Raw genomic sequence first — 144,179 nt, 5'->3', positions numbered from 1 at the left:
GGCGAAGGAAGTGAATAGGTTTTGAACTTATAATTTTAAACGTATGATACGTACGATATATATTACATGCGATATATATGATGAATTTGATTTTGACTCTATCTTGCGATCAAATTTCATACATCATCTAGGCATTAATAGATTCGACTGCAACTGCATGAAACTTCTTTTTTGTTTCTCTGTGAAAGAAGAAACGCAAAGTAACCTTAACAGGATAGTGCATAAAAACACAGCAATACAGCGGTACAAACGTGAATACTATATGCATAACAAAATTACACATGCAGCATGCAGAGTACGAATGCTGTGTGTAAGTTAGTAAATAAAAAAAGGAACCTCACACTTTGCTCTTATTTTTGTGTGGTTTTTAAGCCTTTCTTTGCAAATAATATGCAGCAATTTAATGTTTTTCTCGCTTTTTATATATATACATATATAATTTTTTTTTTTTTTTTTGGTTCTTAAAGAACACATGTAAGCCTTACGGCATTTAAATTGTTGTCGTGGGAATTTTTCTTTTGTCAACAGCATTTTTATATACGCTCTCATATAATATGGTAAATTATATATAAAGACTTGCATACGTAATGAAGTATAGTCTACTTACCTCACGGATTCATGTCATCCACAAACAAAACAAAGGAAGAAAGACAAGGAATTTAATTTTATCTTCAGGTTCAGTTTAAAGTACCCATCACTCCTTATGACTTAAATTCGATTTTAAATTTCATATTACATATGACATAATGCCGTATAAGTAGATATTTGGTTGGTTTTGAGAAGAAAATTTTTTTCGTTTTATAAAAAGGCGTTCTTCTAATGTTTAACTTCAAAAGAGTTTGTCAAAACCATAAAAAACCTTATGCAAGTTTTGACGAACATTACTGGATGATAGACGTTCAAAGATAAATTTATTAAAATACTTTTCACGTTCGGCTGCGAGAAGCATAAAAAAAAAAGCGAAAAGCAAAACCAAATTTATGAACATAACATATATATGTATACTTATACTTGAACAAAGACAGGGTTGTTCTGCTCGACTGATCAAGTGTTTTTGAAAGATAACAAAAAATCGTAGCTTTTCATATATTTATTTTTATTCGTTTATATGTAGTTTTTTTTTCTCTTTTGCGAAAACTTAAAAACGGAAATGACATCCACAAAATTTCCTCTTGAAAAGCCATAAGCCTTTAACATTGACTACAATAATGTAGTAAAATTTTCTTTTTTATTTAACTAGTTATTCAATAAAAATTGAAAAACAAAAAGTTAAAAAAAAAAAATGCCTTAAAAATCATTAAAGCATAATAAAGTAGTAAATGGCAATTTGAAGAGTTTTTTTGCACCAATGGTTTATGCATTTAAAAGATTTTTATTTACATTAACTTATTATATGCCAGCAAAGAGCACATAGTATCATATTATGTTAATGTTAAATCGACATCGAAAACACAAACAATAATGACAGCTATCACGTACTCGCATCATTTTAGTATAATGTATTGTATTAATTGAAATAATTTTATTCATAACTTTTCCACATGTTTCAAATTTATCTTTTCTTTTTCACACAATATTCAACAATAACGAGTAAAAACAGTATAGCAGGCCACGGCCCATCATTACATACCCTACATCACTTAACCGCTTTTCAAAATAAGGCCTTCTATGGGAAGTGGACTGATCCAAACCATTTTCAATAGCGTTGCTCCTTGACGCAAAACAACTATCACCAATATATATCTCCAAGCTTGCCATCTGTGGCTTAAGCATATCCATGTACATGGACAAACGTCAGAGGGACACATGGAAAGACGAGCTTAAGTAAACAAAACAAATATCATCAAAATTTCTCACATGTGGGTTGAGTACATCCATGTACACGGACAGACGTCAGACGGACAGATTGAAAGACAAGCTTAAATGGACTTCAAATCCAATGCCTAAACACGTCAGTGTTCGAAGTTTTGGCAAAATATCTCAAAAATTGGCGGCCTGTAGATTCAAAGCAGGAAATAAAAACGTACAGTCGGATAAGCTGAGAGCGCTTGAGAATTACTTTCTGTGCAATAAAAACCGGGGTGGATATAATAAGAACTTAATAGAATGAGTTGGATCTCAAGTCCACTCGTTCGTACTCTTCCACCATAGCTGGTGGAGGGTAAGGAAACGATTTATAACACTAGGCCACCTTACAGATGGACTGTAATCAAAGGTTATCCGACAGTTGCATAGCTATCTCATTCTGTTAGAAACGGAATAATCACATTAGTGCATATCTGCCTTCCTCTAATAGTGGATATGATGACATACTCTTTTCATTAATCCCACTTTGCTTCGTACAAAGCGCTTTCTAAAGTATAAATGTACAGCACGTCTTTGAAAATTGCACATTCCAGCGGCATCTCGAATTGAAAAGACAGAAGGCCAAGCAACTGAACGTGTGGAAGCATATGGCAGACGATGGAACGCTTTTGCAAGCCAGTGATCAATATATGACCCTAATAGAGTTTACTGGAATATTCCTACTTATTTTTGAAACGTCATCTTGTTATTTAATTACTTAAGTAAGCAAGTAAGGAAAGCCGTAGATTATTGGTAATAACTTGAGGTTATTTTTTTTAAATATTTTTAACGATCGCGCTTATTAACATATCCCTTCCTTCTCAGCATTAATCTACGAAAAACAAGGGCAAATGTGTTTGTCAAGTTTTAGTTTTTATTTTAATTTTCTTATTCCAGTAACACGTGTTATTAGACGTGGTATGTGTATGAAAGAACAGACTAAACTAAAAAGTAAATCGGAATTTTAAGAATTGATAAGCCAGACCAGGTGGGCTTAGCTAAATCGTCGATATGCAGAATCAAGTCTTTAGCGAATACTCAATAGCGCAACACGCAGGATGGCAACCCGATGCCAAGGAAGTGGCTGGATGCGTAAATATAGTTGAGCCAGAGCACTGGAAGCTTGAGCGAATGCAATAGGCCTTCTAGTTATATCAATGCCATAACGATAGCAATAGCAGTAAATTTACCGAAATCTATTTCGAATTTAGTTTGATTAATAATTCATATTTTTATAAAGAAGAAAAAAGGCCATTAAGCATAGTAATCGCTCCTTCTGGAATGTAATGAAAGACCTATCCCGACCAGGACATAATTCTATTCATCTGTCGACGTTCATTACATGACAGATGGAGGTAAATGACATATGTTACGAAATATATTACAAATGGAATGATTTACATAGTATCATTTTTCAATATTAGATACGAACGGACGCACAATGCTTTACACGCGGTATGAAAACTTTTTTATTCGTCTATGGATTAGAATATGTGGTCATTTTAAATAATTCGTATTATTTATTTATTGAGTATATTGTTTACAAATTCTTTATAAAATTTCATTGAAAATACAATAAAATTAAATGGTTATGTTTTGGTTTTTTGCAGAATTTTGATGAAATGTAAATTTATTTATATATTCATTTAATATAATTTTTTTTTTTTTTTTTTGTGTATAAAGATAATTTAAATTACATAGCCTCTTTATTCTGTGTTTTTTTCTCATTAAATTTTTATTGGAAAATTTTCGCTTTTCATATTTTATCTTCTTATATGTACACATATATATGCTTCTAATATTTGAAGCGTTTGGTAATCCATTAAAAATGTATTGAGCCTAGGATTAGTAAAAAAAAAGATTCGAATGTCAATACATATGAGAAGTAATTAGCTGAAAAAGAATGATATCAAGAAGCTTATTCTACAGATATCCTAATAATGTGTGCATACACAAGCAAAGACATAAGGAACTCAAACTTTTACATTGTTGACTGGCAAAATATTTTCTCAACTGTTAAATAAATGTTTTGCAAACTTAAACTCATTACCATTGAATCGCATGACAACACATCAAGAAGTTTGCACACATAACTGTATCATCATATTAAATGACGTTGACATCTGATGTAAGAAACTAGTTAGAAGCAAGTACACAAAGACTATTCTTCGTCGAATTTTGGATACTCGTTATATCATGTAAATAAATAAATTACTATCATGATGAATGTTTGGAAAGATTTCGCTTTGATGCATTGCAGTGGGTGTGGCTTTTCGAAAGCAAATTTCATTAAAAATATATGAACGCTAAATGCGCGTAGATAGCGCGCAGTACTTGAAATATATTTTGCTTTCTCATGCAAAGTTTAGAAATCATAGTCCGCATTATGACGCCAATGTAATGACTAAGACAGTATCCAAAATTTGATAATAAAATCTAGCAAGTTCTTAATAAATTTTTATTCAAAATTTCATTGCAGTTCGATTAGTTTATAAACATCTCGGAAATGGTAGCGAACTCTGGGTTTTAGTAGTCATGTCACAATTCATTTTTAGTTTTATTCCTTTTCGGCATAATCAGCAGCTTTTGTGGTTTGCTTTTTGGAAATTTTATGACTAAAAAATCGTCTGCACACGTTTGTTAAATAAAATGCTTTCAAATATACGATAAATATATATACATATTAGTTTTAGATGCGCTACTTGTATCTAAAGGGTTGTGTTGTAACCAGTAATCGGATTAAAAAGAATTCAATGTCATGTGTGCACTTTTTGGAATTTCAAATTAAAATTTTGAAAGGATCATAATCAGCTTCATTGTTTTAGAAGAATTTTAAATACAATTTCCATTTTACACGAATATTTAAGAGAAGAGCATATGTAAAAATATAAAGAGAAAAAGAAAAACAAAAATAAATAAATGAAAAATGGAAAAGCAAAGATTATACCTCACTTTTAACAAAAATCGCACTTACATACATTAGATAGCTCAGCCGAGACAAAGCCAAAAACATGTGTCCATTGTCTCTTTACCGCGCGGCTCATTGTTTTAGAGGAAAATACCCAACATATTGTTGCCATTCAACTATTAAATGTTGTTTTTAAGCTCATCTTACACGGCCTACCTTGGGAATGTGATGAGTTCGCCAGATTAGTGTTTGCCCACCGACACTTACGTTCAACTTAGAAATCGCAATGTTCGAGATATTTTCATGAAATTTGTAAACTGACATATTCTAGCTCATGGATTGGATTTAATCTTTTTTACGACCTTTCATCCCAGTGCCTCATTTTTAAAAAGTCATCATATGAAAAAGTTCGATTTGTAGTTTCTAAACAAAAATCGCTAAAATCGGTGATATTTGAGGGGATTTGAGGGAATATCGATAATTTGGGTATTCTCTTTTCTTCTTCTTTTCTTTTAATATTTTATGATGACAATGAGGTCAAAATAGTGTCCGCACATAGAAATTTCCAGTGCTAAGTTTGGAGCGCTGTGACGACCGAAGCTAAAAGTTCGTTTTGGTCCCACACATATTTCACGTTTGTTAAATTCTACCTCAGCTACTTAAGATAACTTTGTGGTTTGACACGGAATTGAGAGAGTTATCGGAAGTGATACTATCGTAACGATGGGCAATGCCAATCTTCCGAAGTGAGATTAAATGGAAAAGTGGACTTTCAGCTCCGCTCTTCTTAGTCGAACCTCCGAAGCAGCAACCACACCATCATCACTCTGATGCGTCCATATCCGCGTTACGACGAAGTGACTGAAAAACGTTGCCGTTTTCGACTGCCAACAGTATAAATAATCGATAATAATCGGATACACCCAAAAAATTGCATGTGCCTACCAGTTTGGTTTGTTTTGTTTCTTGATATGCGTGCATCATTCTAAAGGATGTCACAGTTAATCTTCGACGTCAGAATCAATATTTAATTTACTTAAATGATTTCTACATTTTTCCATTTTTCTGTCATATCTACCGACGATACGCGTACAGCTATATGTACATTGTCTGTGAGTATGTAACTGTGCAAATACACATAATGTCTTATTTTAGTCACATTTTGGTCACGTTTTACATTCAACATTTTTAAAAAATCAAACATTTCTTATTCATTTTAAAATGTTTTCATTGAGAATTCCAGGTAGACAATAGTAGAATACCAGAAGAGAGTATGACGAACGATCATATTTTCGCGTTTATTTTCTGCAATACTTGAGAAATAATCTGGGTAGTTGCCATCTTGAGCCAGAAAATGGGCAGACTCATCCATGTCGTGTACGTAATCAATATCATAATCGTTATAAAAGGAGTAATAATCGCTCTGATTATTTTTGGTACTATTATATCTAGGCAAACTGTCGGTATCATATATTTCATAAACCGTGTCGTCATCATCTAATTGTTCGTCAACAAATTTGATCCAATCCTTATATTTATATACTGATGGGAAAGACACATTTGTGTCCTCTAGGCAATCATGATATTTTATATATATAGCCGCGACATGACCTAATTCCATTTTTTCATTATTTGCATATATTATATAAAGAAAATGATATACCGACCATGACACAGTATAGGGGCTCCAGTGGTAATATCGCAATTTTTAGTAGTTTCATAAACGAAACACATATCGCCGACTCCTCTTCTACGACAGGACTTTTCGTCAACCACCAAAACAGCCTAAGCGAGAGAAGCGATCAAATTTCTCAAACATGTTCTTAGGCATAATTCAAAATTTGTTACCATGCTAAATTTTCCATCATCAACCGTGCACCTATCATTAGCGTCCTGACGCTTTTGTGCGCATTGTGTAATTACAACGTCGTCCGTCGATATATATTCTCTTATCTTAATTACACCAATATTATCCATTTGCCTATCTCGGAATTCAGCATGTCTCAGGGCATAACGAACTTGATATTTTTTAGCGCCTACATTAACCACACTATACGGTGCATATTCATCGACACTAGAAATTGGTTAGGAGAGGTTTTGTTTTTCTTTTGGGATACATAAACTTGTATATATATGCTCACAAACATTTGGCAGCTGTTAGTATTAGATGATCGCCTATTCTAGCACCAACACAGATAGCGTATGGGTATTCTCTAGATTTCACTTGGACAACATGAGTCTTGCAATTTGAAATTTGTATAATATAAAAACTTATCAAATATAAAGAAAATTTCATCATAACAAAATCGATAAAATAAATGGCAGTGTAAATAAACTCTGCTTTCACACTTCTAACTCTGACAGATTTTGGGTATTTCTGTCTGATAATTGTTATATAGTTGTTTCTAAGCCGACTTGAATAAATGAAAAAATCGTTCACTAAAGTGAGTGCAAAAGTTATAATGTGAAAAGGATCACTCAATGATCCGCACAAAAGCTCGCCACAAATATAGTCATATTTTTAGCCAATTTAAGCACCGAGAGATAACTTTTGATGATTATACTCAAAAAATGAGAAGAACAACGTCAGCATCGGCTAATAATAAGCTTAAAACTGTGAATATATTAAATTTGAGAAAAAATATAAATAATACACAAGACAATCAGGGTCTTCTTAAGAGTATCGCACGAGTCCGTGGCCACGTCAAAGAGATGATAATCATCGTTCTACATTGGGGCAAAAAATCTTTAAAATTATTACAAAGGTCAAAGTTACGGTAAAGCGTTGCGATAACATAATTGGAGAATAGCGCCGAGTATACCTGCTAGGAGCAGTAAAAGAATGCTTTTGGTATTGAATGGAAAATTGAGTTGATGTATATTTGCGGCAGAGAAGACTTTGGAGCAACTTCCATGCAGCGACATTTGCCACCGTTTCGGATGTTTGCATTTTAAAGACGAACGTATACAAATGCGATTCCCCTTTTCCCTTCCAATCTATTTAATCCTTTCTGATCAGGCGACATCCATGGAGTAAATGATAAAAAAAAAACCAAAAAATTAAGTCGATGGAGACTACTGCGCACATTATTTGCACCTTTTATAGTTACTTGACTATAAGAAAAATGAATCATAATTTAGATAATGTAAGATGTGCATAAAGAGTGCTGCCAACATGATGCTTGTCCTATTCTAAATATCAAATGCATTGTCCATGTAAATGTTTTGTCAACAATGTACATCAAGGCATTGTTTGAGCTTATTTCAGGTAAATATGTTGTTGGTATACGGTTGAAACCAATGTCTGCATACTCTTTTTCGAGCAAAATGTCGGACAATTCATTTTTTGAGTGGAGGTGCCGCTGCCTTTCTTTCCAGAAAAGAAGTAAAACAAATCAAATTTTGTATATAAGCAGATATTTTTTACTACAAAATCGTTCGAACATATTTTTATAATGAAAATTTGAAGTTATTTTCGCACATCGGTGCAAGTCCATACTTTCTGAAAAAAATTTTGAACATATATCATACTATATATCATATATCATATTTATCATCATAGGGCTTTAAATAATGGGCAGCATATAATCTGTTACATAAATAGTCGTGCATCAAGAACCTAACTGGCAGCTTGAACTTGCATTAAATACCTAACTTAAAAAAAATTAATTATTTACGCATACTTACGTGCAGTTGAACGTGCACCTTGCATTTCATTACTGCAGATTTGCAAATAGGCTGCAAACTTTTAATTTGGCGACTTTTGCACTTGTTTCTAAGTAGACTTGAATGGAGGAAAAAATTCTTCACTAAGGTAGATGAAAAGCCCGAAACGGTCTAACGTGAAAAGGGTCATTCTATTAGTATGGTATTGAATAAAAAAATGATATTATGTATGTTTGCTCTGGAGATAAATATTCAATATCCTATCCCCACTCTATATTCTTTGCTAGGTTCAGAGCTCGCTGCTAACATTTCCCACTTTTATCATTAACATTAATGGCCTACATTTCTCTAATCTATTATTATTTAATGGGCTCTCTTTGCTTTCTTTTACGTACGAAAACTGTGCAAAATTATAAGTCCGCAAGGCGTTACTAACATAGATCCGCAAAACAAGGTCGAAGAGCGTGCACCGGATCGAGGTTCTCTTTGAGATAATTCCTTTACAGTTCTGTTAATCCAGTGAAAATATTTTACTACACTGTGGTATATACAGGGTTTCTTTTCGCCGCAATATTCGCCGCCTACAAGAACAGCGGTTAATTTTCCTGAACAAATAAGCGGGCCGCCCCAATCCATCTTACATACGGGATCAAAAGAATTAGAAGCGCATGTTATATCGAAATGATAAGTAGGATGGGTGTCTATACACGTGGAATCGGAGGATAATGTCACCTTATCGAAGCTGATATGGTCATCATAGCCAATCTTAAGAAAAGAAAATACAATTCATAAGAGAGAAGTCATTGATTGATTGAAGTCATTTACCTTTTGATCGCCCCAACCACCTACATAGCACTCTTCGCCACCTTCGTACAAATTCATAGCAAGTTGTATGACTGCCACTGCATCGGAACCTAAATTAAATATGGGCGTTACCCGTATAATGGCTAAATCAATAGTCCTTTCAAAGTCAGCTGATACTTCGTAAACTTCAAAATAGAGCCACGGCCGCTCTCCACTCCCATCGGATGGTATTGTGCGTATCGGTGCCCCAGTAACTACTTTATAGTGCCAAAGCGGTTTACCATGCCTCCTTTAAAAATGAAATGAATTGAATTCATATAAATTGAAGGGAAAAAAAATATTGCAATTATTTAGAATTACGATTGCAATGCACAATTTGCTGCTGTCAATACCATGTCGTCTTTAATTATAGTAGCAGCACAAAAATGAGATTCGCCGAAATTCTTTTCCCTTTGCTTCCTTAACGACACAACATATTTCGCATATTCGTGATAATCTTGACATAAGCTATGCTGAACTATTAAAATACAACTAAACACAATTGAAAATATTTTAAGCAAATAAACTGTTCTCCAGAAAATCATCTATAATAATTGACTGCTTCCTTATTACGAATGGGATCGGAAAAATATATAGAATATCTAATGAAGACAGAAAAAAATCGTTGTATTCAGATAATAATAGAAGTTTCTTTTAATTAAAGAAAAAAGAAGAAAAAAGTTTTGCTGGAAAGAGTGCTTTGGCATTATAAATATATATACATATTTTTTTTTTTTTATAATCTACTACATTTTTATACTCATAACCGAAGATTAAGGGGTATATTCATTTTGAGAAAACGTTTGCAACGGCCAGAAGGAACAATCGGAGACAACACATAGTATACGTATTCCTGATCAGCATCAAATTCTAAATCGATTTAAGCATGTCCGTCTTCCCGTCTGTGTAATGTGTATTGTAAGCATTCTCTTGACAGTAAAAATGAAGATATCGACTTGAATATTGGAAGATCTTGCACGCAGGTGAGGAGACCTTTGCTTTACAAAAGGAACTAAAGTTTGGTTTTTGGCTCATAACTCATCAACTTCGGCAGATTAGTCTACGAAAATGTTGAACGGAGGATGTACACACACAATGTACTCCCAACAATAATTTAAGAAAAAACGGGACCGAAAGCTACACATGTTGTTACAATACAAAATAATCACTGTCTATAACCGATGTATTATCTACGATTTAACCTAATTGAAGAACCTGATGACCTCACAGTTTGCAAATTGCAAATAACGCCTTGGTTGCTCCATTCATTTACGTGAAATCCGGAAGTCATTGCTTAGAGCCCTTAAACCGCAACTAAAAAGACTAAACTAACGAGATGCTCGTATGGTAAATGTTTACATACGGATGACTTACGGCCTTAATTAGACAAAATGAAGATCCCAAGACGAAGAAAGAAGACTTGACAAAACATACGACTTACGAACTTAATTAGATATGACGAGGAAGAATTTTCACTTGAAAGCGAACCATATCGGCCCGCTAACACCATTAAAGTTAGGGAGAACTATGATGATTCCAATGTAGCGCCTACGTGAAACACACTGAATGAAAAGTTGTTGAAAAATTTTACTTCGTTCCAAAATTGTAAATGAAATATTTAAATGAATGGGATGTTATTTGAACAAAATTTTAATCTTTAAAATCGATCTGTATATCTATAAGGAGATCGAAAAACGTGACTTTATTATGCATAATTCACGACCTGTATCTCACGTTTTTCCAGTTTCAACGGTCATGTGAACAAGGAAAGTTTCTCTCACGGCAATTTCCGATAAATTCTACGCGTTCTGACTGAACTTTAGCACCAGCATTGTCCTAAAAATTGCTTTCTAACGTAGTCTTGCATTTCCGTATGAAATCCTTATGAATTTATTTTAAATCTTCTTACAGATGCTGAAACATGTTCAAATATCTCCGTTACGTAACCGTTCCGACTCGGTTTCGTTACGTTCCAATAACTCTTGTGCTTCATCGATGTGTGGTAGTCCTGAACCAAGCACCGACTTACCGCGTACACCGTCCCGCGCCTCGAGTTATTCCAGTTTAAGTGATCACTTGCCACAAGTATGCACTGTAATGACGATATTTTTTAAAAGTTTTAATTTAATGATTTTTGTTTTTCAGACGACTATTAAAGTATTTACCAGCTGTTTAAAAATTGATATCGAATATAAAACATTAGGTATACAGTGGGATACGACGAGTAAGGATGTCATAATGCAACTGCTAAGACGGTAAGTTTAGTAATAAAGAGCAAATTTAATTGTGCTTAACTTGAGGGGTTCGAAATCGAAAATCGAAAAATATATTTACCCACAAAAACGTTTAATTTATATCTTACACCACTTGTAGTCCAAGGGAATATTAGGTTTAAGAGATAGATCCATTTTTAATTATACGGATCGATTCCGAATTACTTTCTGAATAACTTTCCAACATGATCTTAATTTGTCTGTCCGTCTTCTTTTTCTATAAACTGACATATTTTGGGCCAAGGACTCATGCTATTGGAAATGGTTTGGATAGGACCATTTTTTTAACTAATTCTCATATAATGCCTCATTTTGAAGAATCGTTATATAAGTAACTCTATTAAGCGAGGTCTTGTAGGATATTTAACGATTGTGTTTTCACTGGTTTTTCCTTTCTTGTCTTCAATCTTTTGAAATTCCTAAAGTTTCTTGCTTTCAATTTCGGGGTTTTTTTTTTGGGGGGTAAATTTTTTTTTTTAATTCATTAATATGTAAAGTGATTTGTATTTTTACACAAACTGTGTTTTGTCTTAATGGAACTTAACTTCGGATTAAGTTTTCAACATTAGTGCGTTCAAAATTCAATTTTTGGTTTTTTTTTTTTTTTTTTTGGTTTAAAATTCTTTCTATTGACAACCTTTATACAATCCAGTGGGGATTTGTTAATTGAACGATGTTCCGCCGATATATGTCTGCGAGATAAAATCTTTTAGATCAATGATATATCTGAATGTACATTAATCTTTGCCGAAAATAATTCTCTTGTTTACTATCACTTTATATAGATTAAAAATGCGTCACCGCGATCCACGTTTATTTTACCTATCTATGGAAGTATCTGTACGTCGTGCTGGTGTCAAAACTGTCCTAGTCTTGGACGATGATACACGCCCTGCTATATTGCAAGCATGCCACCCGAAGGGAGAATCTCGCTTTTATTTGCAACTCAAGCCAGGGGGTTTAATACGTGTCCATACATCAGAGTTGCAGCCTTCTTCCCAGTACAAATCTCTAGTTATTTCCGAGGAAACAACATCAGATGAATTATTACAGCTATTACTATCATCCTACAATTCTCCAGAACCGGTGGAACAATTTTCTATATATGAGGTACTGTGCGTGCATTTCGCTAAATAGTAATATTTATTCGTTAATTTTTTTTCAGGTTTGTCCTGGACAGGAATATCAACGTAAATTACATCCAGATGATGTGCCGTTAAGAGCGCAAGCCAAACGAGCTGAACGTGGGGAAATTTGTCATTTTTTGGTGAGACGAAACCCAAACTATTTACGTCGTCGTCAGATACTAACCACACTCGATGAAGTCGTAAAAAATTATACGTCCTGCCCAAGTAAATCCTTCGATACTGATAGCAGCTTAGGGTCGTTAGATGAGAGTACCAGTCTTTTAGATGTCTCAATTGAATCATTATCCGACGACATGCAAAGTCTTATGACAAGCTCGGAAGAGGAAGATTGTGCATCATCTATATCCGGCTCTTCAGATACTTCAAATGAGGCTATGCACAATGTGCAAAGGACTCCCTCCACTCTTACAGTTATACCGAAAACAAGGGATATCTGTACGAAATGTCACAACAGTTACAAATCTTGTGACGCTTGTTTCAAAAATCCCGCGGAACCAAACAATACCGAAAGACAAGCATCTATCTCTTACAATCCAGTTTATAATATACGTGAAATACGTTCTACACCACATTCTTTTTCGCCGTTAGGTAGTGATAAAAAGTATTTAGATTTTGAGTCGAGTGCTTATCTTGAGGCAAATTACCATAGAGGCTCAGAAAAATTCTATAGACCGGATAGTCGTACAATAGGAGGCTCTCGTATGATATTAGATGCAACAAATCCGTATGAAACATTAGATGAGACCAATGATAATATAACGTTAAAACCTAAGGTTGCAAAAACTCAGACAATGACTCTTTTGGGAGAAGAGGTCAACAATAATCCAGCTAAGGGTTTAGGACATTTTATCTATATATAAAAGGAACGTACCCAGAGAGCAAGAAATAGTTCAAGCGAAATAAAAGTAACCATAGATTCCTAAGCCAAAGAAAGACAAAAAGAAAAAAAGAAATAAATATCTGTATAAAGATATTACGTAAAATAATTTCTCATTTTTAAGAATCGAATATTTTTTTAAGATCAAAAATAATATAAAATAATAAAAAAAAATTCGGATTACGTAGACAGTTAGGGAACATTATTCATAAGATATATTAGTTAACGAATCTGAGAAAATGAAATGAAATACGATGATTGGTTTCTAATCTTAAAAGCCTTAGATACGTAAATGTTAGGAGGATTAACCTCGAATATTATGGATATCTCTCCAATTTTGATTCAAGTGTGGCGAGTTCAAGTTGTTGCGTTTCAATTTTCAGGTGTCCAGATCCCCGTGGAACCGATTCATTTCATATATTCGATTGGGTTACTTGAGAAGGGGTCAGTTTTATTATATGCTTTTTGAGTGAACACAATCTGCAACCAAGAAGTTACGAATGCCCATTTCAACTGCATGGATTAGAGCTGAGCACTAATAATAATAAGTTAATAAGTTTTCATCTTAACCGATTCATACACCATTAAAGATAATTAATTGATCGTCTTGCTTAGCTGGTGGACCGATGGTCATCTGGAAGAATGATAGTTCAAAGTCGCTAGTTCGAATCCAGCTCGAAAGGTCCATTGCCTTCATTCTTCTATAATCGCAGAGTTGGTGGTTTAAATCAGGCTTGGAGAAATGATTTAACTTTTATTACAGTCTGTATTCTTCTATACGCGATTATTTGCCTCAGACTCGACTAAATTAAGTAACATTCACTTTACAAGAAACGAGTTGATAGTAAATGATTTTTAGGTAATGAAAGCTTTAAGATAAGTCGTAGTGAACTGGAAGAGTATCTTTTTGAACAATCATCTGTAAATGAATTATCTTTCCAGCAAAAGTTTTTACTATTTAACGGTACATAATTTTTGTAATAGAAAGATACGCTTAAAGTATTGTGGACTCTGAGTGCAACGTTTGCGCACAGCCTTTTATATTAAAAGAAGTAAAGTAATATTTTTAAAACACCCGCGCTATGGTAATGATATATAAATTTCTTTGTTAGGTTCGTATGATTTTCGAACTGCTGTTGATAAGCATTTTGTTCATTTTTTTGGCTCACCTGTAGAACGATACTCATTATATTGTTAGACTGTTTCCCGATGTTAGATTATTACGACTCAAAGAAAGCTATTCTTTTGAGCAAGACGGGAACACACGCGAGACAAACCCAAATCATCCTTCAAAATTGTTTGTATTCACCCTTTTGCTATATAAACAATATCCACAAAATCTCTTTGGGGTGAATCAAGTACTAGCTCGTTTATTTCGTTGTTGTTCTCATCAGTAGTTAAGGTTTTTCTGAACGAGGTTCGTCTTCGACTACATTACGACCCCTGTTAAAGGATTTGCCTATGATCTTGGTAACGTCACACTCATTACCGTAACACTTTTGGAAAATTCTTATGCAACATCATTGACAACATGATTGTTTAAGCGAAAAAACGCTGCTGTTACTAATCCAACAGCGGTGCACAGCAGTCATATCAACCTATTAATAAAAAAAATACACCTATCGATAGCAGTTTCTTTACTTTTTGTATTTTATCTCATTAATTTAATAAAATCCAACCAAAGAACGAAGAAAAACACACATTAGGATAAGCTTTCTTTTCTATGGTTTATGAAATGGATTCTTGGATATATTTTTCCTTGATTTTCAATTTCATTAAAGGCAATTATTGTTTAACTTTCGCATCTAACACCCGTTAGTTAACAGATATGCTAACTTTTCATTTTGCGTTTATGTTAAGTTTCATCATCAATCCATCCGTCCGCGATGCAAAGGTATGCGATACTTAGTAATAAGTCTATAAAACCAATCTAAATATTAAAAGTGAAAAGAATCCAAACAAACGAAGCGCCTGCAAGTATATATAAAAAAAAAAACCTATTTGAGGTGGCGGGTGTATAAATTTTTCCAAGTTGAACATATCTTTTGCTAGTTTAAAGTTCTAATAATCAACCAAATCTTATATGTATATAAATTATTATTAGATTAATGAGTAAAAATTTAATCTATAAGTTCATTCTATAAAATACCAAAAAAAAAAAAACATCTTCTGCTTATATTGAAAAAAATATTCAAAATCATATTGGAATCAATAAAATGTATTTAGATTTTATCCCCCCTCCCCCCCAAAAAAAAAACAAAATTAAAGAAAATTGTACAGTTTTATGAGTAATAAAGCGTTTAATGCCAAGATATAAAATTTAATGTAAAGCAAATTTTTTATTTTATTTATATAAAATTTCAGTAATATCTCAAATATCCTTTTCAGACAGTCTTCTAGAAAATGGATCGAAATAAATTTTAATGTAGCCTTTGGAAATGAATTTGAGTTGGGTCATCCATTTTGTGATTCCGAAAGTGAACGTAAACAACACACATTTCTGATCGAAATTTTGAACCAATTTCTTCTCCAGTATATTGCTTAAAGCGTGGCATTGTTTGTGGAAAAGAAAAAACACACCTGACCGAAATCGTTAAACATATTACGAAAACATTGAACCCAGAGTGACGTGCCGTGCATGTGGTATGATGTTTATCTTTGAGCAAATGGCTTCCTAAATAAAGGGAGTTGTCTCTTTAGTGGAAGGAAATACACCCACTGCTCCCAAAGGATTTGTACGCGCATAAAAGTTAACTGGTTACTTGATTTTTTGTGACATGACTTCAATTCTATGCCCGATTTTTTTTTACTTTCGTTTTCCATATGAAAAGAAAAACATCAAATCGACCGTCTTTTGTTTTTATATTTTTCAGAACAATGGCACGATGTTCACTAGACATAGAATCATTTTTCTGTTCGTCTTATGTTTGTTGTAAATATTCTCGTGCCTGTAAAAGTAAGCTATCGGCGAATTTGCTAAAAACCTTTAAAGTTCTTGCACGGAGGTTGGTTTGAAAATAGTCCAAATCGTTCGAAGGACACGCCCGCAGTACTGCTTAAAGTGAGGATATCTTTGCATTTCAAAAAGAATAAAAAAAAAAAATGGTTTTTACCCATTACTCATAAACTGCAGTAGATAAATCTACAAAAACTTAAACGTTTATTGTAAGGGATCTCCAGACAGGACGTGTATAAAAATGAGATGATTTGACCACGTCTACCCAATATTATGATGTATCCAAATGTAATTTTTTTTTCAATACGTTTATAATGGACATGATGTGCCAAAAGTCATGATATTGCGTCCCTTGAGAATGAAGAAAGTTGGCCCCATTTAGCAATATTTGCTCAGGAAGTGTTTGCAGTTCTAATCTGGAATGCCCTGTCCTCCCTGCTGTTATCAGCCAATACTAAGCCTTTCGATTAACACAAAATACAACCGATGACTTGCCGTTTCTTCGAATAGCGCTTTCACTCTTATAATGACATCCTTAAAAAACCTGTTGTGCCTTCTACAGGGAATTCATGTTATTTCTAAAAGGGATTAGAAATAGCGCCTAACATTTTCAATGGTAAATGTGTAGCAAGTCTTTTACAATAGAGCCGTAAATGTTGGAAGGAAAAAACGACGGAACCATAATCATACGCCTTTAACTGCTCTACACATATATACAATATGTATGTACGTATCTATATGGAAATTTATGTACATATATATATTCCTTTACTTAGTGAATTCAGGCTAATGTACCCCTTTAATAATTTCATGCTGATCAAGTATATGCAAACGTGTGCTTCCATACGTATAATAGAGAACATGAACACAGAAATATTCTTCAATGGTTGAAATTAAAATGTATTTTTCAGTTTTTTATATATAAAGATATAACCACTTTTTTTCATACAGTGTGAAGCGTTTACTTATTATTGTCTGTTTTGGCAATTAGCCAAAAAAAAACAATTTTTTTTTTGAAAATAAACTTATCTTTAGAATTACACAAACATGTTGTCATGAAGAGGGTATAAAATACTTTACTATCTTTTAAAGTTTACAAATTTAATTCCGCTGAGGATTAGGAAACTTTTCGTTGGCCTACATTTTTGTTTTTAAACAATTTTTATCAAGCAAAAAGCTTTACGAAGAAAGATTAAAAATTTGCAAAACAAATTCTAACATTAATTAGTAATTAGCAACAAGGAATACCGTTGAATTTTTCTTTTCTTTTTTTTTTTTTTTTTGAATTTTTTGTCCTTATGGAAAAGTAACATGAGCAGAAAATTAAATATTTAACAAACAAACAACTTAACCATTATACACTAAGCAGTTGACTATAATCTCATCGTGCATAGGCAATAACAATTTAAATATGTTTGCAAACAATCTAAAGACAATGAAAGGAAAGTTAATAAGCCGATGAAGAACAAAAACAGAAATAACTTTATTTATTTCTCCTCGCAGGACGTTACGGGAAAATTAAAGTAATCCTATGTCCATTAACCAAAGAGAAGCATATTCATTTGGTCATATAGTGTGTGTGACACTCGCAAAGATATATCGAAATCGATTTAAATTACTTTGTATTTCTCTACTTAATTACAACAAAAACAAAAAAGAAATGAAAAGAAGTGCAGCAAGGTAGGGAGACTGATATCATAGCCATGTTAATTGGGCGACATTGATATTAAAAATCGATAAAAAATGTTACACGACTTTGTGAAAGAAAGCGAAGGGGAACGCCACGAAAGTTACCCAAAATACAAATTAAGTGCTGGTGGGGGATTTTTTTTTTTTTTAAATTTGACGTTGCCAGCTAACATGATAACAAAGGGCATATATATAAACCATGTAGGTGTAGTCAAGCGGCAATTTACTTTCGCAATATTTGCAAAAAAATTTTCAAAATTTCAAAGAGAGATGCTCAATATTACTGCAGTATTGCGTAGATATAATAAGAGGAATAGTTTTTTTTTTGCTTTTTGATTGCCCATTTCTTCGTATAACAATCGGCCGTATAATATTTTTTCATATCTACTGCAATCTTAAAATTGTCACAATTGTACCTAATTTGTGCCTAAATCCTCGGGCTCTGTTTTGAAAAGTGCCATACCAAGGGTTTTGGTCGATTTACTATCGCAGTTCCGGTTATGGAATTTGAATGGCATTCGTTTACTTACTGTTAATAGTAGGAGTGTAGAGCTAGCGATTTCGGTTTTTTTATCACGGTTGTGTACAGTTTTTTCTTTCTTCTACTGGCGATATGTGGAGTTATCAACAAAATCTTTCCCTTTTCCTTTCCCTGAATTTTTTTTGTGCTTTTGTTTCTTTGCTCTTCTTTGTATATAAACAGGTAATGGATAGGAAAAATTGCACAAAATAGCCTTATATATCTCTCTGCCTCTATCTCCCTTTTTATTTCTCTCTTTTCCTCTTTCTTTCATTTCTGAGCCCATAAGCAAAAGGTGGCGATATATTTATTTTATTGCCTCGTTTATAGTCGCCATAAAAGGCAATCAGAAAATACATTTTGGTGCAGTTAAAAAGTCTAATACAATACAATTATGCCTTGCTGTTACCAGGCTGAAAAAACTTTGGAGATCTTTATAAAAAAAAACCTGATAGTTACCTAATATATTTTTATTTAAGCTTCATAGACTACCTTTAAGAATTTCCATAGTCTCCTATGCTCATTTCATGATCGTACAATTGCACCATGTCTTGGCACTGAGTGTTCAAAGTTCGTTTCAAAGTGAATCGAACCTCTTTGTTATGCGTTTTTTCCTTTTTTTCTTTTTTTTGTATTTTTTGTTATCGTAAATGTTATCATGCTACCAAAGTACGAACGTCATACTTTCTTCTTTTTGTAAAAATCATGAGCAATAACCAATTGAACGAAGGGCAGGGCAAGCTTTATTGTAAAACAATAAAAAGCCTTAAAGTTTTTGGGTAAATATTTACATTTTATCTTTTACCGAAACAGATGTCAGCATATGGTGTGGCTGACTATATATATAAAAAAAGCGAGACTTTGTCTTTTCCCTGAATTAAAACGTATAGGAGAATATAAATTTTTAATAGATATTTCTTTCATATATATATATTTTTTTTTTTTTGTTGGGATTTGTTACAATATTTATGAAGTGTATCTGATATGTTGTAAGACATAAATGTTTTGTCTTTTAGGAAGCTATATGTATATATAGATTGTTAACTTTTTGGAAATTTGTAAAATTTTAAACATTACACTCGTTGCAGTACATGTTATGTTTTTCATTCGCTGTTTAAAATTTAAGGGTAATTAACTTCAGTGAACATTTTTCAGAGAATTTCTTTTTATTGACTTAAGAGATATTTTGAATCCTCTAACCCTGGGGGAAAAGCTCATGAAAAGAATCTTTTCTTTAAAATTTCTAGCTCTTCTTTAAACGATCTGCCTATGTCAAATTAATTCCTTTTGCTAACTTACAGTCTATCCTACCAGTTGCTGTCTAAGTTGTGCAATACCATAAGAGGTGTTTTTAATTATTTTCATTTAAAAGTGTTTCCAAGCGAAGATACATTGTTGTAGCTTTATCGCGACGACCGCTTAGGGGCTGTAAGTTTCTCAGAGCGATAAGTCGTCCATGCTTTCGCTACGAAATAAAGCGTTTGGGATGGAGTTTTTTATATTAATTCTCCCTTTGGCACTTTTTTACAACGAATTATACCACGATGTGTGTATGTGTTTTTACATCCATCACCGAAGGATGAAGGGTACATTCATTTTGTTAAAAAGTTTGCTACACCCAGAGGGAAGCTTCAGAGACCCTACAAAGTATACATGTTGTTGATCAGCATCCAATTTTAAACCGTCTGCCTGTGTAATGTTAAAAATGTAGCAATTGGGTCCAAATTTGCCACGAAGATGGAAAGATCTTGGACGCAGGTTGATATTGAAATCAAGCCAAGTCGGACCAGAGTGCAACATAAAGTGAAACCACTTCGCTTCCATTTATATTTTATGGCAAGCCCTTGTAAAAAATGAAAACAGTCGGCGACACCTATTCAATATTATGGATTATTGAAATATCATTCTTTTATTTAAACATTTGCAGCAGCCAGAACGAAACTTCAGACCACTCTATAAAATCTGCATATCTTCGATTAGTATCAAATCTGCACCATTCTAGATGCATTCGTTAGTCCGTCTGTCCAATTGTTTCTTAATTGCTTTGGTGAATGTACTCCGAATGGCGAAAATTGCGATGCCATGATATAAATTTCCCCTTTTCTTCTAGAAAAATATAAAAAATCGGACATGCTTATTCAATGGGCAAAAGAACCAGAAAGTGAAGGTATTCTCAGTTTACGTGACATCGTAGACGTGTCCTTCATTCGATTTGAGACATTTTTAATACCACCTTGTGTGTAAAAACTTCCAGTATATCTGGGAAATTTGTAATCACCAGCTTCACTCTTTATCATTTACATTACCTAGAGAGACAGACCGACAAGCTTCCATGCGACAGAATTTCACGCTGATCAAGAATTTAAGATTAATTTTCATATCCAGAACTGTCCATATACAAACGTAGCGCACCAGTGCATAATGCCATTGCGAGCTTCACAATATTTTGTCGTATTTGATTTCGATAGACCTAATATTACGTTTCACATTTATAAGATCTTTAATGCTCATAATATATAATTCAAACTTCGTCCGCATGAGTAGCCGAGCAAGCAAAGGATTGTGATTAACAACTTAATAATCGCGGGTTCAAAGCTCAAGTGCGGTAGAATTTTCAATACAGGCGAGCATCCAATCAAAGTTATCCGAGAGTCTTTAAGTTCGTACTTTATTAACTTATTTACAAAATATATAGACAATAAATAAATATATAGACAATAAATAATTAACCTCTCAAGTTAATTGCGTAAATAGTGATATTCTTGGATACGTTCAATTTTTTGTGATTTTACGTGGATAGCTGCACATATTTCAAAATTTGCAAAGCCAAGTTGAAAGATGACAGATGAGTTGGACTTAGACGGCTAAGCATGTTCCGATTAACAAAAAAATATATTTTACGGAAAATTCAACATCTATTTTGAGAGTGACAATCGGAGAGATAAACACACGTCACTTAATAAATGTCCGGTCAGACACCTGAATGGCAACATTGCTGACAGACCCGTATGATGTCTTAATAGTGCCAACATCTACAAACGTAATGTGTCAAAATTCCATGCCATTATGTTCATATGTGTCAAATCGGAGACTTATTGAGTAATGTCTTCCAATTTAAGTGACACATGCTTTTTAAGGCAAAACTTAGGATTTATGATAAATTTTTACGCAAACAATTGATAACTTTTAAATGAAAAAGTTCATTGAACCGAAGAGGCTCTTTTCATAACAAAAACAAAAACCTTGAAATGGTTTAGTTATCATTGCAGTCCGGCTAGAAACACAAGATGACGGAGAACAAATACATGTGCCAAACATGTGTTGTACTTTCATTGGACAAACAAATGAAATTTAATTTTTTTAAAGCTAGAAAAAATTAAAAGCCTTATGCAATAATAAATTGGTTGAAACGGCTATAGTGAACGCTTTCTGTGCGACACTTTTGATTCGTTTCTGCCTTTAGTGAAAACAATTTCTAAAATTATTTTATGCAAACACATAAATTATGAAATAGTGAATATTTATGAGCATTTCGACTTACACGAGTAAGAGAATGTTGTAACAGCTTTTGGTCTTTTTTATTATTTTTAGTTTCTACTCATTTGCTAACAAGAAAACAATGGTAATTGAAAAAACCAATGTCAGCCCTGGATTTGTAAAAAAAATTCTTAAATTAAAGTAAAAGTAAAAATTGCATCCAATTTTTTACTATTCTCTCAAATATTAGTGTACAAGTTGTGAAAGCCAGGAAAATAGTGGACTTGCTTTAAGTATATGTACGATTGTATATTAATTGAAAACTGGAATCGACTCCGTCCATATAAATGTGATCTTAACTAGATAATCAGTTGCAAGCCAATCTTATTGAGAAACATTCTTACGTTGCTAAAATGGTTAATATGCCGGAATTGTACTAAAGAGTCCTTTCGTATTTTTTTTTTTTTTTTTTTTTTTTTTTTTTTGTTTTCATTCTTTGCTTTCATTTTTCCAATATTATTTTCGATAAATATTCTGCATTTTCTTCGTCCATTGAATATTAGGAACTTTGAAGGTAGGAAGTTCCTTAGAAAGAAAGATTTACGATTGTCTCGCCTCTCTATTCATATTGTATCTCAAAAGAGGATCTTTTGAAAGAAAATACGTGTTGTCCAAGTAACTAAGTGCTGATGATCTGAAATGCATAATTAATCGTAAGGAGATACAGGTTAATGCTTACGCTTCCAAAGTACCTCAATAATTAAATAAACGTCGTACTAAAGATGACCCGAAACCAAGAAAATCAAAAGGCAAAAACCAGAATCATGTCGAAGAGTTTCTTCGATTATGATGACTTTGTCCACAGCCAGTTTCTTCTACAAGACCAACCAACTGGTGAGGAATATTACCGTTTGCGTGAGTCGTTTCGTACCTAAGGGTTAAGGAAAACCATATACAGATTTCTATATTACGCTATTGCTTAGTGCCTTAAATAGTCCTGTATTTCTGGTAAGAAGATTTGTTATTTAATCTATAAACTAAGTAACCGAACGACATGGAGTTCCTTTCGGACGTTAATAGTACTTGTGTTGATCAAATATAATGAAAATTAACTAAATCTGTCCCTATATTTTCGATCCAGTGTTATACTGTAATGTCAATCCGTCTTTCGTGATTCATTTGTTATTTATTCGACTCCTTTTGATATAAAGTTCGTACCATTGAATTGTTGATATCTACGATAGTGTAGGTTTTACTTATAAAATTAGGGAATCTCTTTACAAATTATTTGCAGGAACATATATTTACAGGGCTTTTATTCTCGTTGTGGTCTTGTCCATTCGAACATTTTAATTCAAATCTCTTGATTCGATTGTCATAACTTACTCTCGACTCATTTACATCTAACTCTGCCTTCCGCAAATATTTTGTTTATTTACGCTTTTAAAGGCAAGTTGCCAATACCTAAATTCATTGCCGCATTTTTAATTCATTTTTCCGCTAAATTTCTGCCGCCAGTCGTCAGATGCGGATAGCATGGCGGCATGAATGTCTACTTTTCCTGTTTTTACAATTTTGTTCCTTAGAAAATCCGCTAATTCTCATGAAAACTTAAGTTTTCAAATGTGGTATTTTCGTAACAATATGTAAAGAAAGTGATAACAATATCGAACACGATGTTAAAAAAAGTTAACATTTTCTAAAATGTGTATATATACATATTGGATTTCTGATTATAACTTTGCTTAATGGGCTTAAGATGAAAACTTAAAGCCGCTCAATAATCCTTGAAATAAATGAAGCGGATTTATTAACAGTCGAATGCCAAGAATCCTTCCAACTAAGTTATTTTGATAATCACTATTGAAGGTGGCGGTATGCGTATTGCCGAAAGCGTTATCCTTTTAAATGCTATTTACATAGACGCTTTTTTTTTTTTTAATTCTTAAAGATTTTTTGTATATCTATTAAGACTTAATTTTTTTAAGTAATTTTTGTTAAATCTTTTTTTTTTCATTTCCTTCTGAATTTTATCGAAAGCTGCCAAATAAAATAAAACAACGTAATAGTCAATTTAATTTTAATTTCTCTTTGCAACATTTTTTTTTTCCTACAATTTTTTTTCTTTTCTCTAATTTGCAAGTTTTTTTCCAGACATTTTGTTTAAGAAATTTTGTTAAGATAAGAACTGTTCTTAATACACTTGAAAAGGAAAAAACTTGGCATAGTATACCTAAATAAAATCAAAAAAAAAGACAGATGATAAATGTTGCGCTTGTTGTCAAATGCCGGGTTAAAGAAAGTCTGCGACATCATCAGCAAGAATGTCTCAGAGATTGAAATGTTTTCTGCGAAATTTTCCAATCTATTTCCGACGTTCCACAAGTAGCTTTGTAGGCCTAGCCGGGTTTTTTGAGTCCGGCCCGTCTTATATTGTGTTTGTCTTAAAGTTTTCAAAAGTAATCAAACTTTGATTTTTCGATGAAATGCAAAAGTCATTCGGTAAGTCTTGGTCTTACCACACATATGTTTTTCTTTCTTTAGTCTTTTTATGCCTCTAAATCAAGGTTCATCTTACGATATATATTTTTAAGTGCTTGCATGTGATTTGATCCGCGATATCTATTCCTGAAAATAATAAATTAATGCAAAGCATCAATATACACCACGACTAAATTCATTGATTTTAGCCTTTTTCTACACAAAAAAAAAAGAATTTTTCCATATAGCATTATTGAATTATTCAGTGTATATATAGACAGTAATCATGAAACGGTGAAAATTGCATTGTCGGTATTCATTACTTTTGTTATCTGATTTTAAGAAATATGCTGCCGAAATCAACTAAACACTATTAGAAGGTTATGGTGATGGTTTTAAATTCGACTTTAATACCAATGACAAAAAAATGAGGTCGATTTGAAAAAAAAACGTTCTTTTTCAGTTTAACTACGATGACAGTTACTGTTGCCTTTCTCTCTTCGCTTGAAAGCCAATTTGCCTTTAACAAACGCAGCAGAAGCTGTAGTATAAAATTATCGAGGAAAAGTAAAAGGAAAAAACATTTAAAGTTGGGAGAACAAAGGTTAATAAAAAAAGGAATGAATACTATAAGCAACCTATCTGTAGCACGCTTTAAAAGTTTGTTTAAGTTCAACCAAGTTATATATACCCATTTAGTAGTCGATTCTTTTGCAATATCTTCGAAGTAGCCTATCCGATATTATAGTGTATCAAACTTGAATTATTTTTTCTATATCTTTATAAAACGCAGAAACTAGCTTCAGAAACCCCTTAATTTGTACAGATTCGTAGCCAGTTACAACCCTTGTATGCACCTAAACAAGTCAGCCTGTTCTTCTGACCATCTGTCTGTTTTGGCCAACTGTGTAGTGTGCAGTTTAAGTAAAAATACCATCTACAAATTTCCAAAAGAATGGCTTAAGATTTTCAAAGAATACGCCTACAACGCCCACGCTCCTATGCGACGAAAATTTTTATTCTGAAACTAGAAAAAATCAGCCGCGACCTCTCCATATTACGAAGCATGAAAATATAATTCTTTTACTTTTTCTGTTTTCTTTTTTTGGTGGAACAGTGATGGGTATAAAAGGTTCGGTCAAGATCGAACATAATTTTCTTACTTGTTTTCAATGCAAATTTGCATCTTCTATGCTGCGTGTCGCAGGCACATCGTTCATTCATTATGCCCCACCAGAATATCTCTGGTCTTTTCAGTTTTCCAAAATTTGTCAAAGAGAATTTGTTGTTCGTTCGTAAGGTCCGCGAATATTGCTCTATCTCTTTCCATAAAAAAAAAGAAATGTGAAAAATGTACTTTTTGTATGGCTTTAGAGTGGTTTCCTCTCAAATGACATTTTTCTCATTGATTCTTTTATCTAACAGGTGTAGTCCTAGGCTCAAGCAAAAATATGCAAGTGCAATAATATTCCTTATCACATTCGGAGTCCGATAACATATATACATATATGTTTTAGCGATGTCTAATTCTTCCTTTGCTTATTTATGCAGCTTTCAATATATCAATACAAAATGCATGCAACTCCAATTGATTGCGAAATACGAAGTTTGCAATGCAAATGGATTTTGCGAAAAGAAGGAAAGTAACTTGAAAAGAAATATTGAAAATTGCAAAATATTTTCATTAATAATTTAAAAATTCCAACACTCACACAATCAAGAAATTTCATTCAATTGTTGTACTAAGGCCACACATATGAACTTCTTATTTGGTTAGCATGACTAGCTGTGTGTGTGTATATATTATATTATATATTTACATTATGATTGTTGAATTTTTAAAATGCGTAAAATATATCAAATGGTAATCAAATTTATTCTCTACAACTATGTAGTATTTAAACTGTGTATTAGTTTAATACTCTTTTACATAAAAAAATAACGAAACGCTTTATGCACGCATTCAGCGCAAGTTGGACAATCATAGCAATAATAGGCATGACGTCATATTTACTTTAATGCCTTCATTATTGAGTTTATTTAAATAGAAAATTTAATATTAATAGAAAAAAAAGAAATTATTTCAATTACATGGAATAATATTAAAATTTTATTTAACTTTCATTAACTGGTAATTTTTATAATTAACGTGATAATAACAAATCATTATCTCCAGTGCATTATAGCATATCGTGCATAGTAAATTTAAATGAAATGTAAAAATGGTTTTATTTTCCCCGAGGAATATACACTTTTTTTATCCATTCAAAATGTTAATTAGGCAAAGGGGCGGCTAATGTCTTTTCCTACATTCCTACATACCCACATATCAATTTCAAATTATGTTCTAATAGGCGTCAACAATCGAAATTCTTGTTATATCAACCACAGTGCACCCTATACATGTCCAAAATGCCGTAAACCATATATGTTCGTAATAGGCGCGAATACCAAAGTCGGTGCAAGCAGCTCTGTCTGTAGGTTCCAAAGTTAGTCCAACAAAAAATTCCATGATATCCGATATTTTCAGTTGATTTATGATGCCACGCGTAACTACTATCAGTAAATTTGAAAGTTTTGTTGACCTTACGCTGAATCTTTGACATCCACCAGCCCGAATCAATACAATTGGATTTGCAATTGGGCGATCAGATCCATATTGTTGTTAGCCTACTAGTTGACACTTCTCACAGACCACTTAGCAACTATTACGCTACAAGTTGAAATTTATTGTATGGCATGATGGTGTGCGTGATCATCTTTATTAACTTTTCGGCGAATATCTGCTGTGACTTGTAAGTTGTCGGTCTTAACTCGGCTTGAGCGGAAAATGCTCCCTCATGTGTGGGCAGACAATTTAAGTGTTAAAGACGGCGCAAAACTTTGGCTTATTAAAAAGCCAAGTCATCAAGTTGGAAAAAGTAGACAACCGAATTCAAGACCTCGGCCCTAGAGACTATATATTGGCAAACAAGACACACTGCACTAAAGTAATCAAGTGGTACTAAGAACTTTTGAAAGAAATTCAGAGAGCTTCGGAGCGGAGTATATCCCCATCCTTGAATGGTGGATATAATAAAGAAATCAATCAATCAACAAGCTATAAGATCAAAATTAGAGAAGGACAAGGAACAAGGTATGGAAAGGGAATCGAAAAAATGATTAAAATATCTCGTGCTATCAATCTGTAAATTCTCTTATTGAGTTTACCTGTAATAATCATTGTCTCCTTCGCCATCATTGTATATGAATGACGTGTTGCCAGGAATCTTTCGTTTTGGAAATTTGAATGTAGACTATCTGTGCAGTCTTTTCAATAAAAACCAGCACTTTTATGAAACGATTAAAATCGCACCGCAGTTGTTCAAGTCAAAAATTTTTCTTGCAGAGAAAATCAGCGACGATAGTAATTACATGGCATAGTTTGTTGTTTACATCGAAAACGCCAATCTGTAGATGACATAATTTCATGTGAACTTAAATTGCGAGCTGCCTTAAATGAGATGTTAGCTAAACTCTACGTTATTTTTACAATTTTTTTATCACACTGAACGATGCCTTACACATCCAACCTTAGATATTCATCTCTAAAAGGTTGAATGAAATGTTTTTCATACGACTCAAAAGGCACTGCTTATCTCTACTAATACCGGAAATTCCAATTACTTTTGCTAAGTCTACGGTATAAGTCCTTATTGTCCATCATCAACAAGCTGAAGGCTATAGGCATAAGTAGTTTTAATAATGTGCTCATTTTCTACAAAGTGCAATTTTGGCAAGTTTATTGAAATTTTCTTCGTATGTGGACAATATCCTAATCGACATTGGTTGTTCAATCTAATGCCAATGCTTTAAAGTAGTTAATGAAACATTTTTGTTCACTTTTGCGTATAAAAGTAAATTTTTCGATTTGATTGTATTACACTCTACACCACTTGTAGCACAAAGGTATATTGAGTTTTGAGATATTTTGAAGAAATTATGCACACTGGTGTGCTTTGGCCCATGGACGAGCCCTATCGGGAATGGTGCGGACTGGATCACCGAAACTATATACGGAGTGGTTGAATAGCTGTTATATAAACTAAAATATTGCAACTTTCGAAATTTCTCGGCAAAAATCGCTGCGTAACATTATTTCGACATTCTTACTTCTTGTAAAAAATTTGAACCGATTGCAGCAATTTTTGCTCTCCTCTCATGTACCTATTCCCACGAAAACCGAATCTTCGTATGTGTAAAAAAATTTTATATTCAATACTCCATGGTGAAAATTGTAGCAATATATTAATTTGACATGAAAAACAATCTTACCAAGCTTGGACAACGTACATTTAGTTTTTGCCTTATAAGCGAAGAATGTCCAATGATCGAAATTTTTTTTATGATGAAAATTTGTCCACAATTGTGACTTGAAACGAAATTTAAGTGAACCATATATTTCTTGATATCCCCTATATGGTAAGCCCTTTAGAATAAGATTTAATTTTGAATATTTAAGCGTAAGCAATTTGGATCACCTAGATCTATTATTTAGGCCTTATGTGGAAAAGCTAACTTTTATATGGCAAGAAAGTCTAGTGTATGGTTTTTTCATGGCCGAAACAGCAACAAAATATTAAAATCTATCTTTGGCAAATAAATTAAGTTTGCACAATTTGGATCAGCTACTGCGATGTTTTGGGCCTTCTCCAACAGGCGGATATTCACGAAAGTATGCCTACACAAGCAAATAATGTTCAATTTTTGATGTGTTGCCACCAAAATGAATGAATCCTTGTGCTGGGCGAAGTGGTGTAGGGTATCTAACGTTCGGTCTTGTCCGACTATAGTGTATAATTTTTGATGTGTTGCCACCAAAACGAACGAAATCTTGTACTAGGCAAAGTAGTGTAGGGTATCTAAAGTTCGACCATGTCCGACTATAACGTTCATATTTGTTTTCACATTTAGGATATACAAGGAAAAGCAATTTTTGTTGAATGAATGCAATAAACAAAAAAAGCAAAAAAGCTTTAAATAGAAAATAAGATCGAAATTTATCGCTATCGTGAACGGTCTAAGTATTTCCGATTCGTTTTAAGCTAAATTATGCTATCCTGCTATAATCTATATAAATATTCGCATTACGCTTCATTAACTCTTTTATAGCGTATTTTATTTCCTTTCTTTTTATTCAGCATTCAGTTGAAAACAATGACAAAAGAGAAACTTTCTTACAATCCACTTGTACAAAAAGTTATACGTTAAGCTGTTTAAACACTTGCTTGGCGTTAAGAGCTCATTGAGGAAAGCATTAAACATTAATGGTACTTGATATTGTGCACTTTTACTTTCGCTTATGATATTTAATATTTTCAAAAATGAAAAATGTCAGCGACTTTTCACTTTTACAGCCAATAAAATAACTGTATGCCGTTTATTGAATCCTTAAGTTTTAAGAACTGAGGACTGCACATAAGCTATGCAAATGTTTGATCAAAGGAAGTTTGTTGATACCCCGTTAGCCATTCATGTTTATTTACGCATTTATTAATTGAATATAAAAAAATGAAATTTCATTGATTTGCAACAATTAAATTCGCAACACTTCGCGGATACACTTTGGCAAATATGCTTCATTGAAATACCTCCCATAAAAAATATTTGCATTCAATAATATTATTAAATAAATATTACTTATCTCAATGCAATTTAATGAGATGCAAACGTAAGGAAAGATCTCTAGAAAAGAGTGGAAGAATTTTCTGTAGCAAAGTACATTCGAAGAAGAAGCATTTTTTAATTTATCTCAAATGAAATTAATTTACAAAAAAAATTATCTAATATAAAAATGATACGAATATTTTTTTTTCTATTTCTATCTTGATATGTTTACATTAACTCTTATTTAAGTTAAATGCAATAAATTTCTTTAAATTAATCGGTGCCTGTCACAAACTTTTTAATAAAAATCTTTCTCTCTTTATCTTCATAAGAGTTTTGGGTGAACAGATGCATCCTTGCATGTGTATATATAGTGGCAATTAAAGCGCGTTTCATTTAAACAAAAACTTATGCATACTTTTATATAGCAAATGTTCATGTGTATGTAGGCAACAAATAGTCAAAATTTAATTAATTCATAAGAAAATAAAAAAGTAATTAAATATCGTGCACGCATACTTGAACTCTTATGCGAATGACGGCCCATTTTTTTTTCGCAATCTCAAAAATGGAAAATTATATCCTGATATAAACCAACAACGTCTTAAGGTAATTTGCAAGCACTTGCCGTACTAATAAGCAAAAGCATTTGAAATTGCAGAACAGAGGCGCCTTTTCTCCGCATACGGCAGTAACCCCATGCACTCTCATTCAATAGAATCGAGTGCATTATAGGTCGATTTTGATATTGACTGCATCAGAAACTCTTGTCTGCCTGGTTTGAACAACCTATGGCTACTGGTTGCATCATGCAATTGGTCGAGTAACTGATCGCCTTTGGGTTAATTTAACGATTCACTAATTCCAAGTAATTTTGATATCGAACAGAGTTGTTATCTAACATTTTCTCAAGCGGTCATTTCAAGTCGTTAGCGTCCCGCAATAAACCAATTTAAAATTGAATGCTTAACGTGCTATTAGTGAAATCAGGGCGGAATTAATGGAGCAAGCGTTCAAAATTTTTATTCATCTCGTTCCCTTTTTTTTTTTTTTTTTGTAAAAATACACTATGTATGTATCTCTTTCATACCTTCTTTGGACATCCCGGCGAATTTTCGGTTGTTAATTTGCAGAATAGCAGAAGAAGACGAACTAAGTGTGTACTGACTAAAGTGCGCAACCGTTTGCTTTAACGTAGAAAAAATTTGATTCAAATTAAACGATACTATCCGTTTACACATGAAATGAAGAGCTTTCCGTTATAATTGTTAGGCCATTGTAAGCAAGAGAAACCCGTTGTTGTTTCCTAAAACTTAGAACTTAGAAGACTTTCTTTAACGATAATTATCCGATCAGTATCTGAGATCGAAACTGATTGAAATACTTTGACATTTCAAAGGTTTTCTTATTATTCAAGTCGTGAAACTCACATTTGAAAATAGCTATTGAAAGATGTAAGCAAAACTTTTAAGTCCCCTCAACACATTCTGGGCGTTATCATCGCATCAATCGTCAAACAGCACGATAATTATGCAAAGACTTTCCGCGGAAAATTCAAGCTATATGATTAAATAAACACCTTACATAACCTTTTACTTTTTCCGACATACTTTTTCAGATGCTCTTTGTAACTTACACCACTTGTGGTACTCAAACGATGTGCGGACGCATGCAACGTCCAGAAGAACTTGAGATGAACCCGTATTTCATTATACCGATCGACTCAGAATCACGTTTGCTTCACATTCACTTTTTGAATGAAGCTAAGTTTGGTTGTCAGCCTGTTCCTCTTCTATTTTTGTCGCAAGTTTTGATACATCTTGGTGAAATATATGGCGCCGACGGATTTTAAACCAAGAACGAACACTACTGAAAATGCCATGGCACGGAATAGTTTTCCAACAACTCCTCATGTAAGGCTTTCTTTTGAAAAGCCCTTGTATGAGAAGCGAAGTCGTGGAGGGTATTTATTGAGAGTTAATAGCCCACTAAAGTGTTGTTGTACTTGCTTTTAATATGATTAAAATATTCTCAAATAATGATTTCGCATACACACTTATCGTGCTACATTCAGATCAATATGGTTAACTTTCGCAAATGTAACGCTTCTTTTCACCATTATCAGTTTTGATCTCTTCTCTTTCAAGATTCACGACTTGGTAATACCTTGGAACACGCGGTCTATGAAGACAGTCACGCGTTAAACCTGCCTTAAGGTGTATTTAATGATAATAATATTTTTGCTCACAATACTAATGGGAAAATGGAAGGGAGTGGAAGTGGAGGAGTGGAAGGAAGATAAATTTGGATAAATGCAATCTCGACGCTACCTTAATCATTGAAAGCTTATTTATGGGAATTACAAAATTAGTAGTTATTTGGGAGGATTGCGGGGGTTGAATACTAAGGCAAGCCTCTGACATTCGCGCTTATTTTAGCAAAAATTTATTAAAGCGGTTGTCAGCAACTGTTGACACTTTATTTTACGCATTACTAAAATTACAATTTCACGTTTATTATTAGTGGCAAAGGATTTTATGAAAATGTCAATTCAAATGCTCTTAACCTCTTTTTTAACAGAAGACACAAACACTTTAGCAAGATGTTACACAAAATTACGATATACTTGTATGTTTTTAATTATAAAATAAAGCCGAACATTAATCCTGAAGTGGGGAACAATTTGTGAAAAACAAAGAGAAACACATCGAGCGATCGTAAATATTGCAATAAAATTAGAAAGAAATTTACTAACAACCAATTTCATATGTTTTATTCTCATCCTTTTCACAAATTGTTTATAGTCGCATGTATTGGAAAAGAAAAACTTACATCTGTCAACTCAAACTTTAATATGGATAAGATTAATGGATCAAAAGTTCTGTCTGCTTATGAAAATATGTTCAATTTTCTTTGCACGTGAAAATATATTTATGTGTATGTATGTATGTATGCGAATGTGTGTGTATATGCGTAGACAATTGTACACACTAAAACTTTGTTTTATTACACCCAACGTTATCGGCGTTTCCATTCCTATGTCGACTATATGTCGACATCGTATTTTTCCGCTAACTTCTATGTCGAACTAGACTCTAAATGTGTCCTACGCCAGATGTTTAAATTTTTTTTTTTTTTATTGATATCACTTTTTATGTCTTTTTCTTTTCTCTTTTGTCTTCTAAGTGGTGTGTAAAAAGAAAAGAAAAATTAAACCTATAAAGGATTAAATTCGTGTGAATGTATGTAACGCCCAAAAGAACTTGATTCAATTCTATCTCTACCCTTTGTCTTTTACGAGCAAATTAACAATCATCTTTGGAGTTGGTTTAGGAATATTGGCTCATGATTGTCTGATGTCCGTTCATACAATCTTGCGCTTAATCTATATGTCGCAATTTCCAAGCTATCTTGATGACCCCGCTGCAATGACCTGTTTTGGCCCTTATAGTGTGTCGGAGTTAGATGACGTCAAGTACGACATTAGGCTATAACTTACCAGCAAGGGTTCACTTGCCAGAGCCAGTCTTTTTTAAGCAATCAAGGATGAATCTCGAATTTCAAGGGAAAATTTCCTCTCAAGTAATGAATTATTTTTAATAGATTCTAGAAGATCCAATGCATTTATTAAATAAATTTTTTTAAAACCTTCAGTTTTGTAAATCAGTGCAAATTTAAATCCAATATAACAATGGCTTAATCTACACAAACATAGCTGGTGAAACACGTAGGAGATTTCAAAAATATTGATTTTGATGTCAACAAAAAAAAGAATGAATTTGAATGAATAGTTTTCCATACGTGCTAGACCGTTCAAATGTTAGGCCGATAAAGGAATCTTTTTTTTTTTTTTGACAAAGGTACAATGGTGTTAGTCTTCGGAGATAAAAAAAACCTATCATAGTTATACAAAAGAGATCTCATGATCCAATTTAACTGACATGTATATATCATGGATGAATTTGAAATTTCAATTTATGGTCAAGTAGTGAACAGACATATATTCATCAATAATCTACATACAGTATACTTCTGTGCACCGTAACGTTGTCAATCAAAAATTTTTGTTTTGTTTTTGCTTAATAGAGACAAGATATAATACACTTCCGCAGCCATATTATGAGTCTGCTCCCTTTTAAACTCTTTTTACTCTCGCACTTTTCAGTTCTTTCATATGACATTTCATACACACATTACTTCTTACACTACAATATTTACTCTACGCTGTTCTATTCTATGTAGCGGACGAGTAGTATGCAAAAAACAATAAAAAATTAAAAAAAAAAAAAAACGTCGCGGACGTATAACACGCAAAATTAACGGGTTATTAATCAAATATAGTTTAATTACATAATATAATTATATAAACAACAATACAACAACAAAAGTAACGCTAACTTTATTAAGACGCAGACAAAGAATTTTATATTCATTTTGGGCTGTTTTTACACCTTAAATGAAATATTGAAAAGGTAGGAATATAGACGTAACGGTTTTTTTTTTTTTTAATCAAATTTGGACCAGTTACGCTGCTTGCCAGGGAACGTCCCAGACGAATACTGCCTCCCAAAAATGATTCCATTTTGTAACATTTATCAGAAGCAACTTTTTCTTTTCAATAGCAAAGTATGCGCCTAATAATCGCATCCTTGTTTCCTTCCATCCAAGCAAGCATAACCAGAAAACCTATTTTTTCAGACGACAAACCCAGGATGCTGACTGCGATAGATGTGAAGAGGAAAATTAATAATATCCGTTTGTGAGCATTTTTATTAGCGACATCTATTGTTGAAAATAACAAAGTAAAGCTAAGTGCCAGTGCACATAACGATTAAATCCGATGAGTTTGACCTTTCTCTACATAAAATAACAGTTTTCCATTTAGTATTATTGATTTCTTTAGTGCGCACAGATGCTAATCATGAAGAGCTCGAATCACTCAGCTCAAAAACTCTTTTAGAAGCTTATGGTGATAATGCTCTATCATATACCAATTGTCGGTTTTGGTTCCAACGATTGAAAAGTGGTGATTTTGATGTCAATGAGAAAGAACGGTCTGAAGGGCCAAAAAAGCAGACAGTCAAATGCAAGGCATATTGAACGAAAACCCAGCTCAAACTCTTAAAAAACTTTCAAACAGCTTCCCAGTTGATGAATCAATTGTGTCTAGACGTTTACATGGGATGGGATAGATGCAGCAGGAATGGAAATGGCCAGCATACGAATAAGCAGAAAATTTCAAACCTTTTCAATATCACGGTTTCGTTGCTTGTCAAACAAAAAAAGAAGAAAGTCATGCCTAAGTCCAGGAGACCCATGGACATCGACACCAAAGCGGAATGTTCATGTTCACAAAGTTCTGCTGCGTATATGGTGGGATCAGCAAGTTGTAGTGTATTAAGAGCTGCTAAAATCGAATGAAACTGTTACTGCAGGTGTCTACTAACGTCAATTGAACGAATTGCATAATGTGCTTGTGTCGCAAAAAGGACCCGCAATAGCGGTTAACAGACGCAAAATATCCCTCTTACGTAAAAACGCCACATCACAAGCTGCAAGAATTGTCAGGGATACACTATTGCAGCTCGAATGGCAAATTTTGCCGCACGCAGCGGCAATAACGCAGACATAACGTTTTCTGACTACCGATTGTTCAGATCGATGTAACATGTATGATGTAACATAAATTACTTTTGGAATTGAAAAAACGATCAAAACACATCTGCAAACACCTAATAAATAAAAGCGTAAAAATGGCTTCGAAAAATTTGTATTAAAGCTTTTACTGATTGATATTAGTTTTTTTTTTATTTTAGTTTGGCATTACCAACAGTAAGGGGTGTGAAGATGTGACCATATGAAATTCTTTCTGTACGCTATCTCTGATATGTAAATAAGAGCAATATTGGTAACACGAGATATATGCCTGAGATGAGAACATGACAGACGAACACGAAACTATGACTTCTCAACAGGTATTTACAGAGAGCAAAGGTTAGTTACATTTGCATACAAAGGAGCTGTGCACATCTTAACAAACAACAATAACGAAAATATATGTTTTTCTTATAATTGTTATAAATGACGATAACGTTTTATTAGCAACGAATAATTAGCAAAAATGGATGGTATCAAGCACTCATAAATAAAGGCCAACAAAGCTACGCAGCTATGGATAAATTTTGCACATCTTCCATAAAAAATTAAAAAATAAGATAGATATGTAATATGAGAAGTCTCTCGCTAACCATATTCAGTGGGAGAAGAATAAAGCTTCCAAGTATATATTTTCGTTAAGAATAAAGAAAATTTATTAAAAATAAAGCATATATTTGAAACTAATTTGACTTAGAAAGCAATGCGAAACGATGTTATCACGCGAAGTAAAATCAAAGCCCAAGTTAATGTGTTTAAAAAATCAAAGCAATATATATAGATACCATGGTACCACCTATAAATAAGTGAGCAGTTGGAAACTTGTAGCATGATGAAGAGCGAAGTTGTCTATAATTCTTTCTCAAAAAATCCTCTTCTTCGTCGTCTTCTTCTTGAAATCTAGCAAGCCACTTATCTGAGATTGCGCTAATACTGCCTGCTTGGCGGGGCTCGTTCAAAAAATCTTGATTAAAGCAGTTCTGATTTGTACCGACTATACCAACTAATTCATCTTTCAAACAATAAGATCATAATGGTTAAGATCAATGAAAAAATTTCTTTAAAAAGCAATTAAAATTTTTAATATACCGTTACATATAAGAGGAGCGCCAGGAGTAATATCACATGGTTTAACTCCTTCTTCGGCACTATGAAAACATATCGTTGCTTCCTGAAGATTAGGGATATGTTTGAGGCAATCATCTCTTCTTAGTGTTCTCACTCTAGTATCAAATACGTGATTCTTCGAACATAAAGTCTAGTTCGGGCGATTTGTTAAGAGGTTAAAAATTAAAATTAAAAAAACTTGAAGATTTAAATGGAGAAATAACTTTACCTCACTCTGGCCCCAACTTGGAATCACACAGATAACTTCGTCATCAAATTTTTTTCTGTTTATTGGCATCATCGAAACCGTTTGAGCAGTAAATTTCAACTTCTGCAACAATCGAATCATTGCAACCTGATTAGTACGCGGAAGACTACCATCATTCTCATACTCCGACTCTTTGAAGTGAACAACTTGAGATTTTTCTACTTCAACTTCAAGACTTGGTTGACCGGCCACAACTCTCTTCTCTAAAAGTGCCTTCGAGTCATCACTCATACTACATGATAAACAATGATTTATGAGTTACGAACATGATGCATATGCATTTTGGATTCGAATGGTCGCGTATTCTTTCGATTTTCGTGTGTTTGTCGTGTACACTTACACGTTATTCAAAATTTGAAGCAAATTAACCATGAAACCGGTGGTTAAGACGCGATTCTCTCTCACTATAACGCCAGCAAAAACGAATACAATATTCCGTTCAACTGAGCCTTCTATGAACACCAGATATTTTGAGTATTTCGATTCGACTGGATGTAAGATTTTCCATATTGTATGATCGCCACGTTTGGAGATTTTCCCTGCAATACCCTCTGTTTCTCGCATAAAATCCGTGATATTACTCAGAGAGATTGTTGCCGATGATCGATGGCTCACAGCACACGTTATTAAAGAGATTATAAAAAAATAATTTAACATCGCAAGCAAATTCTTACAAAAGCTTTGAAAATCTAATGACAAATAGCAAACACAATTTTCATAAGTTATTATGTTTTAAATTATCATCATTTATTTGGTTAAGTCGAGAAGCAATTAGCTAATGCAACAAAATATTCATATATATATTTATATATATGCTTCTCTCTGGGTGCGTCAAGCGTTTCGACAAAATGAATATGCCTCGCATCCTTCGGTGACGGGTATAAAAGGTAATTAAGCACGCCAATAACACTGTCAATTCCGTGAAATTAATGAGAGATGGTTTTGATAGTATGGTTTAATGTGTGTTTTGACAGTATGTCTTCCTTTTGTAAGCTTTAATATTTTAATAGACAAATTTAAACATTTCAAAACAGATAAGTTCGACACAGTTCAGTTCTTACACCAGTTAAGACAATTGTCCTTTTTCGTTGTACTTACTCCCGTGTGAACTACTAACACGATACAGAGCCTTTCTATCCACGGCCTTATGTACAAGACCGTCAGTGTACAATAGAAATCACTTCCCGAAATGCGCTTTCAAGTTATGCTATCTGCTATAACAAATTACTACCGAATTTGCTCATTCACTAATTGAATACACACTTCCTTGAGCATCTTCTTCACCATGGTGCTCGAAATCTAGCTTCAGTGTTAGCCCATATCATCTGTATAGACAAATTCAATATATATTTAATACATATCCCAATGATGCATCTCTACATGGTAATGGGTCAGGTGAAACGATTGAAATGCAGTCTAATTTTACAAAAAAATGGAAAGCGGCTTTACTTGATTTTTATAGAATTAGTAACAATTGGTGGCGCAATTGGGTACATCGAGCCAATAGGTTATCGCAAGATAACCTTTATAACTGATGGTAAGTCTGCTATTCAAATAATTTCGACACGGAGAGGCATGATCTGTATGCAGCTCACATCTTTACGTACATTGGAAATTACTCAGTAACTGAACTCAAGCTTCTTCTGGTACCAAGTTAGTTTATTTTCTCACTCAGCGAAGAAGCAGACTGTCTGGATAAACAAGCAATTACAGAGATGCTTTTTAGTTCTACTGTATTCGTAGAGAAGCTTTAAAGATTATCAAAAACTTACTGCTTAAGGAATGGAAGCAAGTATCCTGAACCATAGATTTTCAAGCAATTATTCAATTCATGAAAAATCGGTATCCGATTTCTTCTAACAGATGACAGCTATGATAAGGCTTATCTTCTCATATAATTCGGATAGCATCTTGTGACCTTTGCAACACATTTTCTTTGAAGGAAGCAGGAAGCAGCATTTAATTTTGAAATTCAAAAACCGTAGTAACAAACGATGCTTATTGTTGGCCTAAGCTTACAATTTTTCTGCCCATCACTGAAAGGGAAAAATTCCCTTAAATAGTTTTAATGGAAGAATGCGACTCCGTATCTTCCATTTAAACCTCTTAAAACCCGGCAAGAGCCATTTACGTTCCAATCGGGCTATTTTTACGATTGCTTCTCAGATAACTGGTTATATAGAAAACTCGTACTATCGTCATTAATCGGTGACATACTACATGAATGTTCTAAATACAGATGTGTTGCGATCAGTTTTTGAATATCACTTCCTTTAAACTTTTTTATAAAAAATTTTAAAAAGTAAATATTTACAAAAAGATATAATTTTCAGTATTTTGTTATCAAAAGCGATGGACAGCCATTTGATATACAATTTTTTTATGCGTAGCTCAGTTTCTCAAGAGATCAGCCCTCCTACGATAATAAGATATCATTATTAATATTATATGAGAAAGACAGATTAGCGATGGCAATAGCAAAAAAGGTGAGAGGCGCTCCTGTCTGACTTTGTAAGTTTATGTTATACGTACCTACATGTCCGAATTATAATCATTTTACGATATTTGCGGAGAATAATCGCCATCGATGTATTTAAGTAAAACTACTAGTTTTTGGCTCTCTTCTTACTAACAAATTTTTTTTTTTAATTTTATTGCCAAATAAAAAATATTTGGTACAATTCCTTTAATATTTTTCCATTTAAATAGATATATCTGCAAATGTCTTCCACTCGTCGAATATATTCTACAAATAAAGTAAGCGAGGACAATTGTTACGCACTTTTGTGATATCGTTAACGCATAAATCGTAACCGTCAGCGTCTAGCTCTTCAAGAGCCGGAAAATATGTGCTAATTTCTTCAAAATTCGAAAAAGAGCATTCTCTGGTCCTTCCACACGAATAGAGCTCGAGATGGCTTAATTCATTAAATTTAAAATTTAAATTCAATATCCAGAGAATCCTGATGGGACAAAAACATGAACGAAGTCTTCGCAGACCTTTTAAATTGCTTATGTTGGGTTTTAAGCAAAGATTTTTTATGTTGGTTTTTGAGCAACATGGACCCAGAAAAAGGTGCCGCAAACGTGTGAGCCGGCGAAAAATGCCACACATTTCTTCATCGGTTAACTGGCTGAAACTCAAATCGAGTGTCGTTAAATTAGGCAAACGTTGAAACAGCGTAAAGAGCAACTCTCCCGTCAAATGGGGTTTGAACAATTCCAATTCAGTTAGTTTTGTATTTGTTTTTGGAGCTATACTATGAATGAGATCTTGGGGAGTGAATTCCCTGGCATCCAAACTCAGACGGCGCAACTTGCCGCTCAGGACGCTTAGCCGTTTAGCCAAATTCCCGCTGTTACGCCTTTCCGCGTCAAATACGGTCAGCCGCAACTCCAACGTTTCTATGCAGCTAAACCATTTTCGGCAAATTAAATCCAAAAATTCCACCGGTTTAGCATCCAAATCGACAATTATAGTTTTGAGTTGATTTTCTTTTGGAAGATTTTCTAAGAGAAATCTCGTGCTATGGTCTATCATATTCACAAATCCACCAACACGTAGTACCTTCAATTGTGTAAACTTGTTAAAGATTTCATGTAAGTGAATCTGTTCCGTCAAACTAGGAGATACGAGGTTGATTTCGAGTGTACGCAATGAGGACACATTCGTTGTTAATAAGTTTAAGTAGTTGGGATAATAGCTAGCGATGCGTAGTTTTTCTAAGCGTATTTTTGGCATTTCGGTTAAAGGAGACGATAATTGAATTTTGAGATGGCACTCTCCGCCATAAGGCAGTAATAAGGATTTAAGTTTTGAAAATTTACTTAAATCTATCGATAAGCTTTCCGCTAAGCGCATATTTGACAAATCCAATTCCTTTAGTTTCGTTAAAGGATTATTGAGCACTGAAAGACTTGAGGGTCTATCCAGTTTTAGTTGAACGATATCCGACCTCAAATATTGGAACATTTTTAATAATAATGCATGTTCTACGCAATTAGCGCTATCGAATCCGTCAACTATTTCTACAGTTTGAAATTTAAAATCTTTACGTTCTAGAAGATCGCAAATATCTTTCAAGTTTTCTCTAACGATGACCAACTTGGATTTGCGTGTTAGTGCAGGTGCACGAGCCAATTGAGACCAATGTTTGCAGACCAAATTTACTTGTGATAAATCCGCATATGATAAATTGCAGAAAATTTGTAACCACATTTCATCGGGTAAGGCAAGTGCTGCATTAGTTTCGTCATTTCGTATGTTCTGCTTACTGCATGATATACTCTGAAATAAGTAAAATATCCTGCTTTAATATGTGTATATGTGACCTTTATCGACAGAAAGAAATGTAGTTAAGCAAATGTGCTGTAAAGTGTTTGAACAAACAAGGTTTTACTAAGAGTGCGTCCCCTATAAACCACTTTAGATAAACATTACATGACGATGCAAAATGCATCACTATTTCCGCAATATCGATTGCATCCGTTTGTTTGTTTATATAATAAAATCTGGGAAACAAAAGTAGATTTTATACAGGGCGTATACTTCCCCAAGCGGCATCTTACTAATACGTTCCCTTCATTTTGTACGAAAGCGAAAAACGTAATTGATTCTTGTCCAATGAACGAACACTTTTGCCTTTTTATTTGTTGATCTCACCGAATTTTTTTTATTCAATAGTCAGATAGCGGGAAACCATAAAACTTTCTTGTGTTTGTTGTATAGTCTTACTTATAGATATTGTTTAGTGGTATTGTTAAACTTACCTTAGATTCTATGTCTGATTGTATAGCTTCCGCGGTTGGATCGTGATCCAGTTGATTTGCACTGTAGTAAGGTGAACTGCGGCACATTTCCAAAGGAAGTGGTTTACATGCATTTCCATTGTCCGCGATGCTAATCATAAAAGTTAAGAATATATGAGAACGTTTTCTGTAGAGAACAAATCTCTTTCAAAAGTTAGCTGGCCTTTAACTAAGTTTGCTCACACCTTAGCATATGACCAGAGATTATGTGTAAGGATAGATGAATAACTGAATATGAATTCCAAGTATACCAAAGATATTTTTAAAAGATTGATAAGTAAAAGTGTCTATTAGGCCGAATCATAAATAGCCTCCTTTATGGGAGGGTAGATATAAGTGGGCAGAATTGATGAGCTTGTCAGCGTATAAAGCGGATACTTGGAAATTGATTAACAAATTTGATTCTAGAGATACAAATTTGAAGCGTGAATCGAATTTTAAGATCCTTCCGGCTTTGGCCAAAAATGTAGCAGAAAGTTTAAATACATCACAGTCACAATGTTTGCCTCCATTCGAAGAATTTAGGGAAAGTTGATAACTAAAGTAAAAAATATGGATATTGTTTGTGACTCTACCCAAAAATATTACTTACTTCAAAAATTTAATTGTCGCATTCTTTTATGCGCAATGATGTTGAATGCATGATAGGGTTTTCCGAAATCTTTAACATTTTGAAAAGTTTTGCTGGCATTTACAGAGGGCGATGCAAAATCGCAGTGATAGACATACGACGAATCTCTTATAACTGTAAAAGTATTAAATTGAAATTTTTACTTACATATTTGACATCCTGGGATATGATTGAGTGGAAGGCTCCAAAACTTCTTGTAGATATATATTTCAATATTCACAGTAGACAGTTGAAATATATCCGGATTCGATTTTAAGCGACGGTTGTAATTGTTGAATAAGTGATTTCAACTATTTCAACTATTCGTTAACAGTGCTTGTTAGTTATACTCCTTAGTCGACAAAGTCAGATTTTCCACTGGATGTATTATCAAATTATTTTTCTTTTTATTCGTTTAGTTTAGATTTTATATCTATGGAATATTTTGGTCTTTCTTTAATCGCTTTATGGAAAAACATAAGTTTTTATAATCAATTCCAAGAATATCTTGAATATTTGTGCTGATTAAATTCATGAATTTTTAATTACAACAAGCTGTCAAATTAAGATTGAAATGACGGCAAATCTTAAAATTCTTTATTATATGTTTTGTGGGAAATTTTATGAAAATGAATTATATCTGGCTTTATTTGTCAAAACTTATGTTAAATAGAAGCAGAAGTGACTATGGTTTGTAGTACCTGAGCAAAGACCGAGGGTATTCCAAGTTCATTTTTATATGTTAATGTTTCCTAAGGTTTTTCCTAAGGGTTTTCTCTAAATATATTTACATTCTACACCATTTGAAGTGTTATAGTCAGGTAGTGCAGATGTATGCAATGCTCCGTAAACCCAATAAATTCTCGTTATATTATGTCAATCGATTTCGAATAATCTTTTCGGTCAATGGAATGATATCTGTCCGCTGGCGCCCCTGGTTAACTGTTTGTCTGCCTAACTTTCTTGTGTATTAATTTCAATTTTTGCGATATTCAAAAACAACCTGACTGGTCCAAGGAAAAACCCAAATTGAAAATGGATTTGCAGTTTTTCGTACTTCATCCTCAATAATAGTAATCTTTAAGTAAGTTTACTGTGATAAAATTGGATTATATAAGTTTATATTCTCCTCCTTTTACAAGCATTCTCACAAGATATAATATTTCAATAGAGGCAATGCATAATTTTTATTAGTTATCGACAACAATAGGTGAAGAATTATGTAATATTAGACGAAGTAGTGTAGAGTCGTCCTTCTCCGCATGAAAATTGGCTACATGGCTAAGGTTATGATGTAAAATGCTTGCACAGTAGTGAATAAGCTAAGCAGGGTATAAATATATTCAATCTGATCTTGCATACCTAAAATTCATAGATATGCGCTGATGTATAAAAATATTTGTCCGTTGATGACAATATCCTCCGATTGTTCCTAGATCATAATTATTTTCTATTCATTGCATTTTCAACGATATAACCCCATAGCAATTGACGCGTGAATATTAAAGTTAAGCTAAAGAAGAAGAAGCGAAATGAAAAACTAAAGAAACAATATTCTTCTGATTTATTTACAATTACAAGCGTTTTAATGGAAAAGTCTAAAATGTTATTTATTTATTCAATTATTGATTATATATATATATAGCGTACATCCCAGTAAAGAAGAACTTATATGTTGGTATCTATGTGTAACAATATTTAAATATATGTATAGGACATATGATAGAGTCATCTGGAAAAGAAAATCATTCCATACATTAGAAACTGCAATATATACACATGAAATCTAATACACATGAACATCTATATACGTCTTAATTAATAATATAATGCACACATTCCTCTCATACAGTATATGCACTCTAGATATGCACGCAATCCGGTAAACCAGGAATATCATAGAGTATGTTCGCGGAAGAGTGTTGCGTGTCTTGTTAATGGAATTAACATCTTCGTAAAGAACAAGCGTAAAGAATTATGAAGTTGTTAGCTTGTTCGGCACAGTGGGCGTCTTAGTATCACATAGATGGCATATTGAAGGAAATTTTCCCAAGTAGCCTCCAAGTAGCTTTCCAAGTAGCCGGGGAGAAGAAGTCATCCCGTATTAATTTGGGGAGGTCAATGAATCCCATTCGAGATCCGCACGACGTCTACAAGAATATTCACACACTACTATTGTATATTCAAGAGTAGGGTGAAACAGAGCAGTATACACATGCAAGCAAGTGTCAAGAAATTCCTTCGACCATATTTTCAAGAATCCTAAGAATAACTTCACTTTGTTTACATAAACCTCGACGTGTCAGTTAAATTTCCGTAAGTTATATTATATTAAGAATATAAATTACATCTACAGTGGCAGGTTTTGCTAACTTTACTGCATTTCAATTTATGGTTTCATTTGTTTCGAAGAATTTTTTTTATTAAGCCCTGCTTTTACAATTCACAGCCGTTTTATGGCACAGCTAAGGTATTACTTTGTATTCTTTTTCCATTATTTTGTCATTTCTATTGCCCGTGAGATTACGTAATTTCTTTATTAATGTTTTCCTTTCCTTTGAATACATTTCCCGATTTTGATTTACACGTAAAACGTGGCATTCGACACTCGTTGTGGAAAGAAACGCAAACTTTAACGAATGACGGTTTCCGACATCGAAAGTCATCATTACAAAATTGAAAATTACTTTCGCGATTGTCCGATATCGACAGTAATTTATGCCGTCTCAACACAACGCCACATATGCAGACACCAGCCGAGCAGGCGGGCAAATAGAAATACATGTTTAAATCGACGCAACAGCTGAACAGGAACCTATAAAAGTTGCACATCTTCTTGAAGTCCTTCGTTGTGTTGCATTCGTGATCTTATCGCAAATGATGCACAGTATAAAAATTGATGAAAAAAAAGTTCTTTTTATTAGAAATTTGGTGCATTGATGTCTTTTGACCTAGACGTGCGTTATTGAAAATGGCATAGGTTGGATAATTTTTTCGACCGCTCTCCTTATATTGTGTCATTGCAAAAAAGCTTTTATAAAAAAAAAACTGCAATTTTCAATACTTCCCGATAAGTATTCAGCATAAATTAGCACAAGATATGGACCATATATTACGGTTTTTCCTCTCATGTAACCTTTTCTAGAAGAAGCAAAGCTTTAGCCCTCAGAAGGATTCAATTTTTTTGTATTTTCTGATGCGTTTTGCTTCGTAACGGTTACTTCAACTAAGAATTAATTTAGATCTATATTTTGGACACCGCCGCTTCCATGGACATAGTATAATAACACAGTATAATATTCAGTACTTTTTGATACGAGTAGAAGAAGTAAGATAAAATTTTTGACGAGTCATTTTGACATTTATTAAATTTAGGCCACGTCAGTTCACGTCCTGGGCTCTCTCCCGTATAGGAATTCTCGTGAAAAATATGATTTTACATAATTCTTGGGTGTTCCTTCAGGAAAATTAATAAACAATTGCATTAAGCAAAGTTGTGTAGGGTATTCAACAATCGACTTTGCTTGACTGGTATGTTCTTACAGATAACTAAAGAAATTTTAATGCTGTGTGTTTGTGAGAAGTTGAATTTTTCTTTTGAATTGAGCGGGGGTGAGACATATCAACATATCAAACACACCAAAAGTGATAGTCTCTTGATGGTTAAACGTTCGAAGTCGTATATTCTTTATTATTATTAATTTCTCTTAGTAAGTAAACATATCAATCAGAATTGCTCTTTGAAATTGGCTCCTGCGACAGATTTTTATGAAAGCCTCGGTAGCTCTTCAATTTCAAATGTTCTGCCAACGAATAATATTCGTGGGGTTTTCCATAACTCCACAATACGTCATATGTGAAAACATACTTTCGCATTAAGGCGTTACTTTAAATGCGCTGCTAACGTGTATTCATTTCAAAGTTAACCAACAACCCAGTTTAATAAATTGATTGTAACTTTATAAATAACCTAGTTGGCTAACACACACAAGCAACGCTAGCTTATGAGAAGTAAAAACTGCATAACAAAGAGTTCCTTTTAACAGAACGGAATCAATTACCTTCAGTTCGTTCATTCATTCATTCATATGCAAGAAAAGATCTAAATGACAATTAATAAAACAATCTGTGTTAACTACCTGTAATAATAAATAAAAATAACATTTAGGGAAACGTACAAGAGAAAACAAATTCTCCTTCCCCACAATCATAAAGAACTTGCATTTTAAATATCGTTAATGAATACGCGGCGGTTCCTAATTTTTTCTTGAATATACGGCATAACGTCATAACCCGAAGCTCGTTATCACAAAATCTTTGGCTCGCCTTAGGTATCTCAGTGGTCTAAGCAAACGATTTTTCGATTATTCCGCGACATCATTCATAAAAGTTATACCGATTTGCGGAGTTATTTTTAACTGATAATTTTAAAAAACTACGAAACAGAACCAAGTTCACTGAGGAGGAAAATCAAAGATGATACGATGAGCAAAAGCGGGCACTTGAATTAATGGGATGACATATATTTTTATTTATTTTTGTTCAAAATGAAAATAATCGCGTTTATTCTTAAATCTTTTCTTACTTTTCAATGGTAACGAATTATCCGAAATCTGAGAGCGTACGGTTTAGAGATAGCCTCAGAAGGAGCAGTTCTTCGTTACTTTGCTTTTACTTTTTATTTTTTTATATTCATTTACTTCTATTAAAGTAAATCTCACACAAGTACGTTAAGACCGGATATTTCTGGAACGATTAAGCAGATGTTAGTGGAATACTAGATAAAATTCTCGTCTTCCTATATAAAATTCCTCGTCTACTAGATAAAATTCCTCGTTTAACTCTGAAGGCTTTAAATATATTGACATCCTTTACACAGACCCTAAAGACAGATCGTGATATCATAGTATCACCGAAGTTTAAATGAGACGTTCACTTTGTGCTCACAATATTGCATTTTAACTGGGTGCTGACTACGGGTACTTTTTGCCATATTTGTTTCTTATCAATTCAGCGCAGTGCGATAAAAGAGCGAAAATTGTTGTATCCATTGTTGCGCATAGGAAATGTGATGAAAAAGCTGACTCGGAACATTTGTGAGTTTTGATTGATTCTCAGAAACTAGTGCAGTCGCATACGAAGGACATAATTTTAACAAAGTGTATTGCAATTAGTAAGACAAAAAGAAAATTATTTAAATAATTTAAAAACTGAAGTTGAAAAGTGTGTTTGTGACAGCAATTATTATTATTTAAATCCGGTAAAACACATGTCAAGCTCAACCAGCACGTCACGGCATTATCATTATATTGCACCGCGAGCAAGAGATGACAGTTAATAGACAATTAAAATCGAAAACCGCACAATTTATTTACTCAGTTGAAAAATGAATAAAAATTCTAAAAAAAAAAAATTCGGTCTGCAGCAATGAATAAGCTCTCCTTAATCCTTCGCCATCAGTACTTACTTTCGTTTTCACTTTTGCAAAATAATGATTTCAATTTTATATTTATTAGCATAAGATTTAATTTATTATACATTTATAATTATTATTAACTTTAAATTCATTAAAACTTCTATAAGTATTAAATTATTTACATAGCTTTATAATTTTGTATAACTTACATGCCCTTTACATGGTATATGTTATGTATATTTAATACCAAGCATCATAAAGGATGACGTAAACATTTCTTTAATTAGAGAAAAAGATTACAATCCATTCAGTTTTCATTCAGAGTTGTATGCGCACAAGTTTAACAGACATAAGACGATAAGAGGCACATTTGCATTAACAAAATTTGTAACACTTTTTTGAATCTTGTCCATCCTTCTTAACAATAACAAGCCTTGCACTTATTGCAAATTAAAGCATTTCTTATGAAATTTTTGGGGGATTTGTCTGTCCAGTTTAAAAGATATGAGATATGAGCGATGAGTAAAATTTTATTTAATCGGATTTGTTATTTTACATAAAACTACATACATATATACATATATTTATTTATATAACAAATTTTATACTAAGTTATATAAAAAGTAGTTTTGAGTTGCGTTTTCACTTATACTACTCCCTCACTAGAGGATAATTAACTTTAAAAAAGAACATGATCCAACTATATATGAAATATATTGCAGTTCACTAAATCGAGATTGAATATTTTTCACATACTGCTAAGTGATTCCGTAAAAATGCAATTATGCACGGGGTTTACAGTGAAAGAGTGGAAAAAATCACATTTTTCGTCACATATTTTGTAATTTCAGTGAAATTCGTGTTTTTATGTCAAAGTAGTTCTCGATTTGGCAGCATTGAAATTTGGTATGTTGAAAATCGATAAATTTTCCCTTGCCTCCGTGTATTGTTCAAGTGTGTAAACTTATGGTGTTGCATCTAAACGAAGAACAATCAAAATGAATCACTTAATGCTTTTCAATGCAATGTAAACAATTTTGTTTTGAAGGAAAATCATTGGATGAAATCATCGAAATCTATTCTAAGTGCAAACACCGTAAAAGATAGCGGATGCCAAAGATTATTTTCCAAGGTTTTTTACTTATTTCAATTTTAATCGTAAAAATTAATGAAGTATTTACGAAAAATATATATATTTTCGACTTTATAACTCGCTTTGATAACTAAACTTGCAATGACCTTGCAATTTATTGACGTGTACGCCTAGCTATATGCATGAATGCTCCGCAGTAGCCTCTATCGGTTAAGTTCAACTATTACCGAAAGTGGGATACCCAAAGAAGTTAGTCGTATAACCTTAGTTACATAAGCTCCATCAACTCAAATATGGGCGAGCATAACAAAATAATCTTAAGTTTAAGTTAAGTATTGTCACCAATAATTTGCAGAGTATAATAGAAATTATTAGAAATTTTACCAACATATACTTATTAAAATGTTATAAAATTACTCTTAGTAAAGGTGATCTCACTCAATCCGCAGGCCTTCTCTTCTCTACGGAATTTTTTTAAATGAATTTACGTTACTCTTTCATTTTTCACAGTCGAAAGGATTTCAATTTGAAATTCAGTCTCGAATTTATTTATTTATTCTTTTTATTTTTGATAATTAAATTAATTGAGATTTCCTTGATTTTGGCGTCTTGGTTTCGAAAAATCCTCTTATCAAAATGGATCATCATAGTTGTTCGTTTCCTACATGCGTAGTGTCTGTGGGTAACGAATGTGTCTGAAATGAATATAAACAAGAAAACGGTTATCCAACCTGAAGCGAATCCGAAGCATACACGACCAAGAGTAAAAACAGTGCAAAATTGCTTATGCCTATGTCTTACATTAGTTTTTGTCAAGAACATTTTTTGCGACTGTCATGTCAAACTTTATTTCATTTTCATATTGAATAACTTTTTTAGTATTTTTAAGTTACTTTTTTTTCTCCTAGACCGTAAGCAAGCTAAGTATACTACATATGAAAATTTGAAAATTTTTTTAATTAATCCGAGGCAGTATATGAGACGTCTACTATGATTGATTACCTCCTTTAACGGACATGTCCATTCAGAAGGTTATGCTACGCTTATGGAAACCAATAATGTGAATATCGTACATAGGTAATAGCGCCGTTATTGCACTGGCCACCACTTTGTGTTATATGTTTTATATTTGCCAAATAACAATTAAAATGAAGAGCGTTTTTTGTCAATAATGATTTAAGCATTTACCTGCAATGCTGCACGTTTATGATGTATAGATGAGTTGATGGATGATTTTGTTTTGCTTTTGCCGCGCCAAGAGCACATTAGCAATTCTCGCATACCTTTGCGGAAATTACGACTAAGAAATGCATAAAGCAATGGATTGATGCCAGAATTGAAATAAGTCACCAGAAATGTTAAAGGTGTAAATAGAGCATTAAAATTTGAGTCGCCACGATACGAATGTGACCTAATAATGTTAAAAGATTTTTAATAATATTTTATTAAATAAAAAATTATTTAATAAAAAAAATGTTTTTATGCACTTACCAATACTGCCACATTTTTCGTGCGTGATACGGTAAATTACATAATGCGAAAGTTAAAACGAATATGATTAACATTCGTACGACCCCACGGCGAGCACGTAACACATTATTGGATGAGGAATGCGATATATGTGTAACACGTTGTCCACTGTGTACGTTATGACGGCTCGTTGTATTTGTTGCCTGCGTTGAATTTTGATATTCTGACTGCTGATGGGAATGATGATAATGATGAAGATGATTGTGGTTATAAAAACTGGTCTTGCGACATGCACTTACTACCGGACGATCAGAATCCAATGTTACCTGAAAGAAAAAATTTTTTTTTTCTTTTGGGCAACAAAGCAAACCATACGTACTGGCAAATTTCTAGTTCGGCAAAGCGAATACAATTTATATTATACGAATCTCCATGCGTTGTGCATTGAAGTTAGCACACATATACGTACATACATATATCTAATGTATATACAAAAAAAACAAAAAAAAAAGGAAGAAGATTTTAATTAAGAAAAGTGACTAAAGGCATTTCCACACTAATAAAAGCGAAATGCAGGAAATGGAAAACATTATATGTGAGAAACAGTAGATGTGACTCTTGGCTTTTGAAGAAAATTTAATGTAAATATTTAACAGACATCTCTCTCTCTCTCTCTTGTACTTAAAGAAGCTGCATTTTGAATCGGTAAAATTCATGAGATTCAATTTTGCACTGCGGATGCTATTTAAATCGAATAAGATATGCTGCATGCATCATGGTTTGCTTTAACCTTCTTCAATTTTATGGACTTGTCGACCAGCATAAATTCATACCTTGACAGTTACGCATAAATGCGATTCTTTTTGTTATTGTTCTTTTAAAAAATGGTTCATAAGGCATCTAATATTCCACAATTTTTTCGTATTTTTTTTTTTTTTTTTATAGTTAACCTAGTTTCCATGAAGTCGATGATGTCTAAATATTCCACGATTGACATCTTTTTTTTTTGTCGAATTGGTACTATCGCAAATATAAGGATAGATAGCTGGCACAAACATTTCCCGATCGATTAATCCAAGGTCAAAAAATCGAAACAAAGCGAATTAAGATGATTTCTTTCGATAGCAATACATGTATGCAAACTGTGGGTAGTTTAAGTGTGAAACCCAAACCAAAATGTAGTAGAAGCTATCGAAGCAACTCGGAATTAAAAATAACTTTGTTAGAAAACTTTGTTGTTTTTTATTTATATTTTTTTATAGGGATAACAGATTTTAAAAATACGTATCCTCATACGTAGCCGACTTAACATGACACTATTTATATACACCAGCGCTTTACAAAAAAAGTTTTTATTTTCCTAAATGGTATCCTTTTAGACCAATGAATTTGTCGCAAGGATGTTCTGTATCTTCGATATCCTATATACAATTAGAATCATCGTATCTCCCAAAGGAGTCATCTCACGCCGTAGATGCCAACGCTTCACTGTTTTACAAATCTGTTGCCATTAAGAAACTTTTTCAAAAGAGATAAATTTAGGCGTGATAGGGCAAATAGGTTGCCATAACTTGTTTCCCGGACGCCTGAAATGATGCATTATATTATAGGCCAGCGTACTTCCTTAATGGACCCAACATTTTCTTTCGCCATCATGGCGCCATGATGTAGCCACTGGGTTATAATATCTTCTTTGGATTCTCTTCTTCTCTTCGTCTCTTTCAATCTACTGCTTTGACTGTGTCTTCATCTAAGGTGTCCAATAACACATCCTTGTCCTACTCATTGCTATAAAGATCTTGCAAAAACTAGTGAAATATGGCGAAGCATCCTCACGATTCGAAATTTTGCTTCATTGCGATGGAAATGCCTAACACACAGGTTGCCTAATTTCCCTTGACAAAAGACATAATTTGTACAATTTTTTGCTGATTTCTGTAATCAAATTGGAAAGCAAACTAGAAGCATATACGCACGTTGTCAACAGTCGGACACGCTGAAGTTGCCTTCACGGCCAAAATAATTCATTATTATTTTCTTTCCTTCCTGAAAGATGCTTGCACTAGTACGACTAAAAGTCTTTTTACAGCAATCGGCAAAAGGTAACATAATAAATGCTTGCAGCTTAACATGAAATAATTTGCAGATATTGTCTCTGCTTCTTTTTACCAAATAATGAAAGTGTTTCCTTTACGTTTATAAAAAAGTTTCATTATCAGAAGTGATTATAGACTACAATAAAAAAAGGAAGAAAATCTAAGGAGATTGTAATGTAAAAAAAGCAAGAAAATACTGGTTTTCAAATTTTCTGAATGGCACTTAATTTAACTTTTTTCGCTTTCGAAAAGTAAAAGATTAAAGCTAAAGTTTTTTTTAATCTTTATTGTTTTCCAAAGTAAAATACCTTTTAAAGAATCTGCATAAATTGTTGTATTTTCTGTTTTTCCGAGTTTATTATATTAAGTGATTCGTTTTATAGGCTACAGAAATCCTAATCTGTATATGCCGTTCATGCATTTATTTGGATTTATAATTAAGCAGCTTGGAAGCATATATCACTGTCTGAAGAGTTAAACGTTTTTAAAAGTTTTCAATCGGTAAATAAAAGTGTGTAGAAAATTTCAGCAAGATCAGACACGTGAACCAGCCCGAAATATCAATTAGAAGAATCTCTATCAGAATAGTAATTTAAAACACGTTGGCAAGGCAGAGAGGGATTCAAGAAACGATCACTCGGCCTTAAATTTTCGCATATTCAGAAATACTTTAAATCCGCTTTACATTTGACATTTTTTCGTAATAACGTGCGGGTCTAATCCATTTTGAGTCACATAAGTTGGGTCTATCTTAGCTCTTCCATGGATACATCCATTATACCTTTACTACTATAGAAGTGTTGTAGGGTATTATAACTATGAAAACGACAACAAAACTTGGAGAGAATTGTATATCCTTCTTATCGCAAGCAGTTAACAATGCTATTTTTGTGTTACTTTGTAATTGGAAACGTATTCAACGAGTTTACACAGTCGCTTGTAGGAATTCTTTTTCGACTTCATATTCATCCTAATATCTATAATATTAGGAAAAGTTCATCGCGATTTGTATCTTTGGCTTACCGCAAGATGATATATATATATATATATGTCTTCACGATTAATGCCTAAATGAAATTACGTTTGTCTATCTTTCTATTCTACTTTAGGACCATGTTTGGAAATCGGGATGTGACACTCCCTGAGTCACCCTGAGAGTGCTTAGTATACAATTTTTTTTTCAAATGTTTTCTGTTCACTCCCATTAAGCTAATTAGGACCGAGGATCCGTTGACAAAGAACACCTACTTCATGAGAAACATATATTTATTTTAGAAAGTGAATAAATGTTAAGACTAAAAGTCTTAAAGCGCCAGCATTTAAGGCAAACCAGTGTTATTGAAAACTCTACCGCAATTGAGATTTGAACTCACTACCATTGAGTTGTCAGTCTAGACTCTTTGCCTACTCGTCCGTACTCAGGGGTATAAATATGCCTTCTAAAGTACCGTCAAGTTGCACAATCACTTAACTTGTAACTTACAATCTGTTGGATGTAGAGGAATCTTCGCTGTATCTTGTAATTCGGCCCTGGTTGTTGTTAAAACTAAATCAAACAATCTCGAACTGTTTAGAGGAACTTGATTAACGCGTTTCGTCCATTGTGAAACCTTCTCAGTAAAATTTTATTAAAAATGGTTATAAATAATTTAGCAATTCATGGGCTGTGAGTATAAAGAGGATAAAAAGGATCAATTTTAAGTTTTTTCTTGCTAAGTATGAATGCTTTACATACTACATAGCCGAAAGCTAATTTTGTGTTCAAAATGTACCTCATTCTTATCATTCTAATATCATTTGATCAATATTATCATTTGATTTATATTAACATATAAAAGATGCAATGGCAGCAAAATGAAGTTGTTATGTATTGTTGATTATTTTTATCATTTTAATGCAGGTATTTTGCGAATTTACGTATTTTGTATTATTTAGTATTTTATTTATTTATTTATTTTCATTTTTTTTTTTTTTTTTGTATCGTATGGAACGTGATCAGATTAGTATTGCAGATATAATTGAAATAAATTTAAAGTTGAGATTCAGAATGTGTTGAAAAACATCACATGCAGCATATAAAGGAGAGTAAGACAAAAAACGCAAAAATTGAAAAGCATTATAAATAGGAAATAGAAATAAGGAAGAAAAACAAAAAAAAAAAAAAGAGAAAGAGAGAGAGAGAAAGAAAAAGTATATTAGTAAAATTGAAAAGAGAAATTTTTTAAAAACAATTGATAAGCAGATTGTATATGTATCACGTTTTATCTTCTAAATTGTTAGCTAATGCTATATAAATATTAAATAAAAATAGATAAAAAAATTATTTTCTTTCAATTTATATACATAGCATTTACAGTAAGGCTTAAGGATACATTAATTTTATCATGTCATAGATGAGACTCAAAACCCTCTATTTCTCGAATCGGATAAGATTTTTACCTTACTTGGTTAAATCGGTTTACCAGCCTTTCAAACTTTTTTTATTCTTAGCGAAAATGGAAAAAACTGCGATAGAAATCGAATAAATTAATTCACTGAAAATTCTGTACTTGACTTAGGAAAAGACATATGCTTACAACAAACCTTTCTCAAAGAAAGATATGAAAGAAATCTTTTAGAAATTGATATCTATTCAAAGTATTTACCTAAATTATCAGAGGCGGTCAGAATTTTAAAGTGAAACTTGTCCTTGATTAGTCAAATGATAAAAAAAAAAAAATGATATATGTTAATGAATGTAGCACAGTGTGTTGATTCCTTGGGATCGGCGTTCTGATCATCAGGATCAGGGAATAATTGCCAATTCTTTCGACTTTTAGACTACCGTCTGTGACGGTGACATACAAGTGTATAAGAATACGAATGCATTTGCAAAGCAAATATAAATTTCTTTTTCACTTAATCTTTTGTGTTGAATTCTTTATATTAAATTATTTCATTTCTTATGGCTCAGTGAGTATGAAATCTTACTCAAAATTCTTTTATATTTTTGTTAAATGAAATGATATCTGCTTGACTATTGGTTATCAACCGAGTACAAAACGGTCGACGAATACTCAATTCTTACTAACCAATCGTAATTTGTTTGTGATCTGTGTAAACTGACCTGAGCAAATTATTCTTGCGTAAGTACTTGATTAACAAACTTGTTCAGGGGTAATTTTAGATTACATTTTTATTGCACGTGTTGGAAGGAAGCGTCTTCGTAGCAGAAGGATTCACACGTTCGCCAGAACTGACTGGGTTAGCAACAGGATGTTTTCTGTGTTGTTGTTGTTGCTCTTCTAGAACATAATGAACGTGGTTTTAATTTTTCAAAAACTTGACATTTAGGAGGAACAATAGAAGACTATTCGCAAGCATTAGTATTTTCAGCCGTTTCATATCCAGTTGATCTATGAAAAAAAAGAGAAATCCTTGCCTATGAAAGTCTTTTGTATAATTGACAAACTCTTTGTTCATTTTATTTGAAAATATTCTTCAATTGTCATAATGCAGAAGAATCTATCATAGGGATTCAGAAGAGCGGAGATTGTCGTAATAGCTAAGCAGATTTGTTTAAAATATTGCTGCTGTTTACGATAATACGTTAGGATCACACAACGATAAACCGGATAAACTTGCGAATTATTATTTCGATTCGAAGAGAATTTCAGAAATTGAAGTGTGGACTGATGTATTGGAAGCGAAATTTCTGTCAACAAACATAGTGTCATTTGCGGCTTTGAAGCCCGCTTGTTAAGATCACCCCAAGGAAAATAGTTAACCGTCTGAGGTTAGCAGTTCATTACTGTGGGTGGCCAAACAAGCTAAGCCTCAAAAATCAAAAAGGGAACAAACCACAGCAACAGAAGATAATAAACATTTTACATATGGCGCTGATGGTAGCAAACGCATGATTTTCTTTGTTCAATTAATGACCTCATACGATTGCCATTAAGTTATTTCCTTTCTATCCGGACAGTGGATTTGATCATACCTTCAACAAATATGGTCTGATTGAGGCACTATCCTATGATATAGTTAAAACTATATTTCTGGAAAACTTTATTATTATTATCGTTTAAAATCAATGACAAACTTAATATACCTTTCTAGGTAAAAAGAGAACGGAAAACTTTTGCGTAAATTGAATTTATGATTGGTTTTTGTTTTGCTTAATAGTAATTTTACCTGGCTTTCGATTATATGAAGGGTAGCATTACCAGCACGCTTTTCATATTTACTACTGCTAAGTTTACGTGACAAAGTTATTGCATCAACACTGATATCATTGCTGCCACCACCGCTATTTCCACCGTCATCGCTACCACTAATGTTTAAAGATGTACTTAAGGATTGCTGACCACATAAATGCGGATTCTGTTGATGTTGACGATGATGATGGTGGTGATGATGATGATGATGCTGATACATGCTATTATGTAAACCCATGCTATTCTCTTGTTGTGCCAACTGATGTGTTAAACCTTGCGAGCTACGCCACAATGCTACAGCAATTTTCGTATATAAAATCTGAAAAAGGAAGTGTAGCATAAATGTAAATAAAAAAAAAAAATAAAAAACGTAAAGGAAAAGAAGAAGAAGAAATAATATAAAAATAATACGTGTTGTTTACCTTTTTGATGATAATAAAGCATTTTTTTTATTTTTTTCTCTCTTTTGGTTTTTTTTTTTTTTACTACTTACCATCATTACCAGCAATGGTATCACATACAATAAAACAAAGTTGATCATATCCAATAACTTTGAATTGAACATTTTACGATCGAGTACACATATCTCCTCTTCTTGCCCACTTATTGTGTGAACATTTTTTATAGTCTTACTGAAAACAAATTTCGGTGTCGAATAAACCGCCGACGTTATCCATACAGTTAATATGACAATCTGGAAAAAAAAATTTTAAAAATATTTCGATTTCTTCGTATGAGAAATACAATAATATTCTTGCATTATTACTCAATTTCTTTTTTTGTAGATTATAGATTTTATTTTATGCGAAGCAAAAACTTTTTCCTATGGTATTAAATCAGGATAATATTGGTGACAAAATCACCCCTTCTGTATCCAACTATCCAACATTGAGAATTTCAACAAGGCACAGAAAAATACAACTTCAAACATCCAGTTTCAGGTTTTTAAAGATAAGTTATATCGATATGGACTCCTATGTGTTCATTACAAATTATCTTGAAAATACTTAGTCGATGGGACAGCTTTAATTGAACTTTAATTAAAAAAATTTAGTCATCCATTTATAACGTAGCGTTTCTAATGTGTGGGTCAATGGCTCGGATCGAAGCATATTTGCGACCAATCCCAATATAAGGCCTTTTTTTGAGTTTGCACTATTTCAATAACTGTATTTAAGGAAGCATGGTAGGGTATTTAAGGGCTGGCCGTGTGTTTCTGCTTATTACAGCTAAACAACACACTTAGTTTCGGAACTTTGCAAGAATTTCGTCGACTTTATTAAAGATGAGTCGACCAAAGCGCAGCAATCTCGAAATATCCTGAACGAAACCGAGCAAACCATTTTCGGGCGACTAGTTTTGATAAAGCATTCTCACCTTACACACTGTGAATTTATTGACAAAGCTGGTAAAACCCTGTCATCTTGCTCGATGTAATGTTGTAAAGTATCGCGAATTGTTTGAAAATTATAGCTTGACTTCGAAACGAACAACACTCACTTTTCAATTCATAAATGATAAATTACGGCTTGATGCGTCGTCTGCTGAGAAAAACCTTGATATGGTATATTTGCATTATACAAAGAAGCCATGTATATATATATATATATATATATATATAGATGACAATATATTACTGTAATCACGACAAGACGTAAGTTTTCTCATTTGGTTTATTATGAATAAATGTGACGAACGTAAGTGAGATTGCTATCATGAGGCTTTATGGGTTTTTGGTTAAGGGCTGTTCGCCAGATGCACAGCTTTTGTTTTTTGCTGCAATAAGCTTTCTGAAACTGAATTCGAGCTTAGGGAGTTAATCATCGAAGTTCCAACACTCGGCATATTTGATCGGCGATTTACCTTCGTCTGAATTTTGATTGTTCTCTATCCTGCCTCTCAGCCCTTTGTTTTTTTTTTTGTTACATTTTACCAGCTGTTCAGTAGTTGTCCCCTATACACGTAGGCATGGTGGCTGTCAGGAAAGGTAAAAAGAGATAAGAGGAAATAATCTTTGTGTACCTTCGGAATGAAAGTGGAAAGACCGTCAACGACTAGGTCCTAGGTAGGTGTTCGAAAGTCGTCTATTGCCGGGAGCAGCAGCCTGTAGCGTGGTAGTGTGCTACAGGTGATGATAAACTTCGTTTTTCTCTGTAGAGTATCTGTCGCGTAGGAACTTACACATTTACTGAACACAATCTACGCCACGCTTATAGTGGAAGTGTTAAGGGTATGCGACACATTCTTATCATCTATAGAGTTTTTAACTCTTCGGCGCACTCAGGCGGTTTCGAATAGAAATTTTGAAACTTTGATTCGAAATCAACCTTAAGTCAGATAAATATCGTTTCAAAATGGTTAAAAGTTATAGCCCACGCGTTGTACGCAAAAATGTCCGCAAATATGATTACCTTGAGCTAACACGAGAAACTTCAAATTACAGTCTAATAACTGATAAATATAAGCCCAGACACATATTTTCTAGAACCAACATAGATGGTAAAATAAAAATAGTTCTGACTAACCAATTGAAATGTAGACTCTTTATGTGTGGACTTTTGTGTCCTTGGATAAGGGCTCACGAATCAATTTACTGTACTTTTAATCTATCCCAATGAAGGTAACAAAGAAATATGCAAAGTCAAGGTCACTTCTTTGCACATTTCTTCATTGCTTCAGACAGATAGATTGCGATTGTTTGCCCCGATTTAAGTATTTGTGAATGTGAGCATAATAACTAGGGAAGAATTTCGAATATCACATCCCAAACTCTATGGAATCATTCGGTGATGTGTCATGCTATTAGATGACCTAGGCGAACATTTGCACGGTATTTTTGAATTGATATTCATCATGCCGTTTATAGCGATCACAATTGCGAAAATATTCGAAACTATGTAGCTATTACCAACAGCTACTCCTACGCTTAATTTCTAAAAAATGCGAAATCAAAATTTAACATTAATCGAAAGTGCGCATACTTTTTAAAGGATCTCTAACGCTTCCCAGCGTTACAAACGGAAAAACAAAAACATTCTCAAACTATTGGATGGTAGGTGTTAAACAATCATCTAAGTATATTATAAACGAAATTTCTTAATTTAATCCATTAGAGATAATGATTTGTTATTGTTAAGTTAATTACAATGGCTTTCAGAAATTTCTAATAAAAATTTTATACGATTCCTCCATAAACTATTTAATCGAACATATTTAGTAAACTCGCAATAATTTCGGCATCAAAGCAAGACTGACGTAACATCTGTGAATCATATAAATCAGCTTGAACTGAATACGTGCGTGCATATAGTTATTTCATATATAAGAGAGTATTAAACACTAACACGCAATTCAAATTTTACGCATTTGTACAGAATAAATTTGATTACCGTTTGATATATTCTACGCATTTGAAAAAAATTTACCAATCATGTTGTAAACATTACATATGTACATATATACATATACATGTAAGACATGACTAAATAAGAAATTTATATTCGGCCTTGATAAATAATTGAATGAAATTTCTTGATTGATAAGTAAGTAAGTAAGTAAGTATTACTCTTTGTAAATTATTGATGAAAATATTTTGGAATTTTCTATTTTAAGTTACTTTCGCTCCTTTTAGCAATTTCATTTGCATTGCAAACTTCATGTGTCACAACTAATCGAAGTTGGATGTACTTTCCATTGAAATATTGAAAATTGTATTCATAAGCGCAGAAAGAATTAGGCATTGCTAAATCATGTATTTTAGAAGATTTGCAATGTGAAAAGGCATATTATTAAAATTGAATACGCTTGAGCCTGTCATATATACAGGGTGTCCGAAAGGTTACAGCAAGATTTTAATTTCCTGCCATTTATGCAGCGAAGTGTTGGCGACTCAAAAACAAAAAAAGTGGGTTGACAGCGAATGATTTAGGGTTCATAAAAACGAAGCATTATACGAGAGAGCAGCGCGCCATAGTATTTCTAAAATAACGCTGGTCCAGCAATGACTATTGCTACTATTCGATGTCGCACTTGTGATAGCCTAGATTTTTCTGCATGAACATGACTTGCTCGGATGATATGGTTGTGAGTGGCCTGTGATTTCAACAAGGCTTTGCCACATGCCACATCTCTTATAAATAAATGCAGATACTGTATAAGACATTCCCTGATAGTGTACTCTCTTGTTTCGGTGATCAGAATTGCGCTAAAAGAGTACGCAGGAGCCAGCCAAGCCGTGGAGACCATTTGCCCAATGTGCTATTAAACACATAGTTTCTATTCTGTGTACATTATAATTCGATGAATAGATCATAATTAAAGAAAAATAACTCTGCCTTCTATTCAAATTTTGCTTAAATTTTAGGACACCCTATATAAAAGAACTTGTAAAGTAAATTCTATTTATCTTAAACGCTTTTTATTTCAAAGGCAAGCACTACCAATAATTCTTTGCAACGTAATCAGTGTATTGGCAATAGCGTGTATAAATTGACTTTCAGAGAGAAAATTGACTTGACATTATATGAGAGAGAATAGCTTAACAAGAATCTGTTTTCTTTCTTTTTATTTTAAATGACCAATCAGTTGGGGGATATCGCCTATTCGTGTAAACACCGTGACTGTCAGAAGGGAAAGAAAAGAATACGGGCAACCGCAAACTAACGGTTGTTTTTACAAACGATAAGTGCTATGCCTATAATTACGATCAAAGTAAACTCTACTGCATATCCGCGAACACGAACTTAGTTGTTCTTTACGCAACTAGTCAGGCGGATATAAGCATTCTAGCGAAAAGCAAGGCTTTGTACACCAAAAAAAGTTTAATTTCAGACATTTCACTACAACCAAAGAAAACTCTACCGCACTTAAGACTTGAAGCAGCAAAGACTGACTTAGTGCTCATAGTTCTTAGCTACTCGGATACCCAGGCGGATCAAGAACATTACATAACGATTAGCTTGAATGATTTTAGAAAAAAATTGGTCAACAACAAAAATATTTTTCCATAGTAACACACACATCAAGTCATCATCAAAAGAACCTAATAGAAATAAAAAAAAAACTAAATATTTAAGGCATTGGTATAAACCAAATAGAAAAGTATAACAAAGACAAGCAATATATATTTGCTTGCTTGCTTCACGTCATTCTTACAAACTAAGGCGTTTTTTGTAAATGTTACAAATTTACATGCCTGTGCACATGCATTGAAAGATTTAGAATATAATATTATTGTGATGATGAATCAAATCTCTATAGACAAAAATTAAACCATTCTGGGAGTATCATCAATCGCTTTCATAAAAATATCATCCAATTGTTTTTGTAAATATATCAAACAAATTATTTACAGATTTTCGAAGTTAAAATATCAGTTGGAAGAAGTTCAATTAATTTGAAAGACCAATTTGCAATTGTCACGTTTCATTTCACGCCTTTTTTACTTCTTTTGAATCAAAATGAATCAAATGAAATCCTATTGTTAACATAGACAAAACACTTTACTATTTAAAAATCCATGGATTATGATCGACTCTGTCGAATGCTTTCGATCGATCAGCAAGAAGAGATTACCGTCAAAATGCTAGATGTAAGTTAGGTAGTAACCAAAGGTTCGAGAATCTTTGTCAAGGCACTGAACGTAATGGTCGTTGTATAATTTTCAACCACTTCTTATAATTAGCCCTTCAAGAGGAAGAAGAGAGAGAACCTTCCTTCAAATTATTATAAAAAATAATGTGGAATACAAAGTAAATTGGCACTGAATCGCTGAATTATACAGAGGAAACGTGATAAGGGCGATAAAACATGAGACTAGATAGCGATTGGGTTATTTCATTCTTCGAAAAAGAAACTGACGGAAATACATTGAAGCTATTGACCGATTAGCGGGTTTGAATGACTAAATCAAAGACAATTAGGATTTTTCGAAAAAGTCTGCAAGCAGGTCACAAATCTTCACCGCATTCATAATTTTCGTAATGCACAAGCTTACTTACTTTACGTTTCGAGTGAAGGAATTTGGAAAATCCTTGATAACTGAAAGCTATTTAAATCTTGTGAAACGAACACAGATGAAATAACAGATCTGGTTTCCGGTGAATTGTATCGATATATGTGTAAAACAGACTAGATACTGCATGGTTTGTTAACTGCGCTCTGGATGTCGGTGTCTTGCAAATCACGACTCGTTTTAATATTATCTGGCCTGGTCGACAATAATGTGTGTATGTTTGTCCTAAGAAATTGTAAGAACTAACTAAGGCTTATCTATTATCTTCGCGAGTACTTTATTCATTTCGAACACCCAATAACATATGAATAATAATAGATGTGACCATATTTTACGGTCTCTTCTTCTCGATATTTTATAACCTTTTCTATCTTCTTGCTCTAAATAAATTCACATCTCAACGAAGAAGTCTAGATACTTACTAAACAAAACATGTAAGTACTTGGATTTTATCACTGAACATCTAGACAGTAGTTCGGTATAAATTGTGAAATCATATGAGGGAAGAATATAGAAGCAAAAATGAATAAGGCTTGGTTTTTGCAACCACACAGTGCATAAGTGCAGCAGCACATGACTTGGTAGTAAAGTATTTATCTCAATAGGCACTTCATCGCCTATGTTGCATATTCCAACGCTTCCATACGCATGTTAATCCTACTTTTGAGCAAACACCGAGTACAATTTAAAAGTCTTGTATTTAAATCACCGGCATTATCCTAGAAACTTCACGGCGATGGTACAATGGTTTCAATAGAAAGACGTTAAAAGGTTATCGATGACTGTGGCATATATTTGACTTGATAAAGTTCACTAAAAATAGGCAGAAAAATGTGTTGAAATGAAATGCGAAAGTAGGTTTTATTTTATCTAATGTAAGAATTCATTAGATAATCTGACCGATATGTAAAACATTTTACATATATATCATCATCTTCGTATCGAAATAATGTTTGCTTTTATCCTATAAATGTTTTTCTTTCACATACTCTGTTAACCTCAGAATTCTACCATACCATCGGTATTTAAGCCGCATAATAAATCAAATGATTGTTTGTGTGCGTGCTTTTGTATAGATACAAAGCCATGTTCGTTGTTCATTTATAAATTGTCACAAATTGATATTATCTGTGGTTTTACTCCGTGTGTAGATTAAAATCTCATTTCCAGATTCTCGGAAACATCCTTACGTACGTACGTACGTGCCCTACATATATATAAATATAAGGCGTATACTTGTGAGTTGCTTGATTACAAGACTGTGTTTGAGCGACCTTTTAAGATAAGTATGTAAATGTGTCGTATATTGGCTCTTAATGATATGCAGAAATTTTTGCTTGAAATTTCGTTTATGTATCTAAAATATTCAAGAATTCAATTAGTTGATGGTTTTTGAAACTAATTGATATTTAACGTAAGAAATTATGTGAGAACCAAATGAAGCTGGATTAATTAATTTAACGTCTGCCTTCGTGTGGCAAATCTCTTCAATATTTTACAATATTCAAAGGATATTTAATATCGGGCTTAATTTAAAACTCGTCCTATGCGAACTAATTTCGTTCACCTCACTTACACATTCACATCTTAACACAGCTTGCTGTGATAAGTATATATTAAATTTGTGTGGGCCTAGGGAACACGCAGAAAAATTTAATATAGACTCAGCCTTTAATATAAAAAGCAATTCGTAATTATTTTACCAAGCGATTTTTCCGTTCATCTGTCGGCCGAATGATCTGTCTGTCCGGCCGCTTATTGTTTTTCTCAACCTATAGATCGCAGTTTTCGGGATATCTTGATGAAATTTAATGCACTGTCATATCTTGACCCAAGAGCGAATGATCAACGATTGGCTCCGACCATCTTTTGGTAGCGACCTTCCGCATTATAAAGACCTATTTTGAAATAATTTTTTTATTAAAGGTATTTCCTTTTCTTAACATATGTCGACGAGGAAATAAGGTAATGAATGCTGGGAATTTGGAAGAAGATGAGGCCATTCGTTCATAAAATTTTTCATAAAATTTAAGCCTGTGGTGTATGGTAGCAAAATCTACACAAGAATTATCATCAAATGTATGACTTTGTATGGCAAAACGAGAGAGCTTTTGATATTTTACGACGAAGATACTAAAAAACTTGCATTTGGCTACAAGATGTAGAGTATCTAATGATCGATATTGCCCAAACATCAATATTTTCACTTGTATCTTCACTCTTTTCTTCTTTATCATATTTTCAATTATTATCCATAGTATAATAATCTATTGAATATTATATGGTACACTCAAAATTTTGACAGCTGACAACTGCCAATCATTCACTTAACACACACTAATAAAAATAATTTTTATGTAAAATTATACATACCCTTAATCTGGCTGCTGTTAAAATCTGCTTACACGTTATTGGATGAACAATGGCGAAATATCTTTCCATACATATGACGACCAAAATGAATATGGAAGCTGTGTAACTCAGTGAATGCACAAATTGATACATGCGACACATAAATTCACCAAAAACCCAACTGTAACGAATCATAAAGTTAAAGAAAACTTGAAAATAAGTAAAGATTGCGTTCTTTCCTGCGGTTAACTTCGATGTTATTTACCTTTCAATCAAATATATCGACAGGTTTTGCATAACACAAAACAAACCGACGCAAAAGTCAGCCAACGCTAAATTAGCTAAAAAAAAATTCGTTATAGAACGTAAACGACGTGATAACGTCACCACTAGTATGACCAATAAATTTCCTGTAAAAACAACCAAAAAAAAAAAAAAACCAATGAAATGAATAAAAAAAATATTAAAAAAATTGGAAAGATATTGAATTATATCGACCTTATTTTTCCGTCCATACTGTGGTAAATTCAGTTTGTCAAAAACTTTTCAACCCCCACAAGGAAGCTTCAGAGATCCCAATAAGTATATGCATTCTTGATCAGCATCAAATTTTGATTCGATTTGGGAGTGTCCGTCTATGCGTCTGTCCGTCTGTCTGTCTATATAATGTGTGTTGTAAACATCTCCTGGCAGCAACAAAGAAGCCATTGACTTTAAATTTACCAGAAATATTAGAAAGTATTGCACGCTGGTTGATCTTGAAAATGGATTATATCGGTCGAGGGACCGGTCGATGCAGCACCTGCAGCACTAAGTAGATAGAGAGCATTCCCGTTTTTAAAAAGGAAAAAAAAATTGGTTTTTTGCTGAACATTTATTGTATGGGCGTTGCTATAGTACCCATACGAAAATGGCAAAAATTAATCACGCCCATTAAAGTTTACAGTGCACCAGAATTTAAGCTAAGTTCAATATCTTTATAACGCGCAGAAGTAAGCTTTAAAAACTCCATAAAGCATATAAATTCCTGGCCAATTTTAAATCCACCTAAGCATGTACGTCTGTTACTACATCCATTTGTCCCTCTGCCAAACTATGCAGTATCTGTGGTACTCCTGTTTCCTTCTCCTTTTTTCTCATTATTTCATTAAAGTAGAGGATTATTTTCAACCTATAATGAGGGTTAGGCATTTGTACACATGAGGCTTTGCAGGTGACTAATTAAGATTACTTTCGCAACGAATTTTTAAACTGTGATCTGTGCTTATACTACACATCTCTTACTTGGTATAGGGTTGAAATCAGTGACAGCAATATGTAGTAGAATTTCAATTTCGTCAGTTTTATGGACCATTTTCCAAGTTGATCTAGTAAGAACGAATGTCAAATGGACGGCTGAAAAAAGGAAGTGAGGGACTCACTGAGGCGTATTTTAGCGTGTTAGAAAGTACAGGACATCCATAGTTTCTTTCGTAAGATGAGAGAACGAAATTCTAAATGAAATCATAAATTAACAAAAGTTGATATTTACCGCTATTATCAAACACAAGTTAATCTATTTTCCTTAAAAAGAGTTGCGTAGCGATAATAAACACCAGGAAAAAGACTTATGCAAAAACAGTTCATCCAAAATCCAATAAATCAATTTTGCTACCAAACTGAGCAAGATAACAAGGACTCTCTAGACTCTCCGAGAAGCATATTTCTTTGCATCGCATTGGCTATAGAAATACATGAAAAAGTTCATTATTGTTTACTAAGGATTTAGTAAAATTTTCATTTCTATTTTACGGTATAAAGCAAACTTTTTTCATTTTCCCAAAACTGTCAAATTCAGTTTAAGTTGTTGCCTGACGTTTCCTCTTGCTCTCTTATTCGCTCACTTTAACAAATTTATAATCTTCGGTCTATCTCCCTTACATTTTTGTTTTTTTGTGTTTGTGATATGGCATAGACATCAAACACTGTGTTAAATAAAATAAGGAAAAGAAGAAAACCCGTAAAGACAACTTTGTCAGCCTGCGTGACACTGCAATTTGATGAAGAGATACCCTAGCTTTAGGCCAATTTGAGGAGAAGCAGAAAACCCTTAAAATTGATTACTTTGCTATTGTGTTTGACAAAACTTGCAAAAAAAAAAAAAAGAAAGAAAAAAAAATATTATTGAAGGCATTTTTTTTTGCTTTTACTGATTTTACTTACCAAAGAAACAGCAACAAAATACTATAGTATACAATGTTATAAATATGACACGAACATCAGTACGATCAAATATATATTCATTGGAATTGACACTGTCGGCAACACTGTATGAATTATTGCTATCAGTGAAATTCATATCGCTGACAATAGCGCGATTAGCATTAGAACGATTTCCATTGACATATAACGGATATAAAAAATTAATTTCGGTCGTATTAAAGCTAATGAAAATGTTGCTTTTGTTGTTGCCGTTCCTAATAAGCGGTGAATGATAACTGTAACTTGTATTAAAAATTTTATGCAATTCAACATTCACTGGTGCGCTGCGGTTGTTGCTGCCGTTGCTACTGCACTTCTGCTGCTGCTGTTGCTGCTGCTGCTGATGGTCGTGGTTGCTGTGAAGCCTTTTAAAACCACCTCAGCTATTGAGGCTTCTGCATTATGCACTAGTGTTGCGGAGATAGCAATAGCGGCAACGAAAGTTGTAACAGCCATTGCGGATGTGCTTACATGCCATAGTAAAACCGTTAGCATATGTTGAACGAAATTCATGTTTAATGTGACAGAAGCCGCTTTGAAGTTAGGATGTGTTACATGATTTCCTTTAAATGCTACATTACTTGTAATAGAGTTGTGAAATTTCCTTTTCTCTAGGCCCTTACTGTTCACAAATCTCTGGCTGCTCCGGGTCATGCATGGACATCCACACTTTCTGGTTAACTTATATTTCAAAGTACAAACGGAAATTTCATGATAATTCGCTGCAGTTGAATTGCTGCATACTCCAGATGCTACGGGACTGCGCCAATTTGCACTTGATGTTTCGTTGGCTACTGGCATTGGTTCCATTGTCCAGACCGTTGCAATGAAAATATCAATGTTAGTCGTTGTAATTTCGTTGTTGTTTCGTTCTCTCGTTGTTTATATTTTATGCTCTGAATTTTTTATTATGAACAAAAAATTCTTCTGCCATTTTTTGTTCTTTAACGGAAACGAACCCACAAAAAAAAAGTATTTTTCACATATTCGAAATTACATAAAACGCTGGTTGTGTTTGTTGCTTATATTTCCACATTACTCGCATGTTAATTAATGTGTAGTTCCCTACTGCCACAGCAGACACGAGCAGAGCACACGCAAAGTAATAAAAAATTTATAGCCATATATTCAGAGGATTACGAGTTTTAATCTGCAATATAAAAAAGAATGGGGAAAACATGGAAAATGTGGAAAAGCATTTCTTTACAATTAAAACGAAATCAAGTGCTTTAAAAATTCATTCATGAATTACTGACTCTCTCGACTTTACATATTAACATCAAATGTATACTAAATTGAAGAAAGCTTCAAAACTGAAGAGCAAACATTTAAAATCTTTTTTAACAAATGTTTTCTTGCATTTAGGCAATGTCGGTTTATATTTCAAAATAAGATTTAATTGTGTCTACGTCATAGGGCTAAGGATAATTTTGTAAACTTTCTTATCTACTGTACAACGCTTGTGGTACAAGGGTATATTAAATTTGTTGACGATGTATAGAACACCTAGCTGGGCTGAGAGATAGGCCCACCTTTTATTACACCAATCAATCCTGAGTCACTTTTATAATTGATCTAAGCTTCTCTGCCAACCGTTCGTTTGATATATGCCCAAATATTTTTGTATTCAACTTACACGTCGCAATTTTGAAGATATTTTGATGAATTAATTAATGGGTACGTTGACTTATTTTGGCGCAGGGAGGAACGCAATCGAGATGGTTCGGATCGGACCGGTTCGTTTGAAAATTCGTTATGCGCAAAAAGTTTAAAATTTTCCAAATTTCGCGACAAAAATCGCTAACAAGTGGTATTAAAAAAAAACTGACGCGAAAAATTTAGATCAGAAAGAACAATTTTTTAAATCCCCTAAAAGAAGTCTAATTTTCAAAATTTCTTTGCAAAAGCTTCATAATAATAATATGACATAAAAATTAACGCAAATCACGCCTGGACTCCCTGAGCATCCTGATATATAAGGGATTTCATGAAAAGTATGGCTTTACCTTAAAATTATGTAGAATTTTTGGTAGATTATCACTAAAGTGAAGGAATGATTGTATTAGGCGAAATGATGTAAGATGTCTAACGATCGGTCTTGACCGATCTGGCTTATTCTTACATATTTACATTGTTTTTGTCTCCTTAAATGCTTGGTATATAAATCAATTTTCTATGCAACCCAGTCCGTTTTCCGGCCTATCTGTTTAACGCTTCTAAAAATATGAAACATTTCATCGGTTTAAGAGAATTAAAGCTAAGCCTAAAATTTACTCTCGGTTCTCCTATAAACTTATAATAAGTTGGTGAATTATATATGACTTTTTTTAAATTAATTTTATAGTAAAGTTTTGAGACAATTTACCCAAAAATGAAAAATTCTTGTATAAAATCTACGCACGCCATTCTTCCGAAGATCTTGATCTTCCGAAAATCCTACCAACTTTGTTATATGTTAAGCAGTATTTCAAAGAATTTGTGTTGGATACTGGTCAACTCACACGACCTACAATATACTTAAAACAGCTACGTTTTCAAAGGTAAAAAAACTACATTTTTGTTGCTTACTGAAGCACAAACAGATGCAACGATAAAAATTTTCGTGAATGATTCCATAATTCATTGATTCTTTTACTTAAATACCTGCAAGACATGGAAAGCATTTGAGGTTACTCTATAACTTGTTTATTACTCTTGGATCAATAGCAAAAATTGAGACTCTCTAGTCTATGTCCGTCTTTCCTCTGTCTGTACACGAGTGTGGTAAAAATTTCCCGATCTCAAACATTAACATATCGGCTTGAGATTTGGCAACTCATTGGGAATTTTTGCAGACAAAACGAAGGCACTCAATACGCCGTAAGCTGCGAACGAAAACAATGCAAAAAATTTAATTCTTTTCTAATTCCTTATGCACTACATAATATTCCAGACAAGAAGAAAAATATCAGCCACACCTACCTTATCGAAGGAGAATCGAAACTACACTTTTATTTTGCTTTCTTTTTTTTGTGTTGTTGTTTCTCTTTTAAGAAAAAAATGATGGATGTAAAAGTTTAAGCCATGGCTAAATATAACTTTCCTGCTGGTTTATATTTATTTCATTTAAGCCTGACCCTGAATACCCAGAATTTTTTATAAGTGCCAATAAGTACAACTGTCACTTCGCCATTCAGATTTTGCCCTCTTAAGTTGCGCTACCCATCTCGTACAAATGGATATTTCGCATGCGAAGTAAAATAAAACATATTAATCAAATGGAACAAAAACCGCAGAAAAGATTTGTCTGTTCATCTGGCATATGTTAATCCGTCCATTTGTTTTTCTTTATAAACTTTTAATTAAAATATGCACATAAAGCAACACATATACGTAAAAAATTTATATGAAGATATGTGGGTGAAAGTTATTTATTCTCTGAAATTATCCCATCTTATAAATACGTAAGCGATGGTCGAATTATTACGCTATACATACACAAAGGTTATGTAGCGTTTATATTGTATTTTGGCTAACTAACAACAGTAGGTTAATAAACAAAGGATATATAAGACTGATCATATCCTTTCTAGCATGTAAATGCACATGCGGTTTCTCATAAGTAACACAGAAATGATGTTTCTAAAGCGGAACATATATACAAAATTCTTATCATTTTAAATATCCTATAGCAATGACATTTTGTTGTAGCTACAGTACTGAACGATCTTCGCTTATTCTTGCAATTAAATATCGTAGTGAAGCTTCTATTTTTCATTCATAATAATCCAACATAACTAATGTAATAATCGTAACGTATTCAAAGTCTGTCTTTCTCTTCTTCGATATCAGCAGCATTCAAGCTACCCGGCTTGTAAGAGTTGTTTTGTCTAGAATCTTGACTATAGTAGGCTCATCATTAAGAATGGAATACAGTTACAAATATGTGGGCAGACTCGGGCATTTGCTACGGCTTCAAATGCCCTTAAGAGTCTCCATAAGCGAAATATTTAGCGAAAACCACTGGAATACTTAAAGTCGAAGAACTTCAAACAAAATATTTAACCTTTATATAAAAGAAGCGACCCGCATGGTCACCTACAGCAAAAAGGAAAAAAAAAAAAAGCTTAACAATCCTTTATAACATGAAATGACTAAAAACACTATAATGGGACAATGTCCACCATTAAGTACCCTACCCCACTTCGCACTATACAGTTAGTCATAATAAGACCTTATATTGGAAGTAATCGAAAAGTGAACGATCAAAACAAATTTAATACCGTTCGCCCTTGGCATGTCGATGTATCAAATTTCATCACAATACCTTGAAAATTGTGGCTTCTAGGCTGAGCATAAGCAAACAAAATAGACAGGCGGATAGACACAAGGTCAGATTGATTGGGAAAACGATCCTGAATCGATCGCAGCGACAAAAGGATGGATCTTCCTCAAAACCCTCTGCGTGTTGCATACATCCGCGCCAACTTAATACACCACAAGTAGTGCAGAAACATACAGATTAAAAAAATTTAATTAAGTTAATATTTGGTATACAAATGGCGAACTTATATATATGTATGTCTATAATTAAAAACATATCATTTTGTAATTTTTTGAAAAAGTGTTCTTTCTCACTTCGTTCACCTTTGAAAGCGAACTAAACTACCTGGATGTAGCATCATTTTGTGGTTTTCAATTCAAAATAGTTGTTAAATCTCTCTTTAGTACACTATTTAAATTCAAAATTTCTTTCAAAGTATGTAGAAAGTAATAATCGCTATTATTACATTTTCCCCCATTATTTTCTTCATCATAGGAATTTTTTTTTTTTTTTGGAAATGGAAATTTTGTTGCTCTTCATTTACTTAGAAAAATGCTACTAATCTACTAATACTTCATTATAAACGGTTACAATATAAAATGTGTATCTAGCGCAGAGGCGCCGCAACATACTTTCGTCCTCTGTAGAAAGCATAACAAAAATGAAAAATAAAAGTAAATAAAAAAACTCTCCCAATATAAATGCATTAAATCTCAGCGTAAAAAGGTAAAAACAAAAAAAAAAAAGGCAGAAAATTTTCTTATGCGACCGTATTTCAATAAAGTTGATGCTTGACATTTTTGCAATTTTTCTTTATTAAAGCCCGAACGCGTCGCATCACCACGAATTTTACCTGCGTTGCACATGCAAACATACACAGGCGCGGATTGCGTCTTTAACGAAAATTTCATGCCATGAATGATTGCTGGCTGACAGCAGCGGCGGCATTACTACATCTTCGTTGAATTTATGTTTTTCAGTTTTACTGACAATGACGGCAATTTGATGGGTAATTTAAGTAAATGAATAATAAAAAAAAAAAAAAAAAAAAGAACGGCATGGTAATAAAAATTATAATAATAAAATTGGAGACTGACCGTCAAGTCAACAATCACGTAATTTGCATTAATTTTTGATTTTACGAGAATCATTTATGAGAACGCAAATGTAAGTCGCTATAATTACACTGAGAGGAAACGCCAACAGGTACATGGTAGGCAGATGTCACACATTTGATGAGTAGTATGAGGCAATAAGTCGTATTTTTGCTTCCATCAAAGAAATGTGACATTATAGCCTACACTCGAAAAATACACTCGATTGCTCCAATTTCTCAACTATGGAAAGATCTTCTGGAATTCAAAAATCAAATGGGCGGAGAAATTTCTACGAGTACATGTTAAGCCGATCAAGAAAACGTATCATGCACCTTGTGTCGTCACTTATGCGTGGTACGAAGAACTTATAATAAAATTAATAATCTCTTCAATGGAGGATAAATAAAATTGTGGAAAAATTAATTAAATGAAATTCAGTTCGCGCTTTTTTTTGGTAATAAGCAGGATGTACAAGCAAGATTTAATTATCATTATTACTTTTCGTTTTCGCTGCAATTTCTTCTTCTTATGGATTATTACCTTTGCTTTAGTCATTTCAACATTTACTGTACACTGTTATAACTTTCTGCATAAAACGGAGGCATGTCCTTCCAAAAGGAATGAAGTTAACTTGCTTGTAAAACCTCGTGAAATTCTATTTCGATTTATTTTCTTCTCCGTTTTGTTATAAAAAAAAAAAAAAACAGCGCTCGCAGGCAGTAAAAAATAAAATTTATATAAAATGCATAAATGTCACTTAAACCTAACATAAAAATCTAAACTCAAGTGATTAGGTTAAGAAAATTCGTGACGCATTTTTTTAAATTAGGAAGTGGTCAGCAGATCAACTGATGTTATTCTTTTTTATTTGTAATAAGCTTCTAATTGTCCTTGAGGGACGTGGTTCGATAATTTTGTTGTTTTATATTGGCTAGTGAAGGGTCGTCTTCCTTGATTTGACCTTCCAGTTGTTACATTTACACGTACTCGTTAGGGAGACCGTTTGATTTTGAACCTATTTATCTTCATTCAGTTCTTCATCCGGTTGTGAGTTCGTCTGCCTTTCCGCCCAGCTAAGTGTCCACGTTCGCAATATAAATATAGATTCAAAGTTGATGGCCATAGAAAATGAAGCTAATCCGCCCCTAACCAAACATCCAATATGTAAGCTAGGACTAGGATATTTGGAATAAATATCAGTCTGCAGGTCGATAAAATATTTTACAAATTTCAATGACAACGTCGCGGTAATTAAATATTTCACTAAACTTACGTCATTTTTTTTAAAGAGCTCAGTGTGCCTCTAGAGACGGTTATTAAAGATAAGGCAATTTGAAGCCAATCGATTAAAGTACGTTAACTGTACAGACAAGAAGATGCAAAAGCTGCTTGGCCGTTACCTTCTTCTTAACAAATTGTGCACAACTTTATAAATGCTGCTATAAATCCATAAAATTCCACGAAAAGTTTGATTTAATAAATTGATTGATGTTTCGCGCGCGTAGATGAATTTGAAAAAGTGAACTTTTTAAGAGACTTCAGGAACTCTCTCTCTCTCTCTCTCTCTCTCTCAGACCTAAGGGATATTATTTCTGAGTTGCTGCGCGAAACATTATATTGGCGTTTATGATGCTTAGCACTTTCATAAATTTTATAACTACGTGTTTCCATAATTGCAGCACACAGTTAAATGGCGATGTTGCACAAAACTGTCTCTTACGATTTGGTCGAGTCTTAACAAAGCTTCAAATTATATTCAACCAACTAACACTACTACTTGCAGCTCGAAATGGTTACGATCCTGAATCTCTATCATGTGTTAAAGCAAGACAACTGACGTTAGTGGAGGTTAGTTGAGTTTCTACTCAATCTTCGTCAAAACTATTCCAAAATTTCAACTTAAGTCCCATCTAAATTTGGATTTAAAACTTCAATGACTTAGATGTGGTTGAGCACGTTGATGTTACGATAATGCAAATACATAACATTTTAAGCAAACCGTAGCCCACTTCGTCATGTGTTCCGGTAGGAGCTTAAGAGCTAACCTGTTGTAGGTAGAGTTATTAAATGTCCAACTGTATATAGTATATCGTAACGTATTTCCAAGAACAAATTACAATCGGCATTTTCATTGCACACTTTACTTAGATTATATTTATTTACGCTCTTATTAACAAATTGTGCCGAGAGAGACACTTCATTGATCAAGTAATTAGTGTACCACAATCAAAAATGTAAAGTTTAAAGCTTTTTTTAGTCAGAGATCTCGAATTTATTGCAAATTACTCGTAACTTTAAAACATAGATTTGTGGCACTGATCGATAAATTAATCCGCCCGCATTTAATACGTTTCAGTATTAATGTATTAGTTTGCGTGCGTGGTTGTAGCGGATACCAAACATTTCCTCTAAGACAAATGGAACTTTTGTGTTTGTTTAAACTTTTTGTTTAGATTTTTTTGCAACATGCGTGCTTTCTTACTGGAAGATGAAAACCATATTTTCGGACGTTAACTAAGGATCGTTGCAGCTTTTTAGCTTAATTTTTGTCGCAGCGACTGTTTCAATAATATATAAATTTGACCATTTGCGAATATGTATAATAAGTGGTGTCTGTGATGTGTGTTTCCAAGTAAGATCCGCGTATGGATCCAGTTTCCTTTCATAATTATAAAACCGTAATCTATTCTTACAAATGAGTTTTCATTTTTTTTTTTCTCTTAAGAAAATTGAGTTTTTTTTTTCACGTCTACCCGTTGCGTACAGGTATGCATATGCTTACTTACGTGAAATGCCTCTCGGAAATCGAGGAAATTACGATGCACAAGAAATTATGCGAATACATTATTTCGCAATATTAAAAGTAATGAGTATCAAGAGATTCACCTTAAGTAGAAAGTTAAAGCGAATGAGGATAAAAATGTGCAAACTTTTTTATAAGGTATGCTACGCTCACTCTATTAGATTAGCACAAGATGCAAACATTATTTACTTATACTCGTCTACAAATCTATTTATGTATGTGCTTGCTTGACTTACTCCTTGTTCATATTTATTGCTTTACAGTTGCGCCAAAGTGTTACGAAAGAAAATGGAATTAGTTTGAAATTAAAAAATATTCGAGATAGTAAAAGGCAGCGCAGTGATAAAACAGGCAAGTAACGTTCACAAAAATGCGTTGAAATTGCATATGAGACTTAAAAGTAAAATTGAATCAAAAGGAAAAAAAGCAAAAAACAAAAGAGAGAGAGAGAGAGAGAGAGAGAGAGAAAAGATAGAATTCGGAAAAATTCCATCAATTTTACAAAATAAAATACTTTAAAATCGATTTAAAGGATCTGATGCTCATCTCAGATTCAACTTAAAATGAATGCCTCTTACTTCCATTTCTCTTTGAAATTTTTCCTCTATCTATGTGAAAATGAATGTGTCTCTGCAAAACGAGATTGTTAACGAGCGTCTACTGGTTTTTCTGCTATATGCTGAACTTTCGTTAGCAATGCCGGAAAGAAAACATCAATATAGAATTGCAGTAAATAACAATAACTCCTGTGGCGCAAATTGTCGGTTTAACTTTTTTTTACTTTGCGTTGTGGAATGAGTTTCGAGAGAAAAAAAGAAAATTCAACATAGAAAAGACAAAATAGAAAATCAATTGAAGATTTAAAAGAATTCAAAACATTGTTAGCAGATAAACACAACAATATTTTCCATTATTTATGAAAGTTTTATGTGGACGCAGCTTGGGAATTAACGGAAAGTAAAAATAAAAAATAGTTTTTTAATTAATTCGTTTTCCTCTTTTTGAGGTATTAGCAGAAAATTCGATATATTGCGAATGGAAAAAAAGATTTGGAAAACTTGCCTTTTGGACATTCCGGAGCAGAGTCTTCAGGAATATATTTTACTTTTTCCTATACAGAAATGAAACTATACGGGAACTAACGCCAACTATGAGCCTTTCTAATGATCCCAGTTATAAGAGTAAGAGGTTGTTGCAGCAGCAGTGTTGACAATGATCGGAATTTGTGAAGCATGCTTCGTTTTCAAGACCAGAGCACAGATACTTTATGTTCGAGCGAAAGCGAAAGCATCATCGGAAGAGATAAACTTTGCAGATTCATTGCAGTGCGATTTTGTCTTAAGGGATGAATATAGCAATCCTAGGTTTCACATAGAATGCATATCTTCAAAAACGGTTTACGGTGCATTGGATTAAAAAAATTGACGGCAGTCCCTAGTCATCGCATGACAGCAAACATTATGTGTCATACCGATTGGGTTTTTTTGGATCAAAGCAGAACAAGAGAACGTAGCCTGCCGTATTTAAGAGCAGTTAATAAAATTACTTACTTACTCACTCAAGGCCTTATTGAAAACAAGTGCGTGGAGAGATGTTTTCACGCTATGTTGCTTTGCACCGATAAACAATTTTATCGACCGTATTTACGAAAGACCAGTCGAAGTATTGGAGCCAATTTTTCCCATATCGTAAAAATGCTTGTTTCAAAACAAAATGACAAGGCAGCAAGTCTCTTAAACACCGAAAAGCTTTCACATAGAGGACTTTCATCCATGAATATTTTCAATCAATTGCCTGCAAATGACAATCGTAGCACTGAGAGATCATTTAAGACTACAAAAAAAATAAAAATAATTTTTAAGAAATGTACAATCAAAGTCTGTATTTTTGTGAAATGTTAAACTTTTTTTTCTTTTTTAATTTGAAGGTTTTCTTCATGTTAAACTGTTAACTGTAGTTTAAACTTTACTAACTGGCAACTTCCGATAATTTCTTGTTTTTTATTTTCTTTTACGTATTCATTGAATCCTCAATAAGTCCGTTATGTTTTTTATTTATTTTTATTTTTTTTTTTTTGGTTCGCATTTCATTTCTTATTCCTTTTCCTCACTATAGAGGCGAATTTGAAATTCTACCAACCAATATCCCAAAGGAATGAAAAACAACGGTATACTAGGAGTATGAATTTTTCATTTGAAAGTTTTTTTCTACCACATTTTTTTATTTTTATGAAAATCAAAAAACATGAGATTCCTAACATTGCAATATCACTAAAGAATAAATCGACTACAAATGCATTTCTGTATAACGTTCATTTAACGTGATATGTGCATGCGCTTTTATGTGTAATAAGGCGAGAATCGCAACCATATGTTTTCAAAGGCACTATCAATCACTCTATCAGCGAAAAATGAGAAAAAAGAGAAAGCGGCGATGAAAGATAGATGGAACACAAACTCTTCGTATAGAATGCATTTTTTGATGCGCATTTGTTTTTTTTTTTTTTTTTTTTTTTTTTTTTACAGCAAAGTATGAAGTGCTTAACATACTATGTAATTGTAAGTGTCGCGTTTGCGAATTGAAAGATAATTCTTTCACACAAACTTCGAAACGCAGAGATTGAAGATTGTAAGTAAGCACTCTTAGGGTTAAGGGAGTGTATATATAGTACGGCGCTTTAATTGAAATAAGATAGTATAAGGCAAAAGAAAGTTTCACGGTGTGCTTTCATGGATTCGCACTTTAAAGGAACTTCATTAGACCAAATATTTGCCATTTCGGTTAATCGATGACCTTGTAAAATTTTTGTGGTGAAACTAACATAAGACTACTGTAGCATATATGAGGTGTCTAGGAGGAAAACTGATCTAAGTGATTTTCGTAGACCCTTTTTGAAGGCAAATCGCTAATAATGTGCTCGAAAGAAGAAGAAAACAAATGATAGCCGTTTTGATATACGGATTGAACCTTCCCAAGCAAACTCTCTAAACTTTTGCCAATTCATTAGAAACTTGGCTGGTCTTACTTTGTAGTGATGGAAGACAACGATCAATTCTAAATGCTTCCCCTCAGTTGCAAGCTTTAATTGCTTTATTTTTCTTCTTCTTTTTTTTTTTTGCATATAACCAGCCACTCAGGAGATGTTCGCTGCATGTGCGAGCGCGATTATGGCTGGTTCACCTTCGAATAATCATTCGACCAAACTGCGACCAAAGTTATGCGACTCTATTGGAAAAAACGCCACAAAGTTTTTCTTTTCCTTAATTTACCTTTTCTGTACATCAATGCGCTTAAAGTCGACGTCACCTGACAGATTTCAGTGAGGGCTTAAGTCGAGTGTTAAGAAAAAAAGTATTAATCTAGATAAGCCAAAGCAATTTAAATGGACTTAATGGCAACGTTTTCTTTTGCATTTTTTGTTTTTTTACTTCCCTTTGAACAAAGTATTGTTTTATTAATATTTTGCAAATTGATAATAAAAACGAACGAAACGAAATTGATAATAAATCAAACGAAACGAGTGCAAAGAGACAAATGACTTTATAAGACCATTCTTAGGTGGCAAAAATGTACACATATCTGTCTGCGTCTCTGTTTATACCTCAAAGGTATAACTACGCGTAAAAGTCCCTGTGAAAACGGGAAATTTCAAGTCAGTCTAGTCAATTAGAAAACAATTGCTGCGTCAATAATCAATTTTTTACGCGATCGATTCTACATGCCCATGCGTCTGATGTCCTAAACACATGTAATCATGCTCAAATGTCTCTACGTGTCCGAAATTCCCAACCTAACCTAATTATTATGTAGACCATGATGTATTGTTATCATAAACTATGTAGGGTATAAAGCAAAGTTTCAATTTACTTCACTAAAATAAATTTTGAAAATTTTAAATTCGAAAAATTTGTTTTATTTTATAGGTGAGTAAAGCTAACTTAAGTAACGAATGGAATTTTTAGGATATTATCCATTAATCAGAGTTTCCAGGACTAGCCGAAAAGTGATGAATATTCAAAACTTTTTTGAGCGTTTTAAACTGGGCCCAGTATTTATAAAATATTACATATACTTTGTGTACTTAAAAGCGACCACGTAGCACGTAGCGTAATATTTTTATACCGCTTATTTTATTCATAAATGTTTAGATAAAAGAAATGCAAAAAATCGTTGATTTATAATAAAATATTTTTTTCTAATTATTATCTTGAACTGAGTATACGTGTATGTATGTATGCACGTTTAGTACATATTTACATTTTTTCTAAATGATATCCGGTCTCATTGCAACCCACTCATTTGTGTACACATTCTATGATAATTAAAAATTCACAAAACGTGTATATGTTTGCAAAAAGAAGGATTAAAAATATCACGCACTAAAAATTGTTTTTAGATTTTCGCAATTCTTGTAACTGAGTTGGTTTTAAATGAGGTGATATACAAATTCTGAAAATATTGTGAAAATTCCCTAACTGCTTACGACTATTTACTAAGTAAGATTTTATATATTGTATTCAAATCATTTTTATATACTACGCCAATAATGCTATGCCATCTCGCTATATGACATCTGCCGATGTATATTTGTTCTCAATGCACGAATCGCAATTTTCGACATATTTTGATGAAATTAGATGCGCTGACATGTTTTTGGCTTGCAGGACGAATGCTATTGAAAATAAATCGTAATCGTAATTACGCTATTTGGAAAAGAGTCGTTACATGACACACATTTCAATGAAAGCAAATAAGAAGGCTATACTCGGGCAAGGCTGAACGTTAGATATCCTATAACGCTTCGCTTATATAAATCAAAAATGATTTATTATTTTAATGTAAGTACCTAATATTGATGAAAACCCTCATACTGGAAATTACTCAAACGTTAATGTGTTCTAAGCTTTCTCTATTTATCAAAGATTTAATTATATTCCAGTTGGTTCCGTCATAGCAAAGCACAAATTAGGCTTTGTTGCAATTGAAAAGTTTGCTATACACACATCTATATATATTAAGGTCTAGAAAATAGACCTATGTGATCTGTATGTACTATAGTTGATCTGCATTGGACTTTGCTAAAAGATAATATATTAAATAATTTATTTAACTCGTAAAAAGTAAATCCAAATCTGTATAATTATTCGCAGTCTTTTCTCAAATTCAGAAGAACCCATAGGTTGTATAGAATCAGTAAAGATATAGTACGTCTATCAATTTCTTCTTAGTGAAGTTCCTGTACTTGTGCTTCAAAGGTGTATTAAATTTTTACAGATGTGCACAACACTCGAAAGGACAGATACTGAAGAACCAGAATACTAGGATAACTTTCCGAATCGATCTACGCTTGTCTCTCCGTCTGTCTATTTTCCATTCCGGTGTTCAGCTGCAATTTTTACGGTGTTTTGGCCGGAGAACGAACGCTATTCGCATCGGACCACTTTTTTCCCCACTCCGCAGATAAAACTTTTTTTTGAAAACTTGATATGTTAACAAGTTTAGGGCGTTATGGGATATTTAGTGATGGGCTTTGGCTCACTGTAGCGATTTTACTTGTTTAATAAGGCGTAATATTTCACATCTTATGCACAAACGAAAGCTTTTTTTAAAAAATCTCTCACAGAGACAGTTGCTTATTAAATTTCAGTAACATGTTCACATAAGTTCTGCATAAAAATAAAAAATAAAAAAAACCCATTTTTTCTGCTAATCATATATAGCAAAACATAGTGCAGACATAGTTAAATAGCTTCGTAGAGGGCTGGTAATGCATTTTTGGCAGTTATATCAATTCATTCTATCGTTGGTTATTAGAAAAGATCTGAAAATTAGATGTCTGCCTCTTAATGAGCTTTCAGATGCCTTACGACATAAGTTTCTACTACTTAAGTACGTATTGCGTATCTAAATAGAATTAATCGCTAACGTACTCAATAGATTTTAAACAAAATGTCGCTAATATATTCTGGCATCATTATCTCTCTGTCTATCTCTCGATGAACTCGCGATCTAGAAACTCTTCCTAGCCCATCAAATTTGAATTAAAAAGGTCTTTCTCTTTACTCTACATTTGAGGTCAGTTAATTCATTGTGATTATCCCAAAAAAAAAAGAAGAAAATATCTAAGAATCTTAAACTTCGCTTATTGTTCACGGGTCTTATGTCTTTGCTTAAGGTTTTTTTTTTCATCTTGGAGAATTCATCAAATCGATAACCGATGATTTACTGTGTTGCCCACAGAGGATTCAAGCAATTTTTCACGACTATTAATCGCATTACTCTTCGCTTATATTATTTAATTTGTTTTATATTAAATCTGCACAAGTGCGCTTTGTTGTCGCCAGATTTCGCAAAACGATGTTTAGTCATGTTTGTGACTTGTGTTTACACTAATTCCACAATTTCGAATTGTATTTAATGAAAATTAAAGCCGATGGCGAATCTTTCACTGCCAACGCTTCAAAATACTAAATAAACAATAAAATCATTTGCTAAATCATTGGTCAATCTGACCTTTTGGGAAATTTTCAAAAATATTTATATTTGCTTTTGATTTATGTTTCTTTAATCATTTTGATATACTTTTTCAATTTTTTGGGAAATTTCTTTCCGCCTTTGTATACATTGCGTCTTTGTAGGGGAAAGATATGGAGAATCTCACTTTATCTGATGAATTATTATTTAAATGTACGAAGAAAATACACAATAACTAAGTACAGTTATATAAAGATGTTTTTTTTTTTTTCGATACGTCAGTGTTACGCTTTCGCTGTATGTACACTTTTTTGTGCAGAGGACTGACGAAAACATTATTTTAGTATGTTTTATTTTTACACAGGGGACTTTTCTGTTTACCATTTCTTAAATTTATATAAAATGCTGCAAAGCTTCTCTATATATTTCGCTAATATAAACATTGTGGGACTGCATGTAGACTTTATGTTTTTTTTCGAAGTATAGAAAAATGGAAAAATAATTTGTACTAAAAGAAAATTCGAAAAAAGATGCATCGCGGAAACTATTACTTTAACTATCTAATAAGCGTTTGTCCATTTGCTCGGCCAATGCATTCAACTCATTGCCTATACTTTCTAAATGTCTACAAAAACGTCACCGATAACCGCTTTTCACATAGTCTTTAGTCTCTAGGTATGAGTTCTTTCTCTTTTCTGAGCGTTTCGCGCTTAGTTTCCCGATGAAGCCTTGATTGAATTTGGAATTTTTTATTCGCTAGGAATTGTAAAATAATAGCACTTTATTTACCGCTAGGGTGACTGTCAAGCAATGTCGTCCATGTCTAAGCTTGATTTAGGGCTACGTTAAAGTCATCCATTTTAACTTTTTCGTGCATGAGCGTTCCGAAAACAATTGACTAAGAGAGTGATGGATTGCTAAAACTATCGCACTAAGTCGACTTGAAATTTTACAATGATCTATCCAATCACCTTGTGTATTTCTCAATTTTAGAAACAGAAACATAATTCTAGTATAAAACCATCTTTTGATGGTAACCATAAAATTTTAGAAGTAAGCAAGAGTTGACTATTAAACAATTTTCATTTTTTTCTTATATCTTTATAACATAAAACATATTTCTTTTTTTTTTTCTGCAACTTTCTGCTCTTCTTCCTTACGTCTTCATAATTTATATAATTTAATTAATAATATAAGAAATTTAATTCTGTATTAAAATTGCAATAAAAAAGACTTCCGTCAAAAACAAAGAAAACGTTAAAGTCGAATTCATATCAATATCCATAAAAGAGCGAGAGATCAATAATTTTTGAATAGCTTCAGGGCGCATTTAGTAAAAGGCAAACACACAAATGAAACTTAAAAGAAGTCAAAGGTAATTTTGTTTACTTATTTGAATACTAATGTGAGAAAACCTGATAACGCCTTGTATACACTGCGTTCGTTTCACCCTATCCTGTGGTGTAGGTTAGGTTTGAGCGGACCCGTTTGCGTGTCTGTCTGTCCATTTGATGTCGGTCTATTTATGTTCAAACTACGCGTTACAACTTTTGAGATAATTTCATGAAAGCATTAAAAGGCTTTGACCCAAGCATAAACACTATGGAAAATGTTTGGATCGGTCCACTTTTTCGACCGCTATTCATTTAGCGCCGCATTTTGAAAAGCCGATGCATGGAAAAAAAATTGTAGGCTCGAAAATTTTTGGAGAAAACTCACTCTGTACTAGTACTTGGACATTCGAAATTCATATCAACCATTTGGTTCGTATGCGATAATGTATTGGACCCTCTGTCATATAGCCGTTGCTACGAAAAGTGAATGTTTTTATAGTAAAATGTATCATTTTTCATATGTCATGGTGATAATTGACTCATAGTAGTAAATTAGCAAAGGTCAACCGTTTGTAGATCTTTTTTAGGCTTTCATGAACGGTATGCCTTTGCATGAAAATAATATGTGACTTTTGGTGTACTATTACCGACCGAGTGATTGACTGCTTTATACGAATTGGGATATGTTGTCTTATAGTAAGAGTTGCCCGACTATAATATTCTTACATATTTTAGGTTAGAGTAGAAAGGGAAAAAGGTAAATAACGTAAATAGGAACTTGACTCTGGTTGAATTTTGGATGCTTATTATCGCAAAAACTGCAAATCGTTTTCAAAAATTTGTTCATAAAGCAGACATTTAAAAGTTTTTTGGGCTGAACACGTCGATGATTACTGTAAAATTTTACTCGTTATGTACACATAGAAGAAAACTTTGGAATCTTTCTGCTTTTTAGTTTCTTCTTCTTCTTTTTACGGTGTTTGGAATGATTATGATTATGATTAAAACACGTTCATTTTCAAGCCTATTCTTTATATTGATACTAAAATCGTAGGTAACAAATATACCCAAAGTTAATTTTTAAATATTTGACTCTGCGTGTATACGTCAGGTTAAGTTTATTGAAAGCTTCTTCATGTTATCAGTCTTTGTACTTTAATTTTAAAATTTAAAAAAAAATATTTTTTTAAATACTTCTCATAACTCTTCTTAAATATTAACCATAACTCCCCTTGATACAGCTATGCTCTTTGTCTGTAAAACACTTCATTTAGCCGTTTATAGTGTCAAAGAAAACGCACAACCCACGCCACAGATGAACAAGCAGTTACAACAGTATTGCCGCTTGAATGAAAATTAAGAGAGAATGTCACGTAGCGGATAAAAACTCGACACATATTCATATTCAATTTACAGCAAAAGAACATTATTTGACAAAATTGTCACAAAATTGTTTTTCTTGCAAGCAATGTTTCAAAGTGCGTTTGCGTACGAGTACATTAATCTAAATATTTGCTAAATAGCTTCCGTTTTTGTGCTCTACATTATTTGTGATGAAGGTACCATCAGTTACTGCGGATATACGTCACTTGACTTGAGGCCGACCCTCCTTTTTTTATTGTATATATCGAGACAGAAAATGAAATGAACCTATCTGCCTTCTTCGTATCTGTTAGACTGCAATTTCCGCCATGTGTAAATGAAATTTGGCCACGTTTGGGTTGGAACCCAACTGGATTACATCAATTTTACGACCACTCCCTGCATAAGGACCTATTTTGGAAAAGTCGGAGTTAGAGGAAAAAATTTCTCATTTTTAATACGTTAAAAAATATTACGTCGCCACATGAAATGAATGGCGAAAATCTAGACGACATGGGGTGAATTCTTTGGACTCTTTTCTTTCTTTTCTTCTTTCTATTCTTACATAAGATAATGACATCAATATGTACTGATAACTATTACTTTATATGCATTTAAGAGTTGACTTTACCATGGAAAATATGGGCTACGTAGGTCTAACTTTCCTACCCCTCCTAACATAAATGTTTTCTTTGCAAATTAATTTAATATTTTTATGACAGCAATATCTGATTATTTTATGACATTAAGAGATGAATAAAGGATTGCATTAGATGAAATCTAGTGATGAAATTGTATTTAATAGTTGAGCTTGTTTCATTATGTCTTCTTGGCTTTGCCATTTCATTTCCTGTTTCATTTATTTTGCTGTATTTGTTTTTTTTGTTTTTTTTTGTTTTTTGTTTTACGCCACTTAAAAATTGTCATAAAATGCAAGACCGGAATATGCAAACACAAAATTCCCACAATATTTCGAACAAAAGTTTCATAATAATTTTAATCTGTTATTCAATTGACTTATTCAATTATATTGCAGTAATTTTTAATTAAATTTTGGACATGTGCGTAATGTTACCGACGTAAAATTACTTCATTTTAAAGCTAACTCAAATGATTTATTCCAAAAGAGTTTATCCATAACATAAATAAAACAAAAGTTGAAGTATTTATTATACACGCTAGTGTATTTTACTTTTATGCATGAGTAAATTAAAATTAAATTATTCACTTTTGTTTTCAAATTTATTTTCAAGAATTCAATTCATTTAAATATATCGATAGAAGATTTCATAAAATATTAATTAAAAAAAACAAAGTAATGCAGACGAATAATAACTTGGATGCGATTGTTGTAGAGAGAGAGAGAGAGAGAGAGAGAGAGAGAGAGAGAGAGAGAGACAGGGCAGGGTTAATTATATAAGGCAGCATTTTTAATTAAAATTTAGAAAGCGTCATTAAAAATGCACTTTTAATCCGAAAGATAGGCAGCTTAATGTTTAATTTAAAACGAAGAACATTTTATAACTCTCGTTAAAAACAAGCAACAGTTATTATTTAGATATGAATGTCGTCATGCATAAATAAATAAATTCAAAGTTTTCTCATTTTAAGACAACAATAGTAAAGTCTTTGCAATTTATCTTTTGAGTTGAAAGATATTTCCTTCGCTGTATTTAATGCTTGAAGGTAGGCAACAAATTATAAAAAGCGTAGAAAAAACAAGAAGTCAACGATGCTCATTGTAATTTCTATTATGATCGAACCTTTGTAATCCATATTTTATACCCTCTTCTCACGATCTGCAGAAATATTAAACTTGTATTATTTTTAGCAAATGTAGACTTTATATAGCGTTGGATCTCAAAGATTATCAAAATAATTTAGCTTTATATATATATATATATATATATATATATAAAATTAATCACTTGGGTAAAGCCTTATAATATAAATTCGAATTCATCACAAGTTGAAAATTGTTTACAGCGTTATATTTAAGGATATCACATAAAACTTTTATGTACATTTGTTAAACATTCTTGTCAAATTTGGAATTAATATCGCGAATGGTATTTGACAAGTCAATAAGGAAAGATGACTTGCCCGAAGTGGATAAAGGAAGGATAGAAAATGAACAGGCGCATCGATGAAAGTTCGTTTGACCTATCGCGGCGAATGTAAATTAATTCACAATTTCTTTGCATGCAGCAATTTTGAAGGACTGCGGACGTAGGGACGTGCACAATGATGTACTTCAATTTAAAAGGAGTTTAAATTGAAGTATAAATATAAAACAACAAGTTTTGAATCAATAACTACATAAATGAAACACGCACATGATTTAATATCGTACACTACTTCGTCTGTTACAATTTTGCATTTAGTTTCATAATAAGCAGGCATGCTTTTGAATGAAACCTAACTTTCTTAACCAAAATCCTATGATTCTTCATCCATTTTCCTCGTCAACTACCAAAAACTAAACTTTGGTGCCGTACGAAGGCTTCCGAGCACGAGCATTTCTTTATAGGTTGGAGTCCACAAAATAAATCTACATGATTCACAAGGGAACACTATAGACATGCGGGCAGACTAGTTTACATCATTGTAATGGAGAGTGAGTGCATCTCAAGTTCGTCTTCTTCTTACTACACCCCTATACTGTAAGTGGTGTAGCGTCTAAAACCAAAAAAACCAATAATCAATAACACGATTACTTTGCGAATTATTTAGGCTGTTAATCAATGCAAAAACCAGATGCGATTTAGCGAAATGTTAGTCCGAAAACTCCTTCTAAAGGGATATAATTTTCTTTGTTAAAATTTCCAGATCAAGTTTGAAGGCAGCCATAATTAATTGTCTTTGGATGTGTTCACATTTGATTGTTGCGAATTATAGGCGGAAAAAAAAAATTTAAAAACGCTTGTGGAGGCAATCGAAAGATACAAGCATATGTGCGCATGTATATCTATATATATTTATCTATCCATTAAACGATGAAATATATGACGTAATATTTACAATTCGCTAAAGACTACCCTTTCCTTTATACCAACTGTTAAACGATATAAAAAAATTCTTCTACTTTGCTTTTGACATTTTAATTTTCTTAACTTTAAGTTCTTGACTTTTCTTTTTTAAGAAGCTATTGCTACTACTTTTGTTATTGTTATACAATGTTTTTAAATATATTATTTTCGAAACTGCCAAACTAAAGTACCACATTTACATACGTGACGCCATCGCGCCCATGATACTGACAGCTTCCCTAAACTACAATTTAAAACGATTCGTTTTTGGGGCGAACTGCCTTAAATTGCGTGCATTTCCTGTGCTGAATGTAATATCGTTTTTTCCATTCACTGTATTCCGTTTGTAGTTAATTCAGTTGCAAAGGACATAAAAGTAATTTACATAAATTAACATTTATATATATATAACATTTATATATATATATATATATATTAAAACTATATACAACAAATAAAAACATTACACTTAGTTGTGGGCAAATTTTTATAGTGACACTCTATAATACTGAGTGGGTGCGGATAGATTTTTCTATTTTTCTATAGATGAAAAATTTTTTCGTTATATTTTCTTATTGTGCTTCGAATCAGCAAAAACGCCAAATTTGGTTGCCCTTAAAAACAGATCTATTTTCAGTTCAAAATTGTACTGTAGGCGTGTTCTTTTGCTGATTTCGCAATACCAAGATATTCAATACCACCTTGTCTGCAACAACTTCTAGTGTTTTTGCGAAATTTGAAGCCAACATCAAGTTTACGATGAGGGCAATATTTGCAAAGGCTGCAAACATCTTGGCGAACTGAATATATTCCCATCCTTCGATGGTGGATATAATAACTCTTGCATTAAATAAAAGGAATTAGAACTTTAATCACTTTCTTTTCAACTTTGTTATTTATGGTAAATTTGTAAATTGTTTTACTAGGCGTATGTTTTTTATTCAATATACTCTCTATGAAGAGCATGTATACGTATGGATGGCCCAATATGGTTTCTGTAGGATTGATTACAACTTACTTGCATAAAAAATAAATATTGTAGACGAACAAAAATAATCTGCTCTTGCCTCGCTGTTTTAGAAAAAATGTTGTTATTGTTGTTAGCACATATGCTGCAAGAGTTTTTCTATTTTTATACTCTACACCGCATATGGTAAGGTATTGCAAAAGTATAAAAATACTTGCGATATACTCATTTTTTGTTACCTCAATCGAAACAATTTCTTGCGTTATAATGGCCGACAAATTTTCATGATAAGCGCTATTGAATTTATTGAGTTAAACGATTTCAACTCATCGTATAAAACTCTATTTGAAAAAGTCATGTAAAACACGATTTAAAATATCAATGAAAAGTAGACGTATGCCGTATCAAATGAATGGAAAAAATTTTCAAGTAACGAAATGTAAACCTTTGCAGAGTACAGATCTCTGTTATTTTCTGATGGCAGTTGATCTAAACTAGCGATATGACGTATCAGTTTAATATGTCAAGCTTGCGTTACATTGGTTTATTTCTTACACTACTTGGTTTAAAATGGAAACAGCGTTTAGATTTTAATATATTACGACGAAGATGTATGAAGAATTCCATTAGTCAATGTTGTTTTCGAAGACTTTTTAACTTGTTTTCCTTTTTTTTTTGTTTTTGTGTTTGTTTTTGTTGCTTTGAGATAATTATTCCTGTGATATTTGCTAGAGCTACGGTAATTACTGGTGATTTAGTCTGACTGTTAATTAAATTACTTTTACGTAAACAAGTAACAATAAACGAATAAAATTCAGTTAATACTATTCTATATATAGAAACCGCCAATAAGTAAACAATGTGTTGCATATGTTGAAAACTAATATTAGTTTTTATTCTATTGTAACATGTATGCATGCAGTCTAGGATGTTTTTAATTTCCTTAGGAGAAAAACAAAACAAAAAAAAAAAAAAATATATATATATATATAAAGCAGTGTACATGGTCATGTGTGTTCAGCTCGTAACGAATAAAGAGAGAGCAAGAATAAAATAAATAAATAAATAAAGATAGAGAAGAAACTAACATATATGACAATAGGTTTGTAAAAAAAAAGCCATTTCCCCTAAAACAGATAAAATGAATTTGTCTTCTATAAAAAATCTATACATTTTCATTTTGTCCCAAGACCATTTAACCGACAAGCCCCCGATTCCGTAGTCATAAAACTAGCGATCTAACAGAAAATAGAATAAAGTTCATGTTTATGTCGTCATCGTTGCCGTAAGCTTTTTAAGCCTTGTTATATAACTAAAGATAAATTTTTTTTTTTTGTGTTTGTCGAAAAGCAAACAAATTAAAAAATGTTAAAAATATCCCATTTTTGCATTCAAAGCTAAAACGTATAATTTCTCAGTCGTATCTAAACGTTGTTGGTAGCAAATATCAAAAGCAAAATGAAGATTAAAACAATCATAATGCACTCAATGCCTGAATACTGAAAATACTTGCTTGTTAGCCCAATGTTTTTGTGGTTCTTCTAAAGTGTGCGGTAAAATTTAAAACCTTTCATATGCATTGCACGATTTGGAGAAGAATTTTTGCAAAAGTATTTACAAAACTCTGATGCTTGATACATGTTATGAAACAAACAAATTGTGCCCATTAAATGATTAAAAAAACAAAAAAGAACATTTGTTTACAAAATTGATAAAATTTTTTTTTGCAAATTCCAAGCAATGAAACATTTTTATTCGACTCATTAAGAAAAAAGATACAAAGGATTACATAAAACTAAAGAACCGAAAGCTTATATATATATATATATATATATATATATATATATATATATATATATATATATACACTTTACGTGTTACAAGCAAAGTAACAATATTCGTATCGTTTGCAATGGGTAAATATAAGAATCAACAAAAAGTTCCTTGTAGGCACGATCTGTTAGTTTTTAATTAAAAACATAACCAATTAAATCACATGTTTTTCTCTCTGCTCTGTTTGAATAGCTGTAAACACATAAACCCTCTGCATTAATTACAATTCGCTTTAGCATTATTATTATTTGTTACGCTTTCACCCAGAGGTGATGCATTAAGTTTATATATATAGAGTGCTAATTAACCATACTTCTTAGCAAAATATAGCTTCAATGAAAAGTCTCTTTGCCATTTCATTTGTCTCTTATGATCGGCTTCGAAGCTTCGTCCAAGAAATTTCAAATTTGTTTTTTCCATTTTCGCCAAGATTTGTTTCGTCTAAACCCTGAGAAATTTTGTGTAACAACAAAAATCCGGGACGGATTTTCATAGATCGTGAGGACATAAGTTCTTGAACGTATTAGTCATGCTTCTTTTATAATAAGCATATAGTATTAATCATATTACTAAGGGTTACTTGTATTACGCATTGTACATGAAAAGACGCATGTCGTTGTTGACGTTGCTCTCATCACAATCTCTCTTTTGAGGGATAACGCCATAATAATAGACTGAAGCAAATGAATGCATTGACATTTTTAGCAGAGGCGTATATTTAAGTATTAAAAAAAAATATTTTTGCAGAATATTGAAAACTGACAACACCACCAACAACTGTTGAGCTGAAGTGGCTCTGCGGTATGGAGTGTAACGGATAGAAATTTGGTTAAATAAAAAAACAAAAGGGAATATTTACTCTGCATTCCGACACGTAGAGAATGACTTGCGATTTTTTAAAACTACTGATTTTCGTACAAGTGGCTAGCGTTTCAATGAAAAAGATCAACTTCCAAAAAATAGACACTTTTTATACCTTACGTCACTTGCGGTACTAGAGCATATCAAATTTGTACAGACGTATGCAATACACAGAAGGACTTGAGAAACATTTTTTCTATCCATCTATCCGTCGCTTCTTTAACCTAAGGGCCGCAATTTTTGAGATATTTTGCTTAAATTTGCTACACTAAGATGTTTTTTCCGTAGGACGAATGCTATTGAAACTGATCCAGATTGGACTACTTTTTCTATCACGTCCCATATAACAGTTTATTGCGAAAAGTCGTTTTATCACTAACTTTAGAATGGTATAGGGCATACAGCTGATTAAGTTAGTGGAAATACCCTACATCATTCTCTAGAGAATGTCATTTTGATAGCACATATAAAAAATTTTAATGATAAAATAAAAATTATTTGAATTGTAGTGCGCGTTGTTTTCAAAAATCGTGTTTCGAGAAAAATGCCTTTAAAATTTCAGGTATTCTCAGGTACAATTATGTTTAATAAGTCAAAATTGTTGACCATTTAAGATTTTGCCTCGCCCACAACCTCCTTTTTATATCACTCTTGACTAATTAGAAATTCATATAAGCCAAGCTTAGCCCTTAAGTCATGCCCACTTGAATGGTTTTGCATGTACAGTGTTGCCATTGGAAGTTCTATTTCACTTACATAACATGTTTGTTTGCATCACTTTAATACATTTTCTCTTAAATACATTTGCTATTGTTTTACAATCGATTGTAGGGATAACGAACAACCGGTAGAAATCAATAAACCTAATCTAAATCTGGAATCTTCTTTTTATAAACATTGCATAATCATGTTTTCTAGAAAATTAGCAAAAAATTTAATGAACTTGTCACAATATTTGTTTGTCTCTTTAACAAAGCCAATACTGATTGAACTAATGACAAGTTTGTAGCACATTTCAAATGCAGAAAAGCAAATAGCAATAAGTAATTGTGGCACATTATTTATGCTGCCAATAACACTATTATATATTGCCGATTCTCATTCAATCGATAGATATGTGTTAACAGCTATAATAAAATACTAATAATCGTAAATTTTGCTTTAACAAAAACGCCAAAAACGGAAAAACATAAAATTTGCATTTTATGAATTTTACGGCCTTGATAAATATTTAAGCATTTGATAACATAACAAACATATTTTATGGCATAACGCTACACCTATAAAAAAATTTCGCTTTAGACATAAAAGCAAACTACACCAATTTTTACTTCAAAATACACGTATCTTGAAGATTACTGTGTTTATACTCTATACTACTTGTGCTATAAAGGTACATTTGGTTTATGAGGATGTATGCAACACCCAGAAGTATTAAAGATAGGAACCATCTTTTTCTATCCCGATTGAATCGGAATCACTTTGCGATTTAGGTTTTTCTTGTTCCCCTGTCCCTTTTGTCCCAATCCGCAGGCCGTAAATTAAGGGATATTTTTATGAAATTTGGCACATTGGCGTGTTTTGACCCAAGAATGAAGTTTATTGAAAATGGATCACATTTGCAACAACTTAAACCTAAAACGCATTATCTTGGAAAGTTCTTATGATGATAACTGCATTAATCGAACTTACGTAGGGCCGTTACTGGTGGGCCGTGACCCACTAAAATGTTTTATTTGTTTCATTCTAATTGAATTTGCTTTATGTGACTGAATGTTCAAAACACGAAAACTTCACCAATTCCGCTGGCGCTTAATTTATTGAAAGTCATTACTTACATGCGTTACCAGGTAAAGAAAATCTATCTACATTATATAATATATGTATCTTTCATGTATATCGTAAATATTTTAAAGCATATTTTTAAGGAATTCGCCAGGACCACAATTTGGAAACAATTATTTAGGTTATCGGCAAGCGAGAGTATGCAGCAAAGTTTGCTGACACATCTTCTTCAATATTATTGGTCGCGTTAAACAATCATACGCGTAGATTTTAAGTTCTCCGACACGTACAAGTGGGCTTTGAGAATATTTCGCATATGTAATAGGGTGATATGTAAGCAAAACTTTAGATGGTAACGACTTTTTGCTGTTATTAGCAAAATTTAAAAATGAGTAACGTTTTTAAATAAAGAATTTTAAATTTTTTTGCAAAGCACTCGAAAACAAACAGAAATTTAACTATGTTGTTCAGAATATCATCTAACCTAAGGCGTTCTTTTCACTAAAGTCAATTCTCAACGAACGTTGTTTTTAAGTACGGAATTTATTTGCGACCGCATGGCGTGTGCAAATGGACGCAGTTAAAGGCAATATTTAGCTCTAGTTCCACTCAATCTGGTGACTTCAAAATTCGCAATTCAAAAGGACAAGTTGTTAAAAATGTATGATCGTCATTGCAGTCTTCTGATATTGCGTTCAAATGCGTAAAAAATTTAGTTTACCCACCCAGTCGTTCTAGAGCTGCTCATATGCTGCCGTGTCCTGTGATTTTTTAACCCCATTGCCCGCCTTTAAAGGAAAGTATCTGGAGTAATCTTTCCTATCGTTCCGAATGTTTCCACTTCCACAGCCTTCCTATTTCCTCTTCACCATCTCAATTAATACAGTTCCCGCATATATAGGAAATTGTTGGTCTAATACAAGGAAAAGAAAAGCTAATAAAGAAATTGTGAATAATGATAATTTTTGTAAATAATTTAAGTCATTTGCGAACACATTGTTGAAATTTGAAATTCAATAAAGATGAAAAGCGAACGCTTTTATAAAACATGACGATCATCAATATTTTCGCTTACACTTGGAAGATGTTAGCTTTACAAATGCAATATTCATAAGTTTTTTTCCACATCGTTATAGATCACAAGCAAGTTTCTCATTAACGTACCCAACCGCGTTTTGTTCGCAAATGTTTGTTTCAACAATTCTTGTTTTGTAGATACTCAAGAAAGAAGAAGATGTGTAAAGGAATAATTTATGGGTGAACCAGCAGCGTTTTTTTTTATAAATTTAGCAGTGTGTTGCATTGTGCTTACACGCTGGTATATAATTCAGGAAAATTAAATTAAATTGTGCGAAACACAATTAAAATAGAGTTCAATCACTCCCATATACGCACACATCAATTGCTATTTATTAACTGCACTCTGCAGCATTGCTGGATCTCAGTTAATTTCATTAAGAATGGAGCTTTTGTTCTTTTATAATTAACATAAATAATAGTAATTTATTACTTAGGAAATTAATTACACAATTAATATTACAAACTGCATCATATCTATGATCAGGCTGTCGCTTCACTCCACGAAGGATGTCATAGTGATTGCCATTAGGCCTTTGGCCTTTGATCAATCGCCTTACTGAGCGATAAATGATGCCAAAGAGCTATATATGACATTATGAGAACCTTTGTAGGAAATCAAAAAGGCAATGATCGGAGTCTGTTTTAACTTGAGAACAATCGACAAGAAACACTAAGTCTTTTCTTGGCAACAAATCTGAAACGCGGAATTCTCACGATTATACTTTTTATCTCTGTCGCTTATGCTTTCTATCTCCGCAAATAAACACAACATCAATGTGTGTCTATTGCAACCTCGGGCGGTGTTCTTTCGCTTTTTTTTAATGTTTAACCACACCAGATGTAATGAGTACTAGCATAGTGAGCAGCATCTCATAAACACATGTGATTTTCCAATCGCATGGCCATCTCTTAATTATCTGCCCTAATGTCGCCAATTCTATTCGCCATTATACGCTTCTAAAATTATCTATACGTGGTCTTCATGGCAGCAGCCTTTTCGACATTTTGAACTTACGCAGTTTGACGGCCTATACCTCTATCTTATAGATATTCATAGACAAACTATGAATACACTCCTTCATATATTCTTTTATATACGCAACTTCTCAATTCTTTCATAAGACTTTTCTACCCCAGCACATCTCGTACTATGTCATTCATTTTACGCTGCATCATTTCGTAATCATATGGAAAATAAATAAATTCCCAGAACATGTGGTATCAAAAGACGACAAAATAAAAAAAAAAAAAGAAGATTAAATGAAACTTGAGAAAGATCAATTCCCGTAAAATGATTTTAGTTACGTTACGGACATCGTAAAACACACAAAATGTATATGTTCATTCTATTTATTAAGCCTTTCTACTTTTCGGCGAGCTTTTCTTGTTTCTTTTGATGAGTCTTTGCAATGCCACACGTGCTTCATTAACAGCTATATTTTCATCATAGTAACCTCCAAGACGTTTCAATCGGGCCCCAAACACCGAATGGTAGTGAGCAGAAGTTAAGGGCCACGGGAAGATGTCATTGAGAGAGATGCAAATGACATTTCTCTCTTGACGGAAAATTAACCTTTCTTTGAAACATAGTTCATTGTGGATAATAAGTACACTGATAATTTTTTTTGTTCTTTTTTGTTTTTGGACACAATTTCCTCCTAACAAAATCTGAATAACTGCTTTTTAGAGAGACACAGTTAAAATTGGAAAAGCTTTCGTGAGTCGCATTTTAGTAGAACCATATACGTCGCATTGGGTATCGTCTACTCGCACAACGTTGCGTTCATGAACTGCAAAGAGGGCTAATGCGAAATTAAGAAATATTTTCATAAGGATTCCTTTTCAAGGAGACATATTGTCAACTCTTATTACTTCAATCAATGCTATGCTTTCTAAGCTTTCCTTTTAAGTTAAAAATTCTATTATAACTCTCAAGTTAGTAAAGAACAGTTTTATCTGAACTTGAACTAACTTCTATAGTCAGTGTTAACTTTATTATTCCATTCTATTGATTTATTGTTGTCGGTTCGGTATTATTGTTCAAGACACTTGTGACAATTGTTCAAATTACTTATATACATATTATCCCGTCAAAATCAAAATTGTACTAATGTCACACAAGAAAATTGAATTGAAAATCTACCATGAAAAGAAGGATAACAAAATTCGGAAAAATAATTAAGCGTTACAAAACTTAACAAACCGAAAGTTTAGGAAAAAAAAGAAAAAAAAGGAAAAAATGCCCAAACAAAAATGTGGTGATGGAATTATTTAACTCTTAGCGTATCGCTACCGCTTTTTTGTGTTTTTATACCATGCACAACTTACGCCATAGGACATAATCAAATTTGTGCGTGTATCCGAAGCATTATTTTATTATAACCATTAGTTCAGAATCACTTTCTGATCTAGATTTAAGGTTGCTTGTCTACCTATCTGTCTGTGTATCCGTTCATTGATCTGTCTGACTGCTGTTAATGCCCTTTGTTTGAAACCTATCCGTCTTAGTTTTTGAGATATTTAGACAAAATTTGGTACACAGGTGATGGTTGGAAGCCGAACACCATGGAAAATGGATTTTGAAAAAATTGTTATATATGAAAAATTTTTCGACAATAATCCTGCAAAAAGTAAGCATGTATTGGCAAAGAACAATTTGACAAAAAAGTGAAGTGTCGCATATTTTGCCCACGTACTTCTACTTTTTGGATTCTATATCTATCTCTATAAACGTGTAAGAATAACTGTTAAGTAGATGAAGAATAAAAAAATTATCGACAAGAAAATTAATTTGGGTAACTTTGAGCTACATCATTTCACGCCTTGGGCCCGCGCCGATAAAAGGGTTTCCATAGAGAGTGCGCTTTGATATCTTACCAGAAAAATGAATGACGTACCGTAATAGGCGAGATGGCGTAACAAATGTAATGAGCTGTGTTGTATAGTTCTCTGTGTTCATATATGTAAACTTATTTATAATGGGCGTAAGTGAAAAGAGTTGACCACACGCAAATGCATTAAAGTGACGTCAATTCACTGACTCTTGATCAAACTTGAATCTACAGCCGCCCCGTAATTGAGCACATCGGAATAATGTTCAAAAAAATTGTGACTACTACGTTCGGGAACAAGCATGGAACTCGTGAGTAATAACTTATTGAAGACACAATTAACCTACGCCATTTTAGCTAACAGAACAGAGATTATTAATTTTTACAAAAAAAAAGAACTCAACAAAATTAATCGTTTGACCTCTGAGTAAATGCTTATCATATAAATTGCTCTTTTATCATTGCACTATGAATCTCCTTTGACCTTAAATCTCCCTTATAAAGAATGTAATTATTACAAGAATTTTAAAATATTTCGCTTTGCAAAGTAATGCTGACACGTTTTTTCTTTAAGTTACAGTTTATTTGCTTGAAGAATGAAGTTTCAACATATAATTAATTACACTGTAGCTCTCTCTCTCTCTCTCCCTCTCTCTCTCTGTTCTATGCGTGTTGTCGGGTAATCGTACTGGGTAATTGACTACTTTATGAAACCTTTTATTTGCAGTGTTTAAGCCTCAAAGCGAATATACGATGGTCAACACTTTAAGCGGCAAATCGATAGGAAAGTTTTCTATTTATGATAAACAACCTTTAATATGTTGTTATAAGGCGCCACAATTGACTCAACTGTATTTTCAATTAATGTAAATCTTTGCACATAGTATCATGTTTTTTATTGTTCTAAGTTGAAATTTTTTTATGCCATACACTGAAGAATGTTTGAAGGATCTTTTATTGTTATACGATCCGTATATTATATAACAGTTATAAACGGTGAATTTTAATAATTCATTATTCCCTCTCAAAATTCCAGCGTAACTTTTCATATGTCAAAATAAGCATTGAATGATTCTGCGGCCTTAGCTAAAGCATCTTAAAGTCGTAATCGGGGCTAAATAGGTTACAATATAAATCGAAATAAGCAGCCGGATAGCCAGATAGTAGTTAAGAGTTGCAACTAACCAAGTCGCGGTACTCGCGCGCTCAAATTTCAGTGCCATTTGGAATCTCATAGTCATACTCAGTGCCCAGTCGGCAAAGGTATTGTACCGAGTGGGCACAAATCCACTAGACTAAGGCCACTCTTACCCCGTTTCTTTCTGACTATTGCTCTGTTGAACATATCAGGAGACATCTCGTGAGTAATTGGTCACATATAAAAAAAAGAGAAAAAAGAGGTTTAGTGATGACATTCCTTTACGTAATTTCCAACTAATATTTTAATTATCTGAAAGCATTTACAAATTTAGTAAACTCCGGTGCTCTTGTAGTCTTCTAATTTAAAAAATTTTTAGGGCGCGTGTTACCATTTTTTTGTTTGTTTTCTTTTTCCTAAAAACATTAATATAACTTTTTAATAGGAAAGACAGTAGTTGTTTGTTTTTAGCTAGAAAAATAAAGACATATATATTTTATATAGCGTGACATACACCTTCTTTGTTATTTATAAACTATTTCGGTTTCTTATACAATAACGTGCTGATTTATGTAATTTAAAAAGTCCACACAACAAATAGATTACTATTATGTTCACAACAATAGGTAGTAAATTGTAGTCTCCTTTTTTTATACCCACCATTATCGCAAGATGAAGAATATATTCATTTTGTCAAAACGTTTGCAACGCTCAGAAGCATGCTTCAGAAAGCCTTCAAAGTATGTCTATGAATATTCTTGATCAGCATCAAATTCTGAAGCGATTTAAGCATTTCTGTCTGTCCGTATGTCTGCCTCTCCGCCTGTTTGCTTTGCTCCGTTTTAATAATGTCTGTTGTAAATATCCTCTCGGCCGCAAAAATGAAGTCATCGATTTTCACCACCAACAGGTTGGTCGAAAAGCAGTCGAAGGAAACGTTCACAGTACCCCATAAACTAACAATGCCTCTGTTGTTTAAAAGGAATAAAAAACTCACTTCTTGCTCATAGTCCGTGTGCCAAATTCTCTTGTAGCTGTGATGCACATTCCCCTATTTGCAAAGAAGGATATATCGCCCACAAAGTAGCAAAAGAATTCGAAAGTCATGTAAACTTTTCGTAGGACATGCCTACAACGCCCACCCATCTATACGACAAAAACTTTTATTTCGAAAACAAAAAAGACCAGCCCCACCCATTGCATGTTGTAGAAGCCGAAAATTTAGTTCTTTCCTCTTTTTTGTCTCGTTTAAGGTAACGGTAATGGGTACAAAAGATTCGGTCACGACCGAATCTAATTTTCTTTCTTGTTTATTATTATGGTTTTGTTTTCAAAAAGAAAAAGAAAATCGTTAAACAACTTATTACTAAATCTTCTTTTATATCGGAAAAGAATCTATAAACTGGTAAAACCATGATTATTAAATTTTTTAATAAGAATTCTTTTAGTTTACTAAATAACTTGCAGATAAGTTTTCTTTATGCAAAAATTACACCGCTGGATATATATATCGATATTAAATTCAAATTCTGTTCGAAAGAATTTCTTAGAATGAAATCAAATGAAAATTTTTAAGATAATAGCTTCTTAACTTTTTTTTTTTTGATCTGAGCTGATTTAATATAAAATTACGAATAATTGTTCTTTTCCACAAAAAAAAAAAAAACCGAAAACTTTCCTTTGCATTTAATGCCATTGTCCTTTGCAAGTCATGCCATTACGCAAAACGACTTAAGCCTTGTTGAGAAAATCTATCAACAATAAATTGAATTAAGCAAAAGACAATCAAATTGAAAATTTATTTATTAAGACCTTGTAACTGTTTCTTATCTGAAACGTATGCATGTTACTTACCAGAATAAAATCTTGAATTAAGCAGTGGCTTTTTTCTTTTTCTGGCCGCAAACACAAAGGCTATTTAAAAGTCATTTCTCATTCATTTTGTGGTAAATGTAAATAAAATGCACTTCTGATCAAGATGTGAATCAAATTGATTTTCAATATATAATTTCGAGTTTTCCATTATTTGTGAAACTCAATGCATGGCATGGTGAATGCAGAACATACAGAAGTTGTTAAGGCTTATTACGAAGTCACGGTTACGTCTCGTATATGTGCGATGATATTTGATTAAAAGGCTTCATAAATAAATAATGTCATCCCTTTGGTGGGAAGACAGCACATTTGCTCTTCTTAAAAGATCTCTAATTGCATGAAAATAACATTTGCGGGTGTAGGTTGTGGACTAAAAATATCACAATAGCTCCCGATGAAAATGGCTACAGAAACATGATTACTGATTTTTTATGGCACGAATTGATAATTTAGTAAATTCTTACGGAGATGTAGGTGGACTTTAGGCCTTTTGAAAGTTTGACTTAATGCGTTTTATTTTCTTTGTGTATTTTTTTTTTTTTTTTTTATAATCGTCTTACTAATTAAAATGTTTTCTATGTTTATCTGTTTATTATAATTTATTGGGTTTTCTAAATCGGCTTTTATTACTTTTTCCATTTTTTTTTTTTCTCTTAATTTAAGTATATATAGATATATACACATGACGTTTTTCTTATCTTTCCCACATTTGTTATTTATCTCCTATCAATAGCACTCCTATCCACTAAGTTAACTCTGTTGCTGAAATATCCAACATTTTGTCAACTTATAATTAGCTAACTACTCACAGACTTAATACAGAAGCTTTCAATAGGGACAATGAGATATTTTTACAAAAAACAAACCGGGGAATACCAAAATAATTGGAGAATATTAACATATATTATTTTATTTGAAATATAGTCTACGCAATTAATTTCCGAATAGGAACGCACCGAATGGATCACGTTTCGACTTGTTAACTAAATCTAGATGTACCAATAGCTCTTCAAATATTCGTTTTCAATAAAAAGGAATCTGCGCTCACAAATAACTTTAAAAGATCGGAGGCTATTCGCCATTGGAATTTCTTGAAATTATTGCAGTAATAGCAATATATCGCGTGCTGACGGTGTTCTGTTGCACTCAGCCTTAGCGTATTGAAACCCGATCTAGTTGAGTTTAACATTTTGGAATCTATATTTTGTTTTTTTTTTTATATATATATTTTTGATCAATCACCCAATATATGCAGTAAAAAGACCTCAATCTATTATTTGTTAAATCTACTGATGTTTTGGAAAAAATTTATAGTAAAGAGCCGTCACATATCTCTTTGATTTGTTGAAATGTCGATTTAAAAGATATTTTAACATTAAAAATTTTATAGATTTTAGCTTAAAAAAAGTCTGCTTATATGTGCTTGCTGACTATTTAAAAATTTAACCATGAACTTTTTTTTGATGGTCAGGTCAGAACATTTCAAAGGTGTCTCCAAATGAACGTTTATTACGTTATATGATAAGTCGTAAATATTTAATCAGAGAGCGTAAAACAAAAAAAAAAGGGCAGAGAAAACATTTTTATTGTATACTGTATATAAAACAACACGAAGGATACATTTGTGTAAAAATCAGTATGAAATAAATCTAGTTTTTCTTCATTGCACTGAAAATTTGTATATTTTCAATTATCTTTATTGAACGGTATATACATGCATGTAGAAAAAAAATGCGGTTCGGTTTATTTTCCAACAATTCACAATAATTTATAGGTGTTGCTGTTATGGAATACAACAAATGAACACAAAACCAAACCTTAATGTTCTGTAAATTTTATATCATTTTTATAGTTTCCACTGAAGCGTGGCAATGCATTAAACATGCTAGTCTTTTTAGAACGCGTACATAAACACAATAGATATGACTGCTCACAGTAATATTCTGAATTCTTTTAGCCGTCTGTCTATTCGCTCTATTCGCTCTATTCATTGTATTACTGCGATTGAAACGCTCAAATTCGCAAAAATTGCAACTTATATATTCAGTCGAAAGTTAGATTAAAAAGAAGTGTAGTTGCTCCGCGAAAGTAAAAATTTGAACTTGGACTAAGTATTTGGGAAAATCACTTGAAGGTTTTTCGAAAGAGTAGGATGCAAAGTTGTAAAATAAAAGGTAAGACAGATATTAAACTAAAACTCCTACAAGAGGAATACAAGCAAGTGAGCATAAACGCCCTATAATACCTACAATTAAGAACATAGTTTAAAATTCCTGTCGTTTCATTCGACGTTGCGACGAATATATGCAGAAAGCGACGATATAAAACCTTTTTTTCAACTGCAGTATGAGGATAAAATAGAACCAAGGAAACACTTCGTAGCGCTTTTCTTAATAAATAATCTCAACGATAACGGTCCACTGGTAATTGAAATAAGCAACATTATGACATTTATTCAATCAATTAAAAGCAATTGCTTTGTGAAAATGGGCGAAAATGTGCTGCACATCAATATCCCTCCGACTTAGATCACAACGCTTTGCGAGCTTGTGACAAAACTCATGCTGCTTATCGTAAGGATACTTTATGAAAACCAGCAGCACAATTGGTTTGACTCATTGGAAACTTCTCTATTCTCTATTAACGACACGGAGCATCCTGAGCGAATATTCGTCGATGAAATTTTTCAAAACTTTTATGACACAACTCCCGAATTAAAAAGTGTTATAAAAACAGTTTTGAACTATTATTATAAGGCAGTGTAGATAACTATCAGATGAATTAAGAGGGAATTTAACGAATTTCCAAACCCAGGAAACTTACCTTTGGTCAATTATGTGAATCGATGAGAACGAATATTTTTTTTTCTTCTTTTTTGGTGCAATTTTACTCAATATATTCCTTTCCGAAATCATTTCATTTTTGAATCTATAAGTTATGGCAACTCTCTAAGGCATAAAATATAAATACAGTAATGAAACTCCCTGTGTGTCTTTAACTTTATTGCAGCCATCTGCGAGGTCATCGAATGTAAGTCCATTTCTGAACCAAGTAAAGTTTGGAAACTACTTAATTGTACCCAAAATCCGTCTTGCTGTTTTCCAATCATTATCTGTGATATGATTGTTGTTAGAATTGCCAGACTTGAAAAAGTTAAAATATCGTTCTTCCAGCTTATTTGACCCGTCTAATGGATGAACTTAAAACTTGGTTTGAACCGAATTTGATGTGAAAACCGTTTCGATATTTTTTCTAGATCAACGCCTATATGGTCTTCAATTGCATCTGTTGTATGATTGTTGTTAGAATTGCCAGACTTGAAAAAGTTAAGATGTCGTTCTTCCAGCTTATTTGACTCATCTAATGGATGGACTTAAAACTTGGTTTGAACCGAATTTGATGTGAAAACCGTTTCGATATTTTTTCTAGATCAACGCCTATATGGTCTTCAATTGCATCTGTTGTATGATTGTTGTTAGAATTGCCAGACTTGAAAAAGTTAAAATATCGTTCTTCCAGCTTATTTGACTCATCTAATGGATGGACTTAAAACTTGGCTTGAGCAGAATTTGATGCGAGAACCATTTCGATATTTTTTCTAGATCAACGCCTACAGTTAATAAAATTAAAAGTATTTAAGATTCATAAATAGAGATAAATATTTAATATATCATCTGACTTGAACGTGAACACAATTTGATTGTATTTGACATTGAAGCAATCTAAAAAATTAAATGTATAATAAAAAAAAGAACTTTTAATGCTTTAGATAGAATTTTTTTTTGTTTTTTTTTACCATATATATAGAGAAATTATGGAAAGTATATTTAATCCGAAACGTATGAATACACGATAAAAATGTCAACTTTCATAAAAGCATATGCACGCGGTATGCTACCGTGGATGAAATAACATTTAAGCCAGCACAGATTGCAGAGATGTACTGCTTTATGTTAGTTATTTGCGGGGTTTAACGTAACGTAAAGTGGAATTTAATTGACTTCAAACACTCGAAAAAATACGCAATCACTTAAAGCGTAACTTGGCGCTTAAACAACACTAGAAATTGTTTAAGAGCTACATTAATTGCTTTGATGAGGTCGTAATGGTTTGTTGACTTGATTCAACGAATTCGAAGTCAAACTTGTAATGAATTTTGAAATAGTAATTGTATTGTAATTTCAATAAACAGAGAAACAAGTGATTCAGGAACACTTAAATCGATAGATAGATCCAATTTTAATGGTAAGTGTACTGCATTTTTATGCCTTGTAAGGAAGGAAAAATTTACATTTTGCAATCGCCGAAAGAGGAATATCAATGCATATCTATGCGCATATTTTCAGGTAATAAGTTCAATTTCTCGTTTCTAAGAGACTGAGAGACGAAACTACTTGAAATTGATTTCGGAATGATTTCGAAAATTGTTTAAATTCTATATTAAGTAGTAGACTGATGGACAGCCAATTTATACACTGTTTTTTTTTTTTCATTCATTTCTGAACCAAATAATCAGTTTCGGCGAATTCATCTACGGTTCCGCTGTAAATGTATTCAAGTGTCTACTATAAATATCAGAAAAATAAAGCAAATTCAAAATGCAATAAACTAAATCGCTTACAGAAAATGAATAAGTAGTGCCTGTAGCTAAAAGTGAAAGATGTGAAATATAATTCGCTGCATATAAAAGGAAAAACGTCGTCGCTGGGAACAGATTGATGAGAAAAAAAAAAACCTTAGAACGTACAAAAATAATAAAAAATTTTCAATGCTCATATATTAGTATTTTATTTATCCTAGAACACGCAAGAAATTTCCGGCAAAATTATGCTTCAATACGTCAGTATTTGTAAAACTGCAATGCAATGAATTTTTAAGAAATAGTTTTGAAAAGTTAAAAAAAAAGTGTAAAAATTATTCGTAATGTGCCTAAAATGTCGTTACTTCCTGTCTATCTTCTGATTAAGCAAAATTTCGTATTGAAATTTTTTCCTTCGAACAGATATTAAACGCATTCCATTTTATTATATCCACCACTATAAGATAGCGGTATACTCACTATACTTTGTTTCCATAATGTATATAAATCCCAACACGAAGCTCCCGGGACTCCCCCCTAAAGTCTTGATCAACCTGAAATTCTGAATTGACTTAGCCAAGTCTGTCCGTTTGTGTGTTTGGTGTGTCTTGTTGGCCCTCTCCTAATCGCATAAATGAGATATCGACTTAAAATTTCGTAGAAACAATGGAAGTTTGGTCCTAATTTGTCAAAGCAAAAGCACGCAGAGAAGCGTAAGCTGAACGCAATTCAGTTTTTTTTAACAAATATTTTTAAATTTTTGTTCGTTAATCGAAAATTCTTAAAGTTAAAACACTGAAATTTTCCACATTTCTTTGGCAAAAGATTCGACTCTTTAGGTTCGAAAATGGGGCCAATCCGCCATGCCCGCCATAAATTTTATTATTTGAAATTTTATCCATTGTTATCACAAGACACAATGTTCAAAAATTATTTTATACTCTCTTCAAATGAAGATATGTTATCTGCCTAAGAAGGGGTTAATTTTAATGTGGTGGCGGACATGAGGAATGGGTAGACAGTGATAGGCGATTAATATTTTCTTAATAATACCAGCTATATTGGTATCAAGTAAAAGAGCTTGGAGAGTAGAGTGCAAAAGGCATAGTGGTGGGTACGCGAGAATCGGCCACCGCCGAATATAACTTTCTTACTTGGTTTTCATGTAATATATAATAAAATTTTTATTGCAGTGCTATAAGAAATTTTAAAATGAATACACAAGACTTTAAATCTGAAATTTAAGTATGTAACGATTAACTTATTTAAAAATTGTTTGCACACCGTCTCTTCACTCGCAATATTTTTGTTCTAGAAAATTTTATTTCATCAGATTTAAGGCAATTTTATATTCTTTTTTTTTTTTTTGTATCGCGACAATTTTCATTAGACGTAGTCGTAGTTGTAGATTGTTAGAGACAAAATTTTCCCGCAGCACTACAAATGTTACACAAAATATGCACAAAAGAAAAATACGTTTAAGACAACTATTCGACTGTGACTTAATCTTTTATACCGACTGCCTTCACCCGTTATTTCCATTCTTGTGGGTGATTCGGAAAGAAATTCCCTTCGTTTGGCCAAACAAAAGTCGATATCTTTATAGTGTATAAATATTTTATTAATAAATTAAATTCTCAGTGATGTCATGAGTTATCATTCTTTCAATGAATTCACTTCATTGAGATGGCTCAAGACACCAACTAAATGTTATCAAGTTGTAGGTAATAATAATTTGTAAATTTCTTTTGCAGCTTTCTAGAAAACACAGATATAAACATAGATGTATTATTTGTCTTTAAATGAAACGAGGCAATTTTTCAATTCAATTATTATCGTAGAAAATGTTGCTTGTCATGCCCTGCACCACTTGTGATGCGAAGGTGTAGTAAGTTTATGCGATTGTATGCAAAACACAAAAGGACTAGAGATAGATGCAACTTTTCTTATATGGATCGATTCAGAATAACTTTCTAAATCGATATAAGCTTGTCTGTCTGTGTTTTTTCCTTGTGTCCAATAGATAGATAGAAATTTTTAAGATACTTTCACGAAATTCGGTACACTGGTATGCTGACATGTTTTGGCTCGAAGATGAACGCTTTTGAAAATGTTTTGGATCAGAACCTTTTTTCGTCCACTTCTCTCGTCACGACCGAGATTAGTACTCAACGCGGTAACCAAAGTAATTCGTAACACAAGCAACAAGTTTATGGTGTGTACAGACTCACTTTCTGATATCAAAAGCATTCTGCTATGCAAAAGGTTATGTCTTTAAATCGTTTTTATACCCTTCCAATAAAGTTTCGTAGCCAAATAAATTAAATTGTCTCTTTAATCTCCATTGCACATTACCAAAAATATGATATAAAATATTTCATTCATATTTGTAAAAAGTCAAGAGTCAAGCTACTCATATTTATTAAAGAAGTCAACAATTATTATGGTAGAAAACTTCCGCTTCATACTAGACAATGAATCATAATAAACTTCCTGTTACCGATTATTTAACATAGTGTAAAGTTCAACCAAATCGCATTTTCAAATTAATTCGATTATCTTTAGGACACACAAAATTATTCATTAGCATTCTACCAACTCTTTCACAATTGTAAACCTTCAGATTGCTTCGATTGCAACGCTGTACGCTCCTCCTTCAATCTGTTAAACTTCGTAAGACATTGAAAGCATATTTAAATCTATGAAATTGTAAGTCTTCTTATGCTTAGGCACTCTTATAAAAACACTTACTTAATACCATTTAACTCGTAAGAGGTTCTAAAGTCTTATAGCTGCTGCGGGGTTTTTCCTTTTTTGTACTACTAAAGTAAGTTAAATATAAGTAATAAAGGGAATTTTCTAGATCTCATAAAATCTCCGCAAAAAAAGGCCTTGAAAGATGATTACTCTACTTTTAAACAAAATAATAAAAATTCTTATTCAGTGATCTCCGAAATTCAGATAGAAACAACAGGCCAGAATGATAGTAGTTGATTGAACTAATGCAGCCGTTGAGATCACCTGCTACGCCTTTCTGAAAAATCAATAAATTATCCGTTTCTCCAAGCTTTCTTATTAATTTACTTGTACATTTGTATATTTGTTATAAGAAAAGTTCGGTCTATATCAAGTCCTGCTGGGTGTTTGCTTAAGTTCGTACAAATTTAATATAGTCTTCCACCACTAGCGGTGTAGTATATGAAAACGAAAGCCAGACGTTTTTTCGCCTTTGTTTACTCATGACAGCGAGCATAGACGCATATCGTTTTCATCTTTCAGTCATCAATCACATCATCAGTTTTAATTCAATTGAATGCATGTTTGGCATTTACAATAAAATATGTTTGGCGCGTTCCATGGGTAGCAATTCCTCCCCTAGTATTTGGGCAATGCCACACGTCTCTCCACAAAGTCTAAGTAACGTATTTAGTGTAAAAACCTGCGTTACTTGAAACCTAAATGGAACCGAACTCAACAGCCTTTCTATTTCAAGATTCCTTATTAATTCTTTAAGTATTTGGGAAAATATTTATTGAATATTTGATAAGATATTATTATGCTTACCTTAAAATTACTGCGTTAATCTACTTTAGATGATAATTTTATTTTAAGAAAAATGTAAGCAATTTTCTTTTTAAAACAAACAAACAATCAAATACTTTTAAATACACTAAAAACTTTGTTAATACAGAAATTTGTTTATAAAAGTTTTTAAAATATGTGCATTACATTGTGTTTACTTAATATTCACGTTCATAAGAACGCACTATGTTCGTTTTCTTGTAGCGCGTGTAACGTTCAATTATATGTTTGTTTTATTGCACTTCGTTGATTCGTCTTTCATAAGAAATCTTTGCCATCTTCGAGATGCTTTATTATTACAATAATCTAGAATCAAAGAAGATTAGCCTTGCAGAGGAAAGAAAAATTGGCCAGACATTAGCCTTTTATCACAATTCTTCTTCAATAACTTATGAATTCTGAAAATATTTCTCTGTTTATTTTTAACATAGTTTTGTAAGCATATACTGAAGTAGGTTATAGAGCTTGGGTAAGGACCAAGCTTACATAAATTTCTCAAAAATTTCTCTTTTCAATAATTCGGTTTCTTCGGCCATTTACTGCCGTATTCGTATTTCACTTATAAGAAATTTCAAATTTATTCAATTTGTTCCAAAAATGTCATCACAACTCGATGTCGATAACCATTCATTTCGTTGTTGGGGAAAAAGTGGAAAGAAGAGAAAGACGAAGCCGCCGGTATGAACTGCATATCAAACAATCAACTTTTGCTTATACAACTAACTTGATTTTTTTCTAGACACTGTTTGCAAATACTTTGCGTAAATTTTTTTTTTTTTTAGGACGAATTTCTTCACAGCGAATGTTTCGCTCTAGAAGCAATTTACTAGCGTCACTTTAAGAAGATTTTAAAAAAAGAAAAAAAAGAAAAGATCTTGTCGCACTCAGAAGTTGGATACCCTTGCAACCGGTTTAGGACACATTGTCTAGAACAATTGAAAAAATTTGGTTGTTCTCGATTGAAATGAAATGGCGGAATAGGCCACATAACCGGCAATAGTAGCCGGCTTTTTAAAACCTAGCTAAGCGGACTAATGTCTTCCAGTGAAATGAAGTAACCATATCCAAATTCATTAACTTGCATAAAAGTTCATAAATTCATAAAATTGAAAAATTTCGCAAAAAAAATTACCAAAGTTTTTTTTCAATTTTTGAAAAAAACTTCTGGCTTGTTTAATGTTGATTGTTGCTACTTTTAATTCAAAAATATTTATTAATTTTTTTAATTTTTTTTTTGTTTATTTTTTAAAAATATGATTTTTATAATTTGAAAATTGAGAAAGTTTTTTTTCACTCTTGCTTTAAAAAGATACAATTATTAATTAAATTGATTTAAATTGTTTACAACAAAAAACAGATTTTTCAAATTGTATTTAAATTTATTTTATCAACATTTAATTTATATTTTATTTAGATTAATTAATTTTTTTTTTTTTTTTTTGCATTTATAATTGAAAAAAGAATTAATTATTATTAAACAGTTGAAATATTTATAAATATATATCTTTTATTTATTTAATATTTTTTTTATTTATAAAAACTATTTACATATTTCTTATTTTTTGTCCATAAATTTTGTTTTTATTATTATAATGTTTGAAAGCACTTTATGATAAATTGAAATGGTTTTCGTTATAATATATTTTTACGTCAATAACAATTTAAGAATTCTTTCATAACAATAAAAAAGAAAAAGAGAAGAAAAAATTTGTAGACAAAAAACACGTGTAAAGAACGCTACAGATGACAGCATTAAAGTTTTAGTTTTTTTTTTTTTGTTTTTCTTTTCTTGATATAAAAGTTTTTATAACGCAATAGTCAGAGTATTCCGTTCTCCAGATACTAATTAGATATTGTGCGCTTTCTCCGTAAACAGGCAATATTTGTTGTTATTAGTGATTAACTTCCGTGCAATGCGTCTGCTTATGTTGAATTTTAAAAACCATCTGATTGCTTTTCTACGTCTTACCAATCTCTGTAATAGGCAAGAAAAACACCGAGCATGAATTTTGTGGTGAAAACAACATATGGATAAACTTTGACCACCAAACACTACCTACACATATATACTATGTTAGTTAACATTATGTTAGAGTTTTTCTCGTTTCTGTTTTTGTATAAGCAGAGAATTTCTAGTAATACAAGATGAACTTGAACTACATAAGGGAAGGATAGTAAAGAGTTTAGAGATTCATTCATAAATTGTTGATATAATGCAAAACTATGTCGTATGTTGTCGTGTTGACTACTAAAATATTAGAGCCGTTAAAAAGCTTCAACGTTTGTTTCACTTATCAATTTTAAGTAAAATTTTTCACACTGCAATCAGCAGATTTTTTCGCTTGCGTCTATAAATAAAATTATGATTATTCAAAATATTGCTTAATTTTGAACGCATTGCTGGCATGCATAGAGATAAAAGTAAAATGGTTAACAACACTGATTTTCTAAACATAAGGTGCTTGCCCAGCAACCCGTTAGATAGAATGAACTTATCTAAGGAAGATATGAAAACCGGATGGCATGGCTTATAGAAAAAATGAGTAACATTTCGTTCAATTCTTTTTGATCAACATGCCGAACAATTGCCGAATGTTTGATCCCAAATAGGAGACTCCTTAAATATCCGATTTTTCTAAAGTAATTTGTTAGTCCAAGGGTTAATTACTACTAATCATTATTGCCTGATCGCGGATAAGAAACAGCATCTTAGACAAGTCACCAGAACTTGACTTAAATCAACATTAAGACTAACTTGTCTTCATTTATTTCATACATTTTTCTGAAGGAATTTTCACATGAACCGACAAACTGATGCAGACAGAGAAAACGGTTCCTTAAAAATATGGTCTGACCTTCAATAAATTCAAACCGCTATAACAACTTCTCTATTGCTTAATATTGACGGTATATTCATTCGTCCTTTAATTCTGTGACAACATGCCGTAGACCAAAACGAAATATTGTTTAAACCATTCCTGGATTGAACATCCAGGTGGTCTTACACGGCATACTTTATAAATTAGAAAAAACGAAACGATGGAACTGTTATTTAAATTGAAAATCTATTTTCAAAATCAAAGAGAATAAAAGAAGAGGAGCGCCTTGTGTGCAAAGAGAGCAAATTGTAAAGAGAGCTAACGCGAGATAACACATAGAAATGCCGGTATTTCGTATTCCTTCCTGTTTTAGTAAAACAGGCAAAACCGTACAAAATGTGTAAGAATCCTTAATGTTTAATTCATTAATATGCTTATGCTTGTATGACACATGTTTGTTTGTTTCTTTTTTTTTTAACTACTGCTATCCAAAGTTTGTCTAATGCTCCCTATCATTATGATAATATTAACTGAAAAAACAAAATGAAATTTGCATTTTTATGCTGAAAATATCTTGAGTACTTTTAGAAGATGTTTACACTTGTAATTACATGCAGATAACAAAACACAATTTTTCATTATATATAAAAATTTTAATTCAGTTTTAGTTTGATTCATTGTTGTTTATAACTTAACATAATTCTATTATATCGCGTATAATAGCAGATAATATACAAGTTAAGTGAAAAAAGCGCGTGTGCAACATACACTGCGCCAAAAAACGTTTTTAAACTTAACAACGATTTGATGATGCGTTTCATGAAGTGAAGCTTGCAAGTAACGTATGTCAAACTGAAAAATGGTTTTAGTGATAAACGAAAGAAGACATTAGAGTAAGAACGCGCAATCGATCTTGGAAGTATATCCACCGGAATGGATTTGGGTAAATTGCTAGTGTGTCGATGGGATACAAGTTTCGAAAATTCAACTTTACAATTACGGTGACGAAGAGGAGCATAGAAAAGTGATATTCGAAGAGATTACGGCTACGGCATTCTGTGCATTTTGGTATGGTAGAGCCACAATTAATCAATGCAGCTTTAGATAAAAGAGAATTTCACCAATTTTTAGTAAAAACAAAAACACATTCTATGTCTAAACACGCACTCAACCTTTATCCACCTTTTCGTACAAAAACATGCATTAAAAATCTCATAAATATGCATTTTTAGAATTTATTTTAAGTCAGCGTAAAGTTTTCTAACCACTATACTTTCTCTGCACTACCGGCGATAGTGCAGAATCCACCGTAGAAAAGTTATCAAGAAAAGAAAGGAACTCATCTGCTGACAGACTTCTTTGTTAAGCAGCCAGCTATTATGTGCGCCCAAGATTTAACACAGGTCTTCAGCTATTGAGGAAGCCAGAGAAGTAATAGGAGAGTTGAATGGCAGTCTCGGATGTATTTACAATGCCATTGCAGAAGGGACAATGAAAAATTCACGTAATGCTCACAACCGACAAGCATTATAGTTCAAACTCTGAGCACCAATGAGTCCAAATGTCGAATTCACGAGGTCGCTTACATAGAGAAATGTCGTATGTATTTTTCTGCACGACAGGTCGGCGTGGTAGCCTTGCCTAGAAAGAAATGAGTGAACCATAGACAAATTTTTATATCTACTGCTACAACTTTAGTTTGTGCCCTGTAAGAGTCGCATGGGGGGCGGAAGGTATCGCTTGCAAATACCTCGTGAACCAATCGATTTCATTTGACAAGTGCACAGGTTATCTATGCTTTCCCTCTACACCGTCCGTTTCTCCGTCAACTATTATTGGAACGCTCACCAACACAAAACCTTTATAGGCAGAGAAAAGTACGCTGTTACCTACTTGTTGCAAATAAAACTTAAAAATAGGCCTCATCCGCCCACAGTAAACAGAGCAATACAAGTTAATAGCTGTAGTAAGCTTAAATCTAAAATTTTGCACGGAGCTCCGCCACTAACAACCGAATAAACATGGCTTGCAATTTTTTCATTTCTCTACGCCATTCTAATAGAGACAAACATGGGCGTAAAACAATGAAATACTTATGTCACATTTGATATTAGTTTGGGGAAAAAGAAATCCATTATTTTTTCGGTAGATGGCTGCACTGATAGATTTCTTGTAAAGTATCATTCAAACAATTTCAGATTTATGCTCGTTGGAAAGGTGACATGTCGCAGTAAAAAAAATTCGCTTGCTGTTTTTTGTTTGGTGCATTCAGATGTGAGTTACAGCGTGTTAAAAATGGAAGTGAACAAAGAGAAAATTCGGTACATTTTACAGTTTTTCTTTGACAAAGGCGAAAATGCAAGCCAGGCGGCTAAAATTGTGAATGGTGTTTATGGTTCCGATACTGTAACAGCCAATTATGTGCAATTTTGGTTTCGTAGATTCCGTTCAGGAATTTTTGATGTTAAAGATGCACCTAGCAGAGGTAGGCCGGTCGTCGAAAATGTCGATAAAATCGGAGAAATGATCGAAGTTGACCGGCATGTTAGCAGTCGTAACATCGCCCAGGAGCTAAAAATCGACCATAAAACAGTTTTAAACCATTTACACAAAGCTGGATTCAAAAAGAAGCTCGATGTTTGGGTGCCACACCAATTAACAGAAAAAAACATGATGGATCGAATTTCCATCTGCGAAGCCTTGGCCAAACGGAATGAGATAGACCCATTTCTTAAACGGATGGTGACTGGAGATGAGAAATGGATCACATACGATAACCCTGTACGAAAACGATCGTGGTCAAAGAGCGGTGAAGCACCTCAAACAGACAGGGAGGTTTTGCTTTGCATTTGGAACTGGAAGGGGATTATTTATTATAAGTTGCTTTCATATGGCCAAACGCTAAATTCTGATCTCTACTGTCAACAACTGGATCGTTTGAAGATAGCGATTGACCAGAATTGGCGAACAGGAGAGGTGTCGTGTTCCACCAGGACAACGCTAGGCCACACACATTTACAGTGACTCGCCAGAAACTTCGGGAGCTTGGTTGGGAAGTTTTAATGCATCCGCCATACAGTCCGGACTTGGCACCAAGCGATTATCATCTTTTTCTTGCGTTGCAAATTTTTCTTCAATGATAACAAATTGGAATCTAGGGAGGATTGTGAAAATCGACTACTAGAGTTTTTTGCAAATAGAGACCAGGACTTCTATGAGAGAGGCATTTGGAAGTTACCTTTAAAATGGCAACAAATCATACAACAAAACGGTGCATATTTGACCCAAATCGGACAATCCGAAGCATGTTAAATAAAGTCCTGAAGTTCATATAAAAAAATGGATTTCTTTTTCCCCAAACTAATATCTTTAAAAAAACTAGGTAAACATGATCACATGTAAGTTTTATGAACTGACTTAAACTTGCTAGTAATCTTTGTTTATTCTCCTTTTTTACTTGATCTAACTTTTGCAAAGAAGCTTTTGCACCTTTTGAAAGTACTCGTGTAATATTAAATTGAATGAAAACAAGTAAGAAAATTTTATTCGACTGACGCCAAATCGTATACACCCAGTACACAGTTCAATTACCACACTGAGGTAAGGTAAAGTGATACCTGCCTATTATTGTTGCTAGATTAGTAGCAAAGAGTTTTAAAAGTTTTAGATCAATTACTAAAAGGTTTTATTCAATATATTTTAATACTTCTATCTTACTTGTTATTTAGATATGTGTACATACATTTCGTAAAAATAATGCTAAGCCTTAAACAAATTGACCTCTAATTATTTTTTTTACCCCATTACATAATATAAAAGCGTGAATGCGTAGTGCAAGTAAAGACTTTAAATTTCATTCGAATGTGAAACATGCCCAGGTGTATTTTTATTGCATACCTGCGCCTGAATAACTTTTCGACAAAGGCAGCGTAAAATTTGCTGTCAATAAAAATAAATTAATCTGCTTACGAGGCGAATAAAAATGCTCCCTTTTGTACGCAGCCACCATTTCCAATCAAGGTCATTATAACTTTGGCTATCAAAGTGAACACCAAACTTTTTGACAATTTTATTTAAATAAGTTTTTGTAAGAGTGAACTGTAAGCTGGAAGATAAATTTCATTCTAGTGACTTTTACGTGACTATACATAAGAGCGTGGACCGCTTAAAGTCATTACTGCATAAGAAATCTGATATTTCTAAACGCTTCAAACTTTAATGTATTTAAAAAAAATTTTTTTTCTACAGTTTATTTTATATTACAAATCGCTTCCTACTCTTTAAGTCAGTCCTCTCATTATCATATACATGTCGATGCGATTGTTAACAAAAAATTAATCCATCACCTTGCGACCTCCGGTATATTTAAATTAAAATCAGCAATTGCTTATCGCATTCTATTTTGTAAGCTCTTTTACATCTGGCACCCAACTGATTATACTGTCGTCTGCGTCTACCATAAATAATTTAGAAGTCACACGTGTTTAGACAGACAATGTATCTGCTTGTGAAGCATGGATAGAATAATTTTTAACATTCCGTTTTGTTTATCTCATGAGCAATAAGTACTGATGTAACGAAACAAAAATTTAATCGCTTATAACTTTGTGTGCACGTGGCCAATAATTTTAGTCTTCTATCTTTCATAATTTGTGAATAATCAGCAAAAGATCATAGAGGTGCGTTTAGTTTACGCTTCAGTGTAGGTCATTTGATCATTCTCAACTGCAAACTGCGCGCAGAAACATATTCCTTGGCATCCAGGAAAGCGCCAGCAATACACGCCACACCGACGGACAGAGGTAGAATAATCGATTCAATATTTCACACTGATAAAGGACATTTATACTTTATAGCGTCTATGAAGCTTCCTTTTGTGTATTGCAAATATTATTATGACAAAATAAGTGTACCATCATCCTTCAGCGATGAGTATAATAAAGCAAATCGTTTACTTTCGATTGAATTAAATGAAACACCATAATAAAATTAATACATCTTCAATTAGAGAGCTGAAAAGCACTACTGACGTCATACTCTAACGCAAAATTATAGTATATCTCCATGCGTATTATTTTAAGCAAAATTAAAATTTATTCCAGTTTTCTTCACAGTTTGTTTTACCTTTGTATAGTATGGCATGGCGGTGTACCAATCATTCATCATCAACGAACATTTGCAAGAGATTTCCAAAAAGCTGTATTTAGTAGATAAACATATTCTCAGAAAAATACACAAAGCTGAAAAGACAAATTCGGTTTTTCATTCCTCCTTCGCTTAATGTATATAGCATCCGCCTTTGCCTTTCTTCGCACACCTCTTATAATGGCTTTAAATTATGAGATGGCGCGTTCTTCGAAACACGCTGCGTTCTCTGATACGCGTTACGCGTAATAACTTTTTTCATTTTTATTTCTTTTTTTTAAAGTTAGCATGAAAATTTCACTTATATAAAAAAATATAATGATTTAATAAATTGTTTATTTCCGGAAACAGGCGAAAAGCGACATTTTTAATCTTTCAGAAAATTTTTAATACTGGGTCATGTTAAACGAGATTGCGGTTTTTTCCTCGAACAATATATTGTGGCGCAATATATTGTTTTATTGAAAATAATTTTCATTATTCTGCGTCATTTAGCAAGAATTGATTAACTGCATAATTGTTTGGACCGTTATATATTAATTGCATAGATTCTCTTAAAATAATGCAAAACTGAGATGAACTTAAACCAGAATTGGCAGAATGCGAATTTATAGCACCTATGGGCCCGTAAGAGGGCTGCACATTTTCGTCGGTGTAGGAGTTTGAAAAGATTGAACAACAACCAAGGACACTATACTCATCATTAAAAGTATCCTACATCAATCCACAATTATTTATGTATTATAATAAACATACTCGATTTTACATACCTATTTTTTGGGTATATGTATATATATATATATATATATATATATTTTTTTTTTTTTTTTATAGAAAGCGCAATAGACGCTTGCCGAAGTACCAACCAACATACACAACATTTAAATTTGATGATTTCGACTTTTTCTTACGTAATATAACAGGTTTCCATTTATTATTATGGAGTTAATCACTCTATACAGACGCCAATCGCGGCACGCTCAAAACTGCATCTTTGACATTTGTGGCATTGTAAGAATTATTGGAAGGAAACCCAGCTTAAACTTTCAAAAAACTTTCGCACTTGATGAATCAACTGTTGCTAGACGTTTACATATCATAGGAAGAAGAGAAAAACGGTTACCGTACGAATTGACTAAGGATGTCATTTCAAATCGTTTCAACATCGCGGTTCCATTGCTTGCCAAGAAGAAAAAAGGAAAGTCATGGACTAGTTAAGGACAGCCATCTACATAGACATCGAAGCAGCAACCATAAATTTTTGCTGTTCAGATGGTGGGATTAGCAAAGTTTAGTGTACTAGGCGCTGCTAAAGCTTAATTAATGGATCTATCTCAAGTCGTTCTGGATGTTAGATACATCCGCACAAGCTTATTCAACACTTATACTGCAAGTAAGGTGTAGAATGTAAAAATATATAAAAATTGTTAAATAACGTTATTTAAATTGAAAATGTCTTCACAACAAACTATCTGAACTAACTTAAACTTGTTACATATTTGAGCATATGACACATAGCAATATACTGAACACAATGAATGCATTTCGCCGTAGATCGTGCATACAAATGTCAAATTCAAATAATCCTTTGAATTTTTAATAAAACAATTTCACTATGATATTGAAGATCGCTAATTAATTATTAGTTATTGCGAACTCACGAAAGGTAGTTAAAATTTCCTAGAAACAACTTTTTCGCTTTATTAATGCTTATGTGAACAAAGTCTTTTCAAACCACACGATTCCGCAGCAACAATGCAATGCAAGCTCGAAAATATTCGACACTTTTAACATATTGCGTCACAATGCAAATGCATTCAATGTGTTCAGTGCTTTACCACGAAGCAATTAATTACCGAATATCATATAATCGAATTTTATATTGTATTGAAATTGTCAATTAAATGCTAAAAATTGTTTCTTAATTTAATGCGAAAATTTTCAAACGTGAATTTAATTAATATTAAAAACTAATTGTTTTTATGAATATTTCCTATATCCATATCAGCAATAAAAATTAAGAAAGTCACGGTTGCTTTATGAAAAACTTGAGACAATTTTAAACGAATGCCTATAAATAGTGAAGCATTTTGTTAATTGATCGCTCGGAAACTTAGATGACTTATTTCACGTATCTTGGCTTAGCAATACCTTACCTGCTTTCTTGTATATACTAATATTAGTGTCTTGTCTTAGTCTTGTATATTGTAATCTTAGTTTTTCGTTTTTTTAAATTAACCTTTTCAAAAACGATTTTTGTATGGCAGAAAAAAATGTGCTTTTTTTTATACGATTGGTGCGGACTTATATAACACCTAGAAGGGCTTAAGATAGACTCTAAGATTATGTTATGCCGAGGCCTGGCTGTTCGCCTGTTCATGTTGTCTGTCCATGCAATATTGTGTTCAAGAAATTTGGTACACTGACGTGCTTTGACCCAAGAACGAAAGCTATTGGTAAATGGTTCGGATCGGTCCACTTCTTCCACCACTCCACAAATAATGCCGTATTTTCAAAAGTCGTTATATGGACAAAAGTTGCAATTCTTAAAATTTCTTGTCAAAAACGGCTAAGTAAGTACTTCGGTATTTGAAATTGGTATGAAAACATTGAATGCCGTCTTTCATATAACGTTATAACATAAAGTTCGTATGGCAAAGAAATCTAATTTTCAATGTCTTATAACGAAAATCAAATCGTAATAATAATTTAAGATAAAAAAAATTGACTACGCTGTATTTGGGCCATGTCGGTCTGTTTTTTGCCTTCTACCTTCTGTAAGCATTTTCACGAACACTGATCCTTTATAGGGCAGGGGTTATGGTGAAAAATGATCCATAATAGTGATTAAATAAAAAAATTAACTGTGTTCGTGAATTTTGAACACGTAGATCATTTTTTGAACCGCTTGGGCACAACCATTCTTACTAAAAGTAAGCCTTTACTTGCAAGCATGTCTAATACACACTTCCATAACACTAAGAGTCATCTAAAAATAAAGTATAATTTTTGCGTTCTATGGCAAATATAAAAATTATGTTAGACAATGTGGCGGAGGGTATTTAATAACCGGACTAGGCCAACTATAATATTTTGACTTTTTTTATATTAAAAGGGATTCAAAAAGCCAAAAAAAAGAAATGAGAAAAAGAATAAAAATTTACAAAAGAAAATTAATAATAAATAAATAAAGAGTGAAAGGGTTTCATGTATTCCGAGCGTATCGGAAACACCGGAAGAGACTGTTTAATGTGTTTTAATTGCAAGAATTGTATGAATTAACAACAGATGCATTTAAAAATTGAAAAACAAATCAATGGACAAAATTTTTGACTTTTTGTAGAGAGAAAATTATGTGCTCAGACATATCCACAGCTCCCCACGTCGCAACAATGTGTCTCCAATGAAGTCATATTGTATTGTTTTGAAACGTATCCATCTTATATGACTCTAGCCCAAGCTTTGCAATCCCACTTTTTGGTTTGGATATGCTATACGTTTTATCTTTATGTTTGCTCTTAAAAAGTACAATCGTTCCATCATTTATTTTGGATCCTCCCACCATCGACGCATTCGTGTAAGTCTCTGATAGCTAATGCAATATCCATAGTTAATCGCCGGGTGCAAAAAGCATAGCATCGAATGACAAACATACGACCACATATATGTACATTTGTAAATCCCTTATAAAATGAAAATTAACTGCAATTCTCTCCATATAATTGCTACAAATTACAACAATTAATTATATTTAATATATTTATTTATACTTTTACCACACATATTTTCGATTTCGACGATAGACAACGCAATCAGCTGAAAATTTATTTCCCCCTTTTTTTTGTGCCGAAGTACACATCGAAAATACGGTTATCAGTGCAGCCACATCACACGCAACGACATCGAACGTTTATGTGTATGTGGTTGTAAGTCTGCCAATTCTTTACTGTCTATTTTTGTTTTTACCAAATATTAGCGATTTGATCAAATAATATAATAACACTAACTGCGGAAATACCGCCAAACTATAATATTTTTACCTCTCTTGTTGAGGGAATAAATTAATATCAACTTTTTTTTTTTTTTTTTTTTTTTATTATTGACAACAATTATAAAATATTAAACGTTCACATGTTTAGCCAATGGCGTGAAGAGGTTGATTTTAATGCACAAGATGACCGCCAAAGGGAATCGTTACACCGAACAGCAACACGGCACAATCGTATCGAACATAGATTTCGCGGAAATGACAAAGCATTCTCTTCTCCTTATCGATGTAGCTGGCGTTGATCACCCGTAACCATGCGTTTTAATTTACGTTATATGGAAGCCCTACTTATACTTGCTGAGTTAGGAAGGGACAAGTGTTCTAGAGAGTTTTTAGATTGTAAAATCCTTACAAGCGAGCAATTACTGGCATCATTTTTTTTTTTTAAGGTCGTAGTGGGTAGACCATAATATCCACTCCATATTGTATTGGAATAGTTTTTTGGAGAAAGCTTAATAAGAACCTTTGGTCTTTCATAAAGTTAAGTCCAATTTGCACGTGTGGTTTCCTTCTTCTCGTAGAGATAAGGTTGGGTAATAAATCGTGGCCTAACGAAATAAACAGCTGCATCTTGACACTAGTTGACGGTTAACCATTTTTAGCGTTCATACTCGCAGAAAAAAAAACTGTGATTTACATTTACTGGCAGGTAGACAGCGTCAAAACTTCCATCGCAGGTGTCCTGATTATTGTTTTCTTCAAAATGTAAGTCATTATCTGCTGTGGGATGCAAGTTTCTTCATTTAATCCTGAGGGTGAGTATTTGTTCTGAGATGGCGATGGTCTCTATCGTTTCGGGAATAATTATAAGCACAGGAGCGAGAAAAAGTGAAAACCTGCCAATCTTCAAAATGTTTACCTCTTATTTATCAAGAGTTTGTGGACAGACGATTCGATGGCAGGTCTTTGGCTAAATCGTTTGCGATTAGCACATGTATATATACTTTAGGCGATAAATGATATTTCTGATGAATATTACAAATAAAAGCATAAAATGTATTGACTTCGGAGATATATTCCTTTGTCATAAGTATGTGGTTTAACCGGCCGAAGCCATTTTTATAACAAACTTGTGAATGGTTTGCGGAAAATTTTGTGCGAAAATTAGATCCCTTGTCTTCTGTATATTTCCAATAAAATTTATCGGCTAACCACGTGCATATTTGCGGTATTCTTCTACGTTTATTTAATCTTTGTTGTTTACTTACATTATTTTGTGTGCTGTAAACTATGTTACGGATAAATCGCACTACCCCCTAAACTATAATCTGCAGCCATTGGCTAAGAATTTTCATAAGGTCATGAATGGACAGACATATACTGTGGAATTAGTTTAGAATTTCATAGAAAACATTTCCTGGAAAGAAAAAGAATCAATCTAGTATAACATTATTCTTCGATAATCAATATAAAAATGTTTAAATATTCGCGGAAAATATTAAACAATTCTCTTCCATAAGAAATTGCATTTTATTACTTAATTCGGGAAAAATACGAAAAAACGAATTTAAACTTTTAATGGTTACTTATATTATCGTTCAGAAAAAATGTTGCGTAACGCTATATCGAAACTGAAACGATGCAAAGAACAGCTGCACTTGCTTACGGCCATTAATTTCAATCCATAAATTGTGGATATTTGTTTTCGTCGCAGTTTCAAAAGTTCTGAAACAAAAACATTAAATAAAAACTTTTGTTTTTCTTTTTTGAACTCATCCAACAAAGGTAACAGAATTAACATTAAATAGTTGTTATTCGAAACTAGTTTTAAAAAAATTCTTTTCCGATAAGAATATATGAAAATTGAATCAATAGATTTAAGTAAGAAAAAACGACTCTTGAATATTTAAACTTTATTATATGGATTTTACGGCCTTTTTCAATTTGCATAATATGTTTTTTTTTTTTTTTTTTTTGTCATTTTCTGTTTATACGTTTTCACGTATTGTTGATAAAACCAACTTTGTTTTTGAACGATATGCGTGGGAAGAATTAGCATAATTTTATTCTAAAAAGCAACCATTGCATTATTACTACTGCAGCGTATTTATTTTTATATTTAAAAGGAAAAATTACCAAAATTTCATGAATATTCCGAGAAGCACATATTATTTCCATATTAAAAACAGTTTGTGGTCGACAGAAACAAATGTCAGTTGCTGTCTGCTTTTCATTGCAATAAAAATTCAAATAAATTACCTTTAAATTATTTGCACTATTATTTTATCAATATATCCGTCATCAAAATGCACACACATTGCTAAATTTGCATAAAATTTTTGTACGAACCATCGAAGGGTAAGTGATACAATAATATTATTATTTCACTGGTAACGCTTAGTAACAGGCATTAGGATCGTTTCAAACGTACGGATTTGCATTGTCAAAAAAGAGAAGAATTCTTTATTCCAATGGCCATTTAAGAAGTCTAAGTTGTCTTACGGGCTAAGCGACCACTTACATTGATAGACGGGGGATTTGATGATTCTCTTGAAAAAGTTGATACAAAGTTTACTGTACATGCACAAAAAATTGTTTCATTTTGTAATGAACGCTACTCGTATCAGTTTAATCAATTTCGAATACTGGTCTACCAGTAGTGGTCTGCCTAAGAGATGAAATTAACTCGAAATCAATTCCACGTGGAAAAAAAAAAACTATACCCTTTTGCTATATAAAAGTGCAGATTTCGTAGGAACGGTTGGTTATATGAGAAAATGTTCAAATAATTGACCCAATAAGACTAAATTTTGTCGAAAAATTTTGTAATGACTTCTCAAAATAGGGCCATATATGGTGAGTAATGAAAGAAGTGGACCGATCGGAACCATTTGTTGATAACGTTCATCCATGGGTCAAAGCACCTCCTATCAAATTTCTCAAAAATTGCAATTATCGCTTGAACACAAAAATACATGGACAAACATCACACGTCGGACAGACGGGTATGCAGACTTAGATCAGAATCGTTTTTTGAATCAAATAAAAAGTGCGTTTTATGTGCGTCAGCACAAACCCTGCATCGCAAAACCTATATGTGAATATCATAAAGAGCAGTAATCGCTTCGCTTTGGCGACAGAAGTGCGCCAAAATTCAAAAGTATCTTTTACGACAACGTCAGACAAGTTCGCTAACTAGCGGACTTATGCGCATGCGATTAAAAAAAAAGCAACTGTCTTCTGTAAAAGTCTGCCAAGACGGACCAAACTCAATCTTTCGAGTTGGACGCATTTCACGGGTGAAGAAATCTAAACAGGTTGTAAGAGTAGCTTTCGAACAACCACGAAAATGACTCACAACGTCAGATTGTTCTTCATTTGACCGAAAAGACCCAGTCTCACCCTCAGTGAGTAACATGCTTCGATATTAAAAGCGACGCTAAAAATGGCGATACCTCGTTTATTATAGAGTACTATACAAGGTGTTAGGAAAATTGATTTTATGTTAGAAAAACGTTTACATATTTTGTTAATTCGAAGAACCGAAAAGTAAAAATTTTTTTAAGTTAAAATATTGTTTTCACAAGTTTTACATATTTTTGTTTATTTAACTTAAACTATTTATATTCAACACATGAAACACCTGTGCACTTTTGATATTTGGTAATACACTAATAACAGTTTACCTATAATAGCAGCATAAATGGCTGCATGCAAAACTAGTAAATGTTTTGGGAGAAAAGGCTTAAAAGAATAATTAATGATGGATATTTTAGAAAAATAATGCCGACACCCAAGCAAATACGTGATATTGCTACCGATTGTGTGGGCATAAAATTAAGGGCAATTGCATTATTTCGCGAAACATAGATCAATTTTTTGGGCAACAATTTTTTTTTACACATATACAGAGCTGGCCAGAAAAATAAGTGTATGTTGTTGTATGTTGGTGGGGAAGATATAATAAAAGCACTTGGAGATCAGAATGTGACAAGATAAAAGTTTTAGTTCTACATTAAATGTGGTCACCGTCACGATCTTACGATGTATGCTATCACAGCTTGCAAGATAGAATGGTCCTCACAAACTTAACTGCGAAAGACGCTTATAATAATGAAATATCACAAAATAAAAGGAGACTTTTAAACGTATAAAGATAAATCCAATTGCAATAAACTACGAAATGAACGAAAATGTTTTTCTAAATAAGCTCTCATTTAACATTAGATTGACAGCCGGCAGTCAATCTGACAGCTTCCTGATTTGCAAAATTGAGCGTAATAAAGTTGATATTTTTATATGTTAAACATTGATTTTTAAGGATGCAATGCAGCAAATAGATACATCTACACTTTTCTTCTGGGGCATGCCCACATTCGATATTTTGATGCAAATGCGATGTTGTATACCTATTTCTATGAAAGATATCAATTTGACTTGAATCGTTACAGTCGCAAAAATGAAGATAGTTAGCCGAATTTTGGCGCAAACGTTCTTTGGTAGACTAAGAGTACAGGATTAAAAATTGTGGGCGATCTATTGACATATACACTTGCAACGCAGAAAAAATTAAAACAACCTCCGAAAACACTGACAATGTTTGCATATTTATGTCTATAATTTTCGACCCTGTGCATATATTTCTAAAAAACTTCGCCCTCTATTCATACGTCTACAATTAGTGACAACATTCCAAATCCCATTTATTTCCAATTCATTTCTCATTTACTTAAACGCACATTGAATTTTTTTTCTTTTCGATATGACGAATCACTCAGCGGATGCTCTCTATTCACGTAACGCCGTGACGAACAGGAAGAAGTAAGTGAGCAAAGAGAAAGAAAGAAAGAAATAGGCAAGTGATGGCTGCGGCCTAATTGGATGGGTGCCCAATAGGCAAGTATTATATCTTTATCGACTAAGCGGCTACTATAGCTACCATGAAAGTAAGCTCTACCCCACTGATTAGTGGCTTGGTGAGCACGATTTTTACCAACTCGGCTACTTATGCGGATCAACGCACGTAGGATTGGGTTTTATCGTTAATTGTAAACGTGCTAATAAGCGGTTGGAACCATTTTGCACCAAACATAAACAAGATTCTATCAAACACTTGGGTACCAGTTCACCGAATTGGAAGTTATAAACATAAATTCGAAAAAATGTTCAGTGTTTTCGAGGTTGTGTTAGTTTCTTCTGCATTTTGGACGTGTATGCAAACACATCGCGCTTATTTTTTGCCCAGATATTCTTAGTCGATCATGGAATATTTGTACTAAATTTTATTTTCCTATCTATAGATTTGCAGCTGTGAGAATTCTTTCAAGTTACCCATCAATTAGACGGATGTCGGTAAATGTAGTGTTAAGTGAGCTGACAGGTTGAAAATAAATTTTTCCCAATCAATTGTATGTGACTACATATATTCAGTGTCTCAAGAAGAGAAGCTTTGCAGTTTTGAAATCGTAAGCAATCTTTTTTCGACCATGCCTTTAAAAACAAATTTAAATGAGATGAAAAAATGAACCGATAATCTTGGTTGCTAATGCTTATTCCACTTTTATGTTCTAAAATTTACTTCTTTGATCTAAATATATTTTGATAATAGTGCTAAGAGATAAAAAATTATAAAGCAATATCTGCCCTAAAGACCGTCAGTTTACCAAGTGTCTGTTGTATCTAAACATAGGTAATGCGGACATTATAATCGAATATAATATTTGACCTGCAATAATGACTATGTAATAAAGAAGTAGTTTTTTGCCATATGCAATATACTGCTCTTCAGGCTTGCTCTTCCTAGTCTTCTTCCTTCTTCAAACTGTCGGCTGGCATAATTACGCGGCCAAAATACTTACTGCAATATTTTCCTTTCTCGTAAATCAAGAAAAGAAAAAAATGAAAGAATCCTATATATGGGGAAGCTTATAGAACTGATTTGGCGATTCTAACACTTTTCGTAACCTATATAATAACATCTCTGTTGTGTTGTGATATATTTTGAGCAAATTTATTCATTTAATTTTGAAACATTTTTAAAACGACAAATGTTGAAAAATTCGATGTCAATCAATTTTAAGCTCTTTGCGGCTTGTATTATTTCATTTTAATTAAAAAGAAAAAAAAAAATGCAAATTACCACAATGGATAGAAAGGCATTTCTACCCTCAACATATTCTAGCTAAATAAAATCATGCTTTTTCACAGCAAACGAACATTGCATCCGATATTTTTGGTGAAAAAAAAAGTATTGTAAACAACACAATCAATCCTATTATATACCGTTTACAAAGACTTTTATTTTAACAACAGATTTATAATCATTTTCTGTATCCATCTAAGCTTGTCTGTCCGCCAATCTGTCTTGTATTCTTGTCTTCAACCTACCCAGTTTTGATCAGAGGACAAAGGGTATAAAAATTCAATAAAATGCCATTTTTGAAGTTTATATGTTTCTTCTGGAATATATATTCATTATACTTAAACATATATATAAATGTAACAACATAACAACATAAAGAGGGTCACAAGAACAAAATTGCTCGGCCGAAACTTGCTTCTCTTTATACCCACCACCGAAAGATGAGGGACATAACGTTTGCAACGCCCAGCAGGAATATTCAGAGACTCCACAAGGTATATAATTCTGGATCAACATCAATTTCTGAATCGATTTAAATATGTGCGTCTGTCCATCTGTGTAATGTCTGTGACGCAAATTCTCTTGGTCACAAAAGTGTAGCTTCCCAAATCGGTCGATGTAACCTGAGATCGCCTTGGTTTCCAAAGGAAAAAATTGATTTTTTGCTCATTACTTACACCCTACGTTTTATAAAAATTTCGCTATTTGGGCGATGCTATAGTATATGTACAAAAATAGAAGAATCGGCCACGCCCCATAGAAAGTAAAAATTAATTCTTAACCCTATTCTTGGTATAAATGTTTCGGTCACAGCCGATTATCATTTTCTTACATGTCTTTTCTTTCTTATGTTCTTCAGTGCGTCTACAAATAATAAGAACTACTAACGCCTACACATGCCACGTAAACTGAAAACGCCTCTGTCTTTCAAAAAGAATAAAAAAATGGTTTTATGCTAAGTACTCATCAGCGTCAGTAGATAAACCAACAAAAATTTAAACATATATTCTGTGTGCACAAACTGTGTTGTATCTGTCGTCCATTTTCTGCCGTTCGAAAAAAAGAAAGTATCCCCTAAACAATTGCAAAGAAGTTTGAAAATGTGGGAAACAGGTCAAAGAACACGACTACAATGCCCACACGTCTCTGCAATCACACTGGGAACACCTTTACTTACCGTGTCTTTTGCTCGTTGCTCATAAACTACAACAGTTACTCGATATAAATTTTCACAAAATTATTTCAGGAGAATATCAAAAACCAGCCACGCCCACTCAGTATTATAGAATACACAAATTTATATTTTTCCGGTCACGGGTATAAAAGATTCGGTCACAACCGAATATAATTTTATTAATTTTTTTTTTTTGTTATTTTTCTGTTATACGTTAAGGGTAATTTCGTAGAATATATTATCACAATTTATTATTATTTTGCTAAATAAAATTCGGTGGTATTTGAATGAGAAACGTGCGGTGATGATGATCAAAAAAGTTAAATAGCCATTGAATTAATTTTAAGACATAAAAGTGTAATAAAACTAAATGAAGCAAAAAAAAGAAATGTATAAACATTTAAGAAGACCACATCCGCGTTGTGAGGATATTTTGATAGCTACCACCTCTAACCAACGCGTACAAATTGCAAAATAATTTGCTAGTTGCGTGTGCACGAGTTTATTGATCCGGAATGTTTTCACATAGACTTTGAGAATGACACTCATCTCTATTCGTAATAGAAGTTAAATTAAAATCAAGTGAAATCTCTCGCTATCAAGATGAAATTTGTTTAAAATTGAGTACTTCATTAATTTACATAAATTGCGGAACAATGACTTTTTCCTACATCTAGGTCTTCATTTTGAAGGCACACTTCGCTTCCATTTACCGTATTAAACAACTTTTAAGTAAGGTTTGATATTTTTGAAGCTTATTAACCGCTTGTCCAGACGCTAAAGACAAAAGCACTGTAACATGTTTGTATTGTGTGTGACCAGCTTCTTATTTTTGTCAAGTTGAGTTATTCGAATCCTTTCAAAAACAATTCCTTTTATTTGCGTTAAGAAATATGGAATGGAACTTCTCATCTTGTCACTACCTTACCATAATATTTTATTAATTATAATCTTTTTCTTAATAAAGCAGGATGGATTTATTGCTTTTTCCTCCTTCTTGCAAACTTGATAAATGGGGTCACATAACTGGACTTTTAGTAAAACTAAAGTATCTCGCGGCAAGATTGTTCTCCAAGGAGATTCTTCGCTCACAATCCGATAGCAGAAATTTCGAGAGTGTAGAGGACGATAATAGATATTTGAAATGGACTAACAGACTGACGGAAAGCAAAAACAGAGAAATGGTAAAAAATGGAATGGTGTATCTGCAGCCATTGAAAACAGATTACCAAGTAAGTGATCAAGATGTCTATGCCCATATTTATGTAGATTAGAATGACGTTAGCACTGGCGAAAAAAACAAGTGCGTATGACAAACTACCGGGAGGAGGGACGCAGAGGACCTTTATATACGCAAATACCTTGAGAAAAATACCCTTTGAATAAGGAGCAAGGAGAGTTCTTACCTGTTCGAAAGCTTCATACAGTATAAATATAAAATCGCAGAAATGCCGCATTTACGAAACTCCAGAGACGAGGTTTATGAAATGTATCAGAAGGTCTGTAGAATATACCATTAACCCGAACTTCATGTAGTGCAATGTTTAAAAAATAAACACGTATTACGTTAGGTATCAGTAAAATAATTTTTGATAAAATTGTGATAATAGCAAGAAATTTGTTTACCATCGACAACGGCTGCGTTGAACATAGATGCAATTTAATCGATGGGACATCAAGGATGTGATAGTATTAAACTTGGAAATTTTTGATTTGACAGCATGCGCGTGCAGTTTAAGGTATACTAATGGCAGGAATATTTTCGGTCGAAATTCCTTAAGGTACAACGTAGATTAACTTTCTGAGTGTGGGGTAGTTAAAAATAATTTTCTAAATGCCCATCCGTGCATCTAATCTCTGCCCATGTACTTTTCTTCTTCCGAAAATCCTAGAACGAACTCTACTCAAAATGGATAGGATCAGAACACTTTTCCGACCGCAGTTATATGACGTAGAGGTATAATTCTTCAATATGGCATGAAAGTGAACTTTACGAAATTTTAAAGGAGATATATTTTTGGATCTCCCTACTTATAAGGGTCTTCATGAAAAATAGCTCTTTATATGGTAAAAATATTTAGTTTTTAATATTTTATGGTGAAAATTGGCCGCTAAAATTAATATGATATCAAACCTAGATGCATCGAATTTGGGTCAAGCAGATATACTTGGTGGAAATCGCCGCATATACCAGAAAGTAAAACCGCCTGCGTCGAAGGATCCTATTTTTGATTATTTTATGATGAAAATCGGCCTATAACAGCAATTTGGGAACACGTTAACCAACCACAGGAAGTTCGAATTACATGGATCTAGTACAACATCACACTTGAGATTTCTAATGAAAAGTATACTCTCTATTTGTAGTGTCTTCTAACAAAAATAGTTGTAAAATAATAAAGCCCTTAATAAGAATATTTTTTGCTAAATTTAGGCCACGTCTTTTGACGTTTTGGGGGCTCTCCAAAATAAAAATTTTCATGAAAACAGTGACACATTTGAACTTTCAACTTAAATTTTTTGATTATTTCATTTTTGGTTTACAAAAAATATTTTATTTTGCTTAATTTTAAATTAACAATCAAAGCAAAACAAGAAACAAGAAATCTATATTTAGTCATCGAATCTTTTATACCCATCACCACCATCCTGAAAAAGGCAAAAAAATTAAGAGAACTAAATTTTCATGCTGATTTTTTCTATTTTCAAAATAAAAATTTTTTTCATACGGACGTCTGTGCGTTGTGGAGCCTTTGAAAAGCGTAGGTCATTTCCAAATCCTTTGCAAATTTGCAGGCGATATCTTCATTTTCGCTAACGGAAGAACTTTTTCCCCAAATGCTAAGCACTTGGGCAGACGGACAGCGGGACAGACGAACATGCTGAGGTGTATTTTGAATTTGAAACTGGACAAGGATTTGCATACTTTATGAGGTTTTTCCACGCTTGCCTTGGTTTCAAAAAAAACGAATTTATGGTACATTGTAAAATTGAGTAGGCGCGTCCAATTGTCTTCATTTTCATGGAAATACTACACCGTGGCCCATAGACCATACATTTAAACTGTTCTAGATTTATCTCCCGTAGTTTGTGGGTAATGAGCAAAAATCCATTTTTTTATTTCTTTTAAAAAACATGGGAGTCCTTACTTTACGTAGTACCGTAACCGTATCGTTCGACCAACTTGGCCCATTTTCAATCAAAATCGATATTAGTCTGGATGCAAGGAACTTATAATGTTTTTGCCAAGTTTAGGTTAATTTCTCGGGCCAACAGAATATTTCCAACAAACAGACGGATAGACGGACATGCTTATCATATACATATTTTGTGGGGTCTCTATCGCTTCCTTCTGTGGGTTGCAAACGTTACGACAAATGCATATACCTCTCATCGTTCGGTATGCGAATAAAGATATATAGCTTGTTATAATATTTTATTTCTATATATAGGTTGTGCACATAAATAAATAAATTTAAACTATAAACAAAAACAATAACATTTTAATTATTCCCATGATTCTCATAAGAGATTGAAAGGCTATAGAGATCGTAGTATAGCTCATTATAAAAACACGTGTCACATTGTCACTCTCATGACTTGAAACTCTTCGTCGCTAGCCATGTCACCATCATCACAAAAATTATCTGACGTAATTACTCGCTTATTTCGACATTGAAATTCTGGACCTTGAAAGTCTAAAGAAGAAGAAAAAGAATGGGCTTCAAGTTCGGAAATGGCCCTTTTTGCTCTTAGAAAATTTTGACGTTTCCAACCTTGTCGAATCGCAGCTGATAACAGCTATTTTCAGCTGAGATACCACAATCCCATTATCAGTCACTGTCTCCTTAATCCTAACTTACTGTTACCTATTGTTGCTTATTATGTCCTAAACCTAACTTAATTCTAGCACCTTTAACCGTACGGAGAATCTGTAAGATCAAAATGATGATTTTGCGTCCTCACAAAGGATGAAATGAAGTGAAGAAAAAATGTTTTGAAAAGACCAAAGGAAAATTTGAAGGGTTATTTAAAACAATCAATCAAGTAGTGCCAACAAATGTTCAGAAGAGAAAAGAATCGTGGCATTTCAATTACTATGTTTACAAGAGATAATCACTTCAAGAACAAGTTAAAGATAAAATAAAAAAAATTCATTGGAACACATACTCGATTTTGCAAAATTGTATTATATCGAATAATCCCAAATTATCTCAAAGCAATGTTTTACAAGTACCGTGTTATACCGGGTATGCGTATAAGAGAAAATTGATTGATCAAAAATGTGTTCAATGCAGAAAAGTAATAAAAGTCAAAAATTATAACTGAATGACATCAAATTATGTTCAATTGGATTATTTTATATTATACATAACAATATATAGAAATGCAAGCTTAATTTTAAATGTAAAATTTCTTTTAAAAAAATAGGAAAAAGTCATATATTTTTTTTTTGTGAATCATATTTATTTAGTTTCGTTTAAGAAGAAAAAACTTTTCGTTTCTTTAAAAATACATTAACTTTAAATCAAGAAATCATCAATTTTATGGAGCATCGCAACATTTGAGCAAAATAAAGAAAGTAAAAGTTTGCAATCAACTTATTGCTGACTTAATTCCTAAGTGAATTTTGTATCCACGTTAACTACAGAGATGCACATTAACTTCTTCATTTCACATGGAACACACAAAAGCTTACTTAGTCTTAAAATGAAAATAATTGTTTATAAGTCCGTTATTGGTATTATAGTCTACGCAAAAAATCAAAACCTGAAATTTCGCATATGTCTTTCCAACTAATAATCATTGATTAGATGTGAAATACGATAAAATTGATATATTATGCGCTCACGAATTTATCATCAACTATATAAAAAAGTAAAACAACTTTCAAAAAGTTTTTAAAATCCAAATACTTTTATCAGCCATTTACAACCTATAATAGATATCGATCGGTGGTACATAAAATTTCGCTTCAAGACGAACGTAGCGTTTTGCGTTGTTGAGTTCAAACCAGCAAGAATAACAGAGAGAAATACTTAACTAACAAGAAGCGAAGTTAAATTGAATGATTGATGGATGAAAGTTGTTAAAAAAATTTTTATTCAGAACAGAAATTTTTCTGCAATTTTTCGTCTTAATAGATGGGCAACAAAAAATCAAAAAAAAAAAAAAATGCACAATAAAATAAAACGTAATAAAGAATGCAGCGCCCACAAAAATTTAAAAGGAAATCTAATGAAACTTAGTTGAGAACTAAATAAGTTATAGTATAACAAAACAAAAATCTATTCTAACCAAATTCTCGTTAAGGCCAACTTTAGGACGACCTCTCTAGTTGCAAGTGCCTTAAGCGATAGCCTTTACACTCTACACTTAATTAAAGCTCAAACAAAATTACAGCTCGACAGTTCGCATGTTCAGGTTGTTCGCACGATCGGGTCAGGTTAGAATTTTGTCTATTAACGAGGATATCGAAAAAACTGCTACGCAGACGGTAGGATAGAGGCTCTAGCAGACGATCGGACAGAGATACGAAAAGGCATTCACACTGATGGGTGAATCGATGGGTGAATAGACAATCGAATAGACCGCAACCCGCAAAAACGGCCGTATGGGTCAGAACCGCAACTAACGGTAAAGTTGACTCTGATGGCGGTTATAGTAAGTGTATGGTCGGTAAAGGCATAACACTTCATAATTGAGCACACTGATCTACTAAGCTACGACAATCACTTCATATTTTTCCCTTTCTTCACTTCTTCTTCCTTCTGGCCGTCGCCGTGTCACACGAATCGGGGACATCATTAAAACAAAGAGAAATAAAACAAAATGGGCTAACAGTAGTCGAATAGACGGTCGAACACACGATCGAAGAGATGCTTGGACAGACGCTTCGACAAACTGTTGAAAAAGTGGACGAACAGCCGGTTAAACAGAAAGTAGGTGGGTGGACAGACGACCGCAAAGCCACGCGGTCAGGTGATTGGCCAAAGGACAAAGGGTTTGACGCTCGAACAACCCAGGAGAGAATTTAAATTACTTCAGGATATTACATTAATTCTGCATAATAATATGATGCAAAAGAAATGACCAAGTATACATTCATCTCTTAACGTAATGTCGAGATATATAACGCCTGTTAACAATTTGTGGTCTAAAAAGTAATTACAAACCAATTATTTTCTACTTTTAATAGCGTCGGAAAACTTTGATCAAGAATGGAAAAACTTCATTTATATTAAACGAATTGCAATTTATTAAAATGTTGCTTATTTTCGTTACCCATTAATATAATGAGCAATGTGCTGTTTTTCCTCTTAAATAAATGATATAATTATACTTGCTATATATGGTTCTTTTCTCAAAATGTTCTCACGTGTCAATGTTATAATAAAGAATTGTTTATCACAATTCGAATTATATAACACACAGCATTGCATTCAGCATGTGTTGTTAGGAAAATATATTTTTTGATTTCCATGCAAACTATGGAAATGATAAGCTTACAGTTGCAAGACATACCTGTAAGTATGTATGTTTGTATGTATAATATGGTAAATAAATCAGCAAATTATCAAAGATAAATAATATGTTATAACCATATCGATATAGTGAGATTTAATATTTTCAGAACATTTTCTATATAATTGATTTTTAAACCAATGTTCTGCTTACTGTTATGTAAATTGGAGATTATATTGTATGTTTGACTTTATAACAAAGCATACTTGTTTTTACTGTTTTTAAAGTTCTTTGGTTCATGGTTCATTCTCTGAAAATGTACACATGTGCATTAGCAAAAGTTTCACTTTTAAAGATGTTATAATAATTTGCGCACATAATTATAACTTATACCTTACTAAGCCCCTGAAGCATGTTTTGGTGTTTCATATATATAACTTTAACTAAGGGATAGATTCTGTTGTTGCGATCGATCACTAGTCATAAAAGAAAACAAAGTATATTCTTATTATAGTTGGTTTCATTTTCCTAGAGAATGTACATAAGAAAATGGTCCGATATTAGTTTTATTATATATTAACCTAAACTTGATAAGTCCCGGCAAAGACACAGAAGCCATGCCTTACGACATTTTATGCCTCTGTAGTGTTTTTCGGAACACAGCTATGAGTAAATAACCGACAATCCAAGAACATTTTTTTAAAGAATTGTATCATACCTTAATACATAAATATACGTAAATATAAACCAGAAACATAATAGCTTACGATCATAACAATATATCATTTAGAAAAGTTCTTTTACTCAGCCGACTTTTGCGCTATTATTCTTTTATTTTTCAATTTTCCCACTGATATAAGAATTCAGTGCAGTTGGATAGCATTTGAAGCCTAGATTTACGGTCCAGGTTAATTTGACGGGTTTTTGAATCTAAAAACTCCGCACAAATCAGTGGATATCTTATGTCTACTCTATTTGTCTGCAATATGAAGATAGAAAGCCGAAATTTGGCACAACCATCCTTTGGTTAATTAAGAATACGAGGTTAAAAAGGCGGGAGCGATCAGTTCATAGGCACACCGACAGTGCAGGAGAAACTAAACAATAGATAAACTAAAACCAGATCTATTCGATTGTCGTTCTTAAGTTTTTTTCATGATCGTTAAAGTTTGCAAAAACAATCCAAGATAAAAATTTCTAGTTTGATATAAGTAGGAATAAATTTTGCATTTATTGTAGAGCACTTGGTAATAGCTTCCAACGTTCTACGTGAATTTTTTTAAATTCAGGAATAACATCAATTTGCATAATATGACGCCTAAGAGGAATCTGGTGAGTACTGTTACAAGTATAGCTTACTTAACTTCTGTCTTTTCTTTTTTTTAACACGGACAGTCAATCCGTGGTTGGTCCTCTATTCGTGTAACACGGTGACGATCAAAAAGAAATGAGGAAAGAAACAGGGGGAAAGCGGCTGCAGCTTCCATCTAAAAAACTGAAATGAAATTTTTCAAATGTTTAATAAACCGACCAGTACGCATCGATCTATCCAACACCAGGATTACTAAACTGTCACGACCACACTCTCCAAAAAGTCATTATGTTAACGAATCTTTACCAAGCTGGCGGTTAAGCATCATAAATCAATTAACGAGAATGCTTTCAATAGTGTGCAATGCACACGTGTTGCATGAGAGGGATTTTCGGACTCTTTTGCATTCAACCTTTTTTATATTAATTAATCGATTCTGCGGCAACAAGTTGTAATTTTTGGTACTTTAGGAATAAAATAAATGAAGAATTATAGTAGACGAGGCGGTGTAGGGAATTCATTGGTCGCAGTTGTGTTCTACTTTGTGCAATGCAATCAAATTGAACTTCTTCAAATGGAACAATTAATAAGCTATAAGAAATGAATGTGTTTTTCCATTGTCGACGGACAGAAGAATGTGAAAGAAATAAAGTTCAAGGTATATAAAAAATTAGTTAAATATTTATGACAATTTAATTAATAAAAATTTTCTTTAAGCACAATGCAAACAGAAGCAAAAGAGGCAAAAGCAAAGCAAGAATACTCAAAACTCTTCAACACGTTTCACTTAAACTTAAAAGTAAATATCGTAGAACTACATTATTTGTCAATTTGCACGCACATTATTCTGCATTTGTTTGCGGTACCTTGTAAGTATCACTGCAGACTTATGCATTTATTGTCTTAAACCACAGGCACACTACATTTTTAACTTAGCTTTGCAACTCGCAGGAATTCTTGCAACTCCAATTATTTATGCCTAATATTTCAACACAAAGGCAATGGCAAAGACAAAAGTTAAGGTGAATTAGTATTGAATAAGAGATTTTGTATAATGGATCCTAGACCCATCCTTAAATAATCTAAAGTTCCCTACTGAACTAAAAACCTACAACAAATTATAAAGAAGATCAGATGGATATATTTCCGATACTCGACAAATCTAAAATTTATCATTTTGCATACTCATCTATTTAAGTAGTGCGTGTGCAATATCTGCTTCAAAGCGAATATTATGTCCTGTTAGACATTGCTTTCTTTGCATATATTTTCTTACCTCTATAATTCTTGTTTATCTTAGTTACGTAACGTACACATTTAGTTCGCCGACTACGGCACCAGCACGTTTTTCTTTTTTTCATATCTTGTACACTTTCATTCTGTCAAAACTATATATAGTAGATATAACAATAACTTTTTGTCGCAGTGAAAGCAATGAAAACGAGAACCGAAATTGAACAATTTTAACTTTGGTTGAATAAATCTTTATGTCTCTTGGATTGTTTTATATTTTGTTTCATCACGGCTACTATTGCTTTTCCTCCATTTTCTCTTCGTCCTCTCAAAAATGTAATAAACACCTATAAAATGAATTTAAAGTTTCATTGAGACGTGTCCTTTCGAGACAGTTGCAAAACAACTTTACAATGAAAATCTAAAACAAAACAAATCTACTGAAATGGTAAAAATATTTTTTCCATGGCTCTAATTAATTTCCAAACAAAATAACGTTAATGAATTAATAAAGCAAACGACATTAGTTGTAACATATCAGTTATAACTATATCGATAAGATATTTTAACATGATTTATGGTATTCGAATAATGTATTATTAAGTTTATAATTATTTAAATATATTCAAAGCGGCTGGAAAGATTCTTTCGGCTGAATTCGTCTGATAGGAGCAGTTGACATTACAGTGGTTATTGATGAGGCAAGATGATCATTTTAAGCAAGTCTGTAGCAATTGTGAGCGCTTGCCATAAAAAGATGTGAAGCAACGCCATCCTTCCGAGAAGAACTCTACGCAATCACCGCATTTGTATTTGAATGCTTAAGAAAGCAGTACAGGAGAGAGCAGATCTGCATATACTCCTACAGACAAACCACCTTAATCTTCCTAAGGCGGCGAATGATAACCTCCAGGCTTTAGTTGGAATGCCTTTAAACACTGAATGAGCTAGGCAGGCGCAATGATGTGTACCTAATATGAATGGGTTAGTTACAGGATAACCCGAGAAGCCATGGTAGGTCCTGAACCGTTCTGTGGCGTTACACATTAATAGGCTGGTATCGCTATGGGTGCAGAATAAAGTGGACTGTCCTTAGAAGCAATCTACAGGACAACGGCAGGCAAAAAGATTTATAAAATCTTCCGGTAGGGCCCACAAGCTGCTAAGCTCCATTCCATTTGTAACCTACATTAAATAATTAGATATGCTCGATAGACCGCAGCCCGACCAGAGCAGAAGGTTTGGACCTTGGAAGCGTTGGAAACTTTCATATCTGGAGTCTTGCGGTCTTGTAATAACCCCTTCCTTTTGCAGAATTGTCTTTCAACAGGGGTGCAGTAAATCGTTTATAATTAGCTATCTTTCTGAAGAAGTTGTCTGACTAAGCCGTCAAGGCAAGTACATACATAATGCGTTTAACACTCTGCTGTACCAAGCAAATAAAGAGAAATTCTGTTCTGATCGTAATTTTAAATACTTTTCTATTAGGTTTCAAAACGTGACGACTTCGTTTACGAAATATTAGAAACATCACCATTCGTGATAAAAAGGGACGTTTGGCTGAATTTCAAATTTCTAAATGTGAGATGAGGAAAAATTTCAAAGCAAATCCACCTAGAATTTTAGGTGAAATTTTGAGGTCGTAACTGAGAATTTAACAGGCCGATAAGACAGAGAAATTCCGCTATTCTCGCTTATAAAGAATATTTGCATATACTTTATAAAGTATTCCAGATAAACTATATGTGTTACAAACGCTTGGCGAATCTGATAATAAATTTTGGAACATCATAAAACCATAAACTTCTTCAAACATCGCCAACGAATGTGTGCTACTTTCTATATAAGCATTTATAAGCTTGTTAACAAAATCTAAAAAGTGGTCAACGCGTTACGCAAACAGGGATTGTCACATATATCTGACGCGCGCATTACATAAATGCATCCTTTTTTTTTAATTAAATTGTGAAACCAAACTTCATCATAAACACACAATTTAAGTTCATTCAAACAAGAGCGCATCTATTCGTACGATTTCCTACATAAACCTGATTATAATGTATGCAGCGAACATGTCGTCAACATGTACCCATGGACCTGGCAATATTATAATAATATAAAAGCAAAATTTTGATAAAAAAAAAAAAACAAAACAAAGCAATATTCGACAACATTTTCTAAAATTGAGAGAAAACGCGATAGAGAGAGGGAGACGGAGGGAAGGATAGAGATAGAGGAAGAGAGAGAGAGAAAAGTTTTTAAATAATGGCATTCAACTGAAACAAGAAATGCAATTTCACATTTTCGGTTAGTGCATCGTGTCAATGGAAATAAGCGCATTAAAAAGTCTATGGTTGTTTGTCACTTGCATTACACAAACACGGTTTATTATTGCTCGTTTTGTGATCTATTTTAATTAGAGACTTTATATGAAAATAAATTTTATGTAATAACAATAATATCGAGATTAAAACACGAAACACTAAACTCCAATCAAATTTAATATAAAAGATTTTTCTTATCAAATAGTGCTAGCATGCTGATGATAAATCTTAATTTCTTTTTCTTTCTTTTTCTTCTCTTTTGCAATATTTGATTTACTGTTGCTACAATGTAAAAAAAAAAAAAAAAATACTTGCACTTATATATATATAATTGCTCACTTTTAGTTGTTAATAAATTCTTTTCTCTTTATTATTTCTTCCGTTTTAATTAAAAAAAAGAACCATTGCTTTCTACATTTGTCCTTTCTATAGCGCTAACTTTTTCCACCTTATACATTCTCTTCATTTAAAATGAAAATTGTTTCATTAATGAAGACTCTATGCTTAACAATCTTAAGAAGAGTACCGCATGTTAATCACCGTAGTAGCAGTAGAGTTGTTGAGAATACTTGGAAAATTATACAAAAAATCAGGCTTTCAGTAATGCGCTATCCAACTACTAAACATGCCACTAAAAAAAGGATGGCATATTCACCTTAGATACTTGCATTTGTAACCGTCTTACTGATGTATTCATTCGAAACATCATTCACATATATACTTAGCATATATTAAGATTAAAACCCAAATTACTCGATAATTGATTTCTACTTCACAAACAACCAAACATCGATAAGACGTTTAAATAAGAGCTGTATGCTTGTAATTGCATATAATTCTAAAATATCAATCAACTTGCTTTCTTTATTTATAAAAAGAATTTCATGACAGTCTGAACACTTTGAATCTTCAACACCAATTTTTAATAAGACTTTTAAATTTGTTTACAACATTGTTTTTGGGGTTTTGGAGAAAAGCGTCCAATAAAATTATATACCCTGATCGGCATGATCAATTTGATCAAAATATCTGGATATTATATAGTCCCTGAGGTGGTTACAAGATACTATATATACATCATCTAGCGCCATTTAAATCAAACCACATTTCTGTGAAAACCGATACCGTCTAATTCATATCAGAAAAACCCAGACAAGTTTACTGAGTTACGCGGCCATTTAATCACAAATGAATTTCATTACTACAGATGATTATTTTACGCTCTAGAGAAGCATGATTTTTGTAAATGATTTCTGAAATAATGCTCAGCAGGAATGTCATTGTCAATTTTGATGGAAATTGAAAAAACAAATGCAACCTGTTGGAGATGGAAGAAGGGTTCATTTGTGTAGGGAGACAAAATGTTATTCAAATGGAAATTTCCTTTTTCTCTTTATATTATATATATTTATTGCATTATTTTAAATAAAACATTGTGTCTTCTCTCTCACTCTCTCTCTCTCTCTTCCCTCGTTACAACAATATATGATCGAGACAAAAAAGAAACGCAATATTTGTTTCTCGCTGACGTTTGTGTTTACTATGGTTCAGGCTTCGCCTACGTCGTATATCATTTCTGCAGCCTGAAAAAGCATTCCATCATTATTCGGGTTGAATTAAATGATATTTTTAATTCTAGACAATGGTTATCCAAAATTCGGCTTGAATTAATGCTCATTTTTTTACTTGGTTGTTTTGTTTGTTCTTAAGATTTATGACGTAAGTAGATTTAAGTATCTGGTATACTTATGTTTAAAAAAAGGCTAAAATTAAATGACGTAAAATATAATTTATTTTTCGTTATTCCATAACAATGTAAGCGCATTAAAAACATCTGAAAGGGAAAAACCATAAGTAATGGTGGTGGCATTATGCAAAAAGTAATAGCTGGTAGTCGCAATTGTTGTGCTGACATAGAATAGCATTAGTAGTAAACAAGATGAGAAACTGTTTAAAGTAAAGTCAAAGGGAATTAAATAAGAGGCCTTTGCTTTCGCTACTTAGTAAAATCCTTACGTTGCTTTTTGAAAAAGCTTAGAAGATTGGAGAAAATAAAGTTACTTAATTCGTTATAAGGGTAAAATTCGAAAAATTAAAATTGCGTTTACTTACATGATACAACCGTCAGCAGTGGGTACTGATTGTGTCGAACTCCGATACAACCATCAAAGGCTAGTCAAAGTGTATATGTTTTTACGATTAGAATGAAACTTTGAATTGACGGTTTTTCTTCTTGCTTTTCACTTCGGAGCTTCTCTGTGGCGCAAAGAAATACGAAAATATATGAACGCATTTTTCAGCTGATTACACAAATTTATCTTCGAAAAGCTCGTTCCCATTGCTAAAAATCTGAGTGCATTTCGACTAAAATTTCTCGGTTTACAACATTTATGGGGTAAATCAATGATTTCACTGAGCGATCTATAACAAGGCTACGTCTTATAAGTCGCTTTAGACATTTCAAAAATGTTCATGACAACTCATAATTTTTTCTGATAACGCATTGAAATACGTACCGTACCATTTTCATTTATTTACTGAGAACATGATTATGACATGAAAGTTTCATTTGCGAAAACGTTGATCTCAAATGTGATTCTTCTACTATCGCCAGATGAAAGTCAAATATAGGTTAGATTGTTTTAGCAACCTATTCGCAATTAGCAAAAAAAAGGATAATATTTTACAGTTTTCACCATTGATATTTTTCAAGTTTAAACGAATCGTCCCAAATAGTGCTAAAAAAGCCCAACTTAATAAGGAAAGCATTTTCATACGCTTTCTAGCTTATGAACTGTTGACTGTTGTCTACGGCTTGAGATGACTAACGAACTTGTTTTGATACGACAAAAGACAAATAACGAGTTGTGCTATTGTGTTTTTGCGAACTCCAGGTTTGCTGCTTTATCAATTTACCACATCTTCTGCCATTTATCTATATACAAAGAATTAAGCAATGAAACAAACACAATTGAAATGATTTAGTTACGCTAAGCTATATTTCACGGACGCATTTGTTTCTTAACCTTGAGGAGAAATAATAAATTTTGAAAATTGTCCAATTCATAGAATAAATGAAACAATTGGTGTTTAGCACTGGCTCTCTTCACATTGCGGTATCCGAAAAATGGAGAAAAAGAACGCAGTGTTCGTTTAAACAATTAAAAACTGAAATAAATATAAATAATTGCCCTTAATAGCCTTTTGAAGGATTCTTTAACGGGGAAATGTATGAGAATACTATGTGTGGTTTCACACGAATTTTAAACACCTGTCAATTTTAAGATAAAGGCTTTTTGCCGATTTTACATTTCTATCCTAATATTTCTCAGCTTCCGTGCGTATGACTGGATTGTAAATTTAGAACAGTGTACGTCCCTTCCATGAATTATTGACGAGGAAATTATTTTCAGAAACTTCTTTACAGAAACTAGTTTTTGCTCGCACGCACGCACTTGATTGACTTCTTCCTTCACATATTGCAATCGAACTCCTTTCGACTTTCGACACTCTACTTATAAACCTTCCGAAAAGTAGTCACTAAAATTTTCGTTTATCCTTTGTCCAATTGAGTCTCCAGGGAATTGTTTTTAATTTGTTTGTCAACCATCAGCTGTGTAAGACGTCTTTATGCCGCTTTTACTTTTCTACAAAAGTGGGTAGCTTCCAAGCGGACCTCTTTTACCAAATATGTGAATTTCGTAACATTGCCGTTCACTTAATCTCATTAATGCCGAACCGTATCATTCTCATAAGCTACCGTCCCATTTTCATACGCTAACTTAACTCTATATTCGCTTTCCCTGTGTTGATGGTTCCGAAAGACTCTCTCAATTAGCTCTTGTTAACTGTATAACACCTTTCGGAACTGGAATGCAGATACGGCTGTAATTCCCTATAACTGTGATACGTCTCCTCTAGAGCTCATCCATCAAGCATAGCACCTTCTGATTACCACTTGTTCAGATTGATGCAGCATGGCTTGGCTGGCACGCAGTTTCGAAATGCTGAAGAAGTGCGAAAATAGGCCCATGATTGTTCTAATGCCAAAGGAATATCGGTCTTTCGGCACGATATCACCATGCTGCCACAATGATGGGAACAAGTGGTGGTGGTCGAAAATATTTTGATCAATATATACTTGACAAATTTCAAAAATGAAGGTCTTTTTCAAATGAAAAAATGATCAAAATACATGCAAGTACCTAACATTGAGTAATTTTCTTACAAGGCTTTTTGAGGGGATTACTTTCAACAAGTTTCGTTCATTTTTGTTTAATGTCAATAATACCAGGTACTATCGCTCTCGTTATATTGTCTTCTTTTTTGCACTCTTTCGATAAGGAGTATTATACATAATAGTTTGTCGACTCTGCGAAGAAAACTTTGGTATATCAGGCATAACACTTTTAATATGCGACAAAGCAAACGGAAAATTCTGAAAAATCTGAAGACAAATCCTAACTGCGTGCACGCGCCAATTTACTTTACTGTCTAAACTAACCAATGTTACAATTTTACGTTACGCCAATTTCACAATCAAGTCAACTTACGTCAAAGTTTTAGAAAATTTTAAATAAATTGCGGTAGATGCGTTATTAACACAATTCGTACAATTCGATCTGCATGGCAGGCACGGTTATTTCCTTGTTATTTAGCATTTTAGTACGTAGTGTAGAAAATTTGCTAACAACGTGAACTTTCATCTAAACTTGAACTTTCTATTTGGCCAGTTTGCTAGAAAAATAGCAATAAATCGTTGATAAAAGGCTTAATTAATTAAAAAATACACATATTTTAAACACTTAACTAGAATAGAAATTAAATTTTAAAAAATCCAATACATATAATGCAATAAATTTAACGAAAATAAAATATCCAAGCAAAAGGTTATGCTTTCCATTTATGAGAGAGAGAGGCGTACCTATGATATAGGTGGCATGCCGGAATGTGTTGCACATTTGACCTTAAACGGATATATTAATGTCG

At 32.9% G+C, this 144,179-nt stretch overlaps 4 protein-coding genes across 14 annotated transcripts in view; 1 reads left to right on the top strand and 3 right to left on the bottom strand.

Annotated features, from left to right (window-relative positions):
* Window positions 1-15,707, top strand: part of LOC119633484 — a 51,376-nt gene extending 35,669 nt beyond the window's left edge. For 6 of the 7 annotated variants that reach the window (XM_038027064.1, XM_038027062.1, XM_038027065.1 and 3 more), the window contains 4 exons: window positions 11,174-11,347; window positions 11,408-11,517; window positions 12,321-12,645; window positions 12,701-15,707. In XM_038027064.1, the coding sequence (XP_037882992.1) occupies window positions 11,174-11,347; window positions 11,408-11,517; window positions 12,321-12,645; window positions 12,701-13,543 (1,452 nt within the window). In that variant the 3' untranslated portion in view covers window positions 13,544-15,707. Of the gene's footprint in view, window positions 1-6,080; window positions 6,131-11,173; window positions 11,348-11,407; window positions 11,518-12,320; window positions 12,646-12,700 lie in introns of those variants that run through there. The other variant, XM_038027068.1, reaches the window with a different exon arrangement.
* On the bottom strand, window positions 8,355-9,689 carry LOC119633486 (cationic trypsin-like). The gene is made up of 3 exons (XM_038027069.1): window positions 9,584-9,689; window positions 9,245-9,512; window positions 8,355-9,184 (listed from the first exon to the last, which is right to left on the bottom strand). Exons 1-3 carry the CDS (start codon window positions 9,616-9,618, stop codon window positions 8,807-8,809), a joined length of 681 nt encoding a protein of 226 aa, XP_037882997.1. The 5' UTR covers window positions 9,619-9,689; the 3' UTR covers window positions 8,355-8,806.
* Window positions 15,708-40,105: 24,398 nt separating the features above from the next.
* On the bottom strand, window positions 40,106-43,137 carry LOC119632807. The gene is made up of 3 exons (XM_038025922.1): window positions 42,947-43,137; window positions 42,130-42,259; window positions 40,106-41,647 (listed from the first exon to the last, which is right to left on the bottom strand). Exons 1-3 carry the CDS (start codon window positions 42,955-42,957, stop codon window positions 40,106-40,108), a joined length of 1,683 nt encoding a protein of 560 aa, XP_037881850.1. The 5' UTR covers window positions 42,958-43,137.
* A 5,632-nt stretch (window positions 43,138-48,769) lies between these two features.
* LOC119633833 (trissin receptor) lies at window positions 48,770-110,359 on the bottom strand. Of its 5 annotated transcripts, none has more exons than XM_038027609.1 (10): window positions 110,137-110,359; window positions 108,571-108,894; window positions 65,680-65,824; window positions 65,436-65,595; window positions 57,543-57,743; window positions 57,027-57,368; window positions 54,626-54,640; window positions 50,779-51,083; window positions 50,476-50,698; window positions 49,932-49,982 (listed from the first exon to the last, which is right to left on the bottom strand). In XM_038027609.1, exons 3-10 carry the CDS (start codon window positions 65,709-65,711, stop codon window positions 49,932-49,934), a joined length of 1,329 nt encoding a protein of 442 aa, XP_037883537.1. In that variant the 5' UTR covers window positions 65,712-65,824; window positions 108,571-108,894; window positions 110,137-110,359. The 5 variants fall into 5 exon arrangements, with proteins under 5 accessions (XP_037883533.1, XP_037883537.1, XP_037883536.1 ...); XM_038027608.1 differs by lacking the exon at window positions 110,137-110,359 and adding an exon at window positions 109,721-109,815; XM_038027605.1 differs by lacking the exons at window positions 108,571-108,894; window positions 110,137-110,359 and adding an exon at window positions 67,617-67,761 and having other exon boundaries at window positions 48,770-49,982.
* Between the last annotated feature and the right edge of the window lie 33,820 nt (window positions 110,360-144,179).

This window comes from Glossina fuscipes, unplaced genomic scaffold (genome assembly GCF_014805625.2).
Source record: "Glossina fuscipes isolate IAEA_lab_2018 unplaced genomic scaffold, Yale_Gfus_2 2, whole genome shotgun sequence".
NCBI lineage: Eukaryota > Metazoa > Arthropoda > Insecta > Diptera > Glossinidae > Glossina > Glossina fuscipes.
Note: the sequence above shows the minus strand (reverse complement) of the source record. Positions and strands in the feature narration are given on the sequence as shown.

Coding starts and splice junctions, on each gene's coding strand:
- LOC119633833 (XM_038027605.1), bottom strand. CDS start 67,752: ATGAATTTCACTGATAGCAATAATTCATACAGTGTTGCCGACAGTGTC. Junction 65,825..67,616: donor ATTTTGTTGCTGTTTCTTTG/GTAAGTAAAATC, acceptor TTGTTTTTACAG/GAAATTTATTGGTCATACTA. Junction 57,369..57,542: donor TACCATTGCTGGTAATGATG/GTAAGTAGTAAA, acceptor TTCCTTTTTCAG/ATTTTATATACGAAAATTGC.
- LOC119632807 (XM_038025922.1), bottom strand. Junction 41,648..42,129: donor AATCAGACATAGAATCTAAG/GTAAGTTTAACA, acceptor TACTTATTTCAG/AGTATATCATGCAGTAAGCA.
- LOC119633486 (XM_038027069.1), bottom strand. CDS start 9,618: ATGGTATTGACAGCAGCAAATTGTGCATTGCAATC. Junction 9,513..9,583: donor GCAAATTGTGCATTGCAATC/GTAATTCTAAAT, acceptor TCATTTTTAAAG/GAGGCATGGTAAACCGCTTT. Junction 9,185..9,244: donor GTGGTTGGGGCGATCAAAAG/GTAAATGACTTC, acceptor TCTTTTCTTAAG/ATTGGCTATGATGACCATAT.